At 43.9% G+C, this 120750-nt stretch overlaps 1 protein-coding gene across 1 annotated transcript; it reads left to right on the top strand.

Moving 5' to 3' along the window:
• Positions 1-16743: 16743 nt before the first annotated feature.
• Positions 16744-117888, top strand: IQSEC3 (IQ motif and Sec7 domain ArfGEF 3; the record flags this gene model as incomplete). Its single annotated transcript, XM_082059822.1, has 14 exons — positions 16744-17228; positions 62189-62269; positions 80625-80913; positions 87101-88194; positions 94220-94381; positions 105270-105392; positions 106035-106201; positions 108272-108411; positions 109279-109404; positions 110537-110636; positions 112692-112853; positions 113650-113742; positions 114375-114418; positions 116653-117888. The coding sequence occupies 14 exons, from the start codon at positions 16744-16746 to the stop codon at positions 117088-117090; spliced, it is 3504 nt and encodes a 1167-aa protein (XP_081915948.1). The 3' UTR covers positions 117091-117888.
• Positions 117889-120750: the final 2862 nt, after the last annotated feature.

Raw genomic sequence — 120750 nt, 5'->3', positions numbered from 1 at the left:
TATTTATTATAATGTTTTACACCAAAATTTAATAACACAAAACTCAGGACGTGAAAGGAAAATGTAAAAAGCAAAGGTGAGGAGAATACAGAATGCTGCTGTGGTTGTGTGTTTTGAAGATGCTGGAAATCTCTTGTAGTCTGTAGAGTAGTGTTTGTCAAACATTCAGGCAGAGCTGGCTGAGCCGCTTTTGGACAAGGTCAGGAGAGGGCCAGAAAACAGATCAGATCTTACTCCAGACTTTCCTCTCATTTTACAGTTTTTCAGATCTGAGTAATGTTTTACTATTGCAGTTGGACATAGGGTTGAGCTCGCCTAACATTTAGAAGTGTTTGGACCTTGGGTTTTTCTTCAGGTCTGACTCTCATGTTTTGCTTGTAGTGTTGCCTTAGAAGAACAGGCAGGGTCCTCCTTGAACAACTGTCCCTTGTTCTGTGTCTGGTGACAATTAGCAGCTCCTCTGAGTGTGTGCTAATGATCAGTATATGCTCACAGGATGTTGAAACCAGAGATAACTAAACGATGTTCTGTCATTTGAGGACAAAAGACATATGCTAAGTACTTCTTGGTTTTTACTGCCTAGAGTTATAGATGCTCTAAGTATAACAATATATGTATAACCTCTGAGGTGTTCTTGTTGCAGGGGGATAAAATAGGGGCCAATTACAGCCACCTCTCCTTCTGTGCAAGGTTTCTTCTGACTCAGATTTGTGGAGACCCTTTTCCCACACACAAATTTCCCCTCAAACATGTGGCCTTCCTCTTCCCTCCTAGCAATGGGGCTTTGGGGTAAGATGCAGCGGAGTGAAACAAATTAGAGCCTGAAGTTGACAGAAGCACCATATCTGTCCTCCTTCGCTTTCTTCTCTGCCACTCTTGTCGAAGTCCCTTCCTCAACCCCTTCTGCTTCTACACTTTCTTCCCTGTCATCCAAACCTCCTCCTCAGCCCTGGACTCACAGCTTTAAACATCACTCACCAGCATCACATTATTTATTCTTCTTGAGTGCCAGAGCCCTTTTGACATCCCCTGCCTGTGCTGCCCACCAGACTGTAAGTTCTCCAGGGCACAATTTGCTGCAGTGTTTTCTGTAGAGCTCAGGCTGTGGCTGGTTCTCAGGCAGTGCTGGAAAAACAAACAAACAAACAAACAACATGATTAACAATATTAATGCAACTTCTTCAATACACACATGAGTATCAAATGACCCGCGTATCGCTATCATAGGTTAAAATGGTGCCTTTTTGTACAGCTACACTGAACTAGTGTCTTATATTGATGCACCTTGAACTGGTGTGTAAGGGAAGGCTGGATTGCAACACTCTCTGTCCTAAGTGTTGCTGGGAAGAATCCTAGCTATGAATTCCAAACTGCCATTCTCAGCATTGCATACACACAGTTCTGCATGCTCACAGTAATTGCCTCTGTTGACTTAAACAAACAAACAAATAAGCAATCAAACAAACAAAGTAGCAAAAAACCCCCCACATTTATGAAATAATGGTACACAGGAGGGGGAAAACAAACCAAACCAAACCAAAACACAAGAAATAGACAAGAGAATAGAAACTCCCTGGAGTGAAGCACAGATGAGGACAGTGTTTCATGCACATCCTTTTATTCTGCATCTCCTTCCCACATCCCCACAGCACCCCCAGCTCTGTGAGTCCTGGGCAGGGCTGACCTTGCTGAACACGTGAGATCTGACGAGAGCACAGCGCACAGCAGTATGGCTGCAGGCTAATGCTTTTATTTTTGTAACCACACGTTCCTGAGAGCATGGTAACAGGAGTTAGGGATCAAATCCATGCTTCTTGCGTAACTGAACAGAGTATTCCCGCTAGGCTACCTGGCAAGAGATCAAATAGCCCATACTAGGCCTCAAAAAAAAAAGGGGGAGGGAGAAATATTAAGAACGGCCATAGCCGCAACTGAAAAGCAACAAGTATTCTAAGGTGTATTCTGTGCTCCTAACAGGCACAAATTTCTTGTTTAATTTTGAAGTCAACACATACAAGACTCAGGGAATCTGCAACACTCTCAGACATGCAGCTTTTGGGCACGCAATCCCAGGTACCATTGCATATTCAACCCACAGCCCAGCTATCCAAACCTTCTCCACTTTGTTTCAGACACGAGTCCCCTTGCTGGGCCAATCTTCCATTGCTGTAATCAAGTTAGGAGTTGTCACGAACTGACTAATCCCCCTCTGCCACATGAAGACATTAGCCCAAGGAGGAAGGAGCTGGTTACAACTACCAGCTACCGTGTTAGCAAGTCATCGTGAACATCACCCTTCTTTTGATTCTGATCACCTCTGCTAAGTTCCTTTAGAAAAATGTGGGTGCTAAATATTAGACTTTGTAGTAAAAAAAAATTTGAAGTGTTTTTTTTTTCCCCATTCTGAAAGGCTCAAATAAATGCCATCATTCTGATGAAAATTCACTGCACTCCCTACCCAGCTTTGGACATGCTTTTTATTTTTTAATCTTCTGGACTTTTAATTCCTAAAGGAAAGAAAAAAAAAAAAAAAAAAAGGATGGAATTTTCAAGAACAATTCTTCCTTTTTTAAAAGTAGCTCTTTTAAAAATTCATATTTTTCAAATCACATATATTTAAACCAGGAACTTTTAATAGTATTTTATCTGTTTCCTCCATTAACTTCTATGTTTTTAAATGTACATTTTAATGCTTCAAGACACAAGTCATTGCTGCATGCAAATTAGGGGATTTCTGAATATATCTGAAAAGTTAATAAAAAGAGAAGCATTAAAAGAGATACAAGGCCCTACATTAAAGACTAGTTTTAAATATAACTGGAGAGAGAGAGAGATGTTCTAATAAAAGCCTACTGAAAATATTAATATATATTAAGAACCTACTGATAAATGCTTGTCTAAATAGTGACGGCAGGACACTCAATGCCTTTTAGGACAGTCTGTTTCCAAACAGAATAATGAGGGATGAAAGAGGGGAAAAAAATAAAAGAATTTTTCATTAAATAATGTATTTTAATTATTGTCACCATCAGTTAGGACTCAGTCCTGCACCATTTAATTGTACTTTTGACATTGCGTCCTAGAAGCATATTTCAGAAAATTAACTAATAAAGAAAAATGTGTACTGAAAAAAATAGTTTAATAAAAGCTTGTTCCTGCAGAGTTTGTTTCAAGCTGGAAACAATTTTTTTATCTTTTCAAATATAAAAACTAAATAAAAAAAAATCATTATCCCTGGGAATGAGACTCACCCCAGTGAGAAGTTCATCCAAACTCTTTGCTGTCAATGACAAGCTCCTATTTTAGGATTTAAGTGGGTGTTCAAATGGCTGGGTTGTGTGAATAATTGATTATTTGATTCAGTTGTTGAACCAAAAAATTAAACTCTGCTTTTTTTTTTTCCAAAGTCAAACCCAAACCAAACTGTTTTCAGTGTATTTGGTTAATAATAAAAACTCCATAGTTTAAGGGTAAATTATTTGCTATTCTGTTGGTTGAGACCAACTTCCGTTCTGCCATTTTTTCCAGGTATATGCAAAAAAAGCAAAGGACTAGATTCATAGAAGAGCCTAGACATCACCTTCAGAGTTGTTTATCCAGTTTTTACTCAACTGGAAATCTAGTGGAAACTTGAAATTCTTATGTGAAATACTTTCTTTCTGAATGGGCAGTGAAATACATGTTAAACATTTCCAGTGACGTTATTATTCTTGCATTTGAATCTTTCAAATGCTTTCTATTGCTGTTAAGTATTCACATGAAGTTATTTCATTTCAAAGCTTACCATAACAGCCTATTATAATTCCTCTGTGCTGCAGGCCAAATTTTCTGGTGTCCTTAAAATTATGCCATATTAACTGCCTTGTAATAACTGTATAGCAAGGTGCCATGTTAATTTCACAAGATTGTTCTCTAGAAACATGAATTTACTTTGCATCTGTATTAGAGGATCAGGTCCCTATTTAATTCTGTTTCTAAGACCTACAGATGTAATCTTCCTTTTCATTTTACAAAGCAGTAGGATGTATCTCCCACTTCAGCCTCTAATTCCCCCCTCTATTTTAGAGAGATGTGAATAGGCAAAAACAATATTGTGTGCAACACAACATCCATTTTAACAGTATTTTTGTCATTGTTTCATAATAAAACCAGTGCATTTATTTAATAAATATTTCTAACAGCACTTCTATGTGCTAGCTAAACTGCATAGCTCAATCTTAAAAAAAATAATAAAGTTAAGCATCAGTAAATAACTACTTCATGTTTTATTTTTTGCCCTGTTCTTGGGAGAAGACAAAAGGCTTTGAAAAAACAACCAAACAAAAAAACCCCCACAATAAAACACCCCTAAAACTCACAAATGTGGGGAGTTTCATATGAACTGGAGAGGGGAGCAAGAAGTGGAGGCACCTTATGCTCCAATGTTAAAGCCTCATCCCTGAGAAATGGGCTGCATTTATGTATCCCATGGTGTGGGACATAATTCTGTCGTGGTCCATGTGAATATCCTGATCAGAAGCTGCTGAACAGGACAGTGGCTGGGTGATGGTGTAGGATTCCCCACTGTCCCTACCACCTTGTGACTTCATCTAGGACATCCAAACAATTTGTTTAAAAACAGAGCAAAAAGAAGCATTTTGTCATTCCTATAGTTTTGTCTCCATTGTTTTAAATGTCGAAAATGTTCAGTGAGTGCATCTCAGATTCAAAAATAATTTTGCATGGGCAGAAATTATTTTGGCAAATAATTTCTGACAAACAATTCACTACATCCATTTTAACATGGCCTTCAATAGAAGGTGAGCACATCTGCTTACATGAGCCAGGAACCACGAATTTTCAGCAGGAAGGAAGACAGGACCAGAGTCAAGCTCCTAACCTCTCAGCTCAGGCTGAGCTTCAGTCAACAACAAAAGACATGTTCTTCTATCTGTACAGATTATGAATACGTTCTCGAATTTCCTGTTGAATGCAGAGAATGCAATCCGTGAGTTTGTTCAAGGGGGCGTCTATCTATTTTTGTCCAAGTATTTTGCTGCCAGGCAGAGGTGCTGAGCTGGATGGCCAAAGACAAGCTGCCTCCTGCTCTCAGCAGTGAGACAGCCCAGGTCTGCTCTGCAAAGCCTTGGGGTGTACCTGCTTTTGAAGCGAGTGGTTGTGGACATGCTCATGTATGGCGCGGGGGACTTATAGACTTGACCTTTCTGCCATGCGGAGAAGTAGGATAAGCACAGAGATGGCCAGGACAGGTAAGTCAAACAGCATTAGGAGCAAGAAGCTGTTTTGTAAGGAAGAGTCAAAGGACCTGGGGACCTTTACAAAACAACTGCTGTGGGTGGGAAAGAGTATCTGAGAGGATCCAAATATGTAAACATAAAGGAAGAGCAGAAAGTTTTTTGGGTACCTCAAAATGATTAAGTAGGACTTATCAGAAGGCAAATTAAAATATAAACCAGCTACAAGAATATTATTTAAAATTCAGACTGGCCTGGCAGTGATGGCACTAATTGCAGTGGGAAGTAGGGGCAGCACCTACCTCTTATTGTGCTGACTGGTATTTACAGCTGAGAGCTCCTAATTTTACGCTTTATTCCCTATGGTCATGCAAACTGTGGCACAATTCTCTACCTTGTCTCTGCCACTACAAAATACTTCATGTTCACCACTACCCCAGAACCACTAGGAAAGCAATGCAGATGTCACACAGGGTGAAATCTTGGATGCTGATGAAGTCAATGGGGGTTTTACTCCCTGACTTTGAAAGCATGTAGTGAACCCTTGTTCTCAGCTCTAGATAGCTCAACTCTTACTCATAGGAGAGTTTTTAATTTTCCAGAAGCCCAATGAACAAACAGTCTGCTGGCTACAGCATAGCTGTTTAAGCAGGATGAGTTCCAATTGGTGCTACCTACCAGTTCAGCTGAAGCAGCAGTGACACCGCTGCCAGCAAGAGTGAAGAGGGTCAGTTAGTATGGTGTGTGGTAAAAAGTTGGCAGATCGTCATCTTTACTTGGGCTCCCATCACAGTAACTCCCTGGGTTTATCTGAACCAGTACTACCAGTGATGTAGTTTTTGCTCCTGCTCCTCTTTGGAGACCCAGCCAGGACAGGCAGATGGTCATGTTATGAGTTACTCCTTTCTGTCTTTGAATATATCTGTGTGGAAGCAGCAGGAGCTTCACCTTGAGTATGCACCGTTACCTTGATAAGAGAGAAGGAAATTAAAAAAAAAAAAAAGTAATGTCAAACACCAATATTGTCTCAGTCACATTTGGTATTTTATAAGCCTGTTTTGTTCAGTTTGGTATAATACTGTTTATGTCCTGAAGTTTATGCTGTGAAACATATACAGCATATATTATGGAAGAATTCTCAATGCTGCTACAACCTCAGCCTCTACACTTCCAGAAGTTCAAGACTGTACACCCATCACCTGTGTGATGCACTAGTGCCAGGTTTGCATTAAGAAACAGCTGTTTTTATTTAGCCCCTTCCCCCAAAAAAATTAAATTTGGTTCACTTTTTAAACTGACTGGTGTCATTCTGCAACCACCAGAGTCAAAGAATAAATACTCTGTCACATCATTTCATGACTTCAGAACTCATGCCATATCAGCAAAGTGGTATCTGCATCTGAGGGACTGGCAAAAGGAAGTAAATGGTAACTGCAGGCTGATGCTCTGGCGGGACAGATTTTTGTGCTTGGCTTGAACCTACTGATTTCAAAATGAGGCCTCATGCAACTGCTTGCCTGGAGCAGCTTATAGGACTGAGGTCAGAACTGCAGCTACCAGGGGAAGATTTTCCCTCAACCCTGCCTCCAGTTTTTTCTTATCATCATCATCATGCTTATATCATCTTTAGTAGCACTAGTGCAGCCTGATCTCTCTATGTTATACTAGTAGAAGGAAAAAAAAAACTTGTCTGCTCTCTCCTTCTTTGTACTCTCCTCTTTTTTTTTTTTTTTTTTTTTATTTGTTAGGTATGATGACCTCTGTGAGAGCGCCAGATTTATTTTGGCAGATTTGGCTGGTAATTCATATCTCCGAGGACCGAAAGACATGATCTGAATTTGGGATGTCTCTCTATTAATAATCTGTTTGATGTCTTAATAAATATTTGTAAATTGTTTATCTGACACAGATGACATGTTTATTATTACAAATATGCTTATTGGTCATGATTCACATCGGTCTCTATTATTTTGGACTGTTTTCATTTATCCGTGGGCAGCTCATGCTGTTTTATATATTCTGTCACAGTTGGTTGTGTTTTGCCTTTTTGTGCTGATCTCTGTAAAAAATCACAGCACATAAGAAATTAAAAAAACAATGAGAATGTTTCCAAAATCATCACTCTACCACATCCATCCAGCAGTAGTTTAAATGTGTATGAAACAGAGTATGAACCTGACCAGATGGGAAGCTTTTAAACAAATAATAACTTAAGACATCAGCAAATAACTGCCTGCTTTAGGATCCAGACCTGAAACTAGGAGACAGTCAACAGAAAAACTGGTGTTGTCTTTTGACCAAGCTCCAGGTACCTACATGCTCCTGTGTGGTGACGTCTTTGGAGAGAGGCTTCTGTTTGTCCACGTGGCCTTGATCCCTCATTCAGGTATGTAATGGTGTCCTTGTTCCTCAGTAGTGCGTAGGAAGAGTGTCAGGTAAACACAGCTAGAGCAAAGATCTGACGCTCCCTGCTGCAGGATGATGTGAATGCTAAAAATTCAGACAGATTCCAGGTGAGACCAGCCAAACTGAAAGAAAACTACTGAGGGTTTCTTTTTTAATGCAAGGGTATCACCTCTGCTCAGGAAGTCTGGTTGGAAGAATATTTTGGAAAAGAATCACTTTGTGCTGCTCCCACTGTAATTGTCTTTCCTAGGCATCTGATATTACTATTACTATTATTATTATTATTATTATTATTATTATTATTACTATTCTCTTAAAGTCTTACACAGTGCACTTTAACCTAACTTTCAAGTTTTGAGTCTCAGCATGTCTTTATAACAAATATTCAGCCATTCTCTTCAGTTTACTGAAAGGCACTTCAGATATCTCCTGCCCTCACACCTTCCTGCCTCCTGCTGCACATTCATTTCTCTTCCACAACTCCCATGTCAGCCTGGCCTTCAGACCAAACATCAGCCTTCCTCCCACCCCAGTTCTGCCCACCCCAACGTCTGACACCCTCTGCATCCTCAGTCCCCTGACAATTCTCAACGGTCTCCCTATGTATCACGCTTCCCAATTCACATGTGACTTTTCTCTCCCAACCATCCAGCCACTCTTACTGCTTGTGGCTCCTAAGTCCCTCCAGGGACAAGACCCATTAGCCTTTGGCATTTCTCTCTCCACCTTCCCAAGATGAGCACTGCAGAGAGTGCTGCAGAGGGAAGGAGTAGCTGAACTGTCATCTGTGCATGGGGTGGAAAGAAGAAAAAGTGGTGCTGTGAGCTTTTGGGATTTTTTTTTTTCTATTTTCCTTCCTTTAAAAATGAGTGGAGTGTTGAGAAGATATTTCTGTTCGCTATCTGAAAGAGTGTGCTAGGCTGCTTTTACTTGGGAGATGGGCAAATATAGTAGCAAGAAAATCGGTAGAGAATTTCTCTCTGGCCAAGTTAAACGTTGTAAGGTTTCAGCCTTGTCACTAGATTGGCTACAACCATTGCCAAAATCCCATCAGTTGTGAAGAAATCTGCAAGACAGCATGGCTTGCAACTAGAGCTTAACCTTATGTTAGGCTAATGTATGCAACACAAAAATGAGACTTGTGATCTGCCACCGCTTGACCTATCTCCGTCTCTGTACACCTAGGCCTCCCAAAACAGAGTGATCATTTGTGTCCTTTGCAGAGGCTGGGTAGACAGGGGTCCTACCATATGGAGTCAGTTGCAGGAATGTGGATGGTGGTAGCTGGCTGAAGCAACTCTGCTGCCTTCCTCAAAGAAGAGCCTGGAGCAAGTTCTGTTGCTTTTGAGTCACATGATCCTTTTTGTCTCTTCATTTGCTCCTCGAAATTCTTTCAGAAATCAAAACAGAACACTGAAATATTTATCAAAAGTCAGCACGTCTGAGCACAAGGGATCCTGTCTGTTAGCAGATTTGAAGGCGAAGCTTAACCTGAGCAGAAGCCTGACCCCATAAATAATGAGCAACAAGAGACAGGGACATGTCTGAGCAGCGACCTCTTCAGCAAGTATTTGGCCTGCCTCTATTTGGACTGCACTGTGTATCAGCAAGTCTGAATGATTACCTCAAAAGCCAAAAAAAAAGACTCAATTTAAAAAAAACCCTGCATCGTTTAAAGAATTCAGTCTGTTTAGCTTGCTAAAAATAATATCATCAGTTGATCTGATCAGTCACCTTCAAGGAGAGAAAAGCTTTAGGACTAAAGAGCTCTTTACCCTAGTGGAGAATGGCATAAATACTCACGGCTGGAAAGTAGAAAGGATAAATTCGAATGAAAAAATATTACAACTTGTCAATAAGGACAGAGGACTATAGTGACAAAATATCAAGGAATGAGAGAAATGCTCTACCTTGTGCTACCTTCACAGTGCTACCAGAGACATTTCTGGAGATACATTTTTCTTAAACTCATGTTCAGTAGCTGCATGAGATCATATGGTGTGTAGCACATCAGGCCAGATGTTATTGATTCGTCCTGGCCCTAATTTCCCTCAGAAGTCAGCACCTGCTCACCCCTGTTACGGAACAGAAGCACAGACCAAACAAACCATGGCTTTCAAGGTGAAACTCAGGACACCATGGAAGGTCTGCAATCAGAAAGTGCTCCCTCTGCTTCAGATGAGCATCAAGTCAAGGCAGGAGGAGTCCTCAGGTATCTTCTACCTCAGTCCAGCACCTAAAAGGCAGGTGGCACAGTCTGCAGTCCTACCTCTGTTCTTTAAACTGAAATCTGCAGCAAGGTGAACTCTCTCATGTTGGGGCTGTTGAATTGTTAATTCGTACTGATACCACAAAATCAGAAAAAAAAGGGAGAACATCTTGTTCTACAAATCAAACATAAAGAGCTGAGATGTGGTAAGGACAAATACTTCAGACTCTTTCATTTTTTTTTTCCTTCTTCGGTGGAGTACAGCTAAGCTGACATGTAAATATTTTAAACAGCCGCTCATCAGGAAAATGGTATATTGTAGCCTTATCTGAAATATATACTGTTCGTGCCTGTTTTTTGTTTTCCTGACAGTATTTGATCTCTGCCACTCCAGAAGAAGCTTCTAGTTGGAGTACGAGCTTAGACTTAACATTTTTCCATTTCCTCTTCTCTTTTTTTTTCTTTTCTTTTTCTTCTTTTCTGTGTGTTTTACGCAAGGTTAGATCAGACAAACTTGTCCCATCTGAAAATCTCCATGTAATTCAGTGAGACTAGTCAGATAAGATTTGGAGAATCAAGCTCATATTCCATTTTTCATTTTACTGCAGTATTTACAATAGACTGAACAACTGTCAGTTCAAACAAAAACCTGACTGACTCTGAAGAAAATGTCTCTGAATAGCTTTTGCTCTCTAGAATTAATCAATTAAGTGGTCAAAGCTTAATTTCATGAAAAAGACAGGAGATAATGTAACATTTAGCAACATCCCTGGAGGTGTTTAAAAGACGTACAGATGAGGCTCTTAGGGAAATGGTTTAGTGCTAGATTTAGGTTATGGTTGGACTCGACAATCTTAAGAGTCTCTTTCAACCAAAATGATTCTATGATTAAAAGGGAAAGGGCATTCTGAAGAGGGACCTTGATGCTTTTTAATTTGCAGTAAATAATACAAAGCTGCAATAGCACAGTTCAAATACAGTAAGGATTTTTAAATGTGTCAAAACTACACATCTCAGTTAAGGCTACAATACAGAATTTGTACCTTTTTCCTGATGAGCAGTTGTTTAAAATATTTATATGTCAGCTTAGCTGTACTCCACTGAAGAGAGAAAAAAAACTCAAAACAGCAACAAAACCAAAAAACCAACAAACCAACATTGAAAGAATCTGAAGTATTTGTCCTTACCACATCTCAGCTCTTTATGTTTGATTTATAGAACAAGATAGTTTCCCTTTGCTTCTGATTTTGTGATATCAGTATGAATTAACAATTGAACAGCTCCAACGTGAGAGAGACAGTCTACCTTGCTGCAGATTTCAGTTTAAAGAACGTACGTAGGACTGCAGACTGTGCCGCCTGCCTTTTAAGTGCTGGACTGAGGCAGAAGATGCCAGAGGACTCCTCCTGCCTTGACTAAGTCCTCATCAGAAGCAGAGGAAGCACTGCTGTTGGCTTCAATGCTTTCTAATTACATACCCTCCGTGGCATCCTATGTGATTGGGGCCAACCCACTTTACTTGGTCTTAAGCTTCATTTTTCCCATCTGCTTAACAGGTGTAAGCAGACAGTGACTTGGCTTAGACTCAGTATGGTGAAACATCTCTCATTGATCTGAATAGTTTCAGATAAGGACTCAAGTGAAAGAAGCCTGCATGAAAGAAGCATTCAGGAGACGCAGACTTTTTTTTTTCCCTACCATGAATTATACATGAGTACATTGTGATTGTCTTGATTCTATCTTCTATTTTGAAGTTATTCATCTAATTCCTGCAGAATTTTTTTTTTGTCTGTAGGCTCTTTGCAAGCAGTTCTGAGAACCTCTACACAAGCAGCTGCTAACTTCCAGGTGGGGCTGAAAACACCCCATCTTCCCCCAGAAATCAGAATGGAAGGTGGCAACACGAGACTGTGATAATCTTGAGTCTCTTCCCTCCGATCTTTAATTCTGTTTGTTTGTTTGTTTGTTTGTTTGTTTGTTTTTAATATGACTTGTGTTACGCTTCCTTGTGTGTACTTCTTAAGAACTGGATGAGAAGGGATTTGCTGGGAGACACTGGCTGTGGGTATTTCACTCAAGCTTCTGCCACGGTTTTGAGAAAGACAGGAGGAAGGGGAGATAACATTCGGTTAAGTAAGGCGGGTTGGCCAACAGTACATCTGCCTTTCGTTGAAGACTAAGGATTTGACCTTGAACACCAATAACCTTTGTTGCATTCCGGTGCACTTGTACATAATTCTCCTTAAAGAAAAACAACAGAAATACATATCTTATAGAAATACAAAAAACCTTACCATAAGCTCATGAGCTTATGAGAATAAGACCGTAAAATCATAGCTGGAAACCTAAGCTATATGTCCTCCATCACAAACTGGTAGCACTTTGGATACTGAATTACCAGGAGAAAGTTGTTACCTTGCAAGGCCTAGGCATGGAAACTGGAGGGGAACGGGGTCAAATGCAAGAAATGGGGAGAAGACTGCCTGGATTTGCTGTGAGGAGCTCCTGATATTGAGAGAAGGAAAATACCTTGAACAGAATTTCAAACAGAAAAACACAAGAAGTCTCTACCTGTCAAAAGGCTGGAGCGATTTGTGCGCATCAAGTTTCAGTGAGCTGTTGCAAATTAAAGTGGGATTAGGACCTCTCAGAAAGTGTTCCAAGAATCCTCTGGAGTAAAAATTTTTCTGCAGATGAAACACCTGAAGATATTACTACCTTCCTTATCGTGTATGCTTATTAGTATACCCTTATTTATGGATTAACTCTCCTCTGACTGAATTAAATAGCTTAATAAATATAAAATTAAATCATATAATATTAGGCCTTTCCATTGAATCCTGGGGCTTGACTCATTTGCATTTTGTTTTGTTTTTATAATGCATGCTTATTTTAATTACTACTGCTGCACTTTATTTGTAATTGTCTGTGCAATGCCCAAATACCTTGCTAAGTGGATAAGGGAAGCACTTTATTTCATAATAACATAATGAATCCATTATTATTCATTATTATTTTTTCTGGGCTGAAAAGAATCAGGACTTTGAAAAACACAATAGCAACAAATTATCTATGGCAAAAATAATTTTAACAGAATTCATACTTTCCTTATCTTCACCATTGTTTTCCTCTAGCTATCATCTCTCCTAAGGAGAGAAGTGGCAGCACTTAATGACCTAAAGATTGGGCTATAATGCCAAAGGTGTTTGAAATCAGAGATCTGTCCCCCCAGCTTTTTGCATGGCCTTGGACAAATCATTTAACCGCTCCATGTCCTTATTTCCCTATTTCTGATGGCTACAATCCTACCATTCACCTTCTGCGGCACAGTAAAGCTTACTTCAGTAATGTGCAGAGCTTTGCAAATGATGTATGCTAGGTATTGTGGCAGCGGAATCAAAGGGACACAATGATGGCTGGATAAAAGAGGAGGCGTTCCCTCGCTATGCAGGATTCTTGCTTACCAAGTAAAAGAAGACATTCAGCTTCTTCTGATACCCTTGCAGATTCCTCCTGAATGAATACCCTGTCTTCATTGAATTTTCTTATTACGGAGGATTATGCAACTCTATTACCTCTTCAGGTTTTGTAAGGAGATCCCTGCATAGTCTTTCACGGTAGGCACAAAAGCATTCTGCTGCATTTTACTTTGGCACGTGCTGTCTGTACAAACCTGGAAGGTCAAGACTGGTCTTAAACTGGTTTTGTCCATCTGTCATCACACCCACACAGAATACAGGTTTCTTTCAGATTCTCCCAGCCTGCTTGTTTTTAGCTTACTACTCCATGGCTGTAGGTCTCTGTTTAATTTCTGACCAAGATTTATTAGTAGAAACTAGGCTAATGAGGCTGGTCAAGCAAATGAAAGGTGCAGAAAAAGTGAATAAATACATTGGGTCCACGGAATGCAGTAAAAGTCATATCTTCTGATAGGCATTCAAGTACCATGACAAAAGACTTCCAAGCTGTTCTGCCCCATCCTCAATCATCCAAACCAGGAAGATGTTTTATTTTTAATTCATATTCCCTTAAGAATGCATGCTACAACTTGGCTGACTGTATCTGGGTAGGCCAGTATGATGTCAATGACCCTTATTTCTTCATCGCTTTTATCCAGCTGAGGTACAAAGGAACATGATGTCCACTGTGAAGACAGAACTCTGCACAGGACTTGTCTGAGGAGTTAAAACAGCCGTCTCTATTCTGCAGGATAAACGATCTCTGCCTGAAGCCCCTCCTGACCAGGACAAAATAGCTCTGTGAGTGTGTGTACGTACATATGTGAACGTACCCATAGCCATCCCCTGTTGTTTCCCAGAACATACTAATGCCAAAAACATGTTATTCCCCTTGGTGTCCCTGGACTCCATTCCTGTGAGGCAAGACTGAAATGGTGCTGAAAGGAGACAGCACACCAGTACAGTTTCCCAAATGATCACTTTCACTCTTCCCCAAATATAGCTTAGGTGTTTTCACCTCCCCTATCTTTCTCTGTGTGCCTTTTTTCACATTCGCCTATAACCATCTTTCCCGTTGCTAAACAATGCCAGTTCCTGCTCAGTCAATCACCTGTCATGAGACACTAATGACACACTAAGCAATGAAATGGAGGAAGGTCTGCCCTAAAACTTTCCAGTAAAATCGTAAGTGTGTGAGATTTGAAAGCTCTTACTCCTCAGAGTTCACTCCGGGGTCTTCCCCCAACACACAGGGGCATACAGTGATGTTTCATCATCCCCAAAGCTGCCTCTAAGCGCTTGCAAGGGAACTGTGAATAGCAGTTCTTTTTTAGGAGGAGTCTGTGAACAGTTTCTAATCTTGGTGAACCTGTTTGCATCAGTTTACATTCCCAGGGCTATCTGTGAACAGAAGAGACTGGCAAAACACCTTTCAGCTCATCTGAAACAGACATTCTCCTTTACATTGCTCAGTTTCTCACTTCAGGAAGTCCTTGCTACTGTGCAGGTTTTGCTGATCTGAAATGGCAAAACCAGAGTAGTTCTACACTTACAATCAATTACTTAAAAAAAGGTTGCTTTTTGTTCTGTGGCCTTGCACCTTTCGTATGCTCAGTCTAATCTACTGACATGCTTGCGTAAAACCAGGTCTGACTGTTCATTACAGGTCCTGGACCTTCAGCACCCACAGTGATTGGAAAGGACGTCACATTTTTGCCCATTACAGAAGTCAACAAAAATTGTCCGTAGATTTATAAAGGAGTTCCTGCAAAGTAAGTTTATTAGCCTTAGCCAGGTTACTTATTGATTAATATAATAGGAAGTGCACAGATAGTTTCAGAGAACCAAGGTTCTAAGTTTGAAGACTTGTAAGGCTGTAGATGAGGAGGGGCAAGGGAAGGTATTTCCTGAGAAAAAAATAAAACCTGCACAGAGTCTAACAGCAAAGGCCTTGCCTGTCACTTCTCTGGTATTAACACCCACAGCCCCCACACCTCCCAGTAAAACTCAACAGTAAGTCTTAGTTTCTTGCCAAGAATCTAAAGGACACCAAAGACTCAAAGGGGTGACAAACTTGCAGGACAGCAGCAGATTCTTCTAACATCCATTTTCCTCTGTAACTCCTTCCCTCAGGTTCAGATTCAGCCCTGCCTTCTGTGTGCTAACAAGGTAAGCGAAAAATGCGACTGCTATCCACAGGGCAGCCAAAAACACAGAATCACAGAATGTTAGGGATTGGAAGGGACCTCAAAAGATCATCTAGTCTAATCCGCCTGCCGGAGCAGGAACACCTAGATGAAGTTACACAGGAATGTGTCCAGGCGGGTTTTGAATGTCTCCAGAGAAGGAGACTCCACAAACTCCCTGGGCAGCCTGTTCCAGTGCTCTCTTACTCTCACTGAGAAGTTTCTTCTCATATTTAAATGGAACCTCTTGTGTTCTAGTTTATACCCATTGCTCCTTCTCTTATCATTGGTTGTCACCGAGAAGAGCCTGGCTCCATCCTCATGACACTCACCCTTTATGTATTTATAAACATTAATGAGGTTACCCCTCAGTCTCCTCCAAGCTAAAGAGACCCAGCTCCCTCATAACGGAGATGTTTCACTCCATTCACCATCTTTGTTGCCCTGCACTGGACTCTCTCCAGCAGTTTCCTGTCCTTCTTGAACTGAGGGGCCCAAAACTGGACACAATATTCCAGATGCACAATTATTCCAGCCACATTAATTCGAGTCACTTTGGGGAGAAAAAAAAAAAAAAAAAAGAAATCACTAAGTCATCCTGGAAGGAAAAAAAAAAAGAAAGGCCTAGGAGCACTTAAGAGATGCCATCCAGGGAGGAGCGAAACGCGGCTGCAGGCGCGGCTGCGAAGGGCTGGGCGGAGGGGCACGGCCGGGCCCCACAGGCGCTGCCCGCTCCCGCCGCGGGTCCGCTCCGCAGCGGAGCGTGTCAGCGCCACCCAGACATGGCCGAAGTGCCGCCCCGCTGAGGGCCGGCGGGAGGTGTGGGGGCTGTGTCGGCGGCGGGGACACCGCCGCGCTCGTAATCCTCTCGGCGACGGCGGCACCGGGACAGGACCCCTCGACCCTCTGCCTCGGCCCCTCCCGCGCCTGCGCGGCCCGGCCGGTGGGGGGGCGGGGTCTGTACGGCGGGTCCCGCCCCTGCCCGCTCCCGTGCCCACCGCCTCGCCGTTCGTGTCGCGCGGGGCGCGTGGGGGCAGGCGCGCGGGCGCCTCTCCTCCCCTCCCGCGCGCGCGCGCGCGGCGTGTGAGCGAGTGAGTGAGCGAGCGAGCGGCCATCGGTCGCGCGGCTGCGTGCGCGCGCGCGCGCGTGTGTGTGTGCGCGTGGGGCGGCGAGGCGCCTCCCCGCAGCCCGCGCCGCTCTCGCCGGAGCGCCGGCGGCCGGGCAGGGGGGCCCGGGCCGGCGGCCGGGGCATGGAGAGCCTGCTGGAGAACCCGGTGCGCGCTGTGCTCTACCTGAAGGAGCTCACCGCCATCGTGCAGAACCAGCAGAGCCTCATCCACACCCAGCGCCAGCGCATCGACGAGCTGGAGCGGCGGCTGGACGAGCTGAGCACCGAGAACCGCAACCTCCGTGGGCAGCAGCCGGCCCCCGCCGAGCCGCCGGCCGCCCCCGCGCCGCCCCAGGGGCCCCCGCCCGAGCAGCCCCCGCCGCCGCCGGGCCAGCCCGACTCGCTCCAGCACCACCAACAGCTCCCGGCGCCGCAGCCGCCGCCGGGCAAGCAGGCACCGGCGGGGCCCGGCGGCAGCGGGCGGGCTCCCGGCCACCAGCACCCCCCGCTCCAGCCCCACCAGCACCCCGCGGAGAAGGACGGCAGGGAGAAGGGCTGCTGCCCCGCTTTGCTCCAGCACAAGACCCCCCAGGCCATCGGCAAAGGCGTCCTGAGCAGGAGACCGGAGTAAGTGAGGAGCGGGAGAAGGGGGCGGGCAGGGGTGGCGATTGGGGACCGGGAGCGTAACGGGCTCTTTCCGGGCCCGGCTCCAAGAGGGAACTGGGTTACCCCCCCTGCAGCCTTGCACGGAGAGAGGCAGTGTGTGGGTGGGTGGGGAATCCCTCCCTCGCTGCGTTCCCGGGGAGAGCAGGCAGAGTGCAACGAGGAGCCAGGATGCTGCTGCTTCCAAGAGGCGTTTGCCTCCTAGTTCACCGCTTCTATTTTTATGTGCAAGTGGCCGTGGCCCGTTTGAACCCACTCGGGCTGCTGACACAGCACCGTGCCCTCCTCGTCTGTCACAAATAAATAAGTCTTTGATCAAAGATGAGTGCGGTTTAGCCCAGACAGGGGGAAGCTTTGCAAAGGACAGCAGTATTGTGGCAGCTTCTGTTTGCCTTAAGTCCCTGGTATCTGTCAAAAAACCCCCATCATCCCTGGGATGAGCTGGGATTTTCCTGCCCTAACTGCTGTAAGGGGTCTAGGATATAAGCTATATTGCACATGATGCATATATGTTCAGATGCTGTACATATGTTTGACATTTAGGATGCTTATCACACTTGTGTGTGGGTTGTCTTTTTTTTTTTTTTTTTCCTTTTTGGTGAGTGGCACCTGACACTGATCCAGATCTTCAAAAGGACAGAGTATTTTCTGCTGATCTTTCCTCTTCAGTGAAAAAAGCATGACTACTAGTACTGAATACTAATAATGATCTATGTGCATGCATAGTAAACAAGGATGAGCATTCCAGCACTATAGGTGGTGGAAGAGGCTACTATTGAAAAGCCACATTTTCTTTGATTATGTATCCAGTATATGCCATCAGTTCACCAGCTGGTAATTACAACTGCACTCAGTATTGTAATTTGCTTTGTTTAGGCACTTTGAAAGCAGAGGAATGTTTTCTGGTTGAAAGCCAGAGTTAGTGAAGTTAGGAAGAGAAGGAGCATAGTTTCTGATGTGGCTTCTTTATGTAAGAAAGATGCTAATGTAAGTAGTAAAACTAGATTGGAATTTCTTTCCCAGAACAAACTCTTGTTTTGGCTATAATAATGTCAAAACAAATATAGTACACAGCACACTGTATAGCCCAAAACGTCTTCCTTGTCTCTTTTGACACTTTAAATAAAAGGCACCCTTCTCTCTCATTTTTTGTTCTGAATACACAAGTATAGCTACAACATGGAGCTGGATTTTCAGCTGTTGTAGGTAGAGTTACACCACTTCATAACAGCTAAGCATCCATTATGTGATTCTATGAAAATCAGTAGAGAAATTACTATTGAAAGAAATACTATTAAAGGAATATGTATAGTCAAGGCATGCTTCAATCCCAGAAGGCAGATCCATACTTCTAAAATAGTGTGCTGTAAGACTCAATTTTGTAATCACAACTTAAAGGAAGTGAGTGGGCTACTCAGAGTATTAATACATGTAGTAAGCATTTGCAGAATCTGGCCTTTATTCATCTTGCAATAGATGGAGTTTTAAAAATACGTAGGGCCAGATCCTCAACTCATGCTGATTGATGTAAATCCAGAATAGCATACTTTAAATCACCGAAGTCAAAACACTAAGAAACCTCATTGTTTTTTCAATAGTGAATTCCTGCAGTGAGGGCTCTGTTAGAAATATTGTATTGGCAAAGGCTTTCCTTTCTTCTGAACAGAGTTTTTAATATGTGTCATTACACAGATTGAAGAATCAATTTCTAAGCATAAGTCTAACTACCTCTTTCTTATCTGAGTGTTTTTTTTGCAATGGGGTTTGATTGGGGGAAGAATTGTAGTTTTTTTTCTTTACATGAAAATACACAAAGAAAAGTGCACTAAGAACACAGCTGATTGCTGGTATATCATATGATAATCTTGATATTTCAGACAGATAGGTGGATGGAGGGATGGATGTAGCCTTTTTGTGGGAAGTCAGGGCTGCTGCTGGGGATAACAGAGCAATCCCTGCAGCGCTCTTCCCTCAGGAAGATTAAAATAGACTGCTTCTGTTTCCTTCTATAGCTTAGGCAAACCAAAATCTTTGTATAGAAAAGGAAATATGAGACATGCAAAACAGTCTACATTTCTCACTCCTGCAGGTTCTTTTTTTCCCCCATTCATTGTATGCACCGGATGTCATCCTCTCTCATCTCTGACTGTTAGAAGGAAATCAAAGACTGCAAAATATAACTTAAAGGCAACTTGGATGGAGTGGGGGGGAATCTTTCACCACCTATTGAAAGCATGCCCAATATCTTTGTGATCCAGCTGGCCAGCTTGAGAGTTGTGTTTTTGCTTTTGTGTGACAGCAAGAGACAGAAACTTTGACACCCACAAAGATTAAGTATCTGTACTCTCTTCCTTCCTCCCCACATCCAAACATCTCTTCCCGTCTATTATAAACCCTGAAATTTAATGTTATCTAAATGTTTTTCTCTTAGTCAAGAGCGTAGGAACTGACTGTTCACTACAGAAAATGGCCACTCTAAACAGAACAGAAATTACATTTTAGCATGTCAGGATGCGGTGGCTGAAAGCAAGGGTTAAAGCAGCGCTCAGGCAGTGCCCGGCTGTCACTGCCCAGTAATGGAATTTCCTCTGCCTCTCACAAAACAGGAGGTTCTGGCAGCATGTTTAAATGTACTTGTGCTGGCCCTTCTCACCTCAGACACAGCCCAGGGATTTTGCTCATTTTGAGTCACAACCGAGGGTTTTTTGCAGCCCAGCTCACCTCAAGCTCTGGATAGAAGTGAAGACCTGAGCTTTTGGATGCGTGTGACTATTCATGTCAGCTGGAGCAGGCTTCTTTAAGGGGCTCAGAAGAAAAAAGCGTGAAGCATCTCTATTATGTTAAAGAAAAGTTCAGTCTTATTTTTGTCACTTTAAAAACACCTAGTAAGTTTTCTTTTTTTTACAGCTCCCTCCCCCCCCGCCCTTCTTCCCCCAGATTTTGAAAGAACATGTCTAGAAAGGGAAGAATTCCTGAGTTATGCAGAGGCCCACTAATTGTTGCTGCATATTGTGTAAGAAAGGTAGCACTGAGCTTACCTATGAAAGGAGATGCAAGGAAAAATATTTTTGCAGAGATTCTTAGCAAGAATTAGGCTGATTATTATTCCGCGGCATCTGTCTCTTTCTACCTTAGGACTCTATTGCATAAGCGCCTCACAGCTTTAAAAACAAAAAATAAGGTCATTCGTCATGGAATGTTTTGCTTCAAAAATACAGGTTGCCAAATTAGCATAGCTTAGATCACCCTTACTAGGCAGCCTCTTGTCTTAAGGGACCATCCCAAAGTATTGTCAGATTCTGTGAGTATAAATTTTCCTTCACTTCTTTATTGGAATACCACCTTCTTTCTCAATCCTTAGCACTTTCATTGAGTATCAGGGAAATGCCACCGAGCTGAATTTAGCAGATTACGTCTAAATGGCCCTAATCCTGCTGGTTTTTATCAGTGAAACTCTCAGTAGGAGCACTGCCTATGGAAGGACTTCAGATTTTGAGCCTATGCATTATCTGGAAAACTCACTTCGATAAATACAATTAGAATAATAGCTAATAATTAATTATAGTTCCTTCCATCAAGAGACATGGGTGCAATTTACAAACATTCTGCATTGAAGTGGCATTAAAGCCATCTTAACCATGTCATCAACAGTGAAAACAAGACATAGAAATAGTATTTGCGTAGCATGACATAGAGAATCCAAGCACTGCCTTTAAATCTTTAGCCCGTATTTGCTCTACAAGATACCTCCTCACACAAAACAAACTCTTAGAACTCTTGGAAGAAATTTCCTAAAATCACATTTTCCCAAAGGTCTTAAAGCTCATTTGACTTTGCATTGGACTGAAAACTACTTTTTTTTTAATCTTAGTGTTTTTTATCTTAATAAAGAGGCAAGTTTAAAAAGACAGTTTTAGAGTCACTTAGTTGCTGTTGTGGTCTGAGGCTATTTGCTATTTTTTTGTTTAATTTGAAAGCTCAATTATGTAACTTTAAAATGAAGATATTGCATATGCAGAGGTGCTGTTTTCCATAATTTTCTTTTTAACTATGCATTAATGTTCTATTCTATGGATTATCTCCAGGGTAAAGGCATTACACAAAATCCCACTGATTTCAATGGATACTAACAATAACTGTAAATATTATGGCTTACTATTAACATATTTTGCTATATTTGCGCATTGCACCAGCACAGAAAAAAAAGAAGGAAAAAGAAGACCAGAACAACTCTGGATGGCTTGTGTACCCCAGATACCCATTTCTTTCACTCTGGGTGTACAAGGAATGCTATGTTTGCACTCCATGTTTATTCTTTGAAATTTACCCCAACCTATTTCAGGATTTAACTCCCTTGAGCTTCCACGCAGCAGAAGGAGTTGCATTGGTGCTACCCTGGGTTCTGCAGATCCCTGCCAGGAATGTTTAATTTCAGCGTCAAAAGTTGTTTGGAGTAGAGTGCTGTAAACTGGTTTCAAATTATAGAGGTCTGCATTGGCACAGCTACACTGATGCCAGAGCCCTGCTTAGATGACTTTCAAATAAGGAGCGTAATAAGAGGAGAAGAGAAAGTAGGCTCTCTCTAACTATGTCCCATTTAAAGATATATCTGTATTGGTTGCATTCACATGGTAGACATCCTGAGACATACTTTATGGCATAAACACACCTACGTTATACCTACATTAGGCCCCATATAATCCCAGCTGGAGGAATACAGAATTAATATTTAAGAAATAACAGATGAAGTGAGGGAAAGAAAACGTCTCATCTTAGGAAGGGTTCAGGATGAAGTTTTAGGCAGAAAATTGCTGAGTAAAGGCAGCATGAGGTGCAGCAATAGCACCTCAGTATGATGCTGTATAAAGTCCCAACCAGAGCAACACAGCATCAAGGCTGAAAATACTATTGTGGGAAAGCTCACTGGTGGGATGGGAGCTTCAGGAAGTAATAACAAGGAACGAAACTATGTGAAATACTGCCCAGCGGTGCTTTGGACAGATACTACCCATGTATCTGTGTCCTGAGCCAGTTAGAGCAGTACCTGAAGGAGCAAAGACTCTTAGTAATCATTTAACAAGAGAAATCAAGGGCTGAAAGCAACAGCAAAAAAGGTGAATTCTTTAATGCTTAAATGAGGAGGGATGCAAATGCATTATTTTGTTTTTCTGGTAAGTTCACAATATTTTTATATCACTCAGCTATGTTCTGTTGCAGCCAGGCTGCTCCTCTCTGGTGGCAAGGGTACCTTTCTTCCATACGCTTTGTGTTAGCCCATTTGGTGTCACTTCCCAGGCAGATCCAAGGTAAGGCTCTATGAGAGGACTTTGGGAGCAGTGGGTTCACATGGCAACACTGAGAGCATTTGGAAGGATTCACACATGGCTGTTTGGAAGAGGTACACATGGGAAAATGCCCAAATGAATGGGTATTAACCATGCCCTTGAGAATTCCTGCCAGGGACTCAGTCCCAGGTGACTCTTGGGCTGGCTGTCCCATTTTTTGCAGCACGTACGGTGTGGAAGGACACCTGTTGTTCTGAGATTGCAACAAGCAACTGATACTTCCATGTCCTTCATAAAATGATGTACACACAGGAATATACAATTTAGGCATGGTTCATACAGTTTATGCAGCAATTGGCTACTTAAATAAGGCATAGACTGTACACATACCCACCTACACTGTACTTGAAGTTATTTGCACTTTTACACAGAGTAAGACAGAGAAATCTAGCTTAGAGATGCTCTTCCAGTCCTTAGATGGTACCAGACCAGAGCCTGTCATGTAGAAGTCTGGTCCTCTATTAATTATCGCTTCTACCTACTCATTCAAAAAAAGTGTTTGTGTGATAAAATGAAGTACACTTCTGCAAGGAAAAATACCTCTAGACAAACAGATATATTAGATTGTAGAAATTTCCCAGTTTGTTTTTTTTTTTTTTTTCTTCTGCCTTGGAATCCAAGTAGAAACATTAAAAAACAGCTACTGTCTCTCTACCTTAATCTTGCTGTACATAGGGTTTATTAATCTTCTGCTTTCCTGTTATTTTCCCTATAAAGGCCTTGATAGGTTGCTTGTTTTCTCCTTTCTTTCCTAGTTCAGCAGTGGTTTATTTATCTTTTTCCATTCTCGGTTATGAAACCTTTTGTTGTTTCTCCCCTAGGAAAACATTATCGAAAGCCAGAAATATTCCTCTGTTTAAAGGATGGAAAATATTTCATTTTTTATAAAATTACCTGTAGCCTGTGATCATTACTTGGTCTGCATTTCATGGAACCATATGAAAGCAAATGAGGAAGAAAGAAAAGAGTCATTTATGAAGACAGAGCCTGAAATGTGACCATTTTTCTTTTCCTTTTTGTACTTTTTTTTTTTTTTAATTATATATACTTTTTCCCCTCAAATAGGTGTGTCTTGAAACAAACAGATGATATTCTTGTATTAATCAATTCTGGAGTTTGTAATTTCATTTAGCCAGCTGTAGGTGATAAAATGAGAGCCTTGACTATTGGGTTTGTTCTGCCCAGTGCTCTGTTTATGATCCCTTAGAGCATTCAACTGAAAGTCTTAAGATCAAAGTTTAATTCCTCCTAAATGTGTTTTTAACAGACTTGTGATGCTGGACAGTCTTTCATCTCTGTGTATTTTAAGATCTGTAGCAAGGCAGTTTGAGATCTATTGTTACAGGTAAGAGTGGGCAGGTAGACCAGGAATGGTCCTTTTTATAAATTTCAGCATAGGAAGCAGCATAAAACTCTTGTCATTACTTGCAATGTATACTGCAAGGCAATATGTGTATTTGCATGTAGAGGAATGAATTTATTTGCATGACCATTTGTCTACAGTAAGTGTCTGACAGCAAAGTTGAAATAGCACCTAGTTTCTGTGTTTTTTACATACAGAAAAGCAAATCATCTGCTGGAGGAAATCAGTGTATCTTTACTGACGTCAATACAGCCACGACAATTTACATCACCTGAGGATCTGTACCAGATTTTGTGGATCTGTCTTCACACACAAATACACATACATCCACTACTGTAAATGAGTGTTGACAATAGCAAGGGATAGGAACTCATCACAGAAATAAGTGAACAATGAGAAAACCATTAAGCAACATTCTGATTCTTTGTATAATAGGTTTGTAATGTTTTCTTATGGTATTTTAATATAGGGTGGTAGGAGTTTTGTTGCTGCAGACTTATAAAGATATATTGACTCTGATAATGTTTTTTCTCTACCCTGTGCGTGCACCCTCAGTCTGCTTCTCACAGGTATTATTTTTATTGCTTTTGCTAAGATTATGCTCATTGATCAGCTGTTATTTTCATGTGCTCTGAAGCTGCACTTTCTGAGAAAGGTAGAAGGGGATAAATATTTTCCATAATTAGTCACATCTAAGAGGGAACATTTTGGTGAAATTGAAGTGATTTTGAAAAAGAAGTTAACAATGGCAAACCTTATCCTTCCTGCTCTCTTCTAGCTGAAAACAAGGGGATCTGTGAACTGCAGAGCTAATGAAACTCATCTTCCAGAAGACTGGTGTCACGGTTACATTTTCTGATGTCTAACAAGATGAAGCTCTAAGCTTCTCTTGGTGTTGAGGCTTTCATGACATCTCTCTCCAACATGTAGACTTCGGTGTGAAATACTGGCCTCAGTTCACTTGCCAGCCTTTCCCTCACTGGAGAACCTACAAAGTTCTCTCTGTTATACCCCACCAGGTAGTTTCATGGAACTGTTAAGAGGTTAATATCCCTGAGATCACTGTTACTTACTCAGGTCTGGTTGAAGCTCACAGTGGGATCTGTGTTTAAAAAGTAAGAACCAACACAGAAACACAAACCCACACAAGGAAAGAGAGAGACATATATGCATAGAAGGTAAAATGAAAAGATGATATGGCCACAGAGAACATATTTTGCTTAGGAACCCAGGTAATAAAGACCAAGTCATAGATGGTTTTTTGCTTTAGCTCACTGGCTGAACAGTCCACTCCAAATCTGTGACCCTTTATTGGAACTGGTGTTCTGTGTGCAACAGCCTCTTAAAAGTCTTGGAATATTTAAGTTATAGAGAATTGGGAAATTACTATAGGAATTTAGGGGCTACCTAGGTGAAGGTTTACCACTGGGAAATTGAGTCTGTTGCTCCTCCTGGCTTTGCATCTGAAGTTGGTGGATCATCTTAATCCACCTGCCAACATTTGTGTGGGCATGGGCTGCTGCTGAGACAATTACTACTAGAGAGCTTCATTTATATTTGCTGAAACACACTAAAGCATCTATGTTATTCTCAAGAGCAGTAGAAGATTGATACTGAAATTAAGGAGGCTTGTGATTTTCTCCAGTTTTTGCTGTACTTCGGATGTTTGTTCAAATTCTGACCTTTCTATTAAAATTCAGAACCTTGCTGTCAATCTCTTTGTGATGTCAGTTTCCAGGCAGTCCTCCAAAGTGGTTCACAGTATCCTGCTCCAGTGGGAGAATTGCTCTGACAGCACGTCCTTCAGCCTCCGTGTCCAGCACCTTGGTGTTGCTGTGTCTGGGTGGGCACTGCCGCCATGGAACATCCTTGGATCTGCCTCCCAGAACTGTGTGGTTTTGCCTCTGAGATTCTTAATGGACTATATACATGATAGAATTTACCAAAAGAGAGGGTATCTCTCCAGTTTTATAGAGATTACCTTTCTACTTAAGTTATGAAACCAAGCTCAGACCTGTCTTTCGTTGCTTTTGCTTGTCTGTGAGGGATACTTTTTCTGCCTCCCTTGGGCTGTTCCAGGAAAAGTTCTGGCTCTGCAGTCAGTTCAAAATTCTCACAAATGTCCTTGTCTTTCATTTGCGGGTTTTTAATTTGCAAATCCATTCCCAGTAGGACACCAGTAAATTGTCTGTCTCTGTCTAGGTACTCACACGGCCCACTTCACCATAGTAACCGAGTATCCAGATTTGTCCTGAGGGCCCATGCTGATGTCCATGCACACTGGACCACCCACCTTCATCTGAAATAGTGAAGAATCTGAGGAATCCCTTCTCTTTTCTCCTTGGTTCTCATGCCACAGACCTCTCCTCAAGCACTTTTCTTTTATAATGTCTTGTGCCAATAAATCTATATCCAGTTAAACTCCTGATGTAGGTAGACTACATGGCTCTGATCAGTAATTTTCACTATTTTACAATCTAGGTAAGTCTACGAGCCAGATTCTGTTACCACTTAACTGTAAATCTGAGTGGCTGAACTCACTTAACTAAGTGACTTCAAATTTGAAGAGACGTGAGATAACACTCATACATAACTTCTCATGTGACAGATCTTCTTGATCTGACTTCTGTTCCAGCACTGGAGCTAGTTAGTTTGAATTAGCTATTAGCCTATTAGATTTTGTGCACACTTGCTATGGCAATCATTTGGGATGACACAGCCAACTGCTGTAATATTTCCCCCAATAATTCTTTATTACTCATTTTGGAAAATACTGATCTCCATGTTAGCTGCAGCAACATCCGCTGCTGGTCCCTTGTTTCTGCCAAGAAACGAGTGAGTTTCTCATCTTTGTCGTGATGAATACATAAATATTGACTTCACTAGACATGCTCTGACTGGAACTATTATACCACCTTCATCACCCCAATTACCGTAGCTCTTACACAGCCAAGCAGATAGGGAATACCAGAATTGTATTCTTGATGGATGAAAAGCGTTGGCAAAGAGTTTCATTCTCAGACATTTAAAGGTATTCAGCCTCCCAAAGGTGGAAGAAAGAATCTACTCATTTTCAAGGGAGGGAACAGACTGATGACAGGGGAAGAGGGGAACAAGAGTATGAGAGACATCTACGGTGTGTCTCTACTGTCTGCTAAGGGCAAACCTTCAGGCTGGTTTTAAGTCTGTATTAACCTACTCTTCAAATGCCAAGCCTGAAAGCATGGCTGGAACATTGCCTCAGGACTACCTCCCAGCGGTGTGCACATCTGCATGCTCTCCAAAGCCTCTGCAGCAGTCATAAGATAGGATATACTACACTTCTGGGTTCTGCAGAGGTTGTCTGTGCAGGGACATACAAGCTGGCGGAAGAGTGGACAGCTGTAGGGAGGAGTTACAAGGGGAAGGGGAAAGGCCCCAGTGGAAACTGTAGAGTGCAGGAGGGCCAAGAGCCCCATGATCTTATCCTGCAGAGTCTGTGAAGTTTTTGAATGCCCAGTTCATTTACATGTGCGACTGTAATGATGCTTTGGTGTAGCTGGGGGGAGGGAAGGAATGACTGGGTTTTGAGTTCTATTTTTATGAAGCCTCTTACTCGGTACAAATTAATAATAAACAGCACACACTGAACTTTAACCTTAACAGATACTGACTGGTTGAAGGCACCTCCCCAGTAGGCAACTCCTGGGCTTAAGGAAAGCGCCCACTACTGTATGCCCAGAGTGTGTGTGACTAGTTCTCATCACTGTGGGTTGGAAGGTTTGTCAGATCTCATAAAGCAATGCAGTTTAACCTGGTCAGGCAGTATCTGGGAGATCTCCAATAAATATCCAGAGTGCTAGGAGAAGACAGTGGAGTGTGACCGCAGATAGCATCATATTCAGGATGTCTCTGCCTGGCATTAGCACCTCTTTTTTCAGATTAAATATTGGGCACCTTGACCACCTATGTCCTTTCACAGGATATACATACACAGAGAGCAAAGGTGTTATCCCAGTTCGTGTGCTAGTGTAAATTTGTCATCATGTTCCTCTCACTATTTTGCTTAATTGACAACAGGCCCCATTCTCCATTGTCTTCCTTGTGAAGTTATTTTCTCTTGTGTGACCTGGGTTTGAGATGCTATAACATCCTCACTGGGCAATTTATATCCCACTACCTCAAGCACAAATTATAATATGACTTATAAAGCATAAAGAGCCATGGCCATTCTTCTGCTGTCGTTTTTTACAAGGCTTCATTGCAGGCTGCTGTGGCCAACTCTCATATCTCACACCAGAAACAGCTGCATTTCAGAGATGAGCACATATAGACAGTAATGTTACATCTTCTAAAGTGCTTCGGGAAGTAATGTACTTATTCACAGGTGGAACATTGTTAGTGGATGTCCCTACCAATATCTAAAAGTGCAGCAAGTAGCAAGTATGCAAGCTTTTCGCCTAGTACACCTCTAACCATAGCAAGATCTTGCTGCAGGATGAATGATAGTAATACCGTGCAAAAACAGGTAATAATAATAATAATAATAATAACAACAACAATAATATTATCTCTTCTACATGACTCTTAACCAGTAGACCCTTCAGTTCTGACAAGGTTGTCTTCATTTTACAGAAGGGGATGAACACATGGAAAGTGTTTTGCTGGAGTTCACTTAGCTAGTCAAAGCTGAGAGTAAAACCTGTTGTGTCCCAGGGCTCTGATCTGTCAAGTAGGTTACAGTGCCTTGAAAGAGGGAGATGAACAGGACAAGAAGTGTTAAATGTTATGAGGTCACTTCTGTGGCATAAATAACATTGTTCTAGATCCTGAAATCTGATTCACTCCCTGGACAGCTTGATATCAGGAAGAGTTTTGGCCAATTGAAGATCTATAACTTAAAGGCCATTCACGATGTTATGTTGTGCACACTAGAAAGAAACGGTAATGGAGGCTGGAGGTAATACTGAATCTGAGAAGGCACTGAGACGTGTTTTCAGGTTGGCAGGGCTATGAATGTGTATTGCATGCAATTCCAGCAAGGTTTACAAAAGCAGCTGTTTCAGCAAGAAAATGTGTCGGAGTAAAGAAGTGGTGTAAATGTGGGAGAGTAAAAAAAGTGCGAGAAACCACACACACATGCTGAAGCATGTTTTGTTTCTTGCAACAATGAACCAGTTACGAGTTGCACAGAATGATGAAGGGAGGGGGTAGTGGGAGAAGGTAGGTTAAGAGTCTGTAGTCTCTGCTGTTTCAGTCTGGTTTGATGGAAGAAAGCTCAGCAAGCACACGGAAGACACCAAAAATATTCCTCTCGTGGGAGCAAAAGGAAAAGCCTCCCACAGAGGTAGGCACTGCATGTGAGCTAGGGAAGCGGAAAGTAATTATCACATCTGTGCATGTGAATAAGTTGACGGTATAACTTCTTCAAAAACCACTGCCTAGCAAGACACAGTTTCTTCTTCTCACAGCTATATTTTTCCCTCCTCTGTTTTTCTATTAAATACAGAGTCATACTGGGGTGTGCTGCTTCCATCCCCTCCTCTCCTGACACAATCACAGCAGTACATGCAATCACCAAGTCATGCAGACAGTCTCAAAGTCTTACTCTGTCAGATTTTTCCTGCCTCACCCAAGGAGAACTCTTGCATGACTGATATGTGTGGCTTAATGGATTCTGGGCTGAGGTTTTAATTTTCAATAAGAGGAGCATTTGCATTCCCCCATCCCTCTTGCTTGTGGTACTGAGATTGGTGTTAGCAATGTTTCATTAGCTCAGTCTGATTAGCTGTACCTGAGGACATCACTTTGATAGGGTTCCTGCATCCTGCCTGGTTTTTCATTTAGTAATGGAGCAGGCTCCAGTGTTTTCCAGACCCAAAGGGTGCTCTCTGGCACACTCTCATACAGGTATGAGAGGGGGACACACTCTGGGAATTCTTATGCATTTTCCATAGTCAAGGGGTGCATTCAGTGTAGACCTACGCTGCATCTGGTTATGGCAGAGATGGCAGGGAAGATCTAGAACAAAGGCAGGAATGCCTTCAGGACATGAATGTGCCTTGGATATTCCTGGAATTCCCTTCTCTTACCAGCACGAAGCTATTTATGTTGGTTACTTTTTCCTCTCAGCTTATACTGTAGGAGTATACTGATTTCCTCAATTTGAAAGGACTCAGCACCTCAGAGGATCAGGACCTCATTCTCTCTCCTTTATCTTCCAGCTCTATTTTTAATTTCTCCATTCTGGTTTTATTTGCTGCTGTTTTGAATTCCCTGAGAAGAACACTAACCAGAGGCACAATTAGTAACTATTCCCTTGGGATCCAGTATGGCACTAGTTGGAGATCTGTCACAAAAAATAGCTAAAATATGACTGATTTAATGACATCTCTCTATTACTACTCCTTTTATTGAAGTCATGAAGAAAAGTTAGGACCCGAGTGGTTCCTGGTAGCACAGCGGGCTTTGTGAAGATGTCAGCAAGAATGAAACTGGCCTTCAGGAAAAGAGCTTGGAGCCCTTCTCCAAACTTCACTGGCTCCTTCCAGACAGCACCTCCTGTTCATCCTTATTTAGCTCACCCTTTTTCCTCTTTCTCATTGAATTATATCCTCTCTTCTCCCCAAAACCTCCATTATACATCTTTGCTGCGAATATAGTGTAGGTGGCAGCTACACCATAATGGCAGCATATGAATACAGGACTGCTGAGAACAAGGCTGTGATGAAGATTTCTGCTGCTAGATTCCCAGGGAGTTGTTTGAACGATGAGGAACATGGCATGTTTGCATGTACAGAACAGTGAATAGGTACGGTGAAGTGGCATGTGAATTCTACACCTGTATCCCCATGAGAATATGTCTTCCTTTCCCTCTAGATATACATCTCTGTGAAGAAGTGAAGTAATGAAGGATTCGAAAGTATACAAACATATACACTCACTCAAAACTGGCTGGGTGAACAGTCCAAGTGAGATGTGCTTTATGTCACATATATCCACTTATATGTGTTTCAGAAACACACTGAATTAACAAAAGGATCAATAGGAAAGACGGAAGAGAAGATTTGGGCTATGTTTTTTAAAAATAATTTACATTTAATTGTTTTGTTTAGTGGTGTGGTGATGACCACATCAAAAAAATCAGCTTCTGTGTTTTGTGCTTCAAAGAATAAGTGACCACATGCTGACCCTAGGACTAAGAAGGCTCCAGAGACAGCTTAGAAGCTCTAAGTAAGCAAAAAAGAATCATGCTCTAAGAAGAAAAAACTAAGTAGAGGCTTCTAAGCAAAAGGAAGTTGAGCTTGGGAAACTTCTGATAGTGCACAAAAAAACACAGGTGGGAGTGCTCAGAAGGCAAGGAAAATGCTGACTGAGGCAAGCAAAATGCTGACTGTCTACCTGTTACCCAGTTCCTGCTACACACTGAAACAAAGAGCCATAGTTACATGTACTACTTAAATGAAGTGTAGCCTTTGTCAGTATCAACCATCAGACCCACAATGGAGCTATTGATAAAAGATGTATCAACCTTTCTTGCCACTCCATTTCTCAGCTGTTGTAGCAGACAGTGTGGCAGGTGCTGTAAGATCATCAGCAGTCATGGCTTTGTTTTGACACAACCTTTGGAGGTGTGCTTATTGCTACTAACACCATAATACGGGATGCTCTTATTTAAACTGAAACAGTACATTTTGTCTACAACCCCTGCCCTCTGCTAGATCGGGAGAGCTCTGATGGCAAGAAGTCCGTGGAGTGTCTATCATGCCAGGAGGCCACCATGGGTCTACCTTAAGATAAACTAGAATGAGATTAGTGACATTTGTGTACCCTTTATGTGAGTATTTCCCCAGGTGGGAGACCCAAGCTGGCTCAGCAGAGGTGCTATGCAAGTCCAGAACTGCATTTTTAAGGTTGCTGGGCAGAATTAAGATGAATGCAAGAGGTCTGCAACTTGAGGAAGAGACATGGAGAACTGGAGGAAACAATGCTGCAGGTGTGAAACGTCTGAATCTTGTGCAGAGGATTAACAAATGCTGCACATGGTGAGATGGGTGACGAAGCAAGACTGGAATAGCATGAGAAAGAGTTAGACAGGATTCTAATGCATCAGCAGAGCTGCATGGACAATCCACACTGGGAGAACAAGTGATAACGTAGGCAGCTTTCTGCATCAGCAGCAGAGCTGTGTGGATGAACAGGTCTGGGCTAGCAGAGTTTGGGTGTACTGGCAGCTGCATGCGTGCTCAGAATTGAGTGGAGGTGCTGCAGGTGAGAAGAAGCTGCAGAGCTGCACAAAGGAAGCCTGCCTGCGCTCCTCTTGGCACCAAGCAGCTGCTATTAATCTTTCACTTCCCCAAGCATTGATATTCATACAAATTATGAAGAAAAAAAGAAGTTCCTCAAATGCGGGAGGAAAGGCTCTTTAGCTTCATATTTATGAACTTAGATAAAAGAGAACTAGATATGAATCTAGAAAAGTGACATCTCAATATTATCCTGTCCATCATGATGATGAGTGCGAGCTGATTACCTGCTACTGACCCCTCCTTTCACCTCGTCCTTTGTAAAGTTCTGTTTCTCAGGGAACTCCTTCTCACTGAGTAGTTCAGGCTGTTCTTTGTCCTTTCAGCCTTGTGATTTCCACTAGCACCAAGCCAGAAATCACCTCATTTGCTAATAGGTATTCTAGTTAATAATAGCAAATCCATCCACTGAGGATATTTCTGGCCTGCTTTGCAAGACAGGAATATTGTTTTAATGGCACAATGCTGGCACACAAGTGGGAATACTTGCACCTATTTATGTAGCTGCGTTATTACACACAGTCTTATGCCCCATGTCACTCACCAAACCATAACTATGATGGTGGAGAGAGCATAACAATTCCATAGGTAGCTGAAAATCTCCTGGGTAGGAAGACTGGCTGAATTTCCATGGCACAGGATTTCTGGGTATGTGTTCACTAGCTGTTTGGGGATTTGACAATGAAGAATCTGAACCATTTTTCTCAATCAGGCTTTTGATGTTGTTGTTTTAATTATTAATTATATAAGAATAGGTTTTCAAGAAAAGATAGATCAAGCTATCTCCCAAACAGCATTCGAACCAGTCTCCAAAACAGATTTTCTACAGAATGAACTATAGATCTAAACAAGAAAATTACTCACATATTTTGTCTGTTCTCAATGTCTTCTAGATGCTTAGCGTATAATTCCTGTTTTGTTTACCTTGGCACAAGTGGAGAGTAACCATCGAAGGCAGTGAAACCAATTCAGTGAAAGCCACAGACATAAGGGAGGAGAGAGCAGAGGCCCTTGGAGCTCTAATGGGCCCACAGGCAACAGATGCAGATTTAATTAAACTTTTAGTAGCTGGATTGAACAGTTAATAGAGAAGGCCATTTCAGCCTTGGTAGAAATACAGGCTGCATTGCTTACTAAAAAAAAATGTCTTGAATAAGCAAACAAGAAGAAGAGTAGTGCTGACAGTCAACAGTGGCTGTTGCCTTGTAAGAGAACAACTGGCTATAGTAGTGAACATAGCACAGGTCTCAATGCCACAGCAGCAGTTCCATGCAGTGCTGCATATCTCAAAGTTCATGCCCATCTTAGTTGTATTATGAGTGAAACAAAGGTGCATTAAGAAACATTTTTATCCTTTAACTTGCCCTTTTTAGTCCCAACAGATTTTTGTTTTCCAGACACTCAAAACATGAAGTCTTCATTCCCCTATTTCCTCCTTTTTGTTGGATTCAGTCAGGGATACTGGAGTATCACAAATCGAGTGCCACATGAACACTGCTTTCCTTCCACACTCCAGTATTCAAGTACAAAAGCGTTCAAATAAAATTATCATCATCAAAACCTTCCCAAAATGGGATAAAAGTTACCCTTATCTCTCATCCCCTATTTCTTCCCTGACATGCACTGTGAAGACCAAAATGTCCATATTCCTTTCAGTAAGGATGTGACACAAAAGAAAATATAGTTTGAATAACAACTGTGAGAGGAAAGGAGGTATGAAATTCAAAATACAGTGTCATATGAAGGCAGCCTTTATAAATGCTAAAGGAACAAAAAGCAAAACACTTTATTTTGCCTTGCATTTCCCTAGAAAACATTTACAGGGGCACACAAATTCAACAGTCAGTTTGTTGTAACATATGCATAGTTTTTAGCATACTTACTCAGATGCCTTCATTTTGCCTCATCCTTTAACAGACTGAGGGTCTTGAAACAGACTGCAAGCCTTCCGAAGGAGAGATAATAAAGAGAACATTGATACAAGAACTTGTTAATACCAATGAGTTTTAGGAGAGTAATCATTTCAGCCCCAACACTGTCTGACAGCAGCTGTTTTTATGAAGGAAGTTAAACACAGGAGTGACTTCTGCATAGCCCTCTCCTTCAGAAGGCTGGGTTGATTAAACAAAACAAAGCAAAACAACAAACAGTTGTAAGGAGAAGATGACTTAATAGCTAATGCTATCAACTGATAAGACCTGCTACATTTCAGAGGTGCATGCCAACCAGGAGTCACATTCTGCAAGATGGCATTTTGTCATCAAAAGTTTCTTCTCTTGGGCCAGATGGCCTTATTACTGTTGCATGTTGAGAAGTCCATTCTCAGATGCCAGCATTGTTGCTTCGCAGAGAACTAAGGGTCATGTGGCAAGTTTCCCATTCTCAAATGTGCTAGAATGCTTGATCCTGGAGATTCACAATCACTTCACAGCTTTATTTCATATGGAGCTCATCAGTGGATGAGCCTGCAAATTCTTTGAAGACCAACCTCCAGATGCATATGAATTTAAATTCTATAAGGTTGTACAATTCCCTTTTTTTCTTTCTTCCTGATTGTTTTGTCCATCTCCTTCCATTATTAACAATTCCTCATCTTTCATTGGAGCACTCCTTGAACTGATGTAAAATCCCTAGTTTAATTAATTGCCAAGGCAGAATTAGGATGCCCAAACCCCATGATTACACTCCACATCTACCTCTTGTACTTCCATCACGGTCTGTTTCTTTCCTTTTTTTGTCTTGTACCTTGTAGGTTTTTCTTCCCAAGAATCTCCCATTGGTCAAAAACATAACATAACCAGAATGACAGAAGATTTGTATTTTATCTGAGGTCTAACAATAAATCTAAGTGCCTTTGCCTGGATCTTTTTGAGATGCTGAGGCTGCCACAGTCTTTCTGAGCCATTATGAGCAAGAGGAAGGCTGAGAAAGGGGAATGAAGTGCAGGCATCTCCTAATTTCATCCTGACACTTGGAGCTCTCAGTACCAGCTGTTAGAAATTCTAGTTCCTTGGAGACAAAAGCAACCATGCAGTAGAGACCTAGTAACAAAAATCCACAGCACTTTTATTCTACGTGCACTGCAGGCAGAAAAACACTTTCCAACAAACTTGCAGCCTCTGTCAAAAGAGCAAAAGGACAAAAGCCAGAAGCAGAAAATGTCCCTGAAAAGGAGCAAAGGAAATAAAGAATACTGCACAAGTGTCTTCATTACTGTAGAAGTAAGGTGTGGCTAGTCAAACTCAATGACCTCAGAAAGAGAGATGGTTGATTAGAAAATAAGATAGGCATAGAAATGGCATGAAATAATATGACAAATACTTTGGGTTTATGATCTCCCAGAAAAAAAAAAAAAAAGTCATAGACTTACATACACAGAATCAAACTCCTCCCTCCCCATCCATAATACCTCAGGAGCCCATGATTGAAGAACCTAAGTCTGTTTCCAGGCATTTATAGAATTTTGTTCAGAGCAGTTAGCACATGAAAAGACCAATCTCTTGTGTTGGACTAAGGTGTCTTTCATCTTTCATGTCTACATAGAGACTACAAAACTTTGGGTACTTTATAAAGGAGAAAAACCACAACCTTGTAGAGATTCAAAACACCATCACTCCTCTGCTTGCTAGCATCTCCTTAGCACCTCCTGCCCTCAGCTGTGTTTTAGCTTCTAAAAGCTGAGGAGTCAGTCTACAGGCATTTCAGAGGTTTAAGAGTTCAGCTCTGGGTTGTAGAGAAGAAGGTGATAGGGAAGGACACAAAGAATTGTGTTTCCCATTTTAAGGATCATGAAGGAAAATGTAAGGCTATGACACTGAACTGTTGAGTAAAGGATATTGAGGAGTATCCTGCCAAACTCTAATATGTAATCCATTCCAGCTAGCCACTGTTAGTTTTCCAGACTCAGTGTAATGCAGAACTGTACACATGTGAAAGTGCAGCTTAGCCCTTAGTCTCTTTGCTATGTAGTTTTCCCAAGGAAAGTCTGGCATGCACTTCCTTAGCATGCCTTAGCATGGTCCTTAGCAGTGCCCAGCCCCACAAATCATCCACAGAGCATCCCTTTGACACAACCATGCTATACTTTCTCTTCCAAGCACACTCTCAAGGTGCCCATGAGCATTCCAATGGATTCCACTTCTGCTCTATGATCCCAGTTCTGTGGTCTGCTAGAGGCTTTGTTGTGCACTTTACAGGAGCTCTTACACAGCAGTGCAATTAAATTTCTATTAGTTTCTCATAGATGCATGAACTTTAGAGGGGTTTTTGGCATTCATACCCTGCACTGAAGCACTAGCTGAAGCAGTTAAGAAATTCTCTCCCTCCATACGCAGCCTTAACAAGGCTTCTCAGAAGCATTATTCCCCTTAGAAAAAGGGTTTGTGAATTAAGGAGTTCAGAGGATATGTAATTGGAAACAGTTCCATCAAATAATGGCTGTAGACTGGAATTCCCTTCTTGCCCCTAGGGACATTGTACTTTGTTTCCAAGCCAGAAGAATATTAATTTCCATCGACAGAAACCTTTCTGAGCACTCGAACTGACCATTACCTGCCGCTGAGACACAGCTGCCTCTGGAACAGAAGGCAGCAGTCGCTTGTGATCAGAATTGCCATTTCTTCTACAAAATCTGTTGTGCAAGATGTTAGGCTAACCAAGACCAGGCTGTTAGCTGGTGCATATGACCATAACCCCAGTGATTTTTGTTAACCGAAGGAAGTTTGACAGAAGACTCCAACTTCAGATGTGCAAGCATGGAACAACAACAAATCCATTTAGTCTTACTAGGAGTTTGGGTGACTTCGGCATTACATCTTGCTAGAGACACCGAACAACATAGCACCATGCCATGGCACTGGTGCAGTGGTGAGTCAGGAGGAAGACAACCGCTTCCTGCAGCTCCTCCTTTGGTTTTTATTGGAAGTCTTAAATCCGACTGCACACCTAGACTGAGTCAGCTTATAAGAGCTGACAGAAGCACAGCCTGAGGAAGTGTGGCTCTAGGCCACTGAGCGTTGCTAACAGACTTTTTCAACTCGGTGAAGGAGGTCTAGCAACTGCAGTGAAAACTTGTCACAGTCTGTCTGCTTTGGAGTCGTTCTGAATCTGACTTTGCTATGGATTTTGTCATTCTAAACACAAGGATCTCACTCCAGTTCTTTTTAAAGGAGAGAAGCATACCTTTGCAGGTGGCAAGAATATGACACAAGCAACAGCCGGTCTTATTCCTAAAACATTTCTAACTGCCAGTCTTGAGCTAGATGAGCCTCAATTTGTGCATGTTCTCAGTATTTTCACATTTTTTCTTACATAAAGGTTCCTCATGCTGGTTTTTCTACTGGTAAGAGGGAACAAAGGTATCAAACACAAGTGAAAGGGTAATTCCCCTCTTTGTAATCCAATCAACTGCAACAATTCAGTCAGAAGTGCAGAAAGACTAGTGCAAAGTGATGAAGAATCACACAGAAGCTTACCAAGGGTCTGAAAACAGTAGAATGACATACCCTTGTGGGAACTCGTGTAATCCAGCCTGTACACTTGCTCTAAGACAGCAGAATAAGCTTAAGGAAACCAGTTATCTGTTTGCTGATGAATGTTGATTTCTGAGGAGATGCTGCAGCCGTATGTAGGATTTTCAGCTTACCTGCAATCTGTAGTCAAGCAGGACAGCTCTTAGTTCCTACCCAAAATGGCCTAGTGATCTGAGCATTTGTTTTCAAATGAGATTCTGTTCAATGGCAAAGAAACTGGTTTCTCAGGAGCTCACAGTGGAGCAGCAAATCTCAGATTTGAAATCTGAATGGCGGCATTTCTGTCTGCTGTGAATGAGTTAAAAAAGGCTGAGCCTTCCAAAGTCACCAAGAGATTTCAGGTGTTTAGTTTTCATTAACATTCATGGAAAAAGAGCAGTTAGATCCTCCTAGACCGACTTGAATTGCTAAATGATCATCCAGTATATTTTGCAAGAGAAATGTTTTGTTTAGATATCCCTGGCTCAAAGCTCCTCCTTAACACAGCTGTGCAGCATGTTGACTGCCAAATCTCACCTAGAGATGGCTAGACATCAATGGCACTCTCTCTGTTTCTGTGTGCCTCCTGCCACCCTTATAAAACATTTAGGGGATTAACAGAAGTATTTAAAAAGTCACTTACTGTTTTTATTCAAAACAGATGCCCTACCTTAATTTTACAAAAGATATTAGTAGTGCCACAGAGGGCAGAGTATCTTCACTGTTTTCTTTTCCCAGCTATCCCCTCACACAGGTTGAGGACTCAAGACACTTCAGATTAGCATCAAGGCATTAATTTTTACCTCTTTCACATATTCTCCAGCAATCAGGCTTCTAACATCTTCCCTTCCCCGATTCGAATGCATTCACATATGTATCCATGAGCACCACTACTGCATGAGAAGGAGCACACGGTATGTCCCAGATCAATGAATCACATTGCAATGTCTTTCTCACAGCCGCAGTGTGAAAGCAGACATCCTAGTGCCAGTAGATGGGGTAGGGGAGGGAGAGGTGGCTGGCATGTCTTCAAGGTAGTTTGGAACTGTTCTGACATCATTTTACAAGGAGGTAAACTTCACTTCTCAGGTGAAGTTCAACCACCCTAAGCTGAGATGGATCATGCTACCAACTGAGTGAGAAAACACTGCACTTAGTCCATGATGATGGAATTATGCTAACAGAATAACAGCATCTAGTGGCTAGTCTCCAAGAGGATAGGTTCTCCGTGTTAAGGAGTAACACAGATTTGTTGGAATTCAGAAGCACTTTCCATTGAGCACAAGCATAAGGAGTTCTTGTAATCTCTCTCTGGCACCATTTGAGAATATTTATGCACACTAAAACTGGCTAAGAAACCACCCACACATTTTCAGTGTATGATAAGGTCTCATGAGAACCTGTATCTTTGAATAAAATATGACACTTAAGAATCAGCAAACTGTTTTTTGTTCCTAAATTTTCCACTGGAAGGTCATTAGAAGAAGTTAACTAACATTTAAAAATGCTTAAGTGTTCCTTCTGGGCCAAAAAAGCACTTCTTGTCAGGAGAATGTTTGGACTCTAGCATTTTTTGACCAGTTGTTGTTTAATGAATCGTCATCCAGACAAAAACTTCAATGCCTTGACTTCTTTTGGTTCAGCCAGAAGTGGTATGGGTCATGACATCTTTGGAGTGAGCTATCAGAAAACAACTCAACAATTTTGCCTTTAATTGTACCCATTAACAGAGCAAGGAAACTTCCTACTCGTTATTCCCAGAATAGCAACAATGCCATTTGAAAGGGGATTAGCTGAAATTTCAAGTGTGCCAGTACTTCTCAACTCTGAAAGCTCTTCCACTGATGCCAAACAGCAAGATTAGTCTGCGGGAGGGGGGAGCCTGCACAGCAGTGGTGTGGTGTTCAGGCTCGATGACATGAGTTGCAATGTGATGAAAACTCCTGGCTATTCCGTATGACTAAGCACAGTTACAGCAAGATGGGCTTCCTTCTGGCAGGCTCAGCAGAAGAACTCACACCTGTGGGAATCTGCAAAGGTTAACAACCTTCTCGAACCTAAAACCAAAGACAAGGCACAATGCTAAGACAACATGGAAGGGGGGAAAAGGCTACTTTGCATTCTGCGTGCGCTGTATGGCCCATTGCTTTCATGTTCTTCCATCATACTGGAAATCCCACATAAAGGAATATGCGCTGGGATCAAGCACAGAAGGGAAAAAACCTCATTACATGGGGGCTGCATGTTTTTGTCTACATTGTTTGGTGAGGACAGAATGTCTCATGCTTATATGAAAGTTTGTTGCTGTTTGTTCCTCTTGGCTGGCTGAGGCTTCCATTTTACTGGCTCTCCATTTTATTTTTTCCTTTGCTTGTAGTAGCTATTAGTGACAATCAGTTAGTAAAATACATTTATTGTTGCCTGTTAAGGAATGTTGCGATTTTTCAGGCAGATTATTTTATTGTATCAACCCAAATTAAGTATCTTGCTTATGCTGTACTTCCCACCTCCTGATATACCTTCTGCCTGAATGGAAGCAGGAAAGGGATGAGGAGTCAAGTAGATTGTTAATGTGTGCCTTGGGGAAGGTTGACATTTTTAATGATTCCAGGAAATAGACCCAATTCCTAGATATATCCTTATCTCTAGTTTTCTTTGTGCATATGTGCATCTGCTTTTTGTCGTGTACTAGGAGAGATGGAGAATGTGTGCTTTCAGTAAGCGTGGAGACTGGAGAAAATAATCCCAATGACACCTATGCATTCTCACAGAGATGCTCTTTTAGCTCAAGCAGGAGAGTGTTCTTTCTCCATAAGAAGACATCAGGGCTCCATTTTTCTACTCTGAACGTACAAGCAGATGTTTAGCCAGATGCTGCTGTGCCCATTTGTATGCTGCTGCAAGACTTTTATGAGCTTTGGTGGTGATTTCAACAGAAATGCGTTGCTTACTTCATGTGCTGACAAATAACTGGAGGTTCTCCCTGTGTTATTGAGGCTATATGTTCTCTTCTGGAGGGGAGGAGACTGGTTGAAATAACTATAAAGCTAACCTATTAGTAACAGTTGAGCAGTACAGGTCAGCTTCATTCCTGTTCCTGTGGTTTATTAGTGATCTGAACCATTTAATTCCAGTTCATTTTGTGTTGCCTTCTCTGCTTGTACTGAATGGATTGGTTTCCTCAGCCTGGAGGGACCAGGTTGATACTGCTCAGGTTCAAGGTCTTTTTCTGGTTATGTGAGCTCATTTGCTGTTCCAATGACAGGTTCCATAGCATCTGCAGTCCTATCAGAGCAAGGATAATACTTAATTCAGGTAGACACAGCATAGTGCTTCTGAGACAGACATACTCTTTCGGGACCACAGTTTAGGCTATGTAGAAGTGTACTAGGATGCAGATGCCATTCTTTTCAAAGAGAGGTGCCCAGTTTTGTTCCTTGGGGCCACTATCCAGTAAAGGAACTTACAGTGACCGTTAGGGGAACACCTGGTCAGGCGAGCTGTTGGGTAGAAGTGACTTGCACTCTGTTCTTTAGAACGTTTCTCCCTCATTTAAGGAGACCTCTTGCTCTGCAAATTATCACAAAACAAGGCAGGGAGAAGCAGTATGGGAAGGCTAGATTCAACAACTACAAGCTTTAGCAGTTAAGTGTAGGTTGTTTCTGTCTCTTAATCAGTACACTCGTTCTTCACCCCTCAACTTGTTGAATTCTTTGTGCTGGTTTCTTCCTTTCCTGTGAAATTAATTATTTTGGCTCCTGTTCAGTATGGTGTCAAGTACCCACTTAATCTTTTGCAGTAGTTTCAGCTGCCGAATAGAGAGGAAGCTTGGGCTATTGCTTAGAAACCAGGACTAAGGTGTTAGAAAGGTAGGAGCTTCAGACAAGCTTGCTATGTGACAGTGGGCAAATTGTATTGCCTCGCTTTACTTTAGCATCCCCCAGTGTGACTAGAGGACTGTTACTCATTTCCCTTGCAGGGGGTAGCACGAGGTGTCTGCCAGTGGGGTTTGTGAAGAGCTTTGAGAAGGCTGCCTTTGAAAGATGAACAGTTTTGTTGCAGTGAGCCCTGGATGGCTGGACATGTTTGACAGCACTTTGTGGAACAAAGAAATGAGTGGGACTGCATTGTTGTCACAAAGGGGAGACAGTTTCTGAGACAGCTTTTGAAGTTAAATTCTAGATATCATCTTAATTCAAGAATATATTTTAATTTAGACAAAATACAAGGCACCACAACTTCAAAAATTAGAATAGAGGATGAATCAGGCAGCCATACTGAAACATTCCTAGTGCTGCCCTGGAGCCAGCACTAAGCTTTGGGTCTTGAGAGCCTCTGCTGGAGAGAGTCCCATGCTATGCTTAACAACTCCATTTTCTCTTTGAGTCAGGTTAGGTGGAGCAGTTTGGGGTACAAACACTGTCTGGTGAGAGAGTTCTCAGGATGGCAGTTTTAAATTGTTTACCCACATTCCTATTTTTCTAGCACCTCAAAGCAAGGATAGTGATTAAGACATATGGGTGACAACACAATTTCCTATCCCAATAGGTGGAAGATGGACCCTGAAAAGAGGCAAGAGCTGCCTGGGAAAGCTCAAGGAAACAAAAAACAGTGAAAGCGTTCTGTTAGTCTCCAGCAGAGATTAATATAGATTTTGGTATTTAAATATGTTTTGACTATAAAATCTGTAGATGGGTATGGCATTCCAAATGTATTGGTAAAATTTGCCAGTGAGAAGACTAAGAAAAATATGTGGAGGCTGAAATGCAGATCCAGCTTAGCATTTTTGCAGGTAAGTTTTCTGGATTCAGAGCTCATTTGGGAAGGGAGAGAGGGATAGGTTCACAGACCTCCAGATTCAGGGCAAAGGTTTGTCTCTCCAGTCGCTCTGAATTAGGTAGAAAAGGAACACAGTTCACTGAGTCTTCCACATGCCATATCAACAACCAGAAAATCCCGTTATGCAGGTCGGACATGACAATTGGAGGTCTTCTTTTGGCCTTCTGGCACACTCATGAGAGGATGATGTTAGACAAGATATGAGATAACTAAACATAGAGATCATTCCTTCTGCTCCTTTCCCTTCAAATGGAATTTAGCCCTGCTGAGAAGTTCAGAATTGACGTTAGTAAGGTCTGAAATTTCCTGTTTACCTAAGAAAACAAGCACAGCACAGGCTGTGGTAGCTCAGGTTTCCATGGAGTGCCTTGACAAATCATCATCACCCCTCACCCAAAGGGACATGCCACAGGAGTGCAGGGGTAAGTATTCTTGCAGCTACCACTACCACTTCACTCTTTCAAAGTGTCTTCAGTCCAAGGATCAAAGGTCTTTGCAGACATTCCTAAATGATGTTCCTAGCACCCACAAGAGGTCACTGATCTCAGTGAGGAGATGAGGCAGCTAAGAACTACTGCTTCTTTCTCCTGAAAGTGAAGCACATACTGGCTTCTACTACAAGCTGTGCCTGCTCTCAGCATCAGCTTAGTGGGACACAGTAAGTCATGTAGAACTTTGTAATACTGGCACACAGACTCTGTACAGATAAGTGGGACAGTTCACACCTCTCTTGCTGTTGCTTCAGTCTTTTTTGTGGCTCGTGCTGGATCATACGTTGTGGATTATACATGAGCCAGAGGTTTTTCAGAACTGCATGCCTGCACACATAATCCGTCTCTAAGGCCATGTTCAAAATGTATCCAGCATGGAATCATTAGGGGCTCTTAAGATCAGGTTATTGATTCTGCTACCCTTAGAAAAATATTCCCATTTGAAAGTGTTACAAATGTAAAAAGATTGAAGACAGAGAAGACAACATAGGCATTGCTAGAGGAGGCTGCTGAGTGAGAAGCCATATTGTTTACTCATTCCGCTGCTTGAAATGGCAATAAATGACATTTCTCATGCAACAGACACAAGAATGAGATCTGTTCATAAGTAGGAAGAGCTTTCATTTGAATGCAGATAGTTAGCATTTGAGTCAGGACAACCCTTAAGAGCTGAATTGGCTGAGATTCTCTGCATGGGAATTGAAATCAGATCATATACAAACTCAGTGGAAATACTGTTTTAGTGGGAGTTGGAGGAGATCCCAGATGAATAACAATCAGATTCCATTTCAACCCTTACTCTTGGCCAGCTGCTTCTTTTGTATGTGCTGGGAAAGATTAAAAAGTTTGGAAACAGTATTCATGTGTCGCCTTATCACAATTCTGGGGCTTTATCTGTCTCTCTCACTGTACCAGAAGTGCTAACAGTTTAATAAGACCAGGACTGCAGTTTAAGAGTGTGATATTAAAGGACTGCATATAGCCTGCCAGGGTACATTGTTTTTCCACCAAACCCATTCTGCCTGGAGAAAACTTCAAGGACAAAGGATGATTAGGTGTAGAACTGATGCCCACACAAGCAAATAGGTGGCCCAAGACATTGCAAGCTTTATTTATCTTTTTTTTTCTGGATAGTATATTGATAGCATTGAATGTTTTCTCTGAAAAGAGTAAGAATTGCGTGGAGGCCTCCAAACTCCTCCCTAATGTTTTGTACTTCAGAATCTATATAGAGGTATCCCTGTGCATCATTGGAAATCTTTTGGTCTTCTGGAATCCTTCCAGTCTTTTTGCTTATGGGGAATCTCCTAATACATTTATGTTTTGCTTACGTGTTGTTTTGGTGGTTTTGTTTTTGTTTGTTTGTTTGTTTTGTTTTATTTTGTTTTGTTTTTAATGGGATATCTTCCAATATGGTTAACCTTACCAGAATCTCTGGTCATGTCTTAGAACTGTTGATAAGTGGATTACATGGAAACATTACATGGCGCCTGTGAAATTCTCCAATAGAGATGGACAAACTGATCTTAGAGTAAGAAATATCACAAAGTTCACTGAATATATATTCACTGATTTTCACTTTATGCATGCAGCTACCAAGTAAATAAAAACAAATTATAAAATGACTCAATTAATGCTATTTGCCTAACTACTGTATAAGAGAAGAATCCTGCTTCTCCTGATATCAAATGCTGACATTCCCATTAAACTTGTTGATTAGATTGGAACTACAGGTCTCAAAACCAGATACATCTGTGCAGAGACTATGTCAATGCCATTGAAGCCAATAAATTTATGGTATGGTTGTATTCTGCTTTAAGTGTCATTTTAGATGATTCTTTTCCACAAAATCCAGTCTCCCACTGGTACTTTAGTTTCACTGTAACACAAATTCACTGTGGGTTTGACTATTGATTTTTTCTTAAATAGCCTCCTATCTTGAAACACACAAACCAACTAGTCATTTTCAGCCATGTAAGCAGTGAAAGCTGACTACTCCAGACAGCATCTTAACAACGGTACCTTAAACATGCGATTGAATCATGGTATACGTTTACACTCCATGACTGAAGCAGCAAAACCCCCCTATTTTTTTCTCTATTGATGCCTTTTATACAATTCAGCACTGTTTTGCAAAGAGGCTCAAGCTGTCCTGTGACAGTCATCACTATGAAATCTCAATAAATGCTAGCAAAGTGTGGTCCGTTCCAAATGCAGCCTAACCATGAGATTCCAATCTGTAATGCAACCTGGTTTCAACATGAGAAATTCTGACCTCATCCAACAAAGAATGGGTCACTGTTTAAAAGTGAATGTGGGAATAGGTTCCAAGTCCTATCATCATAAGAACTAAAGAGAAAGTCTCTTTCACTGAAGTTGTTCAACGAGCATTACCTTGGCAAGGAAAGAAAAATTTTTGCTATTCTAAGACCTTTCAGGAACTGACCTCTCTGGAACATCCCAACATACTCTTCCAGTGAACCTTGTCTGTGCTGGGTCAAAACACCGGCAATATGATCTTTACTGTCTTAGTACTGTATAGTGCAGAGAAAAATGGTACACTACAAGAAAATTGTTAAGGCAGTGGTTGTTCCTAGAGACACAGGAATTAAAGCGCCTAGTAACTCAGGACATAGAAACAGGGTCTGAAATGTCTTATGTATTCTAGTTATTCCATTAATTTAGTTTGGGAAAAAGAAATGGTGGTCTTCAACATGCCTAAAAGAGTGAAAGAATTCAATTGTTCTGCATAAAGGTGCAAAACCCAAGCAAATGCCCTGAAACTCACAGTGGTATCAATTACCTCAAGCTTGGGAATTTGGAAGATATGCTTCAAATAATGGAGTAAAGCAGAAAGAGAATAAATAAAACACAGCCAAGTATGACATTGCCCTTTACAGACACGGAGTCATGGAGTGAAGTAGCAAAGCAGTCGATACCACAGTTAACCAGAGGAGGATAATTTTACAGGAGGAAGAGAAAAGGCTTTAGAATCTGCCATTTAAAGAGACAAACCTTAATCTTTTTATGTACCTGCTGCCCCAAGCCCTCACACTCTGCCATGCTTCCATAAAGGAGAGAGCCTGGCATCAGCAGAGAGAATTTCACACCAGCACAATTAAAAAATGCAAACAAAGAGAGAAAATGTTGACTTGCAAGAATCAGCTTAGCCTTTTTGTTTTTTGGGTTTTTTTGGTATTCAGCTTTATACAAAAGGCCCGTATCTCAGGACTGCAATATAGTGCTTCTTTCTACCACATATAGACATACACCAGTACTTTTAATGACATCTGTTTGGTCATTTTGTAGATGTCACATAATCCATACTTGCTTGCAAAAGCCAAATTCCTCCAGATAGAAACTGCGTATCAGAGCACCTTACCACATAATCTCTAGTGACTACTGTTATTGTCCTCTTGCCAGAGTATCTCTTGCTTATGATGATTCAAATCACAGTAAGGGCCACTGTACCGAGCTTCGTCCGAGCTGTACTGGGGACATAACTGCTGCCATGCAGACCTGTGAGATTATCTGTTAGCATCAAGCTTAATTTGAAATATGGTGAGTTGCAGGAGAAACAAACACATCAATGAAGTATGAATTTGTATGGCTTGAGTAAGCACTGACTAGTGTGATGGTGAAAGCAATCAGTATTCAGCTGAGCAACAACTGTTAGGGAGAGGTACAAAGAGAAGGGGAATAAAATACAATGAGAGTTATGTTTAGTCTGATCTGGGAGATCTGCTACTTGATGGAGAGGTCAGCTTAGGATCATGGAGCTATCAATACAACTATTTTCATCTAGTCCAGATAAAATGTTGGCCATTGTATTGAAGTGCTCATGACCAGGGAGGAGGCAGGGATAAGGAAAGTCCTGAGGAGATGCCTTTGTAGTTAAAATAGAAGGCAAGGGTATAAAAGGTAGATTTGCCCCTCAATGTTATTTACTTGTTGGTTTTGCAAGCAAGGCAGAACAATTTTTATTTAAAAAATAAGGAGGATGCCCCTTTCTCACCCCATTTAGATGTTTTATGTCAGTTTGCTGCAAGGATGGATATTATTCAGTATTACTTGCCTTCCGCTATTAATCACTTTTGATTTGTTTTTCTTTTCGCTAATCAGGTGACTGCTCACTGTCTAGCAAGAATTTCACTTTACAGATGGTCTCCAGACCACTGTCCAAAATGACCTTGGAGGCCTCAGCCTGTAAAGACTAATTAGTGGTCTGCAGCTGCAACTCAAATTCTACCTTCCTCAAGGGCACACAAGTAGGAGGCCAGGACAGCATTCCGGCTTCTTCCTACATTTCAAGAGCATTTCTGCTGTGCTAATATGCTGGTCTCTGCTAACTGTGTAGGCAATCAGGTACTAATCCTTTAGAAGAGCAAGTAGCAGCTGTGGGAGGACTGGAATTCTGACAATCCAGAATCAAGACACAAGGCACGAAGAATTGTATCTCCCTGTAGGGTAGGACTGGGATGGTGCAGCAGAACCGCATGTAAACAGCATAGAACTAGGTGACCCTGGAGACAGAGTACCCCTTCTAGCACAGGAGGGTATTTAGTCTCCATGGCACACTGAGTAAGCTCTGTTTCATTGCCATGAAAGAAATCCAGTGACTAATGAATCTCTGTCACAATTTGTTTGCTCTGGAGTCACCCTGAGAGCAACTATGTGTAGCTACTCCCTGGATGCAGGGGGCTGTGTTTCAGCTACAAGCAAGGCTGGCCCTCCTAGCCTAGGAATGTCATAATTGCTCTCACCAATTCATACCTATGCTTAGAGAATAGGAAGGAAGACAGCTCTTCTTTCTAATCCAGAGTTTCACCTCTGCTTCCCACTGTTTGACACTTCTTTGATTAAAATCCTATTTTTACTAGGTTGTTTTTTCTGTGAGAGGCTTCCTTGTGTCTTCCCAACACCTTTTCTACAGCTTTGGGATCTCTTCATGTGCTACAGACTTTTTATACCAAACAGCAGCTGCCAAAAGTGGAATTTCCCCCACCACACGGCTTCCAAGGCTAAACTAGAGTCTAGGCAGAATCCATCCATCACAAGAATCAAGACTTCAACAGCTTCTAGTGCTAAAGTAACCCCAGATGCAGATACTGCCACTGCTGTCACCTCTTCCCAAGATGGGAAGTATTGTCACATCCCAGCACCTAGGGTCTGGAACCATCACTGATGTAGCTTCACAGCTGAAGTGTGAAAACACAAATAGCACTGCCAGCTTATGCTGAGCCACATGGTGTCAGCTTATGCTACAGCCCTGTTGGCACCAGGGGACTGAAGCAAACTTGTTAAGTCTCAGTTGTTGGAGGAGATTGCCTAGCTGTAAGTACCACAAGGGTCAGAAAGTCTGCATAAGCCAGCTTGTTTCAGGAGCAGACCCATAATTGTTCCCACAGCTCCTCACTCTGATTTCTAGTAATTGTTTTCTGCAACTTTCCTGAAATATCTCTGCAGAAATCAGGCTCCTGTAGTACAAGAAAATCTCTTGTGTTTTTGTTTCCAGAACCATGCCTTATGTGTATATATATATATTTCCAAATAAAGGAAACAAAGGACTCCAGCACTTGGTGGGAAGCTCAAAGCTTTATTAAATAGAGAACAGTAATGGATTTGTAATTCAGATGCTTTAGCAAGGTAAGACTTTCCAGAAGGCACAAGCTAGCTGCAATAAGGCACTGCAAAGAGATCCTGTGGTATTCATTTAATTCAAGATGAGATGTACATTTGGTTGCAGATACAGGCTATATAGGCTCCTATAGACATCACTGACTGTAGCACTGCTCTTTTGGCCAGATATATGAGGGTAAGCTAACTTTTGTTTCTCTGTTCTGATGAACAATTAGTGTATGCAAGGCCTCAGGTTAAAAAGTGATGCCTTCTCCATTTTTGTGGTGATTTTTTCCCAGTGCTGCTGCATCAGAGAAGGAGTATAAAATAATCCAGCTCCTGGGACTAAGACTAACCTAAACTATCATCATCTTGATAAATTGACTTGACAGTATGTTGTATGTCCTACTGGTTTTAAATCCCAGGAACTGGGCAGTTAAGATGGGGAAAGGTAACAACTTTCATAGCTTTTCCAAATCTTAGGATACCTCATTAATTCCACCTGCTCTTCTGCTACCTTAGCAAGGTCAGGAGTTTATGAAGCCTCAAGAAACTGTGAAATCTCCTCTTAACCCAAAACCAAGTACAAGTGAGGGTCAAGTGCTGAACAGAAAAGTTGCATTCTCTCCCCACTTGTATTAGTGCCAAATGATATTTTCCTTCCAGGGCAATTACATATGCAAATTCGGCTGTCCTTGGTGTCAAACAGCTGCTGTGTCCACAAGCAGCCTTGAACACTTTCTACTTTCCATATGTCAAGGCTCTGGTGGAAGCACATGAGTATGTGTGAAAGGGAAATGAGGAAATTTAATTTCCCCAGAATCAATGGTAACTATTCCTGTCTGTCATCTAAGGCATTGGAGTCAGCTCTGCAACTGGTCTTGCACTTTTCCTCTGCTCTTCACCCTTTCACAGCAGAAGCAGCTCAGCTCTGAGGGATCAGAGAACAGCAAAATTTAGGTTTGTGTATGTCACCAAGCAGCCTATGTCCAGTTTTACATTTCTAGTACTAATTGTTGTCCTTCCCACTCGACTTTCAATTGCAGGTGCCATTGATGCAACAGACCCAGATACCTGCAAGTCTGGTAGTAACTGGGTTTCCATAGCCAAGGCCCCAAACCAAGGACCTGAAGCATCCTTCTGCAAGACAAGAGAAGCTGAGCGAAGTCAAGCCAAGCCAAGCCATGATGTTTCTCACTGCATTCCCCTTGTTATAATGTTTTGTGGCAAACCTCAACATGCAGGAGAGTCTGAGCAGTTCAGTACTAGGTACCCAAAACTTACCCCACAGAACAATCTTGGTAATCTTTGGTGAGTTCACAGAATAAAACCACTACTTAAATTTAGTGCATCAGCCCGATGTGGTTGTAACAAGCTTTTAAGCTTGTCTTTTACAGCTGGTGCAATTCACTGTCATGCTACTCTGGTATCCTGCACTGAATACAGAGCTGCGTGCAAGGACACAGAACTGCCTTGATACAGGCTGCAAATTTTGTCATGCATGTCCATGCAGGAGCAAGTCTACATATGACAGTGTTGCTAAGGTGCATGAAGAGCTCAGTGGTGAGCCATTTCTGTGTATGCAGCTAATTTGCATGTTTATGGGTTTTCGAATTATCGAACAGCACTCCTTCATACAGCTTTGTGTCATTCTCCAGTTCTGAGGGACAGTTTGATTTTAGCCTCTGGAAAATTCCAGGGCTTTCTTCCTGTGCTAAGGGGTTAAACAAGAGCCACATGAGTGTAAAGCCAGTAAGAAGTCTAAGCCCGATTAAAAACAGATATAATACTCAGTCATAACAAAAATCCTTTAACTGAGTCCAATTCTGACACCTATTCAAGAAGTAAAAATAATTTCTTCTAACTGAGGGAGAGACCTAAATTCCATTTATATCTCACAGTCCTGGTAATTATGAAAAGGGTTGCCAGCTCGACTAACAGAAGCCTTAGTTTTTTTTTATAGTGTTCATACATATCAGCCCAAAATAGGAGATGAGAAAAAAGGTGTTTATTCTGCTTGCAGGGCATTTGGGCAGAGTGCTAGTTTTGGATCTCTTTAGGAGGACAACGTACTCATTGGTATTAGGCTGACAAACCATAATTATTATATGAAGAACTGGAGGGGATATGGAGAATGCTCATCGGTATAATTAAGAGTGAGCTTTTGCCAGCTATTTCCATTTTATGTAATTATAAATCTATTATTTGAACAAAGAAGAAAGGGCCTTTGTATACTACAAAACAGAAGAGGTATGAAAAGATGTTTCAAAGCTACAGGAGGTTGCTATCAGCATGCATTTGCAGACATGTAATTATTCCGTTACATATATAACCTTTAAAAGAAGTGATTATATTGAAGATAGTTGGAAATAAGGGATGTTGTCTTGAAAAAAGGCACATGTTGTCTTGGAAAAGTAGTTTTGTATGAATATACCATATTTCCATTAAGAAATTAATCAATAGAAGTTCTGTTTATGGTAATTATTTAATTGAAATTATTTCAGGCACATACACAAACTCCCCCTCACAAATGCTTCAGATTTAGATAGCAGCCTCCTAGTTGTGATATCTGAAGTATGGTTTTGGCTACAACTTATTAAGCCTTTGCTCACTCCCAGTGAGCGTTGTATGTGTCACTAGAGGATCTCCTCCACATGATTAGCTGTGCACATATACACTTAGAATATCAGATTGCTCTTTTCAAGTAGCTGTTTTTCCTAAGTACCACTATCCACCCTGCTAGCAAGTTAGAGCAAATGTTGTTGTAACTTGTCTATCACAGTAAGTCATCAATTGTTTCCACCATTGAAAGAGGAACTAAACAAGACTGATGGTGCATACTGAGCTGTTGCATAGTCCAACATACAGCAGTTCCTCCCATCATGGCCTCTTTGCCTTCTTCCTCTTATGCTCACAAAGGGCCAATCCAGTTAGCAGACAGCCATGCTCTGTGTGGCTGATGTTCCTCTGGAAGAGAAAAATCCAATTTAAATGGAGTGAATGGGGAGGATTGACATGTGATTCAAAGACATTTCAGGAGAGGCAGAACCTCCCAACCTCTCTAGCAGCTGATGACAAACCCTCTTCCACCCAGGAAGTTTCTTCCTGGGAATTACTTAGCAAGTACAATCAGTTCTCTCATCCCTGTTCCTACTGTGCCTTAGGAAAGAAAGTAATAGTAAGGAGAGAAGCTTCTGAGTGAATCACTTCCACTGAGCAAATAGGAGAGCATGAGAACTATCCTCCATAAACCTAACGAGCATTTCCTCAACTTGTAGTTTTATAAGAGAGACCAACGCAGCTACATCCCAGATACAAGCACCCCTCTGCAGAAAGCTTTCAGCAATGCTAGCTTTTCCCAGGCAAGACACGTTTCCCAAATCTGAATGTTTTGTTCTGTCCAAGCTGAGTATTGTTTCCAAATCTCTTCAAGCTGCTGCCTTTTGTTAAGGCACTGCATGTGTATGCAATACATTATGTTTACTTCTTTAAGGATCAGACTTTGTACAGTAGATACTTGACCTTAAGTTTCCTCCTGTGGACAATTTCTGTCACCTAAACTGACCCTGGTTATAATGACTTTAGTCCACAGATAACTGAGAGTGAGTGTATCGTACTTAGTTCACCTTAAGTAGGTTATTTCATCCCACTGTAGCTGAGGCATCAAGAGCCACAGAACTGCACAGAGTAATGCACCATGTAGCATGAAAAGTGGGTCCAAAAGCCACCCCCAGACTTCGCTTCTGGCTGTCACAAGGAGATTATCTGGCAGACTGGACCCAGAAGGCAGTGTGGACTCTCCCTCTCCAGTTGATTCCTGGGGTATGTGTGAATACCAGCTGCTCCTTCCATTCCTTTTTCTGCTCTCACCCATTTCTAGCACGTAGGAAAAATTTGGCAGTTAGCCCAACCATTCCTTGTGGGCTTAACAAATGGATTAGATTTCCTTCAAGTGTTTCTGGGTAACAAAATGGAGTTGTCAGCAACAATTTTCACTGAATACAGTGAATCCACAGGTGACATCTTTCTAATCTTCCTCTGTCTTGCTAGTGACATCTGGAGCTTAGATCCTTGAGTAAGGAATTTTCTGCCAAGTAGCCTGTCACCAACAAGAGAAAAGTGAGTGTCTAGGTCTATGGCAGAGGAGCAGACCCCACCAAGCCTGCACACAAGAGGCCACAGCTCATTTTCACCATCTTCCGGACGCATGTCTGACTCTGACCCCAAACCCATGAACTCTACACTACATGCTCAGGCTCTCTTTAATACACATCCACACACATTTGTCCACCAGTCATGTTCTTCACACTGGAGATGGTGCAAAACACCCTGAAGTCTTTCTGAAATCCATGCACTCATCTGCCAGTCATGCTCACACTTTTTCCTAAGAATTTCTTTAAGTTAAGAGTGAGTAGATACAGGAGAAATGCCTGGCACATATATGGACTAAAGTAAGCTGAGAAACCAACTGTTCAGGAAGATATGGCATTAATATCTCTATTCCTAGAAGCAGATGGTGATAAATGAATGGCATATTTGACATATCTGTTATAGTAACCCAGCTAGTTAACCAAAAAAAGATCAGATCACAGCAGCATTGGCTCAGATTTTCTTCCTCCAGCACAGGAAATTCCGTTTCCTCAGTGCGGTGCCTTGTGCTTATCCTTCCAAGCTGTGCTGTTCTGAAGAACCAACAATAGCTCAAAGACACACATTTGCGTCAGCATGTCACATTGAATTTTCACTTTCCAAACAGTAGTGTATGCATATGGTATTTTATACTACAGAGGTGAATTTGGCTTAAGATATTTTATAGGGTCTCTAAAATCAACATATTCTAGTGAGAAACTGGGAACGCTCTGTCAATTGGAATCCTGTCTTCATCCCATCCCTTAGCATTAGAAAAACAAATTTATAGTAATGCTATACAAAGGATGTATGATTTAAAACAAATCTGTACCAAGAAACAATATGATGATTAAGCAGGTGCTAAGTAGGTTTTAGAAGATGAGCTCTGATCTTTTGATCATCGAATTGCTAGAGAAACATCATGGAAGAAAACATTCACTCCAACACTCATGAGGTGTTCAAGGCAGGCCAATTTCCAGACTACGAAGCCTATGTGATTTTTCATTTTTGGCAACCAAGTCGAGAGAATAGATGCTCCAGTTAAGTTCCTCCCTCTTCACCCCTCCCAGCACAAATTTGGGGGATGGAGGAGGGAAGAAGGAAGAACAACTTTAAGAAGTCTAAAGAAAGAGCTGTGGAATGCTAGGCACTCAAGTGAACTGAAAGACGGGCTACCATGCATCCTGGCAAGGTTGGACATCTATGTTATACTTTTGTTGATCATGCTGACACTGCCAGATGGTTTCTTCAGCAATTTGTTTTTGTAGGCAGTAGTTATGTGCTGGCATCTAGACATCATCTACATACATCTTCATTTTTTCCATACAATTAATTCGATATTTAAGCCTGTGAAGGGTTGCAGACAGAGTTAGACAATCCTTGATCTGAAATAAATTAAGAAAATCCTAAATCTGGATGATGTAACTGGCACTCTGCACAGAGAAACATTATGAACATCTATCCCTGTAGGCAACAGACCAGAGAGTCAATGACGAGGACATGGAACAGATATAAAGTGGTTCTGCATAGACTACACTGGCATATGCAAGCCCTTTACAAATATGACACTGACCTTCCAGATAGTTAAATGACTAAGAACAGTCACTGCCACTTGAGAGGCTGGTTCTCATGGAGGAGTTAAGGCAGTGATGACTTGCAGAGCAAAGTAAAGCTATAGCCATAAATCAAAAGTTGTGGAATGTAGGGAGAGGCACAGTCTAAGAAGTTAGGGAAGGGGAAATAAAACCAAAGGACTCTAAGGGTGTCCCTAAGAGCTTGCTGGGTCAACACACACAAATTCCAAATCATCTTCCTATTATAATTTGCTTAATTCTTCCTCCTGCTTCGTTTGTTGTAGTTTCATCCTCAGCAATCTACCATGCAAATGGACTCCAGACTACTTCAGTCTCGTTCTCCTCTTTAGGGATTAATACTGGGGCATTTTTTTACTTAATCCAGAAGTCTTTGAGGATTTAGAGAAGATTACCAAATCAGTCCATTCCTAAAATGCACCCCAGGGACACTTAGATTGGAATTGTTGAGGTTACTGGGAATGTAAAATAAAATGACAGTTTCAGTCTTGTTGTGCTCTGACATTTCAATATCTTGGCTTCTAAGCCCTTTACCCTTTAACACAGGATTTCTCAGACAGTCAGAGTTGTGAATCTGGTTTGTGTAGCTGTTTTTCAGAGATAGTGGAGAGCCATGGGAAACCCATAAAAGCTTTCTTTTAATGCTGAAATGTTTGAGTCCTACACATTGGCCTTGGGAAGAATCTGCATCAAGTATTCTCATCGGATAGTCTTTAAAATGTCCAGTTCCTCTCTGAATCTTGTCAAATTCTTGCCATCAACAGTATCCCATAATGATGAGGAGGTCATCAGACTTACAGGGAGTTAAAGAACTTCAGTTCCAGAAATCACCTTGAATTTATTCTAAATTGTGTATGGTTTCCCTACAACATAAACTCTGCTCCTACTCAGCTCCCTCCTAAATACCAGTCTGATGACCTACAATAGAGACAGGTAATTAAGACAGATAGGAAGTTTTAGTGAAGGCATTTTGGAGTGAAAAGTGAAGAGCCAGGGGAGAAACAGCTAGCTGCTAAAACGTACTCTTTTGGAAACACTGCCTCTTTCAGGTCTCACTTCAACTCTCAGCTCCAGGTTGACTGGAGTCAGAAATAGATCTAGCACAGGAGGAAGATGATAGAAGGAGTAAGGCCTGCAGCTAATCTTAGCTACGTTGTGTCACAGCTCTGTCGTTAGGTAGGGGTAGCCTTGAGCTATACATTTTGAGGGAGATCATGCAACAGGCCTTTCATAAACTTAGCATTGCTAAATATTTCCTGTTTGTGATTCTCCAGTCCTCATAACAGCCAGTAAAACTTCATTTGAGATGTTCGGTTCTCCTTTGACTCTTTCTGCCTTTAATCTTCCTGTTCTAGGCCATGATTGTCTGTGAGTCCATCTGTTCTCTTGGCAGCTATCTGAAAAAATGCCAGAGAAGAGACAAGTAGCAAAAGACTCCAGGAAAGCTGAGATATCTAGCACTATAAACAATGACTTCTGGTCAGAGCCTCTAGCATTTCTTCAAAAGGTGGAGTTTTAGAGAGAAACCAGAAAGGCTATGTGAGTTGGACTCATTATTTTCTGATAGAACATTTCTTGAGGGAGCACCATTTGCCTTTCAGCATTGTTGGATTTCTAAGAACTGATGTGCGCTTGGGCCATGGGCAAGGCTATTGAATATGCAGGTCAGTAGGGCCCAAGTGCCAGGCTACAGAGGTTAGGCAAGTATGGGCAACTGGAGAACACACTGATCTTCATTGTTCTTGCACTTGAGGCCATGCCAGCCGTCCTACATAACCAGCCAAGGCCAAGGCAGCAGTCATGATGGGGTGCAAGCGTGTTAGAGAGAAGTGAGCTCTGTGTACTTGTAGTGAGAGGAATTTTCATTCTTTCTTGCTTTGGCATTTATTGTAGTCTAAAATCATTAATGCAGAAAACCACAGGGCTGCTCTTTATCTATGGGAGCAGGCCACCCTGGATATTTGTTTAATTAAAGCTGACTGATGAAGAGCAGGGAGCACCACCGTTTTCCATATGCTGTCTGGATGGGGGGTTTGCTTTTGCGTGGGGCAGGAGAAGAAGAAAAAGTGGTTAGACTTGTTTACAGTAATACAGCTCTCAGCACACAGGCATCTCTGTCTCAGGACACCTGTCATCAATGCCAAATTAGTAAGCACTGGTACTTAGGATGGGCAACAACACTAAATGAACATAAAGACCCAGACACTTGTCTTAAGGAAAGAAAGAGCATTAAGGCAATTTTAGGGGAGTTTGCACTCCCTTGCCCCTGTGATATGCGATCTAGGTAGCCACAGAGACTTGCAGTTTTTGGAGCTCAACTCTTGTACCCATTTTTAAGAAGAAAGATGCTTGGCTCTTTGGGATCCATAGCTGTAAAGACCAAGGCACCATGACTCAGAGAGTCCCTTTGCAGCACAGTCTAACTTTCTAAGAAACCAGAAAGGTAGAGCTAGCTCCTGAGCTGACTAGACAGCTTGTGCTAGCCAGGAGGTTTGGCACAGGCCTCTCTAAAGTTCATCACAGAGCGGGAATTGCTCTGGCCAGACAGTTCATTCACAGATACCCCGACTGAGGCTGCAGGCAGCTGTCTGGAGGATACCTCTTGTCAGGAGCAATGCCAAAGACAACTGAATAAAATACAGACAGTTGTTTTCTCTAAGAGGAGAGGAGGCTAACGTTTCAATTGACAGCACGCGTTACTACTGGGCCAAGCATGGCTTTCTCTGCATTTGAGATAGGTCTGGACTGTCAAATCCTTGCCTCTGGAGCATGCATCCCAGCTAGACAGAGCAAGGCACTGACAGGCTCAGGCTGTTTCCAGTCCTCCTTTTGCATCTGTGCTTGCCTTTGTCCTCTGTTGCTTCTTGACACACGACTCACATAGTGCTGGCAAGATTTACCTCAATAGGCCCTTTGGTATCGCTCCCATCCCTGTTAGCCTCTTCCTCTTTTGTACCACCCAACTCCTCTTCACTCACCCAGAACACTTTTCTTCTTTCTGGCTTTTCCTTTCCAAGCTTTCATTGGGATGCAGCCCAAGAGATAATAATTTGTTTGATTTTAAAGCAACAAACAGTTCAACAGTATCCTGACAGATGGGAGAAATAATTTGTCTTCCCAATCACCTGCCCGACCTGCCCACAACAGCGTATGTTTAACTGCAGTCTCTGTGATGGTTTACAAGTCTGAGGAAGGCAAGGCAGAGGACATAGAGGAAGAGACAGAAAGGCAAAAAAGCAAGCCCTGGACCTACCCTTTTAATGGATAGACCACTGCCACCTACCTGAAGTATTTAAAAAGAAAAGTAAAATTACAGATCAGCACCCCAAAGTAATGAGTCTGAATCCACTGTCACTGGATTGAAGACACGTTGCCTTCCTCCCTGTTTTTCAAAGGCAAAACAAACCTTATGCTTTTTGGTGTTTAATTCTTCAGAGACTGCACGTTCAAGTTTCATGTAGCCTTTCTGACTTATGAAGTAAGATGTGTTTAAAAACAAAATAAAAAGAAAGCACAGAAAACAAAACAAAACACCACCAAAAGTCTTACACATATGACTTAAGACAGATACTAAATATCTCAAGACTTACTTTAAAAGTGCAAAGGTTGACACCACCACAGAGGAATGAAATCCAGGTAGCCACCTGCTATTACAAGCCTGCCAGGCCTTCTTGAATTGCAGCAGCAAAAATAACATCTTACCTGAAGACTTACACAGTTAAGAAGATAGCTACTTTACTAGGATACTTATTTTAGGCTTAGAAGTGATAGTAAGGCCCTGGGTTACTTGCCTTTTACACCCAGATGAGAGCTGCTTTGTCCAGGTAACAATTAATACAGCCTCTTCAGGGTGGGAACAGGTCCACTTCTTCCATATCAAGTTAAACCTTCATCTCCCAGCTCCTGTCTGGGCTATGCATGCTGTGCTGCAAAGGTGAGGGCATGGGTTTGCAAAATATCAGATCTATGCAGGATCAAGAGATGGAAAGAAAGAGGATAATGGACAGGGATAGTCTACAAGGTGGAACCCAGTCCCTATGGTGTATGCCTGGGTAGCATGAAAGAGAAAGAGAAGCAAGCTGTAAAAGGAAAAATTAAATAAACTCAGAGCTCAAACTGTTCTTGGACATTTGGGGAACTCAGATTTAATAGGAGTGATAAGATATCCATCCCCGACCCCAATCAGGGCAAGAGCTTTCTGCAGAGTCTTGGAATATTTACCTCTATCAGGCAGTGCCTGCTCTTCACCACCTCCCTGGTAGCTTCTGCATAGGAGCCCTGGCCCCTGGAAGGGCACTTAAAGATCCCAAATGGCCTGGAGGCATATTTCTGCCAGTGGGCATGATCAGCATCTGATAGTGGTATGCAAGGTGAACAACTACTCCAGAGATCTTGGGATCTCAGAGGTTCAAGAGGACTCCAGTTTGGGCAGAAAATACCCAAGGTTAGTGTTAAACACATGAGAAATCATGAGAATGGGAGTCAACAGCTGATTGTGCTGCTGCAGTGCTCAGAGCATACTGATTCTCTGAAGAGTACCTGTGAGATGCTTTTTCTTAAAACGCCCACAGTAAATTGAGCCTGAAGTCCTGTAACTTCACAACACTCTTCCTTTCCCTGTTTCCCCTTTACTTTTCCCTGTGTTTCTATGCTGATAATTAACTAGCAAGGTATTTCACTAGCAAGGTATTTCCGTCCTTCTTCTTTCCTCTTTTTCCCCATATTTTCCCTCCCTGTTACTTGCCTTCTTCACGTGTAATTAGGAACTGGAGTTGTGCATCTGCTGTTCAAACAAAAGCAGAGAACAGTGTAGTTCATTTAGGGAAGTGTTGAAATTAGAAATGGCTGAAATTTGGGGCATCAGTTTTTTGGAAGATTGCATTTATGAGCTGGTGAAGGGTCTAGAGAACACGTCTGATGAGGAGCGGCTGAAGGAATCGGGGCTGTTTAGCCTGGAGAGAAAGAGGCTGAGGGGAGATGTTATCACTGTCTACAACTACCTGAAAGGAGGTTGTAGCATGGAGGTTGTTGGTCTGTGCTCCCAGGTAGCAAGTGATAGGACAAGAGGAAATGGCTTCAAGTTGTGCCAGGGGAGGTTCAGGTTGGACATTAGGAAAAAGTTCTTTCATGGAAAGTGTTGTCAGGCATTGGAACAGGTTGCCCAGGGAAGTGGTGGAGTCACCATCCCTGTGTTTAGATGAGGTTCTTAGGGACACGGTTTAGTGCTAGAGTTATGTTATGGTTGGCCTTGATGACCGTGAGGGTCTCTTCCAACTGAAATGATTCTATAATTCTAGATGTGGTGCTTAGGGACATGGTTTAGAGATGGACTTGGCAGTGTTAGGTTTATGGTTGAACTCAATGATTCTAAAGGTCTTTTCCAACCAAAAATAATTCTATGATTTCAAAATGTATTCTTACTTTCATCTGAAAATACACTTTCTTTTTTCCCCCCAGGGGTTTCTGTAGAGATGAAATTCAATAGGAAATGCCAATATGTAATATTCCTGAAACCAAACATGTTCCTCAGAATGAATTGCCGGCTGTCGCTGAATCAGCTGAGAGCCTTGTGCATTTCCACACTGCAGCTGATGGTGTCTGACTCCAGGGCTGCTCTGCAGAGCCGACTGCCTGGGTGCAGATGCTCCTCACCTCTTGTGCTAGCCAGCTCCCAGCATTGCTGCTCTGGGAGATGGGCAGAACAAAGGGTTGGTTTGAAAACCTGATGACCTCTTTCCGATGGGCTGCCTGTATGGCACAGCTGCACCAGAGATGTGAGATATGGAGGCATGGCCCTCCAGCAGCCTGCCAGGAAATTTCAGTAAAGCCCTGTAATTTGAAGAATCCCAAGATGTTTTCACCAGATAGTTTAAATTTGATGAATCAGTGTTTTTATGCAAAACCAAAATTTTATCAGAAAATTCCTGATGTATTCTAGCTGGAAGCAAAATGACAAGATGTAGGAGCTGGAGTATTTGTGTGAGCCTGCTTGAACGTAGGCCTAAATGTGATCTCACCACTTGCTTCAGTAAAAAGATAACACAAGTAATGGACACACCAGTCAGGTACATATTTGCCACCTGAGAAGTTTAAATTAGAAACAACATAGCGAGAACTAGCAATAACCAGGCTAGCAGGAGAGAAGGGAAGTGAGCTGGGTAGTTACAGAAATGGAATTGGTATGTCACACAAGCATGTCCTCTCTTTTGCAGTAGGTTGCGTGTTGCTGGCAGGGACTGAAGGCATGGTCAGAGATCAGTAAGGTAAAGCTAACGCTTTCATTTTCCCCCTGCTGTGTTGCTCCTTGCCGATACTGTTGTTTCTAAGGAAAGATTCCTTTTGAGAATGCATTGGAAACCAAGGATGCAGAAGAACTAAGCAGTTTGTTATATTAAGCTAGCTGGGAGGCCAGGAGGAGGTGTCCGGTAACAGTATAATAACAGTAATTTAGGTATCTTTGTGGCCATATCTGTCAGATTTTGAGAAAGACAAAGGTGATAAGCTTCACACTTCAGAGTGATGGAAAGTGTGGCAGGGCCTTTGGAAGAATGTGAGACCCCATGACAAGCCAGGAGACTAAGCTTTACTGCTTGTATCTGGGTTAGAAGCTGCAAAAATATTTTTAAAAGGAGATGACCCCATTCGAGCCCTGTGCTTTAAGTGCTGTTCCACTGACTCAGAGACAGGGTGATTTTGTGCCATCTGAGGATTCAGCCTGCTTTATTTCCCCTGATTTTCTTCTCTTCATTTTCTTTTTCATTCCTATAGTACTTTCCCCCTTTGACACTGTCTGGTTTTAGTGACTCCTTTTCATTGTGAAGGTCAGTGTGTTCAAAACTGGCTGTTGATTTGTGCTGCCTATGACACCTCAAGAACCTTCCTGAAGGTATCTTAAAAGGATCTCATTTTCAGAGGTGCCGAGCAGCTCTTACTGCGTTCCAATGCTGTGATAAGTGCCCAACACCCCTGAAAACCAGGCTCCTTACACATGTTTCCAGGCGAGGGACCCAAGAAGTCACTCAAGATTAGTGAGCAGTTTTGGAAGTTTTGTCTAGTATTTCTTCCTTTGGATTAATTATTTTGCCTGTCCTATCTAATAAACACATTTTTAGCCTCTTATTTTCCTGTTTTGCTAAGATTGTTACTACTTATGGTTTGCTTTTCTTTGCTGCGATGTCTTCCTTTTCTCATTATCTCAGCCTTTCGTGCTTGTCCTGTCAGTTTTCCACTAGTGTTTCTGGTAATGCCAACTGCTGATGTGCTGAGGCCATTTCTGTGATCTAGAGAGGTTTCAGGAAAAAATGTTTGCAGACATAGTTTAGCCACTCTCAACAAAAGACCAACTTCTTTGTGTTTTAATGTGTATGAAACATATCTAAGGAAACACACCTAAAGAGATGTTTCTGTCCCAAAAGAAATAAAAGTTAGAAACAGGCAAAACTGTTCTTCATGAGATGTATGGGATCATGAGACATACTGATAAAAGGAAAACTTTTTATTAGAGTGCTTTTGCCCCATTCTCTACAGCTTGACATCAGCAGCAGGACAGATAATGTAGGGGAACAGAATTGTCAGCCCCCTTCTCTCCTGCTCCCCACCACCTTGAACTGCAAAAGATTCAAGTAATAATCAGATTTCTCTTTCAGCATCACTGCGAGTTACTGTCCCCTTGGAACAGCCCCAGGAAAGGCATTGTCCCTTGAGTTTTCTGCTGAGTGAGCCAAACACTGACTGTTTGTTTTTTTCTTACAGGAATGAAACAGTTTTACATCAGTTCTGTTGCCCGGCAGCTGATGCAGAACAGAAGCCTTCATCTCCGGACTCCTCACCAAGGTGGGAAATTGCTGCTAGCAAGATCTTTTCTTTTCCATCCCCTACTTCCTTATCATCCATCACTAATCTTCGTGTCCCAGACAAAACTCACATATTATACATGCCCATCCTCCTCAATCCTTCCCTGTGTCCCATGTCTGCAGCACTGCTCTCCCTCTCTTTTCCCTCTCAGAGATTACTGTTCATAATGTTGTGTAATTGCTCACAAACCCCCTCTGTTCTCCCTTCACACACACCCGTGCACCTCCAAAAACATGCTTTCAGCCTCTCTTCAAACATCTACTTCTATCAATACACATCCACACTTGTACCTTTTTTTACCCTTCTGCATCACTTTGGCGCCCACGTACACATACTTCACTCTTCTTTGAATTAGTTATCCCACATTATAAGGTGCCTGGACACACACCAGTATAAACCCACAACCTTTAAGCTACAGCAAAAGTCACCAAACAAACTCAGGGTTCTGTCTCACACCCTGAGACAAGGTGGGGGCACAGTTTGACATGTGTTGAAATGGTTTGAGCTTGCCAGTGAAGGACAGTTATAGGCAGCTACCATTAACTCTAACCAACTTGTATCCAGTGTGGCCAGGTGTGAGTACACCTGCAGTTGCCATAGGTCTCCCTTATCAGTGAACGACATCAATGCCAAGGTCCAAGGAGCTTCAAAAATACCTGAGTTGCACATACTGCATAAAACTTCCGTGCTTGGCCTTGTCCCTCTATCCTTGCCACCTCCTTCTCCTCTCACAGCTTCTTACACCTCCATCTCACAGACCTACTCCTTTTTCTCATGCCTCATCACCCTTCTGTTAACAGCAAACAGGTTTCTTTCTAAAGATTTCCCTCATCACACTGCCAGACTTTTACATCTGAACTTGGCATCTGTGTAAGAAGCCTGAGTTACTAGGGAGGGCTCTGGACAGAACTGGGCAGCTGAATTGCAATAGTGAGGCTACAGCATTTTTAAATGGTATTTCTCTTGTCTGTTCTGCTCACTGGAGCAGACTATGGTTTCTGATTTCCTTCCAAGGAAAAGTGTGAGTGCTGGACAATGGTGAAGAGAATGATGGGTATGTGTGTGTGTGTGTGTGTCTGCATGTCTGTGCCTGTGTCTGTGTGTTTGTCTGTGTGTGTGCATATGTTCAAAAGTAGGATTCAGCCACACTTGAAGACAGGATAAAGAAGCAGGACCCCTCCTGCCTATTAGTATATGAAGATACAAGGCTTGACCCTCATGATATTTGTGCTGAGGTCTTTCAAAGATTGGTCGTTTTCATGACAGCCCTTTGGGACATCTGCAGCTGCACCTCTGTGGCAGATGGGGAGATGCTAGCAAGGAGACAGCAGAGGTTTCTGTGGTAGGGACAGGCACCTCTCCCTTGCATTTCTGGAGAGAGAAAGTTTTGGTTATGTATGTGCTGTATTTTGTCTGAACCAAGGCTTAATTTTGCCATAGTTCCCTTAGTTTCTAGTATTTTCTTGATCCTACAAGGCTGTCACTCCTACAGCATCTTAAGCTCTAGGGTCTTTTTTGTCATGTTCATGCTTCGGGCCTTCATTTTGTCCCAGTGACTCCCAAAGGCCCTACCCATCCTTTGAGCCTGAGCTTGCCTGCCCTCCCTGTGGTGGGAACCACGAAATCTCTTATCTGGGGTTTGACAGGTAAATTGAAGAGGAACCAATCATTTGTTTCAGTAATTTGACAACTTTGGCAAGTTGCATCCAAAGAAGAGTCTGAGCCACGAAATTCAGAAGCGGGGCTGAATGTCAGTGACCTCTGCAGCATGTTGCACCTAGGCCTCCAGTTAAAGGGCTTCTTACACTCATCTATGCCTGTCGATTTTATGTATTTTGTAGCTTGTCCCACTCTGGAGACCTCCTGCTTTCTTTGCTTACTTTTTTTCCCAAGGCTTTCTCTTGTCCTCTCCACTTGTCCCAGTATCAGTCCTGAATCTGTGTGTGACACAATATTCTATGTAGAGATAGAGATGGTTGAAGCCACCATGGCTATTTGAAGGTGAGAAACAGGCATACAGAATTTCTGCTTTCAGAAACAGAGCAGCTTTTTTATGCAATCTTTCTACGTGACTGTCTCAGGAGAGAAGAATGTCCCTACTTCCACTGTGCCAGAGGAAAGACAGAGCACGTGGACGACTATTAAACTTACCAGTCAGCTTTATGCTGGCCAGAAAACACCTCCTAACCTCTGACAGGTCCTGCAGTCAGCCATATCTGAAGTTACATATACAATGCAGTGAGAAGAGAAAAAAAATGGCAGAGAGGGAAAAACATGGAGTCACTGTGGAGCCAATGCCTGTAGCTGATAGCTATGCTGCTCTGGAGCGGCTCAATACACTGCTGGGAGAAGCTCATCATATCAATTACAGAGCCTGTCACCCTGCTCAAATCATGAACAGGCTCCCCATTGAACCAGGGCAGAACAAAAGTCAATCAAGACTAAAATATGTGGGTCAGACACCCTGAATAGGCAATCAGTTTCTGGGTGAGCCAGGCGTATGCCTAAGTAAGCTCATCAGGGCTCCTGATGGGAAACCCTGGGACATGGGAGCTCCCTGTGCAGCTCTCCTGAGCCTTGCTGAATGGACAGCCAGTCACAAGTGGTGCTGTGGTGAATTTGATAAACCAGCTTGGGTTTATTCTTTCTTTCCCCCCTCCATGATCAGGCGTTTCCCTAAATGAGATAAATCCTGTCAGAACTGATGCCACTAATAACCATCAGCCGTCTAGTTTTAATTAGAGTTTGCTTCATTAATGCCTCAACTCCTCTCTGTGCAGCAGATTAAATAATGTACTTGCAGCTCATTTATACAAACCCCCAAACTGCAGGGCTGAGCTGCAATCCTTTAATTAAACAGCCCGGCTGATCCCTACCGCTGCCTTGGCTCATCAGTCTAAGCCGATTAAAGAGAATAGGGACTAATAAAGAGCATAAACAGAGAAGCGACTCTTGTCTCTTCAAGGGACTTGGAGACTCCAGTGGAGATTGCCTGCTTTCTCCTCCCCTACCAGGAACCTTACCTGAGCCCACATCACTGCCTTCTGGGACCTGCAAGAATGGTCCCACTTTCAGCAGGAACCCAGCCTTATCTTGTGGGACAGAAATCCTTTGGGAGACTGAAGGAACATAGGCAGCAGGAGCGTAAAACAGCAGGTAAGGTGAAAATAAAGAGGAGCATCAAGGCAGGAATAAGAGTGATTGCCTGACTGCAGGAGAGACCAGGATGAGCAGGAGAGACCAGCTCAAGTGTGGAGCAGAAGGAGAACAAAACACAGGGCATAACAGTAGGAGCTTGGCTGTCAGGAACAGTCTGGGATGAAAGTTTGTCTCTACTTGTGCTTTGTGATGGTCATTGTTGTTCTTGTGTGGTCTTTCCTCATGTTTGTCCTGCAAGATTTCTTACTTTTTCTTTTCTACTCATCCAGCTAAAAATGCCTTGGCTGCACCTGGGTGGGAATGGTTAGGAAGATGTCAGCGTCTAACCACTCAATAGAAGCCAACTCAATGAGGCAGTTGCAATCTTTCCCACTTGTATTGTTCTGCTTTGCTTCACTGCCTGCCAACAAGCAGTGCTAGCCCCTTCTCTCCTCCGGCATGTGAATTCATTGCGGGGGGTTACAGCTCTTTGAGTTTAGCAATGCAAACTTCCCACCTAGCTTAGCTGCATTGCACTAGCAATCAGCAAGACTGGTGTTGTAGGCCATGGACATTAGGAGACAAATGTGATCCCAGAATCTGTCTCCAAGAAGCTCAGAGCCAAATTACAGTATGAGGTGATGCCAGCAGCAGGCAGATTCCTGTTGCTGAACTCTTAGGGCTTCCCCATTTCAAAGTACAGTGTAAACCTTGGGTGTGGACCACTGTTGTCTCCATTGGACTTGCACACCACTGACTTCCTGACCATAACCCATCCTGGAGGTTGGGCTTCCACTGGGAATGCCAAAGGTCAGGTTGAGGGGAATGAGGAGACTCCGTGGATGGCAGTAGGAGCTAACCATGCCCCTTTACTGAAGTGCTGATTAGACTCTGATTTAGCCAAACCCTATAATTTCATAAAGCAACTGCTCTTTTTCTTGCTGGCTTCTGCCTGTTAACGGCAGGGTTTCATTCTAGGGATTTGAATAGCCTAGTAATTGCATTTTCCACTTCTTCCAGTCTCACATAGTGGAGACTGGCATCCCAGAACAATGACCTTAAAATGTGTCCAGCAGCAGCCCAGCTCTAACAGGATTACATACCATTTTCCTTTGTGTGAGGTAATAGGGCTGAGATGAGAAAGATTTGTTTCTATTAGAGTAATGAGAGGAAATGATGGAGTCACAATTGGAGGGAACAGTATATTCATTCAGTTGCCTTTCACAGGCTTTTCAGAGCCTGCCTCTGGCTCGCCTGCGGTGCTGAATAGGAAATCAGTAGAAAATCACCTCTGGTCCAGTGATGGGAAAAGTTTTACATAAAACTTTAAGCGCTTGGGGCAGGTCCGCTTTGGCAATGAACATGGGGGTAGCACTGGAACGCTGAAGGATCATGTCACAAAGGAGACTGAATGGCATCTGGGTACATTTGGGTGAAGGGCAGGATCAGATTCCACATAGCTCTTTGGGAAGGAAGAATGTTCCATCTGCATTTATGGGAAAGAGAAGGTCCTTCCCACCTGGAAGAAGTGCAGATGAGACTTGACCTGCTTTTAAGGCAAAGGCAACAGAGTCCTCCCAGGAAGAGGAAAGGTTGGGGATCTGAATAGAGTCTTCTGAATGGGCTTGGATGTGTACTGAGCAGAAGGGCTAGGGTCTGAAACATCTACAGAAACATCTATGGAAAAGTTGGGCAAGTTCTGCTCATATTCTCCCATAATATTTCCTCACTTTCCAGTAGGGAGACTGCTGCTTAGATCAGGGTTAAAACATGATTGGTGCAACTGGCAAGTGTTTACTTCATTATTACAGACCGATTAAATTGTAACTCAATATAATTTAGATTCAAACAGCTGTGTGCTTGTTTCTAATGTGCCTACTGGATTAGTCACTGCCTGGCATCACAGCACCAGTTAGTGGTAAGAAGACATGTAAGCCATTGGCTACATCACCAAGCCAGACTTCCTTGCAGTTCTGGTGAAAGAACTCTTGACCCACTTCTGACTTACCAAAGTACTCAAACAGAAAGATGTGTTCTTGGTGGAAGAGGTCCTTTGTACTTACTGCTCTGTTTTTGTATGTGGGAGGGTGAAAAGTGGTTGGACAGATTTTGGACAATTCTTTGAAATCAAACCTTCAAAGATCTTTGCTCAGCTCTCTAAGCTGCATAAGAATATGCTACACCCTAAGCAGCACATGATTAAAAAAACAAAATCTGATGTAATTTACTTCTGGAGGTCTCATGTCTCTGATTCTTTATGTCTCATTACCTGAACTCTCTGTTTCCATTGAACATGCTTTTATTCTTTGCCCCATGAAATCATGTTGGAAGACATTGGCACAAAAGAGCCATGAATATTATCCACTGCACACAACATCATGTCCCTCTTTGGCTGCCCACTGCTGTAGCCTGGGAGCAGCTCTCACTTTGCCCCTGGGTCACTCTATGTCCTCTAACAGTTAGATCCTCCTGAGCAATCCACAAGACTTTGTTTGGATTCTGAGTACAATACCTCTTACGGTTGAGGCCCATGAAGTTGATAAGAATGGAACCACTCTGCAAGTCGATTCTCCTTTTAGATACCACTGAAGCATCTTAGTAAAAAACAGGTGAGGAATGATGATTTTCCATCAGTATCCACCACTCTTTAAGCATTACAGAAAAACAACTGAGCTACCTAATATTATGTCTGAACTTGTAAAAGATTGACCTTGCTTGACAGAAAGAATGCAAATCCTGTTCATGAAATGGGAAATTAGCTTTTCTGTCTTAGAATCACTGGCGGGATGTTGGATATATAATCTAGAGGTCAGTGCTTCCTTTCAGCTCAGAGGTATTAAGTGGCTCTGGCTCAGGTGTGAAACATGATAATGATTCTAGTCTGTATGAAATCAGATCTATAACCTACCACACAAAACAGCATAATAACTCTAACTAATTGGCCCCCAGCTGGCAGTGCCAAGTGCAAGCTCCTACATTTAGTGGACCATGGAGGCTGAATTCTCCTCTGATTCTTAACGGAGAACACTTCAGGTCAGGCTTTCAGTACCTGGACATGCCAGTGCAAAGCAAGCCTCTGTGCCCATGGTCTGTGCCTTGTGTGCTCTGAGGATAAATGACTTCTTACCCAAAGCTCTTCAATCTTACTTCTTTCATTCGTATTAAAGTCTTCCACAGCACTGTTTTTGAGAACACATGGGAGAAGTTTGAGCAACTTTTCTGCTCTGTTAGCATATACTGTTTGTGCTTATTTTCTTCTTATTGAGGTCACAGGCATGAAGAGAGGATTTTTTCTGCTTCTTAACAGCTCATCTACTTCTTATTCTTTTCTCCCTGTAGACTTAATAATCCCATTCAAGATATTACAATTGGAGGTTGTGGGGATGCAGCAAACAGTCAGGGATGGGTCAGCAAAGTTCACATAAATATTCCTCAGGCTCACAGTTGTCAGAGTTTTGATTTCAGTCTGACACAGAGATGTGGGCAAGGAGTAATGTCTAGACCCAGATTTGAGCTCTTCCTAAACTTGGGAGTGACTAGATTCCTTGCTATTTATGGTTGTTTTGTACAGTCAGGACTAGCAGCTTTAATTGCTTTGCAGGAGCCTGGGCCCAGAACCACAAAGGGGAAATGTGGAAACACAACTATATTAAAAAAAATGCTTTAGAGAACATCCTTAATATCATAGTTACCAACAACCTTGGGAATCTCTTGCAGGGAGGTATAGTTGGCAATTCTTCTAGTACTATGACCTGGGAGGAATGGCTCTTTCTAGAAGCATCCAAAGAAACAGGAGGTGAGTTTCAGATGCAGCGTCCCAGTCCTGTAAAGAAGATCCACCAGTACATGTTGGCACAATCTCCCACACAGGCATTTCTCTGCTCCTTCTCTCTAATGGCTGGTGCAGCCACTTCCAGGCAAGTCTGGAGAACATGAGGGTGGGGAATTAAAGTGCGGAGTAGGTGGGCTATTTAACAGCAAAAAAATCTCTGACAGAAACGGGAGTCTCTCTATCACATGGGTTGCTGTATTTGCCTCTATCAACACCTTTCTTCAGGAAGGAGGAAGATGGCAGGAGACAGAGGCCCAAGAAAACCCATCTGTAGTATCCTCTTTTGAAACTGCAAAGATAACCCATCAGACAAAAGTTTTTTGAGAACCTGAAGCTGTATCCAGCCATTGCCTGGCCACGTGTTCTTCTAGTCCTTCCTATTCCTCTGTTACTTCTCTTGCTTATGTGGGGAGTTCAGCCTTGGATTCGGGTACTCTTCTCCTACATGTGACAACACTTGCCATTTCTTGGGCCACAGGAGTGGTAATGTCAGTGAAAGAGAATTGATCATAGACAACCTTACATTTGTGGGAGCCACTTTCAACAGCTATTGAGATAAGCTAGTTGCTTTAACACTAGATGATTCACTCATGGCTTGCAGATGATCCTCATGTTCTCTCTCCTGCATTGTGAAGAATTCCCTGCCTCTAGTATGGCAGCTTCTTGTTACCAGTGGAATGCAACATAAACACCTGGTGTACCCTGTGTTTTCTGTCTGATAACACCACAGAGATGCATAAGAAGAGGTTATGACAGCTTTGGAAAGAGGCCTATGTCTAGCACTGGAAAATGGGCACAGACGGTTGATGAAGAAATAGCAGATGGACTGTGGTGGAGCTCATGCCATTCATTTTAATACTCTACTGATATCATCTGACAAGATCTGCATCAGTCAAGATGCACCCACCCTCAAAATTGGGCCATTCCAGATCTTTAATATGCTACGGTGTATTCTGTTGAACTTGACAGGTGGTTTCTGTGGACCCTCTGTCCACTCATTTGTTCGTGGCTTACAAGGCAGAGAGAGATAAGGCAAAGAGATGGAAAAAGAGACAAGGAGAAAGAAAGGCAGACAGACTCACCCCCACAAAGGTAACAGTTGTACTGTAAGGAAAACGGATGGCAAACATGCTGTACAGAGAAGGAGAATGACACGAGAGAAGGAACAGGAAATTCAGGAAGTAAAAAAATAGTGTAAACGAAAGAAGAAACTGGACGGAGCAAGAATATATGAACAGGAGACAAATGAGCAGGTCCCTTGGCTGGAATATTCCTGTTCATGCCAGCATCCTTTGGCAGTGACCGCAATGAGGCTGTGGCCTTTTATTACAAATTTTCTTGCAGTGTGATGCCAATCCAAAGGCCTTTTGTCTTTTCTGTTCTCTGCGACACTAACTCACTTGTATGTAGTTTCATCTTCTGATCATCCCCATGGGGCAGGCTCTGTGTTCAAATACAATAAGCTCTCCCTTGGAAAGATATGTCTGTGCTCCAGAGTTAATTCTTCTGCATGTATCTCTGCCAGGCTTTCATATTCTTCAGGAAGAACTGAAGAATCTGAGAGGCTGAAGCACACTGTACAGCAGCTCAGGCCGTTATATTTGGGCTCCGCAAACAGTGAGATAGCTGAGGGGGGCGGGGAGTGTAAAAAAGTTGGGAGTTTTTGGACTGTTCAAAAACTGCAGAAGAGCTGGAAGCCACACCATCTTCTGTGAGTAGACATCATCCTGAAGAAGAACATCAAGACATAGACAGGAGCTGAGTTCCATGTGGTTTTTCTTTTGAGACTGAGGAACCTAACTCTGGCCACACCATTTGGAAGTGTGTTCTAGTAACTTTTAACCATCTCTGGTTAGCACCTTGGTTCTTTTCCATACATAGATTGTACCATCATCACATGGGGAGCTGTATTTGCCTAGTGACTAGAGTCATGTGTCAACTTTGTCATGTCCCACACTGGTAGGTTGCTGCTCTCCTGTAAACAGGTTGTGATGCTGTTGTTATTGCCTGTGTATCTGGATTGACTGCAATCTCTCTCACTCCATCCTTTGGGGAAAGAGGGAAGGTGGGGATAGGCTACCCTATGTACACATTGCTGGTACTCTTTTGCACATCTGCTGGAGTGACTGGCAAAATATAACAAATGCCTGTAATTTCCTGGAATACACTTAATGCGAGAGTGATAGATCAAGAGGCACAAAAATAGATAGTGCAGGTTGTATTGTGAAAAGTAATGCTGTGCTGTTACAAAACAGCTGGATCTGGTTGTCTTAAAATGCAGCATATTGGGCTAGATCCTCCACTGACTTTGGTGCAGTTCAATGGCATAATGCCATTTAGCACCAGCCATCATTCTGCTCAACAATGCAATAGGGTTAGTTGTGTCAAGGCAAACTCCTACTTTTCTTAATGATCTTGCCTCAGAAGTTCCATGTCTGAGTACAAAGTATAGGGATGGGAATAATTTTCATTCCTCATAGGGAAGAAATTTTAAGTGGCCCTAGAGTAATCTCAGCTTGTACAACCAAATGCGTAAGCTGCTAAGTCATCCTGTTTTCCACATGGGAATGAAGAAAGATAGAAAAGGGAATAAGGCCTCAGGGAAGAGAAGTGACATGAATTGGATCAGAGTGTGAGTGAAGCAGCAGTGAAAAAATAGGTTAGAACTTGGAAAAGTAGAGCTTTGTGCCTGCTGCACAAGGCTGTGGGGATGTTCACTGGATTGGGGAAAGGAGGAAGGAATGCAAACCATGCTGTTTCTGTCTTGGTCTTCAGCCATAGGCCACCCCAAAACTCTAGATCTGAACACACTGGCAAAGTTAAAATCTGGATCATATCTGCTTTCCTAAAGCTGATGAATGGTATTAGGACTGTCTGTATTGAGGGTGGTAGTGTGAGGCTGTGTTACTCTTTATGTTGAAGAGGACAGTGCTTCCTTCTCCTTGATTTGACACAAGCAGTGGCCTTCTACTGGGCTGCAGGGGTCACAAGAGATGAAATAGCTGAGACACTTGAGAACATTGAGAAATTTGTCTGGGTTACAAGAAGATCTTCCTGTGAAGCTGCTCACTCACTGCCTTCAGTAGTCAATTACACTGATCCCTTCGGAAGGAACCCAGAGGTGCAGTCCAACCCAGGGTCTGTCACAACAGGTGGAAAAAGAAGACTACAGAAGCCCTTGCCTAGGTCTATAAATGCCAGGAGTTGTGTCCCTCACTCAGCTAACAGACAGCTGGAATGGAAGAGCAATGGGCTGAGGGGATATGCAAGGTTTCCTTGCCTTTCAGAGGCTCTGCTGCCTCCCAGCCCTGAATTCATCTCGTTTTAGCAGTGAAATTCTATCTTCTGCATGATTGCACCGGCAGGCTTTTGTCAGCGAATTTGGTGATGCTCAAACCTGCCTCAGGGATGAGGAGCCAAGAGATTTGAGTCGAAGTGGCAGAAAGACTGCTGCTGAGAAGCCAAGTTTCTCTTTCCTGGGGTGCTGAGCGGGCAGTTACACTAATGCAGGATGCCATCTGTTTTTTCCTACTCTAAAAGGTCGTGTTTACTAAACATTGCAGAGGCAAGAGAGGTCTGGGGTTAAAGTAAAAGTAATTAAACCCTGCAGAGTAGGACCCCCCTGTGCCTCCACTGTCCAGTTGGTGCTTTTCACACCTCAGTGATAAGCACAGGTGCCCTGTTTGACACAGAGGCAAGTAACCCCCTCTGCAGTGACAGGCTGTGGGACCTCCTCCTAGTCTAACCAGCAGAGACAGCACAGCAACCAGCCTGGGGCAACAAGCACCAAGGTGTGATGGGCAGCTGAGAAAGGGGCTGTCCTTCCTAAGCTGAGCCCTGTGCTCCTGCAGCTGGTGAAATGGGAGGCATGGCTGGGGAGGTGGCCCAAGTGTCATTCTGACATGTCACCCAGGAACTATAAGGAAAAAACCCCTGTGTGACAACCACATGACCCAGCACAGCCAGCCTTGCACCAGGAACTTTTCTCATTCAGTGGGAGCTGCCTTTGCTGTTCCAAGTCACCCTCCGAAGGAGCCTGTTTGTTTCCATGAGAAAAGCAGAGGTCCTAGTCCTCAAGTGGCTAAAGTTAGTCATGGAGAGCCTGGCTGTCAGACAGGCAGCCAGCCCAGACTGACACCTGGACAATCATTTTTGCACTAGGAAGACATGAGGCCCATCAGAAAAGTTTAGCTCCTGTTCTACAGCAAAAGGCACAAGAACACAACAATATGGAAATTACACAGCATGCAGGGATCGTGTTTAAATACCAATTCCAAAATGAAGGCCCTGACTTTAGCATGCTGGACCCTGTGGGACATGAGGCATTTGCTAGTATTATTATATTTTCTGTAATAATACTCACTGAAACCACTTTAAGCAATGTTGAAAAGATGTTACATGGTTCAGTCTGTGCTAAAGGATGTTACATTTAATTGATTTCCAATATATTTACCATCCCGTACTGTCAAACCTATTTTACAGGTGTGTGTGCCAGCCTTTTTATGAAATAAGTAATATATTCTGGGATGGGTAATGAGCTTGCCTAATTATCATTAATTCCTCTTGGGTAAAACTAGTGTGAGAAGATGGCTTGATGCCACTGCTTTGCAAGGTGTTACGTGAATGTAGACAAAATCAGAATCTTGTTCCTATATTTGTCTGTGTTGGGGGAGACTGTCTGTGAAAGCTGCAGCTCGGCTGGCAGAGGATGATTTGCCAAGATCAAGTTCCAAGTTTCCTGCCTCTCTGGCAGGAGAGACTTTTGCCTTCCATCATTTTCAGCATGCTCCCAGAGAGCATTGCCTCCAAGCCACCCTAAAACCTGAACTCAAAAGCAAATCAGAAGCAATTCTTCTGCACTCAGACCCCCAGTATGTCAGAAATCTTTGAACTTTGAAAAGATCCCATATTACCAAGCTTCTCTCAGCCATTTTTTTTTTCATTGAATTCTGATCAACCCGTTCACCATATGTTTCGGGTGTCCTCAGGGAACACTGAAATGAAATAAACTGAAAAGGCACTTTGGACCCCGCTAACTCAGCAATTGATTTTTATTTTTTTTCTGAGCAGGGAGATGAGCAAAAATCCTGAAATGTCTTAAGACAGAGGGAATACAGCTTCTTGCAGACTTGGGATCTGAGTTCCATTCTCTTGGCATTAGCCAGTGACCTCTTCTTCTAATTCTCCATATGCCAGTTTCAAAGGGTTTTTTATTCTGACATCTTTGAAGCTTTGAAGTCTCATATGGCTCTCAGGCCATGATAATGATAATGCTAATCACTTACAGTACTTTAAAGCAGCATATATACAATAACCAACTGATCCTCATAAGGATCTCTGTGAAATGGATTAATAAATTTTTGTGGTCCTTCATAACTAGTCCCTGTAGTCTTTACCTCAGTCACAGGTCGCAATCCTGCACGCTGACCTTGAGTACCATGAAGAAGGCATTTGGTAAGTTGTACATGGGAAACAGCAATGTGCTCTTCTTCTGGAGTGACACAGGGACACAAACAGGAGGTGAGATCTGTCCCTGTGCTAGTTTTGTAACACGTAGCTTCCTCCTGTTCAATTAGCCAGATCTTTTTGAATAACCACTATACCTGTCAACAGGGCATCTGAGCATCTTCTGCTTGAGTGACTGGTTTCTTATACTGCGAAGTCCAGAAGAGCCATTGCTATTTTTGCTACTCTGTTATTGCTCTTATTTATCTGCAATAATGTTTCTTCTTGTGGGAGAGAAGGAACAAAGATACGAGTTTTGTGTCTTGACCTCATGGGAGCTGTGTAGCTGTGGAGTGGTCAGTGAGAAAGCTCAGTTCTAATTTCTTGCAGGACTAACATTACTGTCCTTGAGAAGAGTAGCTCTCTGGGTCCTAGAGCCCTATTTAGTCATTCAGCCACCCTGTAAACATCTTTCTGAGAGCTCTGAAAATTACTCTCAGACTGTGAACTGATTCTGGTATTTGACGGTGAGGCAATGGATTGTAATGTCTGGAGCATCCAAGTCCTGTGTTGTGTCTAACTTGAAACTGTCTTGAAATATTTGGGGGGAAGGGGCTGCGTGTTGTTTCTTAAGTGATCAGTTATGGGAATGTTTAAGCCTGACAGTCAAGGTTCAACAGATGACCATGATTCAGCTCCACAGCTGGCAGTTCGAATTGCAGATCCTTGCCAAGCTGCAAACATTATGTTTCCAGCAGCAAGGAGGCTGGCGAGGCTTATGCAAGGAAGGGCACTATCCTGATGCTGTAGGAAATGAAAAGCTGTCAAATCTCTCCCAGGACAGAGTATGGTACAACAGCTCTGTACAGACGTGGGGAGTTGGTACTGCTAGGAATGGGTGGATGGAATTCTCTGGTTTGACAGTTTAGTATCACTGATTTGGGCTTTAGGTTTCCAAAATACCAGGAAGGGAGAAAAAAGTAAGTAATAAAAAGCCCTCTATCTAATACCATTTTTCCTCTGTCATCTTCCTACATCCTTCCCTCAGAGTATGCCTTATAGAAAACCTTAATGAAACATCTGCACACAGAAGCTAAATATCAGAAACCTCTTTTACCTGTGCTAGACAAGCATATTTAAGACTGTCCAGCTGAATTGTCTCAGCAAGGGCTTTTTCACCATCATGCTTTCTTGAAACAAACACTAGGATTCAGCCCAGAACCCTGTTATTTCTGGCTTGAAATGCTAGACTAGCTGTAGTATTTCATATAAGCCCTGAGTCAGATTGTCTGTAGTCATCGTCTTTGCTAACAAAACTGGTCTCTGTCTGCAGCAGGCATGTACAAGTCAGCTGTGCAAAAGTAGCAGGAGACACCTGAAGCATGAGAGATGTTTTCTACAGCAGATGGAATCTATTTGTAATAATGACTAAGCTACTTGCTGTGGGTCATAAAAGTCATATAGGGACATCTAGAAAGAGCAGAACAGCTGAATTTGTAGTCTTTCTTTTTTATCTGATTGCAAGCGATTTACATTAATATTACAACTTTCAATCAAACAGAATTCAAAGACATTACAAACCTTCCCTACCTGATTGCATGATGAGCAGAAAATTGCTTCATTTATCATGCGAGAGTAGCTGTAAAGACTGTGAAAGATGGTGGTATATGATACTTTAGGACAGCAAGTAAAGAACACTGATTACAGTTGAAACTGGAGAGCTGATGCTGGCATACAGAATTAAATTAACCTACTTGGAGTTTGGCCAGGACATTGGGATTCACACCTTAGACTCTGCATGGGACTTTTAATTATTACAAGTGGTTAGAAAAATTTTCTCATCCAAGAAACAGAACATACAATAGCTCCATTCCCTTCCTTCATCCCATAGCCAGGGAGGTTGATTGCTCACAGGCCAAGGGAAACCAAGTGAATCCCGACTATTTACTTCATAACGCTTTTTTTCCAGAGATCTTCCATGCTATGTGTCCAAGCAAGTGTCTATGCTTGCCCTACTTACTTTTCTTACTGTTGGGTTTTTTGTTGCTATGATTACAGTAGCTCCTGAGCTCTCACTTAGTAGCAAAACCTGTGCCAATCAACTGTATCACTGAGGACAGAGTGAAAAAATCAGGATTGTTAAGGCTTTAGCCAATAGTTCACTGGAGCATCAGTTTTGATCTTTAGCAGTGTGTTTTGTCTCTCATATGGAGCCTTCATCCATTGCTGCTGTTGGACAACAGAGAATAGACCTCTTCGTGACATTTCCTCAGAAACAGGTTCAACATGGGAGTAAACTTGGGTGAATATAGGGTGGTAAATGGAACCATAGGGCTGCAATGTTAACACTCAGACTATTAAGCAAACTGTGTCTTTACCCCTTTTTTCCATTGCTTGTACTCACTGAATTTTACCAGCTGACGCTGAAATTTCCCAGGTTTGATCTTTTGCCCAAAAGTGAAGTAGGTTTGTCTCTTTTTTGAGAGAGATTTTTTTTTCCCACTAAGTAAAAGTGGTTCAGCCATATTTTTGTTTATTTATTTATTTACAAAAGAGAATGTGGAAACTATTCCCACTTCAGCAAGAGTATTTGCTATTGCTTTCTGAACAGCACAACAGCCAAACCAGCAGGGGGTTAAAAAGTTTATATTTGGCATAAAAACAACATTCAGCTAAAAAATGCTTTTGAGTGCTTCAGTGGAATCTGATTTTGATTTGACCGAGTTTTGACCCTCAGAAAATCCCACGCATCAGCACAGTACATTCTGAATGGGTGTATCCACTGGGCTAAGAGCATGCATGGAGGAGGAAGGCAAGGTTATACGTGTATGTGAGGTTAGCTTGCATCCTTGTCCTAGCACAATGTCTTTAGGGGCTTCAGTTACGCACTGTGAGTGGGAGCACTCAGCTTGGTGGTGCTTCTCACACGTCTGTGACTGAATGTGTGCACCTAGTGCTTGCAATCTTGGGGCTTTCCTGTGTCTTGAGGAATATCCTAGATGACTGATGAGGTTAAATGGAGCTTCTGATCATTTTGGGTTCGTTCAACACCCTGTGCTTCATCGGCCAGGGTAAGAATCACGTCCAGTGAGAGCACCTAGGGTCAAACACAGCCCAGTCATCAGTGGGTAGGTCCAAGGTCAAGCTGGGGAGTCAGTCTGCAGGTCAGAGTCCAGATCAAGTGGTTCCATGGCCATGGACAGGGAATGGCTGTGGCAGAGCTGGAGACCAGCACTCTTACAGTCTCCTTGGGACAGGGAGTGACTGCTCCAGGCTGGACTGAAAAGGGGGAACTGTGCAGGATGTTTGGAGGGAGGCCTAGGTGAGACATTAAGGTCTATTAGTGCACTAAGGACCCTGACAAGACTTTCCAGAGAGAACGAGAAATCTTCATGTCTGGAGGTGTTCAAGAGCGGACCGGAGGAAGCCCAGATCAAACTTACCAGTCTTTGAAAATGGCTCTGCTTTGAGCAGGGACTTGGAATAGAGACCTCCAGCCTTCCCTCCCAGCCTAGGTTATTCTGTGATTCTAAAAAGCCTGCGTTTTTTTCTTCTGTATGAGCAGTGCATGCAGGATATCCTGTCACTATGAATATTTCCAACTCAGACTCTAAACTGTGTGCTATAAAACCCAAATAGGTAGCATACACTGGAGGTGGTGTACAGCCTTGCAGGACAACAGGCCCCAGTGCTGCAAACTCTTATGCACGCACTTCACGTTCTATCATGAGCAGTCAGTGGAGGCCCTCAGAAAAACAAAGAGTTATGCTTATGTGCAAGAGCATCACGTCAGGGAATATTTGCTGGCATTTAGAGTCCATTCATGCTCCAAGGGAAGTCAACTGGCTCTCTAGTCTACTGCCTCGGGCCCTGATCTGCCCTAAAGAAAGTCTGCATAGCACACTGCACTGTGGCCTTGACTCAGCAGAGCAACGTGGGATATGTGGTGTGCTGAATCAGAGCTTATGCATCTAGCTGAAATTGCTTTGTAGGGCACAGTCTGGTTCCCACTGAAATACTTGTGAGGGTTTCGGAACGCACTCCAAAGAAAACATGATCAAATCTATGTTCAAGGTCATCCCTTGAGCCGAGGATAGAAATTACTGCTCTGCTGGTTAAAACGAGAACGGGTAGAACAGAGGCTGCCAATAAAAATGCTACAGCAAGAGCTGTAAGGCGAAAGTCTTTTATTAATACTTTGTTAAATATGTATGGATGTAGTTAAAAATGCATACATACTTTACATGTACATCTTCAGGTGTAGAAAAAGGAGTGTTCAGTTACATAGTAACAGGGAAAGAACACAGAAAAAATTTATAAGGTGTACAACCTAAAAGGATAGTGACAGTTTTATGCCTAATTTTAATGGTGGCATTTCCTGATTGATGAGGACACAGATATGTCATTTTAAAATGCTTTGACAAAGTTGGTGATATAGTGTTTATGTAAGAGACTGGTTTCTTCTGTGAATTTATTTTTTAAGTCTAACTGGTGACTACATGCATGTGTATAAAAGAAGCAGCTTTCTTCCTTTAAATCCTTCATCTTTCTTAGTTCTGCAGTTGTGGTACTGTCTTTGGCTCACCAAATGTTGAGCCCTTTTAGAAACTGTGAGAATATTTCTAAATTTGATTGTTAAATCTACTGAACAGACAAGCCGCCATTGGAGAGAATAAACTTCCTTTTAAAGTACTAGTAAGTATGCAAAAGTGCTCTGAGGCTTAGGAGGCAAAGTCTATTTACAGTTAGAAGACTTGGGCTCTTAAGTACTTACAGCACTTTTGAAAATGAGACTTAAATGCTTCAAAGTAATTTGGGCACTACACAAAATCATATCTAATTTCCCTGATTTTGCTCTGACATGAACACCAATCATAAAATGGTTTGTTATCTAGATGACAGCAGAACTGGTTGTATGTGGAGCAAATCCAAGAGAAAGAAATATGATTCAGAAGTGAATTAAATAATTTAATGGTGTTTAAATGTGGGAGGCAGTACACACCTGTGGTTTCAATGGAATTAAGTGCACCGGTTCTGTAGTAATTATTTCCAAACTAGATGTTGCTCTCAGCTAAATACTCATTCCCTGGAAAACAGTGAAGCTGAATCTGATGTACTTGGTGCAGTAGAAACCAGGGTCCATGAGGACTGGCCTGTACGCTATTGGAAATCATAAGTTATTCCCCTGTAGCAACGGGAAGGAGACTAATGTAACAACAAACAACAAACAAACACTCTCATGATTCCAACAGTCCCCAGAATACCAAAATCTTGTTTGAAATTAGATGGGTTTTGAAAATATTTGACAAGAGAGGTTAATAACAGACTTCCTCAGCACTTCAGTGGATCAGACACATGCTAATACCATCCTGTCCAGAGCAACATGTCACCTGTTTTAGAGTGCACTGTTGTCAGGTCCTGGTTTCACACGCTTACTGCTGTGCCTGATGGAAACTTCAGGGGAAAACTGGATCCTGCCAGACGGGACTCTGGGGTACACAGGGAGATGCTGAACAATAGGCAGCAAGGGCACAGGGGTGACTGCCTGCTGCTAGCTGCTCCAGGGAGCAGGAGAGGTGTCTGTGGGCCTTGACACCTTCTTTGGCTCTTCATGTCCAGCTGCAGCACCACGAGCAGAGGCATCTGGGCAGCTCCAGCAGTCACAGGACTGGTTCATACAGTGTGTGCAGCTCAGGTGCCTGATCTCAGGGAGGGAGGGATCAGAGCTTTGGCTGCATCGACCTGAAGTCCTGATCCATCACTGAGAGAGACCCGCCCCTCACAGCACAGGCTCCCTAAACATTTAAAATGCAGCTCAGTGAATGAGTATAGTGAACAACAATAAACATAATCGTAAATAAAATACAATTTAAAAAAAAAAACAAATAAAAAAAGCGAAACGTTGCGTTTTGTTCACAGTGACGATCCCAGCGGTTCCACAAGCAAGAAAGCCGGGTGTGAAACGGAGGATCCGAAGGAGGCCGGCAGACAGAGTGGCCAGGAAGGCAGGTCCGACACCCAGACGCTAAAAGCCCAGCATGCGGAGCTCCAAGAAGAGCAGGCAGCGGGGTGTTCCCCTCTGGTGCAGAAGGCGAGCCTCCACCACACGGGCTCCCCAGTGAGAGTGCAGCGCAGCAAAGGGACGGCCTCGTGTTCCCATGCAGCTGCCTCCGATTATGAGCTCTCCCTTGACCTAAAGAATAAACAGGTACAGAGGCTTCCTCCTCAGGCTGTGGGAAAAGGGGACGGGGTGGGTGGGACTGCATTCGCACTGCGGTGGGACATCTTTCAGCAAGTACTTTAGCCTTTTGTGCACCCTGAGCTTTTGCCCTGCCTGAACAGGCTATGTGGGGCTGATGGAGGAAGTAGCTTCCCCACCTCTGACTGCTACACCCTTTCACTCAAACCTGCTGGGCTCAGCTCCTCGTTGCCTGGGTTCTGTGGTCCAAAATGGACCCAGATACTTAGTTGTGACTGTAGGCTTAGAGATGGGTTGTGGACAGCCAAGAGCTGTGACATCCAGAGGTGCTGTCTTGCTGACAAACGTACAGTGCCTGAAGGGCTCCCAGCATCTGATTGTCGCAAAAGATCTCCCTCATGGGAGAAGTCTCCAAGAGCCATCTTGCTTTCTTGGATCACACTGGGGAAGTCCCCCAGCCCACTTCCACATTAGCCACTTCAAAGCATGAGCTTTCAGGGGAAGTGAGGTTTGTTCAGTGAGTGTCCTGCGTGGTGTCTGCAGTGGTGTTTGTGTATTGCTACCATCACTGCCTTCAACCCAGTGATGGATGCTGAAGAGACAAGCAGGTTTACCAGGCTGAAAGAAAATTATTCAGTTCTTGAATTTGCAAGCCTTGCCTCCTGTGCCTGAGGCTACAGGCTAGCACCAGAGCAGAAGCATACCCACCTCTAGCTGCACCTCCTGATGGGCTCCCAGCAGGGGATAGCGGAACAGGGACTAATAGCAGCTGGCCTCCTCACTCAAAGGCAATGAGGTGGAATGTGCCCCCACCCCAACCCTGCATCTCTGCAGATTACAGACCAGGAGAGCTGTTGTGCAAAGCAAAACCTAAAGAATAGTTTCTGACTTTTCCCTGGGATGGCAGCTCAACCAGAGGCTGTTTGATATGCAGACCCTGCAGTATGTGAGATGAGGAGCACAAGCATCCAGATTACTTTCAGTGGGAGAATTCAGTGAGAGCTGTGCTATTGCAGATGAAAGGTCTTAGCTAATGAGGTTCCCACAGAAGAAGCTGCTGCTTCTGGGACACCTCTCTACCACTTCCCTCAAGGCATCGCTGCTGTCCCTAAACATACATGTCAGATCAATGGCCCACTAAATTCCTGAGCAGAAAAGAGACCTTGACTCTTTAGCTCCGTCTTTCTCAAAATACTACATACACAACTCAGACAGAATTCTTGCTTCACACCAGGAAAAAAATCTAGAGATACTAATTAACTGGCTTCACAAACTAACGTGGCATATCCTCAGGGTGGGCCAGATCTTGCTGCTGTATATGGGTTTAGCCTCCTCAATGTCCTAGAGCTGCTCTGATTTGTCCAGGGGAGTGTCTGTCCTGTGTTATTTAAGCTTTAAGGTCATGTTGTCCTATCACTGTTCTTGCAGGAGAGGTCAGACCTGCCCTGGATGCATGTGAGACAGAGGGACATGTTAGCTGCTCATTCATTAAATTCTGGTGCCTTGCGGTACTGACCTTGCAGGGACCTAGCCTATCTCATAGGTGAAACCACTTTTCCTATAGCAAAGGGGGCTTAAAGTATGTGTGCTCCTCCGGCCCAATCGATGTCCTCAGTGGATTGCCTCCAGCTCTGCAAGGGGAGATTTTCAGGGAGTGAAGAGTATTAATTCTTCCAGTCTTGTCCTCTAGTATGTGTTTTCATAGGTATTCCTGTCAACTTGCTTGTCAGGTAGTTCTCTTGAAACAGGAATAAGGGTGATAGAACCCTCACAAGACTGTCCCAGTGGTTCCCTTGTCACAGCACAAATTATAATACATTAATAGAACTTACAGTAAGAAGAGACAGGTGGAAGGAGACATTTTTAGTCTCACAGTGAAGTCACATTTAGCTTTTGGGAGAGGACTGAGTGCTGGTAATGAAGGAGGGTATCATACATCCTCTGATGCAGGGTTTGGAGGTGCAGGTCATCCATCAGTCATTGCCGCTCAGTGTCATTCTAGAGGGTTGGTGAGGGGAGTCATGTCTCACCTTGCTCTCTGTCCCATGAAACACAGCATGATGACAGTGCGCAGAGCAGAAGTACACTGTGCTGGAAGGGTGGAAAGGAAACTCAAGTGCCAAAGTTCCCCTATGTTTAGGCTCTAAGATAATGTTGGGAAAATAGAGCAGATCACAGAAGAGAGGAGCATGCTTTCAGGCATATGTACTCTTCTGCTGTGCTGAAGAGCAACAGATGTCCCATGTGTGAAGGAAAATGTCCTATTAACACATGACCCCTATAGCAATGTCCTTCCATTGTGAGAGGTTGGTGGGAGGGAGAGGCATTAAGAATGAGTGACACGGAACATGTATGTTCTGTATGTTTTTTTAATTTTTTTTTTACAATGCATGCATTGACTTGAGTGACTCAGATTCTGTCACTGAGCCTGGTTCTTTTCTTGCTAACATGGTGTTATGTCGCCATGCTCAGTGGCAACCTGGGGGAAAAAACAGTACTAACTGAGAATAAGATCACGCCCATTCTCTCCCAGCAGATTTATGAATTTATGCCTATGGGCAACAAAGCCATGAGGTGTGCACCTCAAATGTTTGGCCATATCCAGGCATGGCACTTTGGCTTGCCTTAGGCTGACCTTATTAAAGCTCCCTTCATGTGCAATCCCTCATGGCAATGGATATTTCCCAGCCATTTCTAATTCAGCCACAAGGCCTGAATTGCTCAAATTGAGTGTTCATATTGAGGCCCAGAAATGTATTAAGCTAATTATTCTTTGAAATCCCCCCAGCCCCCTCCTGCTTTTCCCTTCCTTTGGCACCGGCCTTCAGATCATTCCCCAGAGAAGTGCAGCTTTAAGTAGGCAATTACTTGTGATTCATAGGGTTTATTAGGAGTGAGAGAAGGCCAACCATGTCTGGCCTTTCTTGCCTCTCAAATGGGAAGAGAAGTTTCCTCCAGCAAGCCAGACATACATCTCCATTACCTGTGACTGCTGTGGTGCTAATGGATGCCCTTTCCTCTTCTCGAGGGGAAGAAAACAGGTCAACAGCTGTGTGAAATCCTTAATTCCTCTGGAGTGTCAGTTAGCTCGACTTGATAGCAAATGTGAATGTCTCAGACATCAGCAAACACTAAATGGCTGGGCTACATCAAGGAGAGAGAGACAGAGACCATGTGCAAGGGTGGGGAAGGGCACTTCTCTATGGGAATGCTGCTTCTGCCTTTGCTAGCCTTCTCAAGCATCCTTTGGACCAGTCCTCGGTCCTTATTACCCCAGCCACAAGACACTGTAGGACTCCCCTTGCTTTGGACAGGGCTGGTTGGCCCTGGACCACATGCAGAACCCATCCCTGCACACCTGGTATGAGCTGGAGCACAGACTGGGTTGGGACTACTCTCACTTCCTATCTTGTTCTGCTCCTTAATGCTTTAGCCCTTTGGGAGGACTGAGATAATGGCCTGCAAAAAGCTGGTGATGATTTTGCAAGGTACTGGCAGCTTGCATCTTTCCTTTAGACTTTTAGAAGGATCTCTCCTCTTAGTAGTTATTAAAGTCTGCCTTTTTGGGAACTGTCCTTGCGTGAGATAACTGGCCTTTTACTTCAGATCAGCAATGACATCTTGTCTTGGCCTCTAATAAGATCAGAGCTTAAGAATTTCATGTTTTCAGAATGGCTGTCACCTCCTTGGAAACCTCAGATAATTATAAGGCTCTTGCTTCTGCTTTATTTTGCATTTTGCTATTATCATGTCCCTCAGATAGCTGTGTCTGACCCTCCCATTTGTTCCTCTTTCCCTCCCAACACAATCAGCTCCACACTTTGATTAACCAGACCATTATATTAAGTGCTCACGGTCAGTTGTCAATAGTAACTGCCTGAGTGGGACTTTTGCAGGTTATTTGTTTAATTTTCATTTATTTGTATGAACCTTTCTTCTGAAGTGAAGGGCCAAGGGATAACTCAGTCTCTTTCCAGGGAGGCCAACTTTGAAGAGATGTGGCAGGAGTGCTGATTTTATGGTGGTATTTCAGATGGTAATTTCAGAAAGGACAAAGAACCCCAGCAAAACCCTTCTGCTTGCTACTTAGCATCTCTTTTTGTCCCTGTATTCCTCTTTTCTGACACATCAAACTCTGGGGATAAGCAGACACCTTTTTTATCCAAAAGCCTACTGGCAGGTTGTGTGGTAAATGAGCCTGAATCCATTATAATTGTGTGGGTGATTTTCAGCACCAGTGCTGCAGACCCTTTCTGGGAGGGCAGCAGAGCAAGAATTAGGCCAATGTTTTTTTAAATTAGGCAAACAGAAAATAGAAGCCTACCTTATGTTTTAGCAAAAGGCAAAGGGTCCTTGCTTCTTTTCCAGCAATGGAAATACGAAAGGATGTGTCCGCCTTCCAGAAATGGCAGCCTCCCACCCAAGGCAGCAGGATCCCCAGACCTCTTGCTCCCTGACGTGGCGGGGTGCCAGTGGGCAAGGCCTTCAGTATTCACTTCCGCAGCCAGGAGGCCAGTGCAGGCACTGGCTGGCTGAGGTCATGTTGTTCCTCTCTTTCTGTCATCTCCCAAGGTCATAGCATCTTCCCCCACTTCCAGGGAAGTTAGTATTGGAAATATGCCAGAGATGATTTACACCTCTCACAGCTGTCATTCCAGGCTTTCACTTGTACCTAGATCACTTACTGATAGTTTTATCTGCAACTTGCGTAGTGTTACAAAAAAGGAAAAGAAGTAAGTGCATGACATGACATGACTCTGCAAGCTGAGGCTCATGCCTTAGTCTCAGTTTGACTACAAAAAGCAGTTTGCACTTAAACTCAGATCTTCTGTGAACTCAGTCCTTCATCCTGTGAGTACTGGGCCAGGAAGGCATGTTGAGGGGCAGGTGGTATCTGTCTGGAGATAAGGATGCAGTCAGTAAAACTCATCCTTTGGATCTGCTAATGAGCTCATACCACATGAATGATGTAGTGAATTCTCTGTTAATTCAGGACTGATTTCACCCACCCTCCCAGTCCTGCACTTCATCTTTTTTTTGGCTTTTCCATGTGTGCACACATATATATAAACACTTCAGTCTGCACTTGCAGTCTGTCCTGTGAAGTGCCAACAATGTAGAGTTTAGCTCATAGTTCAGCCCAAATCTCAGTGAAGGTAATTCGAGTTCAACCTTCATTTTTCTTCAATCACATCATCCACCATCAACTTCACACTGTCCCCCTTGTCCTCCATCAGTTACTCACTGGAACCAAGTCATCTAACATTCTCTTGTAGCATGTTAGTGAAGGTCCAGTTGCAGAGGAAGGGTGAGGGGATTACCAGGAAGTATAAATACTAGACTACAGAAGAGAAATTGCCGTACATACTTGCTTTGTTGAAGCGTGTTGAGATACAGCCTAGCTGTTTGTGTATGTATTTACATGTGTGTTTGTTGTTAGCAGCTCAGGGAGGAGTAAATCCTCCTTCTACTTGTTCTTAATATCTTGTCTCAATGTTTAAAATCTGAATTTTTTACCTTTCAAAAATGAGAGTCTTTCTTTTCTTGGGTAGTTTTCATTTCACTGCTGACTGACACCTGAAAAACTCAGGTATCAGAAAGGAAGACACTTTGGAATTCAGAATTCTCTTTAGAAGATACTGAACAAACCCAGCCTCCACTAACTTCTATGGAAGCTGATACGTATCACTAGCTCCTATGATCAAGCCAACATTTCACACATTTAAAATTTAACTTTTCTTTCCTTTTTCTGACTGGTTTCTCCTTTCCCTGAAAGTATTTCCTAAGGTGACTAAGGAGGGGAGGAACATTAATAACACTTCGAGACAAGGGGTGGTGCTTGACATTACCAGAACACTGCCAAGCAGGAACACTGTATTTGCAGTGATGAGCTTGCCCCAAAGGCCATCAGAAGTGATTCTGCAAGGGAAGGGCACCTCCAGGCTCCAGCTTGTATGGCTGCTGCTCTAGGAAGGGGCATGATCATGTTACAGCTATGAGGAAGCTCACAGTACTGGTGCTTTAGCTAGCCATGCCCAAATTGGGGCCAGCTGTTGAAATCAAGGGCACATCAGTGCAGGCAAAAGCTAATTCAGTGTTAAAAGTTCTTCTGACAATGATTGCAAACTAATCCGATGTAACAGAAAGCTATCAGAAGTCAATTAACAAAAAAGAACCTCTCCTGTCTGTCTTTCAGATCGAAATGCTAGAGCACAAATATGGAGGTCACCTGGTATCTCGCAGGGCAGCCTGCACCATCCAGACTGCTTTCCGGCAGTACCAGCTCAGCAAGAACTTTGAGAAGATCCGCAACTCACTGCTGGAGAGTCGCATGCCACGCCGCATCTCTCTGAGGAAAGTCCGGGTCCAGAACTCAGAGAGCTTCTCCACTGAGAAAGCCCTGGTGGAGGGGTACAACTTTGTGGGCATCCCATTGGTAAGGTCCCCATCTTTGCCAGCCACGATCAGTGGGGCGCTGACTGAGCTGGAGGACTCCTTCACGGAACAAGTTCAGTCCCTGGCCAAGTCTATTGATGATGCCCTCAGCACCTGGAGCCTGAAGACCATGTGCTCCCTGCAAGATGGGGGCTCGTACCAGATAAGGGAGACCTTCAGTGCCAGCTCAATGCAGCCAAACCAAGACTTAGAAGCTGAGCTGCAGGACAAGGAGAAGGAGGAAGGGCTCTTGCCAGATACCCTACCCAAGAGCAGCAGCACTCTCATGATGGCTTTTCGAGATGTCACAGTCCAGATTGACAACCAGAACATCTCTGTCTCATCGTCTACCTCGGTGTCCATGGCAAACTGCCTCAGCAGCAATGCCCAGGCTGAGCTCTCTCAAGCTAGCAAGGCTGAAGAAAGCCCAGGAGAAGGGGAGGGAGAAGCCAGTGAACAACCAGCTGCCCCAGAGAGCCTACCTGAGTCCAGTGCTCTCCAGAACAGCCAAACTTTCACCGAGGTGAATGTCAGTACTAATGGCACAGGAGAGAGCAGTGCTGAGCCTGGACAGATGGCAGTGCAGAAGCTCCAGTTTGATGCCAGCAACGAGACAGGGCAAAGCAAAGGCTCTGAGTCTGAGAATGCAGACAACTCAGAGCAGCTGAGCAGCAGCAGCACTTCTACTTCAGCCAAGTCAGCCTCTGAGGTGTCCTCAAAAGAAGCACTGCAGGCCATGATCCTCAGCCTCCCAAGGTACCACTGCGAGAATCCAGCTAGCTGCAAGTCCCCCACACTTTCCACAGACACCATGAGGAAGCGTCTTTACCGCATTGGGCTGAACCTCTTTAATATGTAAGTGATTCTTCCTCTTTTGTGTTTCCCAGCTTATTTCATACCTCACAGGAACAGGTGATGGTAGGATCTTGGTCTGGATCCATCTCCAGGGAAGTTCTTTCATAGTCAAGGGCATGACTATCTGGGTATGCAATGCAGACCACAGGCTGGTTGCCCAGAAGCTTTTCCTTAAAGTTCCCCAAGTGCTGGCCTGATCTTTTGCCCAAAAGAGGAACAAGCCAAGTGCCCCATGAGTAGTACCCATGGTCTCCTGAATTCTAAACCTTCAGTCTCAGTTGCTGTCCATTTGGCATCTACCAGCCTAGCCTGGGATCTGGGCTCCTGCTCCACTTTGTTGTAAAGGAACAAGTGTAGCTGGGGATGTAAACACATGTGCTGGTTTGATTGAAAGCAAGGTAATTTTCTTTAGGCAGTTAGGAACTTTTCTTTGCATAGCTAGCACAGTTGTTGTTTGGATGCAGTTTGAGAACAAGAAGATAACACCCTGGCACAGAATTAATATTTTTCTTCAAGTAACTTTCCCCTGTTTTGGAATTGGAACAAAGAGAATGTAAGAACATACTGTTATTGTTAGTTGTTGTCTGGGAGCCAAGGTCTTTTTCAGTGCTCTGTCTGCAGGTGTGAGGCAGCTGGGAAGGGGGACATGGATGGGACAGACCTTGACTGCCATCCAGACTGATCAATGAGAATATTCCATGCCATTAACATCATGCTTCACATTTCAGGAGAGTAGGGTTTTCCAGCTAGGGAGATGGAGATCCATTTAAATTCTGCTCTGTTTCAGTTGAGTCTGGTTCTGGAATTCCTTAGTTTGGCCTTTTGCTGTTCTGCTGTTTTGCAGTGGGTCTCTAGGCCTTTCTGCCTTTTTAGCTTTTTCTCTCTTCCCCTGGGATCAGCTGTTTGGGACCAGGGTGCTCTCTCCCTGGGTCTGTCTGCTTGGTCCGGACAGAGTTTGTGAGGAATTGCATTGAGTATCTTTCATTTTATATTCTATTTTCCATTTTATATATATTAGTAGTAGAAGTGGCTTTTTAATATTATTTCATTATTTTATTAAGCTGTGTTTATCTCAGTCCATAAGTTTCTCCCTTCCCTTTCAATTCTGTCCCCGATTTGGGAGTGAGCAAACTTCTATTGTGGTCTTGATTGCTAGCTGGGGCTAAACTGTGACAGCCCAGCCCTGGTTACTTAATGTGGAGCATTTCCAAGTAAAGAGAGAGAGACAAGGGTAGAGCTGAGCTTAGCTAGCCTGATACGACTGCTCTGGCTGTCATTTTCCTTCTGGTATTTGGGTAGATTTTCACCTGACAGACCAGGTTTAGTCTCTCATACATCTGAGTCTGATATTCTATGAAAAGTTTGCAGGTGTGAAAGCAAAAGCAGGGCAGTCCAGAGATTACCGTCAGAAGAGGTTAACTCGAGGGGTCATGTATAGTCTATTTTGGATTGACAGAAAGCAGCTGAGCTCCTATAAGGAGCTTTAGATTTTCTCATTGCCTTTTGATGAGAATTTTCTCATCAAAGCAAGCCATAAGAAGTATTGGGTTTTGCTCCATCATCACACTCCCAATCTTATGCTGTCTTGGTTTCCATTTGAGTCCCCTGATGAAGATGCTGGGGATTTAACACACCCATACTAGAAGTATGTTTTGTTGCACATTAGTGTGGACCTTTTGGTGAGAGTAAGGACTAAAGGTTACATAGTCCTAGGCAGAAGTTTTGCACAGACAAGACAATGCACAGGATTTATGTACGTGGAGGATGTGGACTGTAAGAGGCAGGAACCTGGAAGAGAGGTTCTTAGAGCTGGGCTCAGAGCACATCCAGAACAGAAGTGATGTTAGAGTAGATAAATTTGAGACTCTTACAGAACTGAGGAGCACATTTTACACGCTCTGAGATCGCGTTGTGAACAGGTGGGTCCATGTATATATATCAAATTCAGGCTCCGGGTGCACTCTGATTTGCCTGGTGAACACAAGCAGGCAAAGGTAGGCACCAGACACAGAGGAGGTTGATTGTGATATAGTTCCAGGTCCACACAGACGTTCTGGTGTTTGTGTTGGGATAGGTGTACTTCTGGAGGGGGATGTGGGGCTCACGTCTCTGCTGCTCTGTGTTTCAGTATTCTCAGCTGTGCTCAGCAGGAGTCCCTCCACCACGTGTGTTTTCCTTTGGTTCCTGCACAGTTGACATGAGCACTGATGCGGAGATAAAGCAGGAGTGAAAATGCTTTTTCCCAGCCTCTCCTCTTCCCCCGATCTGCCTGGCACACATTCATGTGACAGATTAGCAGCACCAGGTCCATTTTGAGGAAGCAGCTCTGCCATTCTCCTTCATTCAGTGACCTGAGTTCACTGCATCTTGCAGGTCTCTGTGGAATAGATTTAACATGGAGCTCTGAAACACAACTTCCTAGCCAGGCCTTCCCTGCTCCCTTGAAACTACCTGCTGAAATAATGTGTGGTAGCCTGCAAGGCTGTTTTTTTGACAAAATATTGGAGGACAGGGAGGGAGGGAACTGACCTGTTAGCTCTGAGGAGTGAAGTCTTTGTTTTATTCTCTAAGTGGGATCTAAGGGACACATGGCTCCCCTTGTGACACTGCAGTGCACTTCCATCCAAGGGGCTGGGAAGGCCCTTCAGCTTTCTGCAGTTACTTGCTTGGTGGTTTCCCTGTCAATTTCTAACAAGGAGCCATTTTACCATTGTGGGGTTTGTGGTGTGGGCACCAACCCACAGGGCACGGAGCTGAGGCCGTGCATGCGTGGGCGCACATTTCTTTTGCTGATCGCTTCCCTGGACCAAGAGCTGAAAGCCTCCAGTTGCCAGCAGCATCTGCCATAGTCTAGTCGGCCTTGCGTTGCCTTTTCAGAAAGCAGCGCTCCAGCTCTGAGCAGGCCCCTGGGAACATGTCGATGCTGTGCTGCTGTGGCACTTTCCTTATCCCCGCTCCACGGTGAGGGGGTGGCATCCTTGGAACGGAGAGTGCATCATTATGCAGCGCTGCTGTAATAACTCCATGTGTGTGGGCAGCTGGCTGCGTGGGCAGAGGGAAAGCCAGCAGGACGTGAGGAATCCCACAGCATTTGCTGGCTGTGTTTAACACCCCTGCAACTAAAGAAAATAGGAGGGACCAGGCTCAGGAGAGATGGAAGTGGAGTTGTCTGCTGCACATCTGGGTAAAAGCCACATGCTGCAGTATATGGGGTACATCTGCAGGTGTTCAGTGGCAGAGATGCTGTATTGCTATCAGGATTTTGTGGGGAGCAAATTGAATCCTGGGAAAAAATCAGGAAAGACTGCTGTTATTGGAAGAACAGTATGTGCAATGATGTTTGAATTACAGTCCATGCAGTGCAGAAGGACTGTCACAGCTGGACTGTTTTATCTTACATCCTCTTGCATTGTATGTTCCACCTCTATTTAAATCTGCACATCCACGCCACTGTATGAGCTGCATTGTTCTGGCCATATTCAACTTCCAGGTCTTCTGGAATCTGAAGTCCGTACAGTGGCTTTGGGGTCACACCAGTGTAGCTGAGATCATCCTTGTGCTGTAAACACCATACTGTCCCTTGCCAAATACCAAAGTATACAGATGGAGGCGCATTTTGTGAATCTCTGTTACTTAGCTTGACTTTGGCCCTGACCATATGACCTTTTACTTAGAGGAGCACTTTGTCTGTGCTCTTTAAAGGTGAACCAAGAGATCTGTGTGGTAATAAAGAAGGTGCATTGTTGCTTTTCCCCGAAGAAGGCCTGGGTTTTTCAATATCAGATCTTGAAGCTCTCCTGGTCATGAATTTAATGGGCTGACTTTTTCTCCCAGCCACTCTCCCCAGGGATGCCACACTGCCTAGTATATTTTCTTTGTGACATTGCAGAGTAAGCAGAACTGTTTCAAGCCTATCTACTTTTTGTATACGCATGAGGCCTCTGTAAGGAGCAGGCCATTCTCCTGAATGCTGATCCCCTTATAGCTAGACATATGTTGCTCACCCACATCCTTCACCACCTGACAGTGTCACAGTCTGTGCCTGTGCATATCATGCATTCACATGCTCTGAGATTTCATCCTATCCTTTCCTCACCCCAGGAAACTGCCTGAGCAAGCTAACTCCTTAAGCCTTGACAAAGATCCTTGAATTTGGGTTAATGATGGGAGTATGGCATTCTGTCATGAAGAAGCTACCCCCTTACCTCTCCCCACTCACCAGTTCAGAGAACCAAAGGAATGTGAAAATCTTCCTGGCATTGCACGAATTTGCTCAGCAGCAGTGCATCGTGACAGACCCCCTTCAGTGGTGCAGACTGAAATATAGGAAGAAAACCTTTTGCATGACACACACATGCACACACATTCCTGTCTGTATGATGGGGCAGGCACTACACAAGCTCACAGCTACTCCTAGGATGCATAGAAGCATGTGTGCTTATATAAGACATGAGGAGAAAGCCAAAATATTTAGAATCATAGAATAGTTTGGGTTGGAAGGGACCTTCAAAGCTCATCCAGTCCAACCCCCTGCCATGAGCAGGGACATCTTCAACTAGATCAGGTTGCTCAGAGCCCTGTCCAACCCAGCTTTGAATGTCTCCAGGGATGGGGCATCTACCACCTCTCTGGGCAACCTGGGCCAGTGTTTCACCACCCTCATTGTAAAAAATCTCTTCCTCATGTCTAGCCTGAATCTGCCCTCCCTTAGTTTTAAACTCCTTGTCCTATCACAACAAGCCCTGCTAAAAACATATGCAGACACATGGGCTCTGATGAACACATATGGCACAAGAGAAATCTACATGTACAGGACATAGGCAAACAGAAATGTGTGCTTGTTGAGACACGTGCACTACCCCCCAAAGAGCTGCATATGCAGGCACAGACACTGCAGAAAATCACTCCCACAACCATGCAGTCAGGCCCACTCAGTATCATGCCTGTTCTCAGAGAGGACTCAGAGCCACAGAGGGAGAAAAACCCTCTGTCTGGGAGCAGCACGCAGCTCTTTCCCAGCTCTGACAAGGCATTCTCCAGGTGCGTGCTCTCATCCACCCACACACAGAGATTTCTGCCTGAGGAGGTAAATCAATAGAGAAAGGAAGAACAACACAGTTAAGGGTGGGGGAAGTGGGGGAACTGGAGGAAGAGATAAGCAAATCTGAGCATGGGATTTCTGTTCAGGCAGCCAGCACCAGGCTCAGGTGAGGAAGGTAGAAAGTGTCGCTCAACACTGAGCACTAAAAATGTATGAACAAGAGAATTTTTTTTGTTTTGTTTGGGGTTTTGTTTGTTTGTTTCTGTTTTTGTTTGTGTTTTGTTTTGTTTTGTTGGGTTTTTTTACAGAAAAAGTGCCCACCTTCGTTTATCCCCCTTTCTGTCTTGAACCTCATTTGCCTATGGGCTGTGGCAGCAAAGTCTTGTCACGGTCATGTTTTTATCTTTGTTTTTCTCTATAGGAGCTGCAACCCCAGCTTTCCTAAAGCAAAGAGTCATGTACCCAGCCCTCACCCTTGGTCTTTGGGGACAGCTTTCTGTGGGTTGCATTTGGAGCAGCTGAACCTACTTATATTTCCTGTGCTGTCTGCATGGGACACACACAGTCCAATCGTGTCCTCATAGGGCCCCTAAGCAAACCAAGCTGGGACAGGGAGGATACAAGAGTGTTTGACTCTGAAGGAGATGAATACCAGAAGAGAGTCACTGATGAGACTGGTACTGTACAGCAGCATCCCTCATGGCAGTGGGATGGCACTTGTGATTGCCAGGTGACAGCAGGTGCTGTTCAAATGACACAGCAGGTCCCATGACATCCTTTTGTCCTCAGTGGCAACTGGGGGGACTCCCCCAAGTCACTTTGCCCTGCCCTCACCAAGTCCCATCCCTGCCAAACACATGAACTCCTAGGAGCCCATGCACATACTGAGAACTGCATTGCTGCAAACTATGAGGTGACCCGGAGGCAATAATGCCTCAGAGACATCACATGCAAACTCACCATGTCTCTGTCCTTCCCTTTCAGAAACCCAGACAAAGGGATCCAGTTCCTGATCTCCCGAGGCTTCATACCGGACACCCCCATTGGAGTGGCACACTTCTTACTCCAGCGGAAAGGCCTCAGCCGCCAAATGATTGGGGAGTTCCTGGGCAACAGCAAGAAGCAGTTCAACAGGGACGTCCTGGAGTAAGTGTGGAAACCTCTTCTCCTCCTTCTTGCATTGCCAGCCCACTCCATCCCAGGCTGCACCAGCATGTACCCCATCCTCCATGCCCCTCCACCCTCACTCTGCAGGAACTTCACCATTCCCACTCCCTATCTGGCACCTCTCAATGCATTTCCCAGCAGTGTGCTTTGCCCTTAATATCAGCAGCCCTTTCACTTCAGTCTCTCCTCAGAGGGCCTGCAATCATCTAGCAGGAGCTCAGCACCATTGGGTGATAAAATTAGTGATGCTAGAACATTTTGTGGCTGGGAAACTCTGTGACTGGGGTCTCACCCCATCCAGATAAAGCACCTCTGATGCTTTCTGGGAAGTACAGAGAGTCAGAGGAGGAAAAAAATCTACTCCTTGCTGTGAGACCAGCAGGGAGCAGTGAATGCTGACTCCATACCTGCTTCTCTTTTTGTCCAGTTTTGAGATGGGTGACCTTTTCAGATTGTCCAACTGGACTATGGGGATAGTGAGAGGGGAACTGGTCCTGTTTGTGGTAATGAAGAGGCCTGTGTGAGGAAGCACGCTAAGTAAGGGTTTCTCATTACCACTGCAGTCACAGAGCACTGAGGAACATCCTCACTATAAAAAACTCCAGTGAGCTGAGCTGTCCCTTTTCTGAACAAGATCTCGGGTTTCTTCCCTGCTTCTGTTCAGTGGCTGCTTTTGCTGGGTTGTTCCCTTCAATTGTCTCACCATGACCCTCTCCTGGTCACACAAGCCATGCATCTCTCAGCTTACACCTCTCTCCTCTTTCAAGTCTTGCAATTTGGTCTACAAAATCCTGTGGATGCGTGAGATCTATAGCACTTCAACATGTGCTTGTTGCTCTGCCTTCCACGTTGTAACCATTGGTAACTTGTCAGCCCCCAGTGTCAGAGGAGCAGGGTATGAAGTGCTGGGAAGAAAAGCATCTCATTGTTGTTTTGAGCATTGTCCAAGATGACAGGCTTTCTGCAAAGATAGGCCTGAGGAACTGAGATGAGCCTTTGTTTCCTACTTGGTCCTCATCTACTTCAGATGAGAGAAAAGGAGAAGACACAGCTCTCTGTATGATAAACAGGGGACAGCAGGACCACAGGACAGCACCTCTCTCACTGTGAGAACTGCTACAGAGAAGGCAGAGTGATTTTGCACCAGAGTGTGAGAGCGAGGGCTGCCATGCAGGGTGATGTGACCTGTGCAGTCAGGGGGCAACAAGCTCATTCAGATGCCTGTATCAAGGGATGACCAGCACTTAACTGTGTCTTTCTTTTACCGGGCAGAAGCACAGTCCTTAGTGAGAGCTGTCTTTCCATTAGGCAAAAAGTCCTTTGCACTGTATCCTTTATTATATTCTCTCCAAAATGTTCTCTACCTCCCTTGAATTTTGCAGTGGTTTCTCTTGAACCAAGCCAAACGGAAACCCTAAATCCAATATACACACCACTTCTACTCCAGGGAAAGACTGGAGTATGCGAGTTCAAGAGCCAAATCTGGGCACAAATTTCAAAATTCTTTCCTGCTGCAATTGCTGCTGCTTATTGTTGCTGGTATCTGACCTTTGTTCCAGCTCTTTTTTTTAATATACTGTATGGATATTGATTTGGCCAGCAACAAGACATATGTTCTCTCCAGTCTCTTCATGCTGAGAGCTGCAATTAAAAGTAATTGCCTCTTTCTCTAGCAAGCAATGTGTGGACTGCTTCCCCTGACAGATACTCTGCTGAAGTCCAAACATAGCCTCTGCTCAGACAGGGAAATATTGCAATAGCAATCGGCTGGCAATTCCTTGTCGTCCTAAATTTGGCATCATCCCTGCAAATGACCATGTTCTTCTGCCTCACATGTGACTACAAGCTGTGTCAGCAGCTACTGGGAACAGTTCCTATTGCAAAGCTTGGTGTCTTTCTCCAAGCCTCAATGCCCAGGAGTTGCTATGTTGTGGTTGTCTGTTTTTGTCTCTGCATGTTGCAGGAGTGCCATAAAAGCAGGTGGCCCTACTCCAGCATGCTCACTACTCTCAATTTCCACTGCACCTGTCAATGGAACACTCCAAATGTCTGATGAAAGAGTGATCCTGCCATCCTGTTTACAGATGCAGAAGACAAGGCTCAAAGATGGGAACTGAGCTGTTGAGGCTGTGTGTATATAGGCATATCTTGAGCATGGACTGTGTGTACATGGACATATATCAAGCAATTGAGTCTTCAGGGTTCAAACCTATGTCTGATCTCTCCAGGCAAGAGACTATGTTCTTGCACTAATAATTCATGCACTAACAATTCATGCTCTTCACAATATATTGCTGATTTGTCATCCTTAAAGACAAAGATAAAAGTAGACATAAAATATACACAAAATGTTCTAGAACAAGAAGGAAAAAACACACGTGTTCAACTGGTTGTAACTGTACTGTCTGCAGGTACTTTCACTTTCTTTCTGTGTCAGTTCTGATCTTGGGGATAGTAATAGTTGGTGTTTTTTGGAAGTAAATTTTAATCAACTGCTTGTGAGAGCTGGCTCTGCAATGGCTGCACACCCAGCGGTGTGCCATGCATGGAAACGAGGGATTTCCAGAAGAAATTCTGGCCCAGGATTATAATCCTGGATATTTTTCCTGTCCATGCTGCAGGAAGAAGAGGGCTGGCAGTGCAATGTAGTGTGCTGGCATTTCCAGTCGAGTATAGCCCAAGGGCTAGTCACAACTTCTTAGCTGTTTGAGTGGGAGCAAGAGGCAGCTCAAAGACCTTTTGGTGTTTTAGAACTAAGACCTCGTCTGGTTCTTATTCCCCATCCAACTCCAATGAAGCCAGCTCAGGAACACTGGCACAGGTTGGAAGAATGGACTTTGCAAGGGCTGTCTCGCAGTCCCTACATCTACCCACACTTAGCAAGCCAGTGTTAGTGTATGTGATATTCCCTGGAGAGCACAAGACAGACAGGATGGCTGCTACAGTAGTTTCTGCACAATCTGCCTAATGTCACAGCCATTTTTATGGCCCAAGTGGGCAGAAGAACAAGCACTGCTAGTTTTGACAAGCTCAAATGCCCAGGCAGGGTGGCTGTGAGCAGGCAGTAGTTGTTGTACAGGCTCTGACCACCTGTAGTGAGCAAGCCTGCGTGCAGGGAGAGATATGTCTGCTCTTTCACATCGCAGACCTGGCCCTGCAGCTTTCTGGGCCCATCCTCTCCCTCCCAAAAGCCATTTTAATTATTGATGCCACTTGCTGTGTTAGTTTAGCTTTTGCTTGATGTGAAAACTTGTGTTAGAATAGTGTATTGTAAGCATTGTTTCTATTGCACCCAGGCTGAATTAACCCAACTGCATGAATAAATAATAGGACAGCTTTTAAAACAGCTGCAAAAGTGTCAGCCTCCCTTGTGCACTTGGAGGCAGGGCAGAGCTGCCGAGGTCACAAACTCCATACTCAGCGCTAAGTCCAGCCCTAAGTCTATACTCCACAAACTTCTCTTGGCTTCCACAGGTATTAGAGCTGTGCTGGCTGACAAGCCAACCACTGCCTGTTCCTGGAGTCAGGCAACAGCTCTCAGGAGTGCACAGTGGAATTTGGTGCTGGAAGATGATCTCTCTTTACTGTCCACCTAGTAAATGCCAAACTCCAGAGAAGTGCCACTCTGGCTGCAAAGCCTCTTATGTACATGGGCAGGGGGTTGAGTGCGGGTAGGCACAGTATGAAGCTTGAGCAGTTTGGGATGCTATTTTGCCTTTCCACACCTGCATGCCCAGCACCTAAACTCCTTGAAATTGGATTCTCCCTTCCATCTTTCTACCCCATCTTTCAACCTTTAACTGATTTTCTTGAAACCCAGAAAAGGTTTCTGGATAACTCACAAGTAATTATATAATACACACTAGCCAGAGGAACAAGGGAGGGAGCAGGGGATTTTCAACACTATCTGGCTATAATTGGCACACATCCTTTGATAACACTAAACTGCTCAAGCCTGTCTGTTTAGGCAGATGCAGTATGTCATTTTCTCTAGCAGAAAAGGCTTCAATCTTTAAAAGTAGGATTTATCTCATCTATTGTTAGCCACCACCGAGTTTAGTGTCTTCTATCAATTTATGAATTCTTTAGTCAATGGAGAGACATAGGTCCCTCAAGAGTGTTGTTTTACTAAATGTGCTAGTTTAGGCTGGACATCTAGCTTTTAGGTATTTTATGTTACAGGGGATAAATCCCATCTGTAATCAATTTTGAGCATACCACAGTGACAACCACTCACTGTGATTCAGCATCCCACAGCAAGATCCAGCCTCTTCTCCTGGGAATCTGTTTCCACAGCCTGCCCTGCAGCCAGCTGGGAGGAGTCACTGGGGACCTACCCCAGGATTTCAAAGTCTACAAGTCACAGAATCACAGAATGTTAGAGGTTGGAAAGGACCTCAAAAGATCATTTAGTCCAATCTCCCTGCTGGAGCATGAACACCTAGATGAGGTTACACAGGAAGGCATCCAGGTGGGTTTTGAATGTCTCCAGAGAAGGAGACTCCACAACCTCCCTGGGCAGCCTGTTCCAGTGCTTTGATACCCTCACTGTGAAGAAGTTTCTTCTCATGTTTAAGTGGAACCTCCTGTGTTCCCAGGGAGTACAGCTGTAAAAAGGAAGCCTGGGCCATTAAAGTGCTGGTCTGGTACTGGGTAGTTTTTATCAAATATTCTTGGCAAGTACTGCAGGAAAATAATTTTGTTACTTTGAAAAAGTCAGGCCCAAGGCATTAGTGCATATTTTTAATATGAGACACATCATCATTTTTGCATCCTTTCTTCATTCCTTTCTTTTGTATTGCATGCTCAGATTAATTGTTTATTTATTTTTGTGCACTCTTCATGCTGTGTTTATTTGTTGCTTTTGTTCTCCTTCATTCATACCTCCCTTCACTTTAGTTCATTCTTCCCCTCCACCTGTTTCTGACTCAGGAATTACTTCCATTAATAGTTCATTCATGAACAGGATAATGTGAGCGATGCAATGAATGGAGCCAGCTGTGCTGCTGATACTGGATGGTTTGTGTTCAGGTCATGGGATTTGGAGGTGCAGAAGTGGCTGTCCTGGTGCACATGCTGTTGGAGGAGAAAGGGGCAGGGATTAATGCAGAGGAGACATTGTACTGCATAAGGGGCTGGTTAGTGTTAGGTTGTAAGTTGCTGTTAGACACGCTCTCCCTGTGGGTGAGCAGCTCTCCTGTCTGTCAAGCATGTATTGTCTTCTCTTTCTCTTGTGGGAAGTCAAGGAGAGAAAAACTTCTCTTAGGAGTGCAAGCACAGAGCTGAGAGCCCAGCAAAGAGACTGTGTCTCAAAGAAGTGTTAGATTCCTCTTGGACTGGCAGAACAAACTTGACAGGTTATCCCAAACTAGCCTCCTTTCCTCTGCTCACTGAGGACATTACGGAGGATCAATAGGGGATTTGTGTTACAGGAGAGTTTGAGCAGCACAGTGCTGCAGCTTGTGCTGTGGAGAAATAGATAATGATTTTATGGAAACAGGACAGAGGGAAGAAAGTATTAGGCAGTTCTGACCTCCTGCTGCAAGCAGAGCTGTGGCACAGATCAAACTTGTGAACAAGAGCAGCTCTCCCATGCTAGGCTTGCAAAAGCTGAAGCTTGAACCTGCCTAGATACCCAGGGAAACAGCGGTTTCCCTATTCCCTTGGCGGGGCAAGCATTTCCAATGCTCCTTGGAGGGGAAGATGAGGGCTGGGCAGAACCCTCCCCGGCATGGCCAACGTGCCTGGAGTGGGAACAGCTCTGCCCGTTGTACAGCAGCTCTGGTGCAAGGCATGGTATACTAGGCAGTTTCTTGCTTAGGAAGAAATGGATGCCCAAATGAGTAGCCATGTGAGCTACCAACAGCCTTGGGCGGGCAAGTAGGAGCAACTCAGCCCCACAAAAAAATACAGGTAATACATGTAAGGCATCATCCCCCAGAAAGGGAAGACTGGTATGGGCTGTGGTCTCTTTTGTAAAGAACACCCTCACACAAGGAGGGCATGGAGGGCAGCATTGGGACACACACCCATACCCATTAGTGCAAGGAATCAGTGAGTCCTACTCACTTTTTTTTCTGTGAGCCTCAGTTAACACATGCAGGGCAGCCTCCTCCCAAGGAGCTGAGCTCTTCCTCTGCAGTCCACCCTAAGCCTGGTTCATCTTCAGAAAGCTTGTAGGGTTAGGAAAGCTGAGAATAGGGATGTTATTTATTAGTATCGTTGTACCTTGTGGTTTTAAACTTTCCACCTGGCTGCCTTCCCCCTTGCACCCTCCTGAGCGTGGGCTGCAGGTTCATTACAGACGCTTTTAGTTGCAGCCCAGCTCCTGCTGCATTGTCACCTGAGCGGAAAAGCTGGAAAATAGGTCATTACGCTTGGGCGAGCAGATGCCAGCCCCACACGATACAGCTGCTTCCTGCCTTCACTCAACCCTTTCACCACAAGGCTTTTTTTGCCATGCTTAGCCCTGTGCTAAATCCTTGCAGCTCTGATGCCACTATGTCCACCCCATTTTGGGGGGATCTATGCCCTGCAGCCTAGGAGGCAGCATGGCTGCCACAGAGGTAAGAGATGAGCAGAACGATCCGACTAGGAGCCCACTCCTTGGTCACCTCTCCTGTCTGCCAAGTGCCTCAGGACAGACCAAGCTCCTTGTGTATACAGGTGGCACAAGAGCCCTCAAACTCCACCACCTCATTTGTGAGACATGGTGTCAGCACTTTCCCTACTCACTTCAGCAACATGATCCAAACATCCAAAGTCCTATTTCTGCGGGTACTGGGCATCTCTAAATGCACTGTGAGCGTGGCTTGCTGCAAATCCATGGGGAGGAAGGAGTTGAAACAGGAGGAGATTTTATAAGGTGATTGCTTCTGCTTCATTATCCGTCAGGTCTCCTGGTGGTCCAGGAATAGGCACCTCATAGGCATTCTGCTGTTTGTGGGAAAATGAACTCAGCACTGGTTTTGGCACATGCACACAAGCTGCTGGTTTATTGCTTGGATGCAGAGAGTTATCTGCCCTCAGCTCAACCTTTGTCTCTTCCACTGGCAAATCCAGTTCTGGGGAGAGACTCCCCTCTCGTGCCTTTTACTTTGCAGCTCTGGAGGGTGACAAGATCAATGTACTTCTCACAGTACACTTGCCAAAATATCCTATATCATCTTCCAGGGTCTCTACCTTGAAAAGAAAATACCTCCTTGCTCTGGTTTCACAAAGAAAAGTTGCATTGCGTTTCGGGGGACCACAGTGCATTTGGAAAGCTAACTAGAGTCTGTACAGGAGTCTGAGGTCAGGTGAGGCAGCAAAACTTGTAGTCACCTAGAAAAGGAGCAGGAGTATGGCAGCTCTATGGCACAAGGCTCTTTGAATTGATTTTTCTCTATTGAATTTGCTCACCAAAAAAATCAGACAACTGTGATCCACTGTTCTTTCTGTACGTCTAGCAGCAAAAAGTAGCAGCCTTTCCTGATGGCTCCTCTAGGAGCTGTTCCTCAAGCCTTTGGCACAGGCTTTGTCAGATAAGTCAAATGCCAGCTCAGGCTGACTTTGCTTGAGTCAAACTTTCTTCCTAACCTGTCCTTTCTGCCTGGTCAACTTTTCTCAGGAAGCAGGATGGGGGTACCCTTCTTTGGGCTGAGAGACAAATGGAAGGAACTCCCAGGAGTTCATCTTAGAATTTACAAAGTAAACCTGCATCTGTCAGTCTGTGAAAGCAACTCTCAAAGGAGATGCTGAGCATAACTGATGTAGCAATCCCTGTTTGAGTTTGAAAAGAGCTATAAACAGCTGCCTTGTCCTACTTGTCCTAATAAAGGCTTGATGATTTCTCTATCAAGGGAATTGACTTTATTATTTGCGATTTGTACACAAAGGGGAGGACATGTTAGAGCAGCCTGTGTGCAAGGGAAGGATTGATCAGCGAGGGAGGGAGTGAACGATACAGGATTTAATGCTGGTGGATTGGGGTTACTAGGGTGACCTTAGCAGGTCTCACTGATGTGTGTAAGGATTCTGCTTTCACACGTCTGGAAGCAGACAATAACAGCAAAATCATTGGGGTCAATACTGAGAAACATCACGCGTTGGAAAGGATTAAAAAAATAATAGCAAAAGTTCAACTGCAGAGGTGGTTGCAGCTGTGAACACAATAATGACTAACCAGAGAAAAACTTTTATTTCTATCAAAGATAAATTCCAAGGAGCAGAATGCCTTCATGTCACCCCAAGGGACATACGAGTGTAAGTATGAGAAAAATAAAAATAACAAAGGAAAGAAGCAGTGGAGGAAGTTTTTGCTGTTGCCAGAAACAATATGTGTTTCTGCAGCCTGCCTCTTGGAGAGGAAAAATAGATTTCATGTAAGATTTCCTGTGAGAGCAGCCCCATTGATCTTCTGGCCTTGCTCCTCACCAGTTGTTCCTACATACTGATTATATGGAGTTTGTGCAGGGAAAGACCCCACATTTCCTAGTTGAGGTCATAATGACTCCAGCCTTAGAAGATACTGAACACTCTGTATTCAGCCAAGGCTCTTGGTAAGCTCTTCTGTGGGTGTTGCTCCAATTAAACAGTGATATCTCAACTCTTGAATCAATAGGGGAATGGAGGAATGGAGAGACATCGCTGAGCATTTGAAGCCTGTCCCTCACCCATTTGCAGTAGACTTTTATTCCAGGAATGCTGCACATGGCATGCAACAGCATGGCTCACAAAACACTTCTCAATAGCCTACAGCAAACTGCAGCACTATAGATGTGACCTACAGACACATCTCCAGTTTATCATAGAAAGGAAGAAGAAGAGACTGATGACAGTACATCCCTTTATTAGCAGAGCTGAAATTTCCAGATAATCCTAGGAAACTGAAGGATTCAGAAGAGAGCTAATCACACCCCCCCCCCCCCCGCCTATTTTCCCTGTACCACTGCTCAAACAGTACCAAAACAGCCTGTCTTGGGGAAAATTTCCTCCTAACCTTAAATTTGGGGTCAGTTTATCCTTTACAATATGAGAAAGCAAACCAAACACAATACAGAGGGTCAAACAAAGGGGGAGGATGGGAGAGGACAGGGCGATAGAATTAGCATCCAAGGTATGTAGAAGCGGAAAATATGAAGTCTTTGCATTCTTAATACGCTTGTAATGTAAAGTTGGTACTGTATGACTGAAGATTATCAAATTAGTAACTTTGTATTTAAGGAAGGCTTAAATAAAATGGGATTTTGGCACTCATAAATTTCTCGGTCTGTCAGATAGAATGTCAACTTTGAGAATTTATTTATGGGAAAGAATGACAGATAGGAAGGTAAATGGTACATACCAAAGCCAGTGGAGAGCAGATTAATTCAATGCCTTTCCTTGTTAAAATAACTGGTTTTCTAGACAAGGGACATACAGAAGGTAATTCTAGACTTCAACAAAGCATTTGACATGAGAAATTATTAGTTGAGAGTGGAAGAGAGAAAATTAGCAGAGGAATCATAAACGGTGGAGACAGTTGGCTGATGCAGACGTTAGTTCCTACATACTCTGCTGAAGTAGGAAGTTTGGTCCAAGGGAGGTTATGAGCAGAGTTTTCTGAGTCTAGTCTTTTGATTAATGCTTGTGGTAATGACCTGGACACAAAAGGTAGGAATATGCTAATCAAATATGGTGAGGCCACATGAGGAAGATGATGTGATTTCAAATGACCAAAATGTAATGCAGCAAGACTAAAAGCAACTAGATTATTTGACAATATAGACAGCAAGAACTGCAGTCATAGGTTTTGGAGACTAATGGTCAGACTTTCATAAACTGGGAAACAAGAGAGGTGGCATCCCTTCTTTGGGTATTTCAATCAGCTGGGAATTACCAGTGTGCAATGCATCACTGTGAAAGGAAAAGTGAAACCAGATGTAGGAGGTGAAGGATTTCCAGCAGATAGCAGGGAAGCATGTCACTGAAGTATGGTGCAAATGGAAAATATTGCGTGGAATGGGTAGAAATATACACAATGAATAGAGTTTTGGGCAGAATTAATTGTTGGGGACTTGTGGTGTTTGATTACATGGGCAGTTTTACCCAGCTGTGATGTTACAAGCCAGCTGATGTTGCAATGTTATTTCTGTACAACAGCTTCCATTTCCTATTTTCTCTGAGCTGCCCCTGGTCTTTAAAGACATAATGAATGTTGTGGTTGAGTGGGAATGAAGAGTGGTGAAGAAGGCATGGGTTGCAAATGAGGATGTAAACTGGACAGAATGGAAGGTGAGGAGAGGACGAGTGCAGGAACAGCCAAGTGAACAGAGATAAGAGAAGGATGGACAAGTGGGTAGTGAGCAAGTGCATGTGCTGAGGGGGAGGAATGGGTGATGTGTGAAGGATTACCGCATGATAGGAAAGGCAGAAATAGATGGATCTATATCAATATTGGTATTGATATAGGTGTCTAAATATCTATATCAATATAGATGTCTAGGTATCTGTATCTATATAGATACAGATAAATATCAATACATACATATACTTTCTGTGTACGTGTATGCGTAAATGTGTATGCTGTATATGGTATGATATTTTATGGATATGATATTATATGATACATATATTGTGGTGTATATACACATATGCACACATTTATGTGTGTATATATATATATATATGGCTAGGCACAAGAATTGCTCACCTGCTGTAGAATGCAGGAATCACTTGTCTGAAATTACCGCCCATTTTAAATACAATCTGAGCAGCTGTAGTGGTGTCTCAGGGGGTCTCCCACGGTATTTCCCATGGGGACAGAGCCTTGACACCACAGTGAAGGAGCCTGCCTAGTGTCATCTGTGGGAGAAGGTGCTGATGAAGGCTCTGTCCCCTCCCACAGCTGTGTGGTAGACGAGATGGACTTCTCAGGCATGGAGCTGGACGAAGCCCTGCGGAAATTCCAGGCTCACATCCGCGTGCAGGGGGAGGCGCAGAAGGTGGAGCGGCTAATTGAGGCTTTCAGGTAAGAGAATAACCCCTGCAGCCCCACTACTGGAAACAGGTGGAAGCAGAGAGCACGCCCAAGGCAGAAAAGATGCAGCAGCCATGAACTGAATGGCCAGGGTCCTCCCTTCCAAAGAAGGTGATCTTGGAGAGGCTACTGAAGCACGGAGTCCTCTGTGCCACTGCTACAGCAGAGCCATGACCTTGTCAGATGTTCAGTGGCATGAAGGGCACAAAGGGACAGACTGAGGCCAGTCCTGACATGTCTGCCAGTAAGAAACTCCCTGTTCATTAGTGACTCACAGGAAGAGCAGCACTGGGGCTTGCAGGTGTGCTGGGTTGCTCCCTTGGTGCATCCAGAGGAGTGCTTTGCCCTTCGCAAGGCAGGCTGGAGTAGGCACCTCCTGCATTACCAGCCTGAGTAGTCGTCTCTAGTCTCACTTGCTCTTTTGGTTCCCAAGGACAAGAAGGCTGAAGTTTCAGTGGCCTGCTTCAGCCATTGGTGGGGAAATTTGCCTTCAGAGAGCAGTCAGTTCCTTCTCTTTTGTGTGAGAGGTGGAGGGAAAGGAGGAATTAGATCCACTTGTGATGAAGCCATTGCCACCCTGGAGCAGAGGACTCCCATGTTCCATGTTAAGTGTGTGCATCCCTTCTGCTGCAGCCAGAGGTACTGCATGTGTAATCCAGATGTGGTCCAGCAGTTTCACAATCCAGACACCATCTTCATCTTGGCCTTTGCAATCATCCTCCTCAACACGGACATGTACAGCCCCAACATCAAGCCTGACAGGAAGATGATGCTGGAGGACTTCATTCGCAATCTGAGAGGTGAGGGTCCTGCTTTGATTTTTTTTGCCCTCTTGCTGCTCTAAATTCTGCCTAAGTGAAGGCCGCAAAAATCTAGTGGAGCTGCTTTTTTTCCAGGGCTGCTGCTGCTCCCTATGAGCCAGACATGGATGGTCCTTTGAGCTGTCTTCTAGGATACTGGGGAAGGGGAAACTCTAAGCTTTGTCTTCTGCAGAAAGCTGTCCAGCCTTCTCAGAAACCAGCCATTTTCCTTGAGAGATGGTTTCATCTTTTAATAGATCTCACTGCTTGGAAGCAGTCCATTATATTACATTTTCCTATTGTTCAGCTCCATCCTTCTTTGACCCTGCTGGATTGTGCTAAACAAGCCCTTCCCCTCCTTGGTGCTTTGAATATATGAACACATTTTCCTTCTACTCAGGCTAAATCTTCCCCTTCTTAATTGCTTGCAATTACTTATAGTGACTGTAAGCCTGACAGAGTTCATGCATACATTACCTCTTCACAATTTCTGATACATCAGTTCCCCAAATCAATTTTCTTGTGTTTTTCAAGGTCAGTCCTTCCCATCTTGGTAATAGGTTGCTAAAAGCACTTTTTCAAATGTGATCACAACATACTCATATATGGAGCCACTGCCTCCTCCTTATTTTCAGATCTGTTAATGCAGCTTAGTATTGTTTGGCCTTTTTGACATCATGTCTAGACAAATTCTTTTCTAATTTCCCAGCCATGTTCACTCCTAGGTCATCCTAAGTCAGCCATCTTCCAAGTGTCTCTTACTGCAGATCTGCTGTTCAAGTGGATCTCCCTCAATTTTTGCCTGTCTAGATTTTGAACTTCTGTGAGTTCTTTTGACTGGTTTCTTTGTCCTGACTACTGTTCAGAAAGTGTCGTCTCGGCCTCCCACACCTTCCCCAATTTGTCATCCACTTCAGACTGGTATGATGTGACACTGAGACCCTCTTTCAAGTTATTTCCTGGGAAATGCGGCTGATAACTGCCATCATCCCCTTTGGTATCACAGCTGATAGCGCTAACTCAAAAGGCTTTTTTATGTTAACTTACACTTAGGGGTACCTGAAAATCTGCCAGTTCACGTCACAATGAATTCAGCCAACACGAGGATCACTCACTTACAGTGTGTAACACACCACAATTCACTAGAGCAAGTGAATGTCATGACACTACAGACAAGGGGAGGGAGTTCATTCCAGATTCACTTGCAGGACAATGCCCATGTCAGCAGCTTCACCAACCCTTGTTTGAAAAAAGATGGAGCATTCAGGCTACATTTGCAAGGACATGGATGAGGGAACCATGAGATAACAATGCCTCCCTATTCCTCAGCAGTTCCTTACCTGCATCACTCGGGGTAGTACATCTCAGACTAGGGAGCTGGAGGGAAAACAGAGAAGATAAAATGACTGAAGGAATTCAGTTCAGAGGAAAGACTGGCAGTTTAATTTGTGGTGTTTGGCTCAGGGAAGGGTGAAAGAAAACTTTTCTGTCAGGCTCTCCAAGGGTCAGAAAGCAAAATTTGGAGAGTTATCTAAGGAGATGTAAAAGACGAAAGGGACGGGGCCAAGACAGAGATATCACAGACAGAGTAACAGGAAAGTATTACTCCTAGGAGACCTGACAGAAGGAAAATTATGGAGGCCACCAAGCAAACAGGACAGCTGATGCTTGCATTGGCAGGAGGAGCAGCTGGATCTCACCATAGATCTCTTCCACATCTAGCACTTTTGATGATATGAAATCAATGCAGGGGTTGCTGCTAAGTGGCCCAAGATATATGAGTGTGAAATTGTGGCTATAAAACCTTAAGGAACACATGGAAAGGAGCCACCATGCAGAGCAAAGGAATAATGAAATCTGCATTGGCCTTAGAGATGTCAGTCTCTCCCGCTGGTGCATTAGGTGTTTTAGAGCAAGAAAGGAAACATCCTAAAGCAAACTATTGTTCTTTCCCTTCAGTCTTCCCAGCACTGCATTGTGCGGAGGCAGTAGTTGCCTGTCAGGGACCACCAGTTCTTCACTTTCCTTTTCTCCCTGCCCAGCCTGCCCAACATTTTCTGTGTTTGTCAGGGGTGGACGACGGTGCTGACATCCCACGGGAGCTGGTGGTGGGGATCTACGAGAGGATCCAGCAGAAAGAGCTAAAATCCAATGAGGACCACGTGACTTATGTCACTAAAGTGGAGAAGTCCATAGTTGGAATGAAAACGGTGAGCACCCATAACCTGCTGGTACACACTCACCCCTCTCACCCCCACCTCTCTCACTGGCCCTCTTTTCTGCCTTCCTCCTCTGTGCACCTACTCCTCTTCTGTAATACTTTCCTTGCTTGTCTTGATGAATTCACTCCTTTTTCTCCAAACACCTTTTTCCTTGCTGTCTCATTCTTTCCTAATTTTGGGTGGTGTCCTTGGCCACAGTTTACAGTATCTGGCGTGGTAATTGTTTGCCCTAGAATCTCATTGCAGGTCCTGCCTACCATGCAGGTCCTGCCTGCAAATGCTTCAGCAATAGCCCAGCAGTGTTTCAAACGTTCAGGCCTTGTGAGGGTGTAGGAAGCAGAAGGCAAACTGATAGAAGACAGCTTAACCCATCTATCTCTAGTGAGTTCCCCGAGGATTGCTGTGGTTAAGAGACCCTCAAATGCAGAGACAGCGTCTTTAGCAGTAACTAATCTGTAATGCAAAAACATACATACTGTTTACCCAAAATGAGCAGAATAATTTCTGAAGGCCCAGGATACCTGCAGATATCCAGCAGGGTGAGAGAAGATGAGAAGTCACCCAGTGACTGGAAGCCAGAGGTATATGAAGAGAGGATGTGTGAGCAAAAGGGTTGCCTACAGCCTGTCACACTCCTCTGATTTATCCAGATCAGAAAGGCATAGCTCGCTCTGCTATTGCACCAACAGGAAAAGTGATGCTAGGGACTGCTGGTGAGAAGATGATTTGAGTGGGCAGAGTGGGCAGAATTGACTTGTGCTACTGTCACTGGGCAGGGTTGTGCTGGCTGAGGGTGGGGGAGACCCACATGGGCACCTCCCTCAGCCCCTGCATGCTCTTGTGCGTCTTCTGCAGGTTCTGTCTGTGCCACATCGCCGACTGGTCTGCTGCAGCCGCTTGTACGAAGTGACTGATGTGAACAAAGTGCAGAAGCAGGCAGCTCACCAGAGGGAAGTTTTTCTCTTCAATGACCTGCTGGTGGTGAGTGTGTTCTGGTAATTAGGCACTGCAGTGATAAAACTTGCCCTGATTTCTATGAAGAAATCTAAAACAGTCCACAACATCCATTTCCCCACTGTGCTAAGGACAGGCCATCTCCTGGTCCATCAGTATTGTAAGACAGATCTCTGGATCCTTCACTGTTAAAAACCTACCAAATCTAAAACTCCTCTAACCCTTGAAAAAACAAGCTGTCACATTGCGCAGACATCCAAGCAATGTCACTGGTCTCTCTCATGCCTTTGCCAGCAGGGAGGTTCATTTCATGAAAGGGAGGATCATTTCTTTGTCTGTTTGTACTATAGTAGACAGAGCCCTCCCATGCACTTTAAATCTTTCCTGCCAGACACTTTTAAACCACTGCCTTCTAACATTATAATGGCTGTAGGAGAGTAGGTATTACTGGAGCCCTAAATGTTCATAGTACTTTTAAAAGTGTACTGCCCCAGGAAACTTGCAACTGAGTTCAGACAGGTACCAGAGTGAGCAAAGGTACGCTGAGACTGCAAGGATGCCAAACAAGATGGAAGTTCTACTGAATTTAATAGCAAAATGAAACTGTGGATGTTGAAAATGTAAGGCTAAAACCAAACCCTTTTGTAGGAGCAGAGGACAAGAAAGCTTTCCCCACCCATTCCTCTGTAGCCATTTGTACAATTGTGAACCTGGGGAAAGGTTCTGGTCCTTGCTATCCCTCTCCTCCATTGGGATAAATCAGGTCCATGAGAACCAGTGCTGAGGGAGCAAGGGCAGCATAGCATTCATATATGCTCTTGTTCCCAGCTCTAAGGTATTTCTGACAGGCTTCCCTTTGCCTTTTGATCTGGCTGTTGGTGAACAGAATCACCATTGCAAAGTCAGACATGTGGGCATCAAAAAGCCAGCACCCCTGGGGGACAGAGAGCTGAGTGGGCCCCAGGGCTATGCATAGAGAATTTCACAAGTGCAGCATGCCAGGCTGCTTTCTGGTAGAAGAGCCTGTCAGTCATCAAGTGTTACTCCCATGTACAAGTAACAGAGCTTCCAAAACTTTTTTTGCTTTGAGCAGTTCGCATTTTTCTTTCCTTACTGTTCCCCAGCACCCTGCCCAATGATTCCTCTCTCCTTCCAACAGATCCTCAAGCTTTGCCCCAAGAAGAAAAGCTCCTCAACGTACACATTTTGCAAGTCAGTCGGCCTGCTAGGGATGCAGTTCCATCTCTTTGAGAATGAATGTAAGTCCATTGCTCCTTGATTGCTTGGAGGGGTTTGGCAGGAAAAAGAGAAGAAGGGAGGTGGCCGTGTCACCCAGTGTGAGTGTGCATCAGAAGAGGATTCCATCAGGGTTAAAAGTGGAGGGGAGAAAACTGAGGCTTGGTGCTGAGGACATCACTGTGCAGGTACAGTGTGTTGAGAAGAAGTCCCCGGTACCTCTCGCTAAGTCTGAGCTCCCATTTAAGTTCATTGAAGGATCTGGCTTGTCATGGTGGCAGAGCGGGAATCAATCCCCAGATAAATCTCACGGAGCTCTCAGGAACCAACTGCATGTGGAGAAGCTTCATGACAGAGCTGCTGCTGCCAGCTTTAGCCCTTCTCCCCTCATGCCCAGAGTCACAACTCCCACCTCTACCTTTGACATTGATAAAGGCTCAGGTGCTGCTGCTGCCTCCCTGCACTGTGCCAGGCTGTGCTGAATGCTTCCCAAGACAGAAGCAGAGCCCTTGGAACAGCACCCACCAAAGCATGGCGAGAGGCCAGCCCTAGTCAGCCTGACCTTGATGATCTGGGAATAGAGCCATGATGTGTCATGATTGAGGCTGGTTGTGCAGTGGAGAAGTTCCAGAAACAGGCAGGCTTCCTGCTGGCACAGAGAGAGGGGCTGCACAGCAGTCCTAGGCAAGCATGACTGATGCCCACTGGGGTTTTTGTCAGCACCTGCACAACATGCTGCAAGGAAGGAAGACTGTAGCAGTACTGTGGCTATACTAAGTTTCTGACATCCTCCCTCTGCCCTATGGGCAGGATGAGTCACTCTCTCAACACCTGACCCTGTGCAGCAGGCAGAGACTTTCACATCCCTGTATGTACAAAAGAGTCATTCATAACCGAGCATCTCCAGGAGGCACCATCAGAGCTGGGATCAGCTTTCAGGGATATCGTGACTATCCTGGGAGTGCCCAAAGATCTTCTGGCAAAGGCATCCTGTTGCAAAAACAGAAAAGCAGATGTCCTAAAGAGCTTGTGATCTGAACAGATGAGAGACACAGGGTGGGAAAAGGGGACTGGGACACAAACAGGGTGAGCCGAGGGCTGGCAGCAAATAGCAGTAAAGATTGATAAAGGAAGATGGTGGGGAAGGCAGGCAGATGCAGGAGCAGTGAAGGAAAAAGCAGGACAGAGGGAGACATTAAATGCAGGTAAAGGTGAGAGGGAAAAAGAAAAGGGATTGAAACCACTGGCCGTTGAGCAAAAGGTAGAGGAAGTCCAGTCACAAGCATAGCAAGTTTTCTGCACACCCTTGTTCTCTTGCTTCTGTTGGCTGTATCTCCAGCCACCATCTCTCTGCACTCAACTTGACCTTTAAATCATAAGGCCTTTTGTTGTGATATTTCCACTCTCTGGAAATGTCCTTTTTATTTACATCCCCATGTGTTTTGCCAGATGGGCAGTACTAAGTGGAGATCTACAAACCATAGAATCATAGAATGTCCTGGATTGAAAGGGACCCACAAGGATTATGGAGTCCAACCCACATCTTTCTCTTTACCATTCTCTCTGCACAGCACATCTCCCCACCCATGCTGTGCTAACACCCCTGCCATGTTCTCTGCTGATGAAAGTAGAGACTGGGGAGAAGTCCTGCCACTGTGGATTTTATTGGCTGTTCTGGCTTTGACTCCAAGAGCCAGCCTCTCCTGCTGTATCTCCCACAGGAGAAGTGGTGTTGACCTCATATATACTATTCAGAAGAGCTTTACAGTCCTACCTCTGTTCTCAGGTTCCCAGAACCAATGTTGCACTAAGTGTACCTGTGCTGGAGTTTTCTGGTTTTGGCAGTGCTGTGGTGCTGGTGGCACTTGCCTTGTTGCTGCAGCTTGGTCTATCTTCTGTTGCCTTGGAGGGCTGCAAGGCTGCAGGTTCCCACAGTTTGCAGTGTGACAAACTCTAGGTGTGCCATTTCTTCAGACTCATGTTGGAAACTCTCTGTCCTGCAGAGGTACCAAAGCAGCCAACTACTCCAGCAAGAATGCCTAATGCCTCTTTATTTTGTTGACACATCTTCTTTACAGATTACCCCCATGGTATCACACTGGTGACTCCAGTTTCAGGCTCAGAGAAGAAACAGGTACTACACTTCTGTGCTCTCGGTGCTGAGGAAATGCAGAAGTTTGTGGAAGATCTGAAAGAATCAATAGCAGAAGTGACAGAGCTGGAGCAGATACGAATTGAATGTAAGGGCCTCTAATACAATTCACACTCCGATACCATCACACTGCTTTTGTCTACAAGGGAGAAAGAGTAAAAGAAATGGGTTCTTCAGGAACAGCGGTAAAGAGAATGAGTAGCACAAGTCTGCACAGAATTGTTCTTGTGTTCATTGATAGAGTGGAAAGGCAGTCAGGCTCTGTCACCACCTGCTAGCAGGAAAAATGTAAGAACTTAACTACTTATGATGCTTATGAAACAGGATGTATTATACAGTGGCCTGGAACAGTGAAGCCAGAAGACTCTTCTCCATCTTATACTCTTTTAACTATGCAGATATGATCTGTAGATATCTGGGAAGTACAGGACAGGTCTGGTAGCCTTAGCAGAGTTGTCCTTCACACCAGGAATGTCTAGGGAACAAGAAGTCTGTACTGTGTCCCTCTGCGGCCTATCTTACACAGATTAGATGTCCATGTAGCCTTTGGTGGCCTTTTATTTATAAACTGATGAGCCAAAGTAGCTCAGCATCAGTGGTCCCCTCTTGTGCAGCAATAACCTATTCTGTATAAATGCAGGTCATACACAGAAGGTTGTATGGAGATATACAAGCTTCTCCACATGTCAAGTCCTCTCCATTTTCTGTTTTTGTTGTTGTTTTTTAGTTCTTTTTTTCTTGGCTGTTCCTCTCTCCTTCCCTTCTTGTCACTCTCTTTTAATTTTCTTGCATTAATTCTCTGCGCTGACTTCCCATGTTGCTACTTCAATACACTGGTGTCCTTCCCTGTATCCCTCATTCACTTCCATATGTCTGTCTTGCAGGGGAGCTGGAGAAACAGCAAGGGGCAAAGACTCTCTCATTAAGGACCAACGGAGCCCAGATGGAACTGCAGTCTAAGCAAGGCTCTCCAACAGGTAAGAGGACACCCAACCTCTCTTGCTTAAGGAGTGCTGCCTTTTCAAATGTGTTCTCACTGATTCATGTGAGAATATCTGCAAAAAGAAATGATCAGTTTTGTATCCTTTAGCCTTGGGCAAATAGTGGAAATATGAGAACATATGCACTCTTCAAATACCCTAGAAGAGCCATTAAAATCTCATTACCCAGTCTGTAGCTGTAACATCTAGCAAAGAGACATTACTTGTGGAGCACAGGTAGCTGCTAGAGAACCTGTCCCAGTTTTTCTTCCCTGAACTGACACAAAAGAGTAACTGCACTATCACCTTCCTCCAGCCTCTTCACCAACACTTTGGACCAGCCTCTTTGCATGAAGGGCTTTGTGTCCATTCATGCCTTGGCTTGCATGCCAGCAAAAATCAAGTGCAGAGGTGAGTGACTACCAACTCACTAGAATGGCACTGAGATCAGGACCTAAGGATAGGACCTCAAAGGGGCCTCCCTCTATCCCACTAAGCAGCTGTCAGGTTTCAAGAGGGCCTGAATTTCTTCTTGCAGTCGAGAGTCTTGTTTGGCCCTGTGCCTCTCCCTTTAGCTTTCCAGTCCACAATATGACCTCCTAAATGAGATCTTTTGTTTTGTTTCAAAGGCAAGAAGGATTTGGGAGAGAAAGTCTCGGACAGCACAGTGGAGGTAAGTAGAGTGCAGAGCAGCTGAGGTAAGTAATTTTCTCTCACTTCAGCTCTTCTCACATTCTCTGTTGTTTCTTTTCTCAGGTTTTAATCAATGCCTCCCCAGCCAGACTGACAATTTTACCAATTTCCAGAGATACAATTAAAAGTTACTGCTAGGACGGGTAATACAACTTTCAAATCCAAACTAAACTTCAAAGCATTTTCAATCCGTTTTTATAACTGTAACATCCCTCATGGACCAAGCTCCCAAACGCTGTAGACTAACCCACGCCACTGCTTACGGGGAGACTGAGAACCCCACTATAGACTTCCCTGACATGCTAACTCCATGCAGCATCACATGCAAGTTCCCCGCAGCCCAGCTTTCCTGCAAAATCTCTGCAGCTCTGTCTCTCCATCTCCCCTTGAAGGGGATTGAGCATGGCCTTTGTATACCAGAGACTTTCCCTAGAGCTTCACCTTCCTAGGTAGGGAGCTTGGCTGTCCTATATACGTCTATCTTTGCAGGGATGTCTAGCATCCAGTGGGTTGCCTGTTTCTTCACAGACACCCATACTCCCACTGCCTGTGGGGAAACAGGAAAATGTGATCTTCACACTGAAAATCTTATCTACTGCTTCCTACTCTCTCCCTGTCTGGAATATCTCCATTGCCCTGAATTTGCCCTTTTTCAGGATAGTTCCTTCCCCTCTTGTCATAGTATATTTACTTTGAAGAGTTCAGCTTCTCTGTGGGGAGTGGGTACTGCTTCTTTTCCTGGAAGAGCACCCCATTTCCCTACAGACACCCCTTTCCTGGGGAAGGTGCCTCTCCCAGCCAATTCGCTATTCTTGTTGGGAGGAGAATTTCCTTGCGGAGAATGGCTTCCATGTATCCTAACACCATTAGCGTTTTGAGGCCCAGCAACCAGTTTTTCCTAGGGGATGTCCCACTGCCTGAATAAATATTGACACAATATTACGTCCTGCTGTGCAGTGAGCCTGAGCAACCTCCATGCTTGAGCAGGGACAGACAGCTCATCCTTGTTCCAGCATGGTGGGAAGCTTGACCACTCCACCGCTCCTCCTTCCCACTTGCTGGCACTGCTGCCCAACATGCCAGACCATCAGGGCACCCCCACTGTCCCATCTGCCCATCTGTACCCCTGCTTAGCTGAAAGCACCATACCAGTCCGCAAGCATTTGTTTCCTACCCAGGGTTCATCACTTGACCGAGATTCTGTTTTGAGCTGGCAACTTTGGGGTCTCCATCAGCTCATGTCCATGCCGGGAGGAGCTGTAACTTCATCCACCGTTTGGGATGCACCATTTTCCTGCTGTGCTTCCCTGCTAGGGACCTCCAGTCCAGGCCAGCTCCTCCTTTTTAAACTGGACTCAGAGAGCTCCCTTATTTGACTCCATTATCAGCATCTCTCTGTGGGGACCCTGATGACCTCCTGCTTCCCTTCCCCCTTTCAACTGCCCAAGTAATACTCTGCCAGCAGAGGAGCATTTCCATTTCTTTGAGATTATCTAATCTGCTGCCATTTCATCATGAATTTCTTTTATCATTGTATGAGCTAGACAAGCATTTTTTCTTTCTTTTTTCTTTTTTTAAATCATTGCCTTTCACTGACAAACCATCAAATGGATCAGAGGGAGCTGCCTTTTGCTAGAGTGTATCAGATTTCTGCTTTTTCCTTTGTAAACAGATTAGCCAGTCATGTGGTGTACCTTCCAACTCAGAGAGGCAGGGAGCTGGGAAAGGCTTGAGTCTCTCTGTCTCTCTCTATCTCAGATTCAGCTGCTGTCATTTTGCTGAAATACACAACCTCGATTATCTGAAACCTTGCTGTCTGGTTCCCCTCTCCTTTTTGCTGGTGGGGACAAGGGCATGACCTCCCAGGTCTGTTCATTACCATGAGAATTCACGGATGCCTCCACTTGTAGAGTTGACTTTCGTTCCCTGTGCCATTTGGATAATCAAAGTTGCTCTGCATTTGGGAACGCCGGCCCTGTTACCTTTTACATGGTGGAAAGGACAGGGGCACTTAGGCCTAGATGGGGATGATGGAACCATTAGGGGGGACTGTGCAGCCAGGGGTTGTTCCCGTTCTGTTTTTTTTTTTTTTGGGGGGGGGGGCGGGTTTAATGCACATGAGGCCGGCTGGTGGCGCGGGTTCAGGGCAGCCAGTAGCAGCAGATGGGAAAAGTCTTGTAACATTTAATGCTTCTTTGGCTGTTTCTAAACTAGGTGTCAATTCACAACAGGCTTCAAACGTACCAGCACAACTCCGCCCTGGCGCCCGAGAGTGGAATGCAGCCCAGCATGCGTCTTAACATGCCACGGGAGCGGCTGGAGACAGCACTGGTGCCCTCGCACCCCGCCTCGGCGGGGACACTTGTACAGTGCCAGCAGATTGTCAAAGTCATTGTCTTGGACAAGCCGTGCCTCGCTCGAATGGAGCCGGCCCTCAACCAGACTCTGACACGCTACGTCACCTCCGATTCCTGCACCTCCACCCCCTGGCGCGGTGTGGGCAGTGGGCTCTCCGGGACCCCCATGAAGCTGGTCCATCAGCCTCCCCTCCCACCTCCACCACCCCCCTACAACCACCCCCACCAGTATTGTCCCCCCAGCTCCCTGCTTCAGAGGCGCAGGTACTCCAGTGGCTCACGCAGCCTCGTGTAGCCACACCACCAGCACCAAAACAGCACAGACTTCCCTGCTTCCCTTCCCCACGACCTCCCGGGGACCCTTTCTGCCTACAGAGATCTAGTTTGTGAATTATTTTTTAGTAAAAGAAGAAGAAAAGAAAAAAAAAAAAAAAGCTGACAGACCTAACTCTTACCCTGTCTCCCCTCAAGATGATGCTAATTGTGAGGAGCCATCTGTAGAAACTGCCAAGCCTACATGCTCACACATCCTCACACCCTGCCAGCCCTGCTGGCCTCCCTTGCTCGTGCCGTCCCCGTGTAGCACTTTGCTGCCCTGTTCCTGAGAGGCTTGATGACCTGCTGCTTTATAGGCACCATGTCTTCCGTTTGCTACTCCTCAGCCTCCTTCCCTGCCTTGCATTTACCTGGCCATAGGTTTGTACCCATCTCAAAACTTCGCCAGCCTCGGAGAGAAACAGACTCACCTGTGCTAAGGACCGACCTTGGGGCACTCCCGGGGGTGGAGTTCTCCCTCCTACCGCTGCTGCTGCCTGCTAAACTAGAGCTGAGAACTTGTGCTGCTGGCCATGCTTTCTCCTCATCGCTCTTCAGATACTATCTCCTTGCAGCAGCCGGTTCCAAGCGAAGGAGTGCATGAGTGGAAGAGATCTCAAGAGAAGGAGAGACTGTCCTGAGCTGCAGTGCAACGCAAAGATGGCCTCACTCTGAACACCAAAACTCTTTCTGTTGTTATATTGGAGCATTGTACCAGAGACCTCTGCTGAGACCTGGCAGACCTCATCACATGTAAATACACCTGTATGGTAGCGTATGTACGGCGCATGCTTACTAAAGGAAACACCAAGCAGTTCTGAGGGAGCAGAAGGGAAGGATTGAGCCCAGGAATCTTCCTGGAATAAGTACTTTTCCAAAGAGATGGCACTAAGAAGTGCCCTCCCACCTCAACATACACACACACACACACACACACACACACACACACGCACACAAAGATTGTCTTGTCTAGCATAAAACAAACGCACCTCTGCTGTCCTCCTTCAAGCTGGTTTTGTGTTTCCCGCCCACCTGTTTTTTATATTCTGAAAGCAAAGCCAAGTGTTATGTTCACCTTCTGCCGTGGATGATCCCTTCACTTGGGCTCTTCCTCCTGTGTTAGACAGAAGGGGCTTTTTGGAGACCACCCGTGTGAGGTCTGTATCCCATCTGTATCTCTTGCCTTGCTATACTGTCACCTCCATCAGCCCTTCCTATAGAATAGCTGCCCAGATACCAGACTCCAGGGCCTCTTCTCTCCCTCCCTATCCCAGCTTCAAAGTGAGGGGAGGGGAAGATCCTGAGATAGAGAAGACAGCTCAGCTCCTCTGCTTTATTGGGGACATTGATTTGAAGGAAGACAGCATTAAAAATGGACTATGGATGTATTTTTAGAAAAAAAAATCTCTTTGAGCAGTAGGGAGGGGAAGGTATTAATTAGCTTAAAGGCTTTGGTCTCGCTCTGTCTCTCTTCGAGGCTTAAGAAGATCAACTTTAGGATTTTAAAATAGGACAGAATGCCTTTTAGGGTCTTTATTTTTATTTTATTTCAAGAGGGAAAGAAATTATCTTCCTGCACAAGAGTGAGACATGAGCACTGGGTGCCGATGACACAGCTGTTGGATGAGGAGTGGCAGAAGCTGTTGGCAGTAGTGGGGATGTGCAAAATGTCAGGGAAAGAGAGGCAGTGAAGGCAGATGCAGGAAACTCGCTTTTACCTTGTGGGGTAAAAGCCACAGAGCAATTTCCTTAGAGATTATGCTAGTATGCTCATCTCTGGAGGCTATTGCCAGTGACAAAACCCACAGTGCATCAGGACTGGCTCCCCTCAGTGCTTTTGGGATGTCTACTGGCTCTGCTGAAGTGTTCAGATGAAAGAGTTCACAAATTTGCCCTGGGCATAAGCCCAGCTGGGGTTAGGGAAGCAGACAGGAGCTGGGGTCAAACCCTTCAGGGCCAGAGCCTGCTCACTTTCAGGTCCCCTTATTTCTGAGCCTGACCCAAGTGCTCAGGTGTGCCAACGGGTCTAAATTGTTTGCTTATCTCTCTGGAGCAGGGCACTAGGCTGCCACTTTTATACGCAATAGGAGATGTACTGACCAGGAGCCAACAGGCGCAGCCTCAGGGAGGACTGTGGAAGTAGAAGACAGAAAGGATTGCTAGAAAGCCCTCAAGGGAAGCCCAGACTCCCTCCAGACCAGAGAAGCTTTCTTCTAGCCAGCCCCCTGGGGCAGTGAGGATGCTGCACATCTCAAAGCTGGGCCTAGGGAGAGGTCCTCACCCCCAGCGAGGGCTCACCCTCCAGCCAGCTGTGAGGCACAGCTGGCCTGATCTGCTGCTATCTCCCTCCAAGGTGACACCCTGCTGGCTCACAGCAGCTGGGCTCTCATCCAGCCTGCCCATAGCTTCCTGGGATGGCATTTGTGTGGCATCTGCCATTGTCTGGCCAATGTAGCAAGTGGCTGCCATTTTATTTGCACTCACTGCTGCGGTGAGAGTGGTGGTATCCAGGAGGCACTGGCACTGCTCTCCCGTCTCAGCTGTTACTTGGGTGTCTGAGAGGAATGGCAGTCCTTGTTTGTTTTTTTCCCAGAGTGCAGTGAGCTGCTGAAGGTCTCTCTGTGTATGTTAAAATAAATAAATTAGATTTTACTTGACATTTAACACAAAGTGACAACAACAAAAACCTTAAGGTACTTGATGAAATAATTTTTTTAGATAAAATATTTATAACAATGTCTATGAAGTTCCTACAAGAGAGGTTTGCTGCTTTAATAATTGATTGGGAGATTTACAAGAATGTAAAGAAGAAATAAGGAAGCTTCCTTCTTCTTGCTGGGTGAAGGATGGAAGCGCGTTATCCGAAGTGCCGGGGTACCTGCGGCACAGCAGTTTCTCGGGACGAGCTGGCTCCTTTTACCTGACATTGCAAAGGCTACTGCTGGCCTTGAGCTTTGGACAGAGAAGCAAACATAGACAACCCTTGCTGTCTTCTAACCTGCTGGCTGCAACATCTTCTGTCAGGTTTAGCTGGAGAGACACCTAAACACTCTATTCCAGGTTGTCATGGAACAAGTTGCTCTAAATTCTACTGTGTAGCTGAGCCCTTTGGACATGACTTCAAAATATGTTGGTTTTGTTTTGTTTTTTTTCCTTTGAAGGTTGGTCTCGAAGGATGACAAGCACTTTAAAGCATGACTACACCTCATCTGATCTATTGTGTTGTCTGCTCCTGCAGCCCTCCCTCATGCAAGCAAGACACACAGACTCAGTGTAGCAGTAGTACTGTGAACAGACACCCTTGCACACAGACTGACGGCTGACAGGGTGCAGGCTAGAAAGAGTGTGTCAGCGACAACTTTAATGAAGGATAAAATTTGTACCACAACTGGCCCAGAGGGACCAGCCCAAAGAAAAATCACCAGCTCTTGCAATGGTGATTCTGATCGTGAACCTAGCACAATTTCCAGGTGGTGGGATCAGGCAGGAAGCTGCTGCAGAGATTAGACTGGCCCAAATAAACCGGTGACTTTTTTCTGTCAAATTCATATCTCTCTATATTAAAAAAGGATAAGGGGGAGAGAGAAAAGAGAAACCCAGTAAAGAGCATTCTGCAGTGAGTGTTAGGTACTCAGTGGCC

The sequence above is a fragment of the Streptopelia decaocto genome, assembly GCF_964273445.1.
Source record: "Streptopelia decaocto genome assembly, chromosome: 1".
Taxonomy (NCBI): Eukaryota; Metazoa; Chordata; class Aves; order Columbiformes; family Columbidae; genus Streptopelia; species Streptopelia decaocto.
The sequence above is the reverse complement of the archived record's forward strand: the minus strand, read 5'-3'. Positions and strand labels throughout refer to the sequence as shown.